Source organism: Sciurus carolinensis, chromosome 1 (assembly GCF_902686445.1).
Source record: "Sciurus carolinensis chromosome 1, mSciCar1.2, whole genome shotgun sequence".
NCBI classification, from domain to species: Eukaryota; Metazoa; Chordata; class Mammalia; order Rodentia; family Sciuridae; genus Sciurus; species Sciurus carolinensis.
The window spans coordinates 192984790-193102314 of NC_062213.1; the positions used below are offsets into that span (position 1 = coordinate 192984790).

Sequence of the window (117525 nt, forward strand, 5' to 3'; positions counted from 1 at the left end):
CACTTACTTATCCATTGTACTGTTGATGGCAGTACAGGTCGTTTCCAGTTTGGGGTTGTCCCAAGTAGCGCTGTTGTGGACAATTCTTGGTAGACATACTGGCATTTTCCCCCCCTGCGGTGCTGGGTCTGGAACCTGGGACCTCACACGCACGTGCTAGGTGAGCGCTCCACCTCTGAGCTACATCCCCAGCCCCTTGTTTGGGTTGGGTGTACAGCCAGGGGTGGAAGTGCTGGCTCAGAAGTTGGTCTGCTTTGAATTTTCTGCCTTTTTCCGATTTTGTCATTAGAAAAACTGAGGTGCGAGACAGATTTGCGGGCACGTGGAGGCACTGATTAGAGTTCAAAACGTGTACTCAGAAAGGTGCACACACGCACGTGTGCGCACACACACACACACACATGCACACATACCCCTACCCATGTGAAGACTTTTCAGTCACCATATATTTTATGTATAACCCTCATGACATCTCTGGGGAGCATGCTTGATACCTTGATTTTCCAGGGGAAAACCTGAGGCCGTAGGAGGTCCCATGCAGAGGAGAAAGTGAGAGGAAAGGACAGCAGTAGAGCCATCTTGCAAGATGGCCGCACTCTGGTCTTGTGGAGAGCGCCTTCCCCCTCCAGGGCTCGCTCACCCACACCCACAGCTTCTAGAGAGCAGACGGAATTCCTCCATGGGGGGTCTGTTTTACTGCTACAAGTCTTTTATCACAGAGCCTCGGTTGGTTTTTCTTCCCCTCCTCTAAAAGGACAAGAATAGCTTCTGAGGACCCATTAATCGCATGCATCCTCTTTGTTTCTGGTGGGGGGGTTTTATGACTGAGTTAAAGATCCATCAGAAAGGAGAGGAGAGGCAACTGATCTTCCGGCCAGCTGAAGGAGCCCTGGGTGGCAAACTCAGGTTAAGAGGGACGAAAAGGATGCCTGCTGTGTGACAGCCCTCTCTGTGAAGCCACATAGCAATTCCTGGAGAAAGGTGTTGTTACCCCAATTTACAGTTGAAGAAGAAGGGCCCAGGAGGTGAAAGGACTTGCCTGGGGTCCCACAGTAGGGATTGTTTGGAGGGAAGAACTGAAATTCCTCTGCCTTACTGGCTTCCCAGGACCCACTGTGTCCATTGGAACTGACTCAGCTGGAAAAAGTTGGAATAGGTTTTTTTTGTCCCCCCTCCCTGGACCCCCTGTGCTGGGGATGGAACCTAGGGCTTCACGGGTGCCAGGCAAGTACTCCTCCACCGAGCTACAGCCCCAGCCCTGAGAGACCGAGTTACTACAAATGAGGCTTCCTGGGTAGAAGGTCACTCGTGGACATCCAGATGTCCCGGAAGAGACCCGAGGGGTTCGCGGACAGGAAGTCCTCAACTCAGGACAAGTGGGGTCCTGGTGTATGAGAGGGAAAAGCATTTCAGCACCCGTGTCAGAGACCCAGATTTATTAAGGAAAGCAGATCCACATTCAAGGAGAACCCGCCCATCTCAAGGGAGAGATGTGCTTTTGGGGTTCCCGCTCTTCTTTTAAAGGCGTAAAGGAGACCTGGTGGGGGGTGAGCGTGGGAAGGACGTCATCAGTCCGGTGACCTCGAGGTTCATGGTGTCTGTTCCTTCTCAGGATCATTCTCATGAGGGCTCCATGATCTGATCAATAGATAGTGCTGGAAAGTCCCCTAAATTATAGATTTCTTAAAATACTCTATCTCTATTTGCACAATCTATCTATTGATGGACTAATTAACAGCACACAAAGTAATTTTTACAAGTGGATGAATTTGCAGTACCTCTAAGATTTACAGATTTCCCAGAAATTTGGGAGCAATAGGCCTGGGAGAGGGACGGGCTTGGGGAGTGACAGACCTGGGAAAGGATGCAGCACCTCAGGTTAAAATTATATTTTTCACCCTTTCTACCTATTTGAGCTCCTTTAGTCTCCTTCCTACTTGTTTTGTTTGTTTCTTTGTTTGGTACCAGGGATTGAACCCAGGGGTGCTTAGTCACTGAGTCTCATTCTCAACCCCTTTTTATGTTTTATTTAGAGACAGGGTCTCGCTAGGTTGCCCAGGGCCTTGCTAAGTTGCTGAGGCTGGCTTTGAATTTGAGATCCTCCTGCCTCAGCCTCCCCTAGCTGTGTGTGTGTGCGCACACACACACACACACACACACACACACACATCTAAAGATTGGAGAATAACAATAAATACCCATTTGCCCACCACTAATTTGAAAAATAGAACCTCTGAGCCAGGGATGTCGCTCATTGGTAGAGTGCTTCCCTAGCGTGTACGAGGCCCTGAGTTCCATCCCAAGCACCACACATACACAAAAAATCATTCGAATGTCACTGACAGCCTTAAGACCCTTCGTGATTACATCCCCACATCCTTTCCCCTCCAGCGGTGACCCATGTCTATTTATCACTGGCTTTTCCTTATGGTTTTGACACATATATTTCTTCTCTGAAGCAGTCTGTTTCTTCTTTTTGTGATGCTAGAGATGGAACCAGGAAGGAGGAGAAGCTACATCCCCAGTCCTTTTTCTTTTTTGAGATAGGGTCTCACTAAATTGCTGAGGCTGGCCTCTTGTAATCCTCCTGCCTCAGCCTCCCGAGTTACTGGGATTATGGGAGTGTACTACCACACCCTGATCGAAAGCTGTTCACCTACCTGCAGGGTGAAGATGGCTCTCACTGTCTCGTGTGTCTTCTGTCTTATTATTTGAAGTGTGACTGGAGAGAGATGGTTGCTTATAGAGCTGAGCAGTCTGTCTCCAAAGGTGGCAGCATTCTGGGCAAGCCCCCCCCCTCCCCCTTTTGCTCGGGATGGGGAAGGACAGCAGCAGGAAAGGAGGGGCTGCCTCAGAATCCTGCTGCTTCCTGCAAAGCTCTGGCCCAAGTGTCCTCACCAAGGCCATCCACTCTGCTCCTGTCCTTCTTCCCAGGATGTCACCACGGGTGGGCTTACCTGCCAGCCTCTCAGGCTCTCTGAGCCCACGCCTTTTGCTGCAGTGAGCTCACTGGAATGCCTGCAGCCCATGACCGCATGAGTCTGTGGCAGGCGCAGCCACCCCGTGGGAAATGCCGGCTCACTCACCCAGGCTGTCTGGAGGGAAGAAAATTCCAAACAGTCCACTGCCCTTCACATTTTCCATGTCAACCAAAGTGGGAGGGAAAAACAGCCAGGGGATTTGGAGAGGAGTGTGGGGTGGTGGAGGGGAGGGGGACCATCGCTGTCTAGTCACCACGGGAACCCAGACCTATTCCTTGAGGCTTTTCTCCCTGACTTACCACACTGTGTGGAGAAAGGCAAAACTTCGAGAGCTCAGGACCCAGTTCTTCCATTTCCAGCTGGGTGGCTTTGGGCAGGTGACATCACCTCCCTGAGCATCCATTGGCCCATTTGTAAGTCGGGGCCATGTTGCCCACTTGATAGGCTGGGTGACTCTTCACCCCAGGACTAGCTCAGTGCCTGGACCATCTCAAGAGCTCCACAAAAAACGTAATACTTTCAAATTTGGGGATGTTTTGGAGCTGATAGCTTAGAATTCGTTTTCTTAGATCGAAGCTCTACTCCTTCTCCAGGCAGGTGTATTTTTAAGGGGAAGCACCCACAAGATTGAGAAGTGGGAGAGAATATCACCTTGCAGGTTTAGCTTCTTACTGCTTTCAATCAATCACTCGGAACAGACGGACCTTCCTAACAAAGCCCTGAGCCCAGCTGCGGAAGCGGGTGCAATAGTAATGCTCCTTGACCTCACTCAGCTCTTTACGGGGTACCCAGGACGGGCCTTGCCAGGATCGAGGAAAGCTCCCAACAACCCTGGGAGGCAGGTGGGGTGGCCACTGTTTGGCCACTGTCCAGGGGAAGAAACCTGAGACTCAGAAAGGGGAAGGGATTTGCCCAAGGCTGCACAGTTGAGTCTGGAGAGCAGCGATTAGAGCCAGGCTGGCCCAGTTCACGCCCTGTGCCCTGCTGCCTCCCCAGCCCTGCACCAGCGGGGTCCTGAGTCTCAGCTCCTTTGGCCTCTGCTCTCTACGCTTCAGCTAGCATGCTCATTTGACCAGACCTGGCACTTTCTGACCTCTGGGCCTTTGCTCTTGCCCCTTTAGCTACCAGGAATGTCAACCTGCCCAACTCTTGACTACTAAACTCTTCCCCTGAACTTAGCCAGGAAAAGATGCCATCCTTAAGAATGAGGTGAGGGGACTGGGGTTGTGGCTCAGTGGTGGAGCACTTGCCTGGCACGTGTGAGGCACTGGGTTCCATCCTCAGCACCGCATAGAAATAAATAAATAAATAAAAGAAAGGTATTGTGTCTAAAAAAATAAAAAACAAATGAAAAAAAAAGAAAGAAAGAAAGAAAGAAGGAGGTGAGGCTGGACATGGTGGCGCACGACTGTAATCCCAGCGGCTCAGGAGGCTGAGGCAGGAGGATCGCAAGTTCAAGGCAGCCTGGGCAACTTAGGGAGACTCTGTCTAAAAATAAAAAAGAAAAAGAACTGGAAATGTAGCTCAGTGGTAAAGTGCCTCTGTGTTCAATCCCCATTCTCAGGGGGAAAAAAAGAAGGGAGAAAAAAATGATGCATGGGAGTGAGTGATGGATGAATGTTTGAGATACGTTAAACTGAAAAATATACAAAATATGAAACAAATTCATTCATAATCCTAATGATCACATATTTTCAAGTATGTGTATATAAATTCTGCATTGCCAGCTCCATCCCAGGATCCTTGAAGATATATATCTGCCTCCCCTGTCAGTCTATGAATGTCCCAGGGCAGGACCTCTTTGCCCAGTTGATCTGCAAGAAATAAAAATGAAACATAGGGATTCCTGGTGAAGTTGTAGTAGTCCACACTAAGCAGACAGGAGGTAGTGGGGGTTTGGATGGGGGTCTTGGTGTGCTTCTTGCCGACCCCATCGCGCCCAGAGGCTACGTGCTGGGCCCAGGAGACTTCAGCTGGGACCCTGCCAGAGATGGACCTGCATTGATTGCCCTCTGGCCTGACCCCTAAGCCCCAAGAGCTGCAAGGCCTGCCCAGCATCCCAAGTACATAAACCCAGGAATCAGAAGCACACAGAGGAGGCATGAAAATTAGTTTTCATGATTTTTTTTTTTTGTGGACAAATTTCCAGTTTCCATTGAAAAACTCAAATATAGATGGGCATGGTGGCACATGCCTGTAAACCCAGTGGCTTGGGAGGCAGAGGCAAGAGGATCACAAGTTCAAGGCCAGCCTCAGCAACTTAGTGAGACTCTGTCTCAAAATAAAAAAATTTAAAAAGGTGGGGGGATCCCTAGTAATTAGAGAAATGCAAATTAAAACCAACCTAAGATTTCATCTAACTCCAATTAGAATGGCTATTATTAAGAACACAAGCAATAATAAGTGTTGGTGTGGATGTGGGGGAAAAGGCACACTCATACATTGCTGGTGGAGTTGCAAATTGGTGCAGCCACTCTGGAAACGGTATGGAGATTCCTCAGAAAACTTGGAATGGACCCACCATTTGACCCAGCTATCCCACTCCTTGGTTTATACCCAAAGGACTTAAAATCAGCATACTACAGTGATGCAGCCACATCAGTGTTCATAGTAGCTCAATTCACAATAGCTAGATTGTGGAACCAACCTAGATTCCCCTTCAACTGATGAATGGATAAAGAAACTGTAGTATATATACACAATGGAATGCTATTCAGCCGTAAAAAAGAATAAAATTATGGCATTTGCTGGTAAATGGATGAAGTTGGAAAATATCATGTTAAGTGAAATAGGCCAAGTCCAAAAAACCAAAGGCCGAGTGTTTTCTCCGATAAGTGCGTGACAATATATAATGGGGGGAGTGTCGGGGGGAAGAGAAGAATGAAGGAACTTTAGATGGTGTAGAGGAAAAAGGGGTTGGAGGGGGTGGGGCACAGAAAGATAGTAGAATGAAATAGTATTACCCTATGTATATGTATGATTACATGAATGGTGTGAATCTACATTGTGTACAACCATAGAAATGAAAAGTTGTACCCCATTTGTGTATAGTGAACCAAAATGCAGTCTGTAAAAATAAAAAAGATTTTAATAAAAAAAATTAGGTGGGGGGGATGTAGCTAAGTGGTAAAGCACTCCTGGGTTAAATCCCTAGTACCCAACCCCCCAAAAAAACAAGCCAAATTTTTTTTCTGGAATTGAACTTCCACCACAAAAAAGCTCTCAGGGATTTAAATGTTTACAGTTAATTTCTTTGCTTAACAAAAAAGCATTTTGTTGTTTTTTGGTTTGTTTGTTTAAGGGTCATTCAGGCTCCTCCAGAAAATTTGGAAAATTCAAATGAATATTAAAAAAGTCACCCCCCACACACACACATACTCCCTAGAGAAATACCTTGTAGCAATCTGGTGTTTTTTCTGGTGGCCTTCATTTCTCTCCTTGTCCCAGTTTTGTTTGGTTTGTTTCCATTGCTGAATAAACAGAGCTGGTGTTTTCTGAGTCTTTCTGATTCATGATTTACAGAACTGACTTCACCTACTTGCAAGAAGCCTGTGATACTTCAGCTGCTGTGGTACCTTGTCCCCTGTGGGAATCCTGGGGGTGGGCACATCTCGCTCCCCTGTGCTCTGACTCCTCTGAGAAGGCACTTTCAGGGCACGGCTGCCAGCATCGGGCAGTATTCTTTCTGTCTTAGAATTTCAGCCTCCAGAACGGTCTTTCTAGAACCTAACTTTTTACTCGTTTCTTTTTTAGAGCCCAGAGCTCCTGAACGTGTGGCTTTGTTGATGAGCCGACAGTGATCCGTTCGTTTCGCCTTTCCCAGCTCCTCATTCTTCTGTCCTGGTAACCAGAATGTTTTGTTTGTTCAAGCTCCAAACATTCAGTGGAACTGGAACCAAAGCTAAGCGCCCCTCATGATGTGTCAAGATCAACCTGTGGGAACTGAGCCGTTGATTCCACTGCCTCTCTGACTCAGCTGGTGCTTCTTTTTGCATCTAGTTTTAAAAACTCCTGGAAGCAACCTGATACTCAGAATCTTCTCTGATTAGGGATGGGAAAATTTTAAAGTTCTCATTAAGTACATTGATGTCTCCATCTTTGAAAAGAGCCCAGAGCCTTGCCCACACTTCTGTGAGACCCTGAGACCCTGATCATTGTCTAACAAGGTCAGCCTGTGTCCACTGGGCTGCACCATCTGCTGGGCAAGGTTCCAGAATGGCGAGACAGCTCCGGATTCATCTGTTTTAGGAAAGACCTATAAACTACCAGCTGGGAGTCAATTTGGTCTTCTTTCTTTATTTTTTGGTACAGGGGATTGAACCCAAGGGCGCTCAACCACTGAGCCACACCCCCAGCCCTTTTTATTTTTTATTTTGAGACAGGGTCTCATTCAGTTGCTTAGGGCCTCACTAAGTTACTGAGGCTGGCTCTGAACTGGCGATCCTCCTGCCTCAGCCTCCCAAGCTGCTGGGATTACAGGGGTGCCCCACTGCACCTGGCCTGGAGTTCTAGCCAAGTCTACAGGTCCTTGCCCCGTGGTCTGTTCCGACGTGCGGCTCCCACCAGCGTGAAGCCAAAAGATGACCTTGCTCTGTAGGCTGGACGCGTGTGAAAGAAGGAGCCCTGTGTGTGGAAGTGTGAGGGAAGAGACAGCCACCTAGCATGTCCCCACCAAACCAGTCCGTAGAAGGCCTTGCCCAGGAGGCCTCCAACAAGTCCCTGAACACTACGGAAATCCCGGAGGCCTGGGATCCCGGGGCCCTACTGGCGCTCAAGATCTCCCTTGCTGTGGCCCTCTCCATCATCACGCTGGCCACCCTCCTCTCCAACGCCTTTGTCCTCACCACCATCCTACTCACCAGGAAGCTCCACACCCCGGCCAACTATCTCATTGGCTCCCTGGCCACCACCGACCTCCTGGTTTCCATCTTGGTCATGCCCATCAGCATCGCCTATACCATCACCCGCACCTGGAACTTCGGCCAAATCCTGTGTGACATCTGGGTGTCTTCTGACATCACGTGCTGCACGGCCTCCATCCTGCATCTCTGTGTCATCGCCCTGGACAGGTACTGGGCCATCACCGACGCCCTGGAGTACAGTAAGCGCCGGACGGCGGGCCACGCGGCTGCCATGATCGCCGTGGTCTGGGCCATCTCCATCTGCATCTCCATCCCGCCGCTCTTCTGGCGGCAGGCCACGGCGCACGGGGAGGTGTCCGACTGCCTGGTGAACACGTCCCAGATCTCCTACACCATCTACTCCACCTGCGGGGCCTTCTACATCCCGTCGCTCTTGCTCATCATCCTGTACGGCCGGATCTACGTGGCCGCCAGGAACCGCATCCTGAATCCGCCCGCGCTGCACGGCAAGCGCTTCACCACGGCGCAGCTCATCACCGGCTCGGCCGGCTCCTCGCTCTGCTCGCTCAGCCCCGGCCTCCACGAGGGCTCGCCCTCGGCCGGCTCCCCTCTCTTCTTCCACCACGTGAAAATCAAGCTGGCCGGTAGTGTCCTGGAACGCAAGAGGATTTCTGCGGCCCGGGAGAGGAAAGCCACCAAGACCCTGGGGGTCATCCTGGGGGCCTTTATCGTCTGCTGGCTGCCCTTCTTCGTGGTGTCCCTGGTCCTCCCCATCTGCAGGGATTCCTGCTGGATCCACCCGGCCCTCTTTGACTTCTTCACCTGGCTAGGCTATTTAAACTCCCTCATCAATCCCATCATCTACACCGTGTTCAACGAAGACTTCCGGCAAGCATTTCAGAAAGTTGTCCACTTCCGGAGGGCCTCCGAGGCTCATTAGGTGGCCACTCTTGTTATCTTTTGTGTCCCATAGCCCCGGCTGGGATTGTCTTTTTTTTTTTTTTTTTTTTTTCTGGGACCTGGGTTGATTCATGATCTCTTGGGTCTTGGATCAATCAACAGAATTATTCTGTGTTCTGTTCCTGGTGTCTTGATTCCTGAGCCCCCCAAAGCTGGGGCCACCATGTGAAAGGAGAGAGGACTGAAGACTTTTCTTAACATAATATTTTCATGGTTCTTCTGGGGTGAAAAAAATACATGACCCACAGGATTCAGGTGAGAAACTCTCTGAATCTATAGAAAAAGACCCTGGGCTCACAGAGAAAGGCTTTCTGGTCTACCTGAGATTTGTGCGGGGCTCGGAGGAGGATGGATAAGATTAATGACCTGAATTGAAAGAGAATTTGGAGTCAGGCTGGAGGCGTCTCCATCCCCTGGAGCATCTTTATTAGAAAAAAATTCTCAGGCTGGGTGTGGTGGTCCACCCCTCTAGACCCAGGCACTTGGGAGGCTGAGGCAGGAGGATCACAAGTTCAAATCCAACCTCAGCAATTTTAGCGAGGCCCTGAGCTACTTAGTGAGACCCTATCTGAAAAAAAAATTTTTTTAAAGGGCTGGGGATGTGACTCAGTGGTAAAGTACACCTGGGTTCAATTCCCACTACCAAAAAAGAAAATGATACCCAGGAATTTATTCCACCACATCCTCCTTTCTCTGCCATCCATGAGGAGTCCAATGACATAGAGTGACTTGGAGAAAAATTCAGAAGGTAGGGACAGGGGATTGGAATGGTTGGGACTGGATTGACAACAATATCCCTGTACCACGTTAACATTCTGAGGTAAAACCCCTGGTCACTCCTCTCATGCAGATTGACCAGCATTGAACCCACCACCATGCTCTCAGTGGAACCGCATTCTCTTTTATTTTCTGGATTATTTTTTTACATCCTAGTCTCAATAGAGATCTTAAGACGTCGAGTCTTATCAAATAAAGAGCATGAGACATCATGATCCGTCGAGTCATTGGATAATTCTTCCCACTCTGGTTATAGAAGCTCTCAGCTCAATTCAGTTTCCAGCATTTACTGAGCACCTCCCACATGCCAGGCCCTGTGTGCTGGTCTTGGTATTTGGTCTATGAGTCTCGTAGCAGTGAGCATCAGTATGGCGTGACAATTAAGAACTCCGAACCTGGGACTGGGGATGTAGCTCAGTGGTACAGCACTGCCTAGCATGTGTGAGGTCCTGGGTCCAATTCTCGGTACAGGCGTGTACACACACCCACATACACCCCTCAGGATCTGATGCCTCAGTTCAAATCCAAGTGCTGCCAATTTCTAACTGTTTGAACCTGGACCTGTTTCTTAATCCCTCTTTACCTCATTTTCCTTAACTAAAATAGGAATAATAATAGGTATGTTGCATAAATTAATATGGTGCTTGGCGTGAGAGTGCTTATCATTTTAGAGACCTAGGAATTGATCTACTCAAGGTCAAGCAGCAATGAAAGACAACCACTGCTGTTTGTTAAATGTCCATAATGCTCCCTGCATCCATTTTCTCATGTATACTACCTTCTCCTTTTATGGATGCTCTGAAGAAACTGTGGTTAGGGAAGGTTTGATAAAGACAGCACTTGAGCAGACTCCCCAGAGACGAGCCCTGTGCGGCAGGTGGGGAGAGGGGCAGTGCAAAGGAAGCCAGAGCAGAGCTTGGGAGGTCCGTCATGCTTGGCGGAGTCTCTGGACCCCGGGAGAAGAGTGAGAGCAAGAACATGGGACATCGGGAAAGGGGGCGCAGGCCTGGTGGGGAGCAGGTGTCTGCCCAGAGGAGTCTTGTGCTGGCCTGAAGTTATGCTAGACAGGTCACAGTGTGTCCCTGGACCATCTGTGCCAGAATCACCCACAAAGCTTGTTGACACTGGATCCCTGGTCCCTCCTTGACCCCCTGAATCAGAACCTCTGGCATGAGGCCCAAGAGCCTGCTGTTGATTGACTGATTTTTGAGGCGGGGTCTTGCTGTGTTCCCCAGGCTGGCCTGGAACTCCTGGGCTCAAGCCATCCTCCCACCTCAACCTCTCAGGTAGCTGGACCACAGGCACATGCCACCATGTCCACTAGGAGTCTGCTTTTCAAATAGGCCTCTCCCACTTCCTGAACTAGGTGACATCTATGCCCCTAAAGTTTGGGAACCACCGAGTTAGTGTGTTGGCCACCCTGAGGCCACAGACACCTCTCAGCACACTCTTCTCTGTACCTGGCCTGCCCTTCCCTACCTTCCTCTAAGGCTTGCTGGTCCCTTCCGTTCTGCTTTGGGTCACCCTCCTGATCTGAGAAAGATCAGGAATTCAGAGACTAGACAGGATAGCTCAGTGCCAAAGGGCACCACTTGGATGTCAGGCTTACCTGGAATTGCATCCCAGTTCTGGCGCTTACCAGCCTTGTGACCTGGGGCACAGTGCTTCAGTTTTTTCATCTATTAAATGAGATTGTCAGTATCTAACCCATTGGACTTTTATGAGGATTAAATGAGGTAGTAGTTGCAAAGTACTTTGTACAGTAAAATGTCACCTGTTACTGTTTGAGAACTTTGAGCCAATTATAAAAGAAGCTCAAATGTCACCTCCTTAGAAACTCTTCCTGACTAGTCCAAAGGTTGGAAAAACAGCTTTATCAAGATATAATTCACATGCCATACAGTCCACGAACTTGAAGTGCATTTAATGAGCTGGGTGTGGTAGTGCACACCTATAATCCCAGTGACCTGGGAGGCTGAGGCAGATTGAAAGTTCGAGGCCAGCCTCAGCAACTTAGTGAGCCCCTAAGCAACTTAGCAAGATCCTGTTTTTAAAGGAAGAATTTAAAAAGGGCTGGAGGTGTGGCTCAGTGGTTAAGAGCCCCTGGGTTCAATCCCCAGTACTAAAAATAAATAAATAAATAAATAAAAAGTGCATTTAATCGCTGTTAGTGAGTTCACAGAGTTGTGCAACCATTGTTACAATTATTGGTAGAACATTTTCACCAGTCATAAAGAAACCCTGCTCCCCTCAGCTGTCACCCCCTGCCCTCCGCACCCCTGGCCCCAGCAGTCACTCACCTACTTCCCATCTCTGTAGATGTTCCTGTGCTGGACATTTCCTACAAATGGACTCCTACAGTGAATGATTTATTTTTATTTTTATTTTTTGCAGTTCTGGGGTTTGAACCCAGGACCTTGTGCTTGCAAGGCAAGCACTCTACCAACTGAGCAATATCCCCAGCCCCAGTGAATGATTTTTGTCTAGTCTTTTACACATGTGGTTCATCCACATGTTAGTATTATATTTCTTGTTAGTGCCATAAAGTATTCCACTGTATGGTCATACCACATTTTATTTACCATTCATCAATTATGGACATTTGAGTTGTTTCCACTTTTTGGCCGTTATAAACAAGGCTGTGAACATTCATGTACAAGTTTTCATGTGGACATAAGTTTTTGTTCTCTTGGGTATCTGCCTAGGAGTGGAATTGCTGGGACATACAACTCTGTTTGTCCTTCTGGAGAAATGCCAGACTGTTTTCCAAGGTGTCTACACCAATTTGCTTTCCCATTAGCAGTAAGTAAGGATTCTAATTTGTCACATCCTTACTGGCACTTGTTATCTTTTTTTTTTTTTTTTTTGTACTGGGGATTGAATTCAAGGGCACTTCACCACTGAGCTACATCCCTAGCCTTTTTTTTTTTTTTAAATATATTTTTAGATGTAGATAGATCTTTATTTATTTATTTATTTATTTATTTATATGCGGTGATGAGACTTGAACCCAGTGCTTCGCACATGCTAGGCAAGTGCTCTACCACTGAGCCACAACCCCAGCCCTATCCGCAGCCCCTTTTGACTTTTATTTTGAGACAGGGTCCTGCTAAGTTGCCCAGGCTGGCCTCAAACTTGTGACCTTCCTGCCTCAGCCTCCCAAGTCACTGAGTTTACAGATATGTACCACTGTACCTGGCTTGTTTTTAGCGATTTAAGAGAAGATGTCTGGCCCTCGGGCTGGAGCCTCACATATCACGAGACCGGTGTCAGGTAGAACTGGGCCAGGCGGGTGGGAGGCAAGAGGCTGGTGTGGCTGGGGGACCCGGGTGTTCCAAAGGAGTCGGCTGGGCTGGCCCCTTAGCCTGTGCTCAGCTCACTCTGTCCTTCAGCTACCTGCCCTCCTGCAGGCCCTACACGGCGAGCGTCTCAGGCGGGGGATGTTCTGATCTTGGTCTTTATGACCACAAAGCTGCCAGTTCGACTCTCACATCTGGAGAGCTGCACTCATTAGGCCACGTGAAGGTCAATTAGAAATTAAGTCTGGGGCTGGGGAGATAGCTCAGTCGGTAGAGTGCTTGCCTTGCAAGCACAAAGCCCTGGGTTCGATCCCCAGCACCGCAAAAAAAAAAAAAAAAAAAAAAAAAAAAAAAGAAAGAAAGAAAAAGAAATTAAGTGTGTGGGATCGGGGATGTGGCCCAGGGGCAAAGTGCTGCCTGGCATGTGTAAGGCCCTGGGTTGCATCCCCAGTACTGCACACACACACAAAAACCCTCCCAAAACTTGTTTCCCATTGACCATAGAGGAAGCCGTGTTGGGGGCCTTTCTCCCCCCAGCTCTGCATCCCTGTGATGCTCCTCTGCTTTCACACCTAGTCACAGACACACAGGAAGTTTGCTCTGATGACGCTGGGGTAGTGGAGCACAGGACTCTGCTCTTATGCAGACCTGCAGGGTACCCACCTCACAGCCAGTTCGAGTCCTGATCACAGAAAAAATTATATCTATATCTATATCTATATATCTGTATTCTTGTTTTTCTCTTCTTCTTTGAGATGGGCTCTCACTATGTTGCCTAGGCTGGCCTTGAACTCCTGGGCTCAAGTGATCCCCCTGCCTCAACCTCCTAGAAGTAACTGGGTGCACAGTCCTGTGCTCAGCTTCCCAAGCCAGTTGAAATGGCAGTGGGGCCAGGCATGGTGGGGCACACCTGTAATCCCAGCAACTTGGGAGGCTGAGGCAGGAGGATCACAAGTTCCAGGTCAACCTGAGCAACTTAGCAAGACCCTGTCTCAAAATAAAAAATAAGAAGGGATGGGGATGTGGTAAAGACTCTCTGGGTTCAATCCCCAGTACCCCCAAATAATAAAGAAATAGCAGTGGGCTGCGGCTTCCAGGGTGTGAGTCCTGAAGTTTGAATCTCTGGGCACTACTGACATGGAAGAGTGCCTTCAGCCCCTGTGCTTCCACCACAGTCTCTCGCAGCACGGCCTCTCTGCCCTGTGACCCCCCGGCAGACTCAGCCCTGCTGGGACTCTCATCGATCTTTGTACTCTTAGTACCTGGAACATAGCCAGCATTTATTGAGCTCTGACTGGGTTCCCAGGTATGCCCTAAGCATTTTATGAGCATTAACCTGCACGAAGCTGGTCCTTTTATTAACTCTCCAGATGAGGAACTGGAAGCCCCAGCAGATCAATAATTTCCTGTGTCTCACTGATAGTAAGTGGAGAAGCCAGAATTCCGCCAGACAGTTGTACCCCAGAATCTATGCTTTCCACCCCAGAGGATGTGACCAGGGCCGTGAGGGGCAGGGGAGGAAGCGTAGGCTTGTGAATCAGTCTGACGGAGCTGTCTGTCCCACTGTGTCCATCGGCTTAAAGTCTGTCTGCCTCAGTTTGCTCTTCTGGCCCATGTGGCTAGCAATAGTGCCAGCCTCACCGGGCAGCTGGGACTGGGACTGTACCCGACACTGCAGCCTTCCCAACTGAACGTGACTAAGCCGCAGTTTACTCACGAGGAACTAATTAATTTAAAAACCAAACAAACACTGTGTAACCATGCAGACCACAAAACAAGTCTGTGAGCCAGGGTTGGCCCTTGGGCTACCAGTTGGCACCCTCTGCTATTGGCTAATGTCTGCCCTCCATATGGCCACGATCACTCATGGAGCTCACAGTTCATCTGGGGACCAAAGTGCATGAAACAGGTTAAAACCAGACTGTCTCTCTCCACCATGTCTGGCCTGGGCCCCACCCCCTCAGTTCCCTCTGGTGCTGTTCCAGTTCATCTTCCTGTTAAAGGAAGGTGGCTTGCAGGGACTGTTCTGTTTGCAGTCACTGGGGAAACCAAATGCAAGCAGTCCCCTCATCTGGGGGTCTTAGTATATTTACTCGCTTTACCAGGACTCCTGCATTTTGCTTCCAAGGGCAGGGGCAGAAGTCCCTGACATGGAGGATGGCAATCAGGAAGGACCTTCAGGATCATCCAGGACAACCCCAATCAGATCATATGCAGCAGCTCATGCTTTTCAACTGCTTACCCTCCCCCATCCCCCAACAACTTTGAGTAGCAAGAACTGCTATGGTCTCCATTTTACAGATGGGTAGAATGAGACTCAGAATGGCTACTAATCTACTCAAGGTATCCCTGCAACTGAAGAGCAAAGCCAGGATTCATGTCTGAGCAGTGGAACCCAAGAGTCAGCACCCCTACTGTCCACTTACACCATTTAGCCACTCAGGCACCGACTGCTTGACTCCCCAGCATTCCCACCAAATGTCCTTGAACCTCTGTCCACACTCTATTATTTAACCACAGTTAACCCGGAACTACCCAAGCACTAGGTTTTGCACTAGGCACTATTCCCCTGCCCCCTGCTGGCCCATGGTATGGGGTATTGAGCATAGGGCCCTCTGCTACTGAGCTACATCCCCAGTTCTTTTTATTTTGAGACAGGGTCTTGCTAAGTTTCCCAGGCTGGCCATGAACTTGTGGTCCTTCTGCCTCAGCCTCCCAAGGCTCTGGGATTAAAGGCAAGAGTCCCCACAACTGGCTGCACTGGGCATTTTAAAAATATTGTAAGGGATTGAACCCAGGGTTACTCTACCACTGAGCTACATCCCCAGCCCTTTTAATTTTTCTTTTTTTTAAATTTTGAGACAGGGTCTCACTAAATTAAACAGGCTGATCTTGAATTTGTGATCTTCCTGCATCATCCTCCCAAGTAGCTAGGATTACAGATGTGAACCACTGTGCCCAGCTTAAATATGCTTTCTCTATATATTTTTCCTCACAACAGTCCTGAGTGGCCCATGTTATACCCATTTTATGCATGAGAAAACTGGGGCTTACAGTGGTGAAGGAAATTGCCAAGGTTACAGAGCTATAGGAGACAGGCTGAGATTAAATGCAGGTCTGTTGTTTATCCTGTTCAGGCTAAAGCTCCCCTTGCTTTGAGAAGAAGGAAAATCTCTCTCCCTGAAGGACAGTCCTTGGCACCTAGTTTTTCAAGCCCTTTTCCCAGGTGCTCTCTTCAGATATTTCAATGTGGACACATATACCCCTTGAGTCTCTTTTATATTAAAGTCAATATTCTGGCTCCTTCAACTGTTCCCCATAAAAAGTAACTTTGAAGTCCCCCTCCGCCATCTTGTTCATCCTACTATGAATGAGTTATGCTTCCTCCATGTCCCATTCAGAGTTCTGGTCTGAAAATGGAACACAGTACTCCAGACATAGGCAGAAAGACTATCACCTCCTCTGTTGTACATATAGTGCCTCTGTTAATACAATTCCTAAACCCCACAAAGCATCTCCTTTGTACAAAGCACTGCCCTATCCCCTAGGAGGGACAAAGAGTGAACAGGCCAGCAACTTCTGCCCTTCTGAACTTTTTTTGTTTACTGGGGATTGAACCCCTAAGCCCCCAGTCTTTATTTTTTTATTTTGAGACTGGGTCTGGTTGAGTTGCTTAGGGCCTCACTAAGTTGCTGAGGCTGGCTTTGAACTTGCTATCCTCAGCCTCAGCCTTCTGAGTTGCTGGCATTACCGGATCGTGCACCTGGCCCTCCCGGACTGCTCATTCCACTAAGGGAGGAGGCAGAGTCGTTTCAGACATAGATCCTTCCTGCCCTTTTTATACAGTAAGAACCTGATCCCAGAGGGCTCTGGGACTTAAAGAGGGATGTAGACTTGGATGAGAATTTTGCCACTGAGAATTTGAGAATTTTGCTAAATCCCCTAGTCCCTTAGACCCAGAGCTGTCAGAAATCCTGATCCATTCCAGGTGTGTCCACCAGGTGGCGCAGAGGCATCAGGGAAAGGGACAAATTCAAGGTGGGTGGACACCTTCCTCATTCAAGGAAATTTTCACTAGTGAGTGGAGATGATGAGGTGGGAAGTCTCTGCTAGCTCTGGGCTGGCCCTGGGGCAACTGTGTATGTTATAGAAATGCACAGAGGTGAATTCTGCCTCAATCAAGAAGATAGCATGGGAGTAGTGGCTCAGAGCCAGAACACAGGCATTGACAGATCCGGGGCAAATCTAGCTCCCCGGACTGCTGGGCACCTCCCAGACTCCTAGCTCATACCTTGCACCTGGCATGTAGAATTGGGTGCAAGATAAGGTCATCATTTCCCAGCAGTCTGCACAGAGCTGGAGGTTGCTGGCGCTCTCTTCCTAGATGAATGGTGGGCAACTCCAGCCACAGGGAACTTCAGAGGACAGCAGGGAGTTGATTTCTGTCACCGCCCCAGAAGGTGTGGCTCCTGGAATCACAGCCTCACAGCTCAGCTGGTGCCCAGCAGTTGATTCACACTTTTGGCATTTCACACCACACAGGGAATTGCAGGTTCAAGGACTCTGAGGCTGGAAACTATGACCTGTTTGGGGGTGCTGGGGACCAAGAGGGCCTGAGAGGACAGAGGGTTGGCGAAGAAGTAGGCTGGGCCCTGAGGACTCAACCAAGCCATCTACTCTGAACTTTTTCCTGGGAGTAATAGGGAGCTATTGAAGATTGAGCATATCCCTGAGGGGGCAGGTGAAGGGAGGGATGGAAGGGGAGACCTGGAGGCAGAGAGGCCAACCAGGAGGCTGAGAGGTCCTGAGCTGCAGGTTAGACAGGGATGATAGCAATGGAGGCTGATTTTCCACCTACCCCCAGCTTCTCATCAGCCCAGGGCACCCCAGTGAAATTTGGGTTTGTCTTGGTTGTGAGATATTTCCCGCAGGGTAAGGGGCTGCCCTGAGCCAGGGAGGAGGGTTGGGTGGTCCCAGCAACAGGTGTGTCCTGGACTGTCCTTGATATGAACAATCTAGGAAGAGAGAATTAACTAAGGCGGAGACAGGATCTGCCAGACTTCCCTTCAGGTCCCAGCTCTGCTCATACTTGGCTGTGTGACTACAACCAGGTCACTTTGCCAATCCGAGCCTTAGTTTTCATGTATGCAAAATACAATTATGGAGGAGGAGCCCCTGCTGAGGCTCTGGTGGGGCCAGACACGGTCATGTGTATAAAGCCGTGCACAGCGCTAAGTGCTCAGGAAGCACCCAGGGAAGAGCCAAGCAGGCCCTCCATGCCCCTCAGGGGCAGTCTGTGACTGTGGCAGGAGGTCACCCTGGCTCTGCAGTACCTCTTAAGGCCAGGGTGAGTCCAAAACCAGGCCAGCCTGGGCTGGCACCACACCGAACGGGACCAAGGGAATTCCAGCCGGAAGCAAAGAAGGGATGCTTTGGTCAACCCAGGCCATCTTCTGGGGGAAGTGTTCGGTGACTTTTCCACCTTTTTAAACATTGTAAACTAGTTAGTCTTATTCTAGGGATTCCAGGTGAGGGTCCCTGTTTTATTTTGTTGTTTTTTTCCCTTTTTTTGTGGGTGTTCGTGTGCCAAAGTTGTCCTATAATGTCAGTGATTGTCGTAACTGTTTTGTATGCATTCTTTCATGTAGTCTTTATGATAACTCTCTTAGATAGGTCCTGTTTGTTATTTTATTTTTGTATGGGGGATTGAACTCAGGGGCACTTAACCACTGAGCCACATTCCCAGCACTTTTTATTGCTTTGAGACAGGGTCTTGCTAAGTTGCTTTGGGTCTTGCTAAGTTGCCGAGGTTGACCTTGAACTTGTGATCCTTGTGCCTTAGCCTCCTGAGCCTCTGGGATTATAGGCGTGCGCCACTGTGCCTGGACCTATTTGTTATTATCCCCATGGTGGGGATGAAGAGTTTAACAGTTGTGCAAGGGTCCATCTGGCACCAGCTCCTTCACCCCTCACCTCCACATTTTCCTGACCCAAGGACTGGTCATCACAAAGACTCTTAGGGCCCGAGGTTACCCCAACACCCTGTCCCTGCAGATTACCCAGTGAGTACAATACCAAGGCCTGTCTGGATCATCAGCCAATAAGAGAAATACGTATCAGTCCCAACACTGACTGAGGCACTTTCTATTGTTCAGTGAGGGCTCCTTATAGGATACATTCCTCTGAGAATTTAGGGCAGGGAAAACTTGTCTCTCTCAAATCACTGACCTGATCTTTCCAATCACATCACAACAATAGTTAATTCACCCTTCCTTCCTTTCTTCCTTTCTTGTACTGGAGATTGAACCCAGGACCTCACACATGCACATGCTAAGCGCATGCTCTACCACTAAGCTACAACCCCAGCCCCAATAGTTGATTCTTATATACAATTTACCACAAAGCAGGGCTGCGATAAGAACTGAAGGTGGCCAGGTGTGGTGGCACGCTGCATAATCCCAGTAACTCCGGAAGCTGAGGCAGGAGGATTGCAAGTTCCAGGTCACCCTGGGCAATTTAGTGTCTCAAAATAAAAAATCAAAAGAAAGATGGCGATGTAACTCAGTGATAGAGCACCCTGGGTTCAATCCCTAGTATCACCAAAAGCAAACAAACTGAATGTGTTTTGAATCATTTAGTCCTCCCAATGATCCAAAATTTTATTATTATATCATTGCATTTTTCAGATGAAGAATCAGAAGTACAGAGAAATTCATTAGCTGCCCAAGCTCATGTGACTAGTAAATGGTCTAGACTCCAGGTCTGTATACTATATCATATGTTTACTACTTTCTATACAATTGGAAACACATCCTGTTTCCTTCTTCTTTTTGACTGCCAGGAAACTCAGAGCCACGCTCTATCCCAGTTGCTATCCTTAGAAAACCTATCCTAGCATTTCTGCTGTATGTAGTCAATTTTTCATCTGCTTTCCTTCCTTCTCCACTGGCCTTCTGCTACTCCTCGATTCTTATTCTTTATTGAGGCTGCGATGGAAACCACATCAAAACTCTTTTTGGAATAGGAGGACATAATACATTAATGAGGTGAACAGAGACTTTCTGAACTGCTGAGCCAGCGGGACACGGTCAGCCCTGGATGGGTGTCTTTAAGCATCTTCGCGTGAACAAAACCGTGTTCCCTCACATGGTGGATAACAGTGAACTCAAGTTAATCCTGTATCACTTAAGTTACATTAACTCCTCAAATTTGAGGATAAATCCTCAAATCTCAATGCCTGAATATCATAGAAGTTAGTTCAATGTGTGCCTCATGCAGTTGAGTGACTAAGCGAGACACAAGTTGACTAAGGCCTTGCCACGTTCAATATGTGGTTTCCAAGGTCACCCTGACGTTGGCATCCAGTTGAAGATGGGAGGGAAAAGAGAAAGTATGCATATTTTGTAACCACGTTGGCCTGAATGCGGCACACATCATCTCTGCCTATATCCCATTGGTGAAAACTAGTCACATACCTAATTGCAAATTGGAAAAATGTAGTCTGAGTTGCTTTTCTCTAAAACAACTCTATGCATGGAAGGGGACATCTTCGGATAGTTGACATTTTTCCAGTGCACTAAGAGCTTAAAATCATTGAACCATCCACCCTTATAAAATGGCTAAAAATAATGCTAGGATATATATATAGTGGCCATAAGAAAGGAAATGATCTTGCCTGCTTACAAGGAACCAGGGACCAAAAGGAGCATTTGCAGTTTAAACCAAATTTATTTGCTCACAGGGATATTATGGGAGAGGGAGGAAGTTCTTCATGATTGGGAATAGTCAATCAGAGGTTGGATTTTCACTTGGACGAAGATTCTAGAAGTCAGGTTAGATGCCCCCCTACCCATCTTTCTGAGTTTGAGCTTTCCTACTGGGTTCCATAGTCATCCCTGAGTACCTACTTTGTACCAAATTCTAGGTAGGCATGTGGGGACCCAGAGACAAATGAGGCAAGGTCTTGGCCCACAGGTTACTCAGTTATAATGGGGAAATGACACGGTGGAATGGGCTGAGCTCTGGAAGCAGGAGATACGGGGAAAAAAAAAAAAATTCCTAGCTCCGTTATTTTGTAGCTGTGTGATGTTAGAGAAGTCACTTGGCCTCTCTGATTCTTGGTTTCCTTACAAAATAGGGACGATGGTTATCATCATGCATTATGAGGACTCAGTGACAAAATACCCTAGCGCATTCGTAGCACAGTGTGGGGTGGAGAGTAACCACTTTATCCTACTGGCAGTAACGTGTTCGTGATGACTTTGGGTAGGTTCCCTCATTTTGGTACGGCCCCGGTTTTCTCGTCCGTAGGATGGAGTTGAGGAACTTACATCACGGGGTTGGAATCCTGCTGTGGTGTGGGGTCTGGAGCCTGCCGTTTGGTCTCCGGCTTGGCTTCCTCGTGGGTAAGTGGGTCGCCCCACGCCCAGCTGGGAGGGCTGAGCGCTTAGGCGCGGCCTCCGCACGGTTCCCGGCACCGAGCAGAAACCGGAGTTCACAAGGACGCGATTTCCTGGCGGCGCTCCCGGGGAAGGAGGTTCGCGCGGGGTCCCATCCCCCGGCGGGTCCCGCTCAGGAAACGCGCAGAGAAAGCCAGGAACCAGGCCGGCCAGGCCGCCGCGCCGTCCCTCCTCCGGGCCTTGGGCTGCAGGAAGCCGGCTGGCGGGAACGCCCTGCCGGGCGGGGAGGGCCGAGCGCGCGCCCCGCCGCTCCCCGGGCCGCGGCGCGGAGCTGTCACTGCGGCAGGCGGGCGCGCCCGCCGCAGTCCGCGCTGCGCCGCAGTCCAGCTGGCCGTGCGCGCAGCGCGGCGGGGCCCGAGTCCTCCCGCGCCATCGTCCCACCGCCGGGCCACGAGCCGGGGCTGGGGAGGCAGGGCGCAGCGCGGGCGTGCAGCGCTCCTGGGGGAGGTGAGGCGGAGGCCGCGGGGTGCGTAGGTGAGTGGTCCAAGGTCATGGCTAGGAAACTGCACAGCCGGAGTCCACGCGCGGTCTGTTTGACGCTCAAGTTTGTGCCTTGAGGCTGTGGTTCGGGTCCAGGTTCTTCAGAGGTTGGGGTGGGGGTTTAGGTTCTTGGGGCAACTCAAGAACAGGAGTTCTGTGTCTGGGGACTACAGGGCTGGACAGACCTTCCTCCCTTCTCACCAATAAGAGCCAAGGAAGAAAAAGACAGGAGGAGGTAAGAGGCAGGACTTTCTGGAAGGCTGCGGGCATTAGGGTCAGTCATTCCTGGGCTAACATCCTAGCTTTTCCATTTACCAGCTGCGAGACCTTGAGAAGGTTCCTTAGCCTCTCTGAACCTCTAGGCCACCTCCTCCGAAAGATTTTCCTGCCTCCTAGATTCAGATGGGTCCCCACTCTGCATTCCTCAATCCTGATCCTTTGCTGCACTTAGTGCAACTGTTATGAAGTCACTGTGTTGTGAAGTTGTTCTGTCTCTCCACTTCACCAGGCCCAGGGTGCAGGTCGGTGTGGTGCCCGGCACATGCTGGGCCCTTGGCCATTTGTTGTGAAATAAATAAGAGTGAAGGAATGGAGGGAGGCATGCAGAGGCTGCATGGGGGCAGAAAGGCTTCAGAAATGAATAGGCATCATTCCCATTTTCCAGGAGGTCCCAGGCTAGTGGAGGAAGAGAAATGGGCTGCAGCAAGAACGACAGAACTATGTGCCCTAAGGAGGTTAAACAGTAATGGAGAGAAACATGAACTGGGAGGGCAACAAGAGATCCAAGGAGAAGTGAGACCAGATCCCAAGGAGACAATGGCTTTCCTTTCTTTATGGGTTTCAGCCTGCAGCATGCTGAATTTGTGCAAAATATCTTTGTTATTCCCTTACCTTTCAGAGGTGGGCAAACTGCTGCTAAGAGAGTTCAGTGACTTGCCCAGGGCTACCAGGCCGATAATGACCTCCTGATCTAATTAGCACAGCTCATTAGCTCTGGAATACAGGCCACTTCCTCCAGGACTTGGGCTTTGATGTTGCTGCCGGTCTTGGTTTAGATCCCACTAGATCCATGGCTTTGGGCAACTTACTTTACCTCTCAGAAACTTGTTTTCCTAATCTGCAAGATAGCAGTAATGATCCCCTATAACCTATGAGATAGTAGCTGTAAATTATCTGGCAGGATTCTCAGTATATTGTAGAGACTTCATAAATGTTTGTGGAATGAATAAATGCAGTGCATGTAGGGATGGGCCCTGATATGGGAGAGGACTTAAAATCATGCTATTTGGGGGACAGTAAGAGAAGGGAGGCAATTTTGTCCCTTCCCACTCTCACTTTCTACGATTCCTATGAGACTTTGCTACTGGCCTCCCCCAGATTGTGTTATCATTTATTGTTCACAGACCACAAAAGTGAACCAACCCTAGCTGGTTAGCACTATTTTTATATATGATTTTACTGACTTTTTTTTTCCTGATGATGAAGTAATTCATGCTGCTTGTAAAACATTGAAATTGCAGAAGTATATCAAGGGAAATATGAAATGCAAGTTTAGGCACAGTAGACACAAGATGCTGACCTATTGTTATTCTTTGTGAGGGGAGGGACAGGGCTAATTGTATGTGTCCATTTAACTGGGCTAAGGGATGCCTAGATCTCTGTTGGGTGTGTCTGTGAGGGGATTTCCAGAATAGATTAGTATTTGAATAGGTAGAATGAGAAAAGAAGATTGCCAGCTGGCAAGTGGTGTAGCTGGGATTTGAATATTTTATTATTATTATTATTATTATTATTGCTGCTGGAAATTGAACTCAGGGCCTCCCACATACTAAACACGTGCTCGGCCACTGGGCTACATTCTTCTAGTCCCTGGGATCTGAAACTTGGTTTGCCAAAACTTTTGCTATGAATGAATGAATAAGTTGTTGATAGGGTCTGGCATCCTGAGGGGTGTGGGGAAGAGTTCTGTTTTCAGAATCTTTCCCTGGAACCCTGCAAAGAATGAGATGGAACCCATGGAACTTCCTATGGCAGTGTGCAAGGTTGGCACAGAGGCCACAACCTCTGCTGATATGCCTTGTAGCTGTATTTTTATTCCCTTTCTTCCCTCTTAGCATTTAGAAAAGTCTTTCAAAGTTCTTACTATACACACCCAAAGAAAAACAGCAAAAGTAAACAAGGCGAAAGTTCTTTATTTCGTTCTTTATAGTTTCCACATTTTTCTATACATAGACTAAGTATATATTATAAATCATAAGCATGGAATCCTACTATACCTGAGGGTGCTGCAACTTTCTCTTTTTCCTTAAAAATACCCAATAGACACTTTTTTTTCCCCCTATTCATGCAAATCTACCATTCCTTTTACTGATGGGTTTCTTGAGGGCAGGACTATTATTTAGCCCAACTTCCAGCCCAGAGGCCTACACATGGGGGGCTTATTGGGAGAACATGTGGAAATTCTAACAGCAACCACCATTTCTTGGCATGAACTGGGTGCTTGGCTCTGAACTAAGCTCTTCCACATGTTATTTCATTCAATCCTCAACAACCATTTTGTGAGATAGGTACATAATTATTCCCACTTTGCAGATGAGAAACTGAGGTGCAGAAGCTTGAAAGCCCAAGGTTAGGGGCTGGGGATATAGCTCAGTTGGCAGAGTGCTTGCCTTGCAAGCACAAGGCCCTGGGTTCAATCCCCACCACGTGGGAAAAAAAAAAAAAAGCCCAAGGTTACACAAGGAGACAGTAGTGGAGCTAGAATTCAAATCTTGATCTGTCCTGTGTCAAAGCTTTTGCTGTGGATTAATGAATAGTTGATGGAGTGTGTGTGTGTGTGTGTGCGCGCGCGCGCGCGCACGTGCACATTCTGTCTTCAGATGCTTTTCTGTTGGCGCAGGGTTCTCTCTTCTGAGGATTTGCAGTATTTGGAGTCAGTGTTGGAAGGGACTCAGGAAAGGCGCTTTCTGTGCCTGCAGCAATTCTGTGGCCATGCTCACTTTTCATGGGGAGTAGCATTTTTGAATCTCCTATTCTAAAAATAAACCACAATTTGTAGGGACCCTTGAGGACTAGCCCAGGCATTTCAGGGCAGCTATTTTCCTGTCCTCAGTGTAGGAAATTAATCAGAACCCCGAAGCTCTTCCCCTCTTTCCACGGCCCAGTGCTCTGGAAACACCCAGAGCTTTGCCGCAGCTCTCCTGGAGGACAGTGGATGCCAAGGGCAGTTTAACACAGATCCATCTCTCTGTAAAGCCCTCGAGAGGAGAAAGGCACACGGCAGAAAGGGGTCAGCTGTGCCGCAAAGAACCTGCAGAGAGCTCGCAGCTGCCTCCACTTGGAGGAGTGCTGAGTGACACATGCCCTGGTTCCTGTTCCAATGGTACGGCTTTGTAGGACCACTTTAAGCAAGTGTTCCTAGTCAGGCCCCTAAAGTCTTCCACTACAAAGTGATTGGGTGAGTTAACACAGGTGCAGTCTGTTAGGAGCAGGAATTACTATTGATGATAGTGGTAACACTGAAAATAGAAATGACATCTGCATCAATTGTGGAGCGCCGTGTCTGGTGCTTTCCTGTAGTATCACCTGTAGTTTGAAAAACAAACACTACAAGGACCATATTATTATTTCCATTTTACAGATGAGGAGACTGAGGCTGAGAGAGATCATGTATGCACAAGAACATGGGCATGTGACCTTTGGGTTTTCTGGCAACAGATCTTGAGCTTCACAAACAAGTGTGGTTTCTGACCTTCAGGAAGTGCTAGGAAACAAAGGGGAGGCTCCTTTGATACAAGTTGTAATGTGCCCATGCCCATGTGAGAGTTCCACTCAATGCCACTGAATATTCAGAGCAGGGAAGACTGGCTTCTGGCTGGGAGAAACTAGGAGGGCTGTGTGTTGAGATGAGACAGCAAGGGAAGAGTATGAGCACAGGGGCAGATGTGGGAAAGCAGTGGGTGTGCTAACAGAAGTTTAGATAAACTCTAGAGAGACTGTGTGTGTGCATGTGTGTGTCTAAAGGTAGGAAGTGATCGTACCAGTCCAGGGTTTTGGCCATTATTCCACAGGCAATAAAGAGTTTACACAAGAGATGTCTTAAGAGGCCAACCATGCTGCTGCACTCAGAGAGGAAACAGCCTCAGTGCATCTGTGTCCCAGCTTGTGGATGCCACTGCCTGCCAGTGCGTGGGAGGGCATCTGCAGGAAGAGTATCTTTGGCCTGTTCTCTGCTGGGTGTGGGTCCTTTGCTCCTTCAAAGTCCTCCTCTCACCTTCTCTGGGCCTTAGGTACCATGCACATAACAGGCCCACAGGAAGATGTCATAAAATCCTTGGAGGTATTTCCATGATCATATAGTCTTTGCTTCTTCCCATTTTAAAGAAGGTGAAAGTTAGGCACATAGATGGGAAAGGGTTTTTCTAGGCTCACATGATGAATTAATAGCAGAGCTGGGGGACTGGAACGCATGCCTTTTGAGTCTACCCAGAGTTCCTTCTCCACATTTGCTGAGTAAGAGAAGCAGCATTCTGTTGAGTGATTACTCCATACCAGGCCTTGGGCTAGGTAAGCACTTTCCATGGATCCTCTCCTTTAATCCTTAACACCCCCGCCCCCTCCCCAGAATGCTCCCTGAGAGCAGGGAATCTTGACTCTCATTTGGATTTCTCACGGGGCCTAGCACCTGCCCGGGGCACCTACCTAGGGAGGCAATAAAAACTTGGAGGGTGGAATCCCGTGCTAAGGGAAAAGAAGGCGGAGAGGGCGGGGCCTGAAGGCAACCCGCCCCCACAGCATGCCCCGCCTCCCAGAGCGCTGACGTCACCATTGCCCCGCCCCTCATTGTCAGTCCCCGGGAGCCCGAGGAGGCGCCGGCCGCTGGGAACCGAGTGCGGAGCCCCGGGCGGGCGGGAGCGCGGGCCGGAGCCGCGGAGGTGAGGGGTCCGTCGGGGGAGGTGGCGGGAACGCGGCGCGGGGCCGGGGCGGGCGCGGGGCGAGCCGGGCAGCCGGAGGGGGCGGCCGGCCGGCGGAGGGTCGGGGCAGCGGGGGCGACGGGGCAGAGCCGGCGGCGCCCCGGGGAGGGATGGGGTGTGGGGCGGGAGAGCTCGGCGGCTCCCGGAGGACGAGCTCGGCGGGGAGGTCTTGTGGGCGAGACTGGGGCGCGTTTCCCGAGTTGGAGGAAGAGGCTCTGAGGAGGTTTTCCCCGGAGGGGGAGGGAGGGTCCGAGCAGACTTCGTGGAGGCGCGGGAACCTGAGGAGCAGCGCCGGCGGCTGAGGCGGGGAGACATCCGCGGGCCGGGGGGAGCTCGGGGCTGGGCGACCGCGGGGAGGCGCGGGGCGCGGGCCTGTGGGGGCGGGGAGGCGCGGGCCGGGCCGGGCCGGGCGGGCCGCCGGGGAGGGGGCTGCGCGGGGCCCGCGGGCACCGGGAGGAAGGAAGTGATCAGACAGGAAGGGCCGGAGCTCGGAGCGGGAGGCGGAGGGCGGCCTGCGCGCGGCGGCCGGCGTGCGGGGCCCGGCTGCGGGCTGCCGGGGAGGGTCCCGCGCCGCAGCTGGCGACCGCGCCGCCGCGTCCCGGGCGTGCTGGTCTCGCGGCCAGACCGCCGGGCCGGGAAGGAATTCGAGGCATTCGCTTTGTTTAAGTTGCCAGTAGACAGTCCTTAGGACTAATTAATGGTGGAATCTGCAGGGGGACGCGGGCGAGCCGGCCGCCCCCCGCCCGCCGCCGCCGGCGCGGGGAACTTTCCGCAGCGCGCGGCCCGCCTCCCTGCGCACCCCCGCCCCGCCGGCGCGAGGGAGCCATGGCTTCCCGAAGCGCAGGAATGAAGTGCGGTTTCGGGGCCGGCGGCCTCTAGCTGCCGGGCTGCGTGCAGGGAAGCCGGCGTCCCGGGGCGGCGGGGCGGGGGCTTCGCGAGCCACCCGGCGCAGACCTCTCCGAGGTGCCTGCGGTTGCTGCTAATTACCTTGGAGGAGGCTGGCACAGCCGAAAGACCATCTTGCTTTGGAGCATCTGTTTCTTCATCGCGTCAGCCCCTTTCCTAACACTGCAGAGCTTGTTGTGGCTTGTTTCGGAAATGCCGAGGCCAGTGCTCACACTTGAGGGTGGGAGAAGGGAAGAGAATAGGCACCCCCCCAAAAAAAAAAAAAAAAAAATCCCTGCAGTGTTAATTGCAGAAGGCCAGGGACTGTGTGCAGAGTCTCCGTCGCGCCTTCACTGACTTGAATGACCTTGGGGAAAAGGATTGTGCTTCTGAGCGCCTGGCGGCTTATCTGTCCATTGAGGAGAAAATACTCTGGACCTCCCTGCCTTTTGGGGATATTTCGAGGGGTGGGGTTTGTTCAGGATATTTCTCTTGCCAACTGCTGCAGTTCTGGCCTGAGGAGCTGGACTAGTGTCAGAGCTGGGAAGAAAACAGATCACCTAGGAAGATTTTACTACTCCAGATTAGGAATGGAGGGTTTGGATTTTAGGAGGATGTTTTCTTTCAGAGAATCTGTACAGTATGTTCCAGATTGCCTTCTGTCACTTCTTATGCAGCTTTGGTGGCATTTGTGTGGTTAAATTGAATAACCCCAATAGAAGAATTCTTCTCTTGTTCGAAATAATTGTTTTGCACAGAATTCCCCTTGGGGCAGATTAAGGTTTTGCTCAATTTACTCAGAAGAATTTTTCCAGCTTTCTAAAATTAAATCGCTTTTCTAAACATAGTAACTAAAGTTTGAAAAACTGGAAATAGTTGGGTGTGGAGGGAATGGTTTGGAGTATGAACAAGGCAGAAAGTATAGGTTCATTCTTGACCAGAGATAATGTGAACTGATAATTAGCCTTCCTCCATTATTTGATGTTTTAAAAAATTCTAATATGAGATTGAGAAAGGGAACTAATATTGTTTAGTTGCCTACTATGTTGCCCAGTAATTTTGATAGGTGGTGGATAGCTTATGTAGTCTTCCCAACAGTTTTGTGAGGTGTTTTTACAGATGAACAAACTGAAGGTCAGAAGGTAAAGTGACTGTTCCAAGGTCTCACATATAACCAGTAAGAAGTGGAGCTGAAATTCAAACCCCAGGTCTCTTTCTAAAGTTGATGGTTATTTCCACTATGCTTGCTGCCTTGGGAATCAGGAAGCCTGGTTTTCTTGTCTTTGACTCAGCCACTGGGTCATGGTTGACCTTAGAATAAGTCACTTAAAGTCTATTTCTCAATAGTGTTGCCTCCTTTTCTTCCAGCAATGTTAGTAAACATTTGAGGTGTGCTAGTTTTTTGGTAGAAAGATGTATAAGGTTCGGTAGTGGTATGTCCTGTCTGCAGTTGTTGTTTAATTCTTTGTTTATATTGGAAGCATTTGTATATTAAAAATTTTTAAAAAATATAGCATACCTAAATGAGCCTATATTTCATTTATATAATTTCATTGTGTAATAGAAGATAGCTAGTGGCCCTTTCACTGTAAAGATCATCATTAAGGGTCTGTGGTCGTAGCTCAGTGATGAGTGCTTGTCTAGCATGTGTGAGGTACTAGGTGATCCTCAGCACCACATAAAAAAATAAAGAAAATAAAGGTGTTGTGTCCATCTACTACTTTAAAAAAAAAAAAAAGACCACCATTAAGGTGACTTTCATGATTAGAAACTAAACCATTTTTCATGCATCATGACTTTTGGTGAAAGTGTAATTGCAGAGTAATACACAATACAGGTAGGACCCAGATATTCCAACTTGGAAGATCTGGTATGAACTTTGATGCACATAATAGCTACTCAGTAAACATTTGCCAAATGAATGCATGTATGCATTATTTAAAAAATTTTTTTTTTAAGTTGTCAGTGGATCTTTATTTTATTTATTTATATGCACTGCTGAGAGTCAGACCAGTGCCTCACACATGCTAGGCAAGAGATCTACCACTGAGCCACAACCCCAACCCTGTATACATTATTTTTAAAAAATAAAATTTGTTGGGGTATAATTTATATACAGTGTAATTCACCAATTTTAAATGTAAGGTCTGACAAGTTTTGACAGATGTATATATTTGGGCTAGGGACATAGCTCAGTGGTAGGGTGCTTAGGATGAGAGAGGCCCTGGGTTCCATCCCCAGTACTGCCCCCCTCAAACATATACAATGTGTAATCGCTACCATTGCCTTTATTTTATTTTATTTCACTTTATTTTATTTCACTTTTTTTTTGGCACTGGGGATTGAACCCAGAAGTGCTCTACCATTGAGCTACATCCTCAGCCCTTTAAAAAATTTGTTTAAAAATTTTGAGACAGGGTTTTGTAAATTGTTGAGTGTGTCTTTGAACTTTTAATCTTCCTGCTTTAGCCTCCTGCCATTACCTTCATTTAAAACCATTACCTTTTAGATATTGGGTAGCAGATTTATCTCTGGGAGTGTTAGGTAATCTCTGTGCTCATACTGTGAGATCAGAGTGAATACTAGAGAGTCAGCGTGCCAACGTGGTAGGAAATAGGGAAACCTTAGATATTTAATGGTGAGGTGAATTGGAAGAATAAGAGAGGGAGAGAGAACATGTTTGATCCAGGGGAAAGATGAATAAATTCAGAAAGAACTAGATTTTAGATACTTTTAGTCTGGAGGATTTATATTTTTAGAAAACATTACCCAAAGGTTTTTTAAGGAGCAGAACTTTCTGGTTTCCTTTGAAATAGTAGCTTCTATACTTAAGAATTGCTTAACATGTTATGTTAATGTTACATGTCGAGATAAGACTTAAGGGTGGGGATGCTGTAAAGTGATTGAAAGCCTTGCCTTACCACCTATGACAGAATATCCTTAGTGTTGATCTCTAACTTGTTTTAGCTAATATTCTACAAAGAAAATAATACTTTAAGTATTAGGTAGAAATTTTGGCATACTGGGAAGACATAAGATTATTTTTTCTTTATAATTTCTTTAGTTACTGAACCTGACCCAATTTGATTTAGCTCAAGTTTCTGTCTTTGTCTTAGGGAATGTTTGAAACCTCTGCTACTGAGCTTCTAGAAAAAAACCCATTTCTACCTTTTCATCCTTCTCCTTTTTTAAAAAAATTTTTGTGTCTTCAACACAAGTATCTTTTTTAATATATTTTTTTAGATGTTGATCAACCTTTATTTTATTCATTTATTTATATGTGGTGCTGAGAATCAAACCCAGGGCCTCATACATGCTAGACAAGTGGGGCTGTACCACTGAGCACCAACCCCAGTTCTGTTCTCCTTGGTTTTTATTCAGTGTTTCTGTGTTGAGTGTTTCATAAAATTCTTCTCCCACCTATGAATTCACCTGAGAATGACAACTCTTTTTTTTTTTTTTTGCGGTTCTGGGGATCGAACCCAGAACTTTGTGCTTGCAGGGCAAGCACTCTACTGACTGAGCTATCTCCCCAGCCCGACAACTCTTGTTAATATCAACCACTGGCCCTCCACATACCATCAGGAAATAAAATACTCTCCAGACCACCTATTCAACATTTTAGGTGGTAGGGAGAAAATATTTACTCTATGTGACAATCATTATCCTCATTTTATTCATGAGGGAGCTGAACTCAGAGCAGTTACTGCCAGGGGTAATGAGGGGGCAGAGCATTGCTTCGAGCTCAAGTATGGTTGATGCTCAAGTTTAGGTTATTTTATTTCATTACACTCTATTGTATTGTGGTGGGGGAAGGTCAGGGGAAGATCTTGAAAATACTATATTAAAACCCCAGCCACAATATAATGTTGCTAACCTTTTTAGACAGTGCTTCTTTTATCTGTTGCTTTCTTAATTTCTAAAATACCTCCTTACAAGTCTAAGGAATTTATAGCTCATCTTTTATTGCACAGTTCCCTCCCCAGACCCAGCATTTATTTATTATTATTATTTTACTTTTTGCGGTATTGGGGATTGCATCCAGGTATACTATACCACTGAGTTACATCCCAGCTCTATTTATTTTTAATTTTGAGAAAGGACTTTGCTAAGTTGCTGAGGCTGACCCCGTAACTTGGGATCTTCCTGTCTCAGCCTCTGGAGTAGCTGGGATCACAGGCATGCCGGGCTCAGCATTTGTTCTTTATAAGTATGGTGCTTTGTCTTCACTGGCTTTGAATAGCCCCTCCTCCTATTTTACATGTGTCTGAAAGTTTCCATTAGGTTAATTTGTTTTTGAAAAGACTTCATGTTTCCATGTGCCTCTCTATTCCAGTTTTATCTGGACAGAGGTATATTTTAAAAATATATTATTGAAAACTTGCATAAAACTTTAAAACAAGCAACATACCTTTTTTTGAAATATATAATACACACACAGAACACCATACCTAAAAATTTGATGATTTTTTTCCCCCTATAAAGTGAATATAACCCTAACCCAGATCAAGAAACAGCCTTAGTGGGTATGTAGAAAACCCCATCAAATTCCCTTTTAGTACCTGTCTCCCTTTATCACCTGGGATAATCACCAACAATCCTAATATCTAACAGCCTAGATTAATTTTGCCCTTTTTGTAAAAATGGAATCATTTTGTGTGTGGCTTCTTTAATTTAATAGTATGAGAGTATGTAAAAAGTTTTTAGTGTTTTTAAATTTTTAATTTGTAATCCAAATTCAAACAATTTATTTTAGCCTATAATGCATTGTCTAGCCTGACTCCTTGCTATATCATATCAACCTTAGTGCCCACTGTGCTGCAGGCACACTAGCTTCTTACTTATTTTAAACTCAGCAAGCTCTTTCTATCTCACGACCTTTGTATGTGTGACTGCCTTTCTTTAACTCTTTCTCCTCTTTGCATGGCTGCCTCCTTCATGCCTGAGATAGCTTCTCTCATCATCTTGTCTTGCTTGTCCTTTCCCGTTATTCCCCGTTACTGCCTTCTTATTGCCTCTCTTCATAGGATAGGATGTATTATGATTTATAATGACATATCTGCTTACATGATTATTATCTGTCTTCCCTACTAGACTTCACAAGAGCAGAGAACTCCTTTGTATTTTTCTCCAGTGTATACCTAGAACTTTACACAGGGACTGATATGGTAGTATTTAATAAGTAGGTTTCTGAGCCTAATTCTGACAATCGCGGAGCTATGGGAGGTGGACGAAGCGGAGTTACAGCGCCTGTTGGTTGCTGAACAGCAGAAGGCGCAGTTCACTGCACATGTGCATCACTTAATGGAGCGCTGTTGGGATAAATGTGTGGAGAAGCCAGGAAATCGCCTGGACTCTCGAACTGAAAATTGACTCTAGCTGTATGAACCGCTTCGTTGACCCTACTCTTGCCATAACCAGTTGGTTTGCCCAGATTGTACAGAAAGGAGGGCAGTAGGCCATCCCCTGAGAAGATGACAGAAGCAGCAAAGGACTTGTTATTAAGCAGATTGAAGTACAGGTCGGGGAAGAGTTGTCAACCCATTGTCAAGTTACTATCAGGCTGTTACCAAGTTTGTTGGTGGTGCTAAAAAGTAACAGATCAAATGTTCAAAAGTGAAATTTTATTTATTTAGAATTCAGAAATTCTAGGTTGTTATCATACCAGTTATTCAATAAACATGAATTCTGCAAGAAAAAAAAATTAATGGCATATTCCCAATTCAGTACCATTGTTCCCATTATCTTTTGTCTTTTTCTTCTCTCTAAAGCTGTTTAACTATTTAAATCTTTCCACACTTCAAGACAGCTCACTGTTTTCCCTCTTTGGAATCTGATTTTGCAATAGTAAATCTCTCTTCCCTAAATTGTATGGCATTCTTTGTTGATATTTCTCATGTTCCTGGTAAGTCATGCTAGGGTGTCCTAAATCTATCTCGAATCAGAAACTTCTTTCTTTCTAAAAAAAATCTTAAAGTCTTGCTAGTACTTCTCATATTTTTGGTTAATTTGAAGTAGCATGTATCTTACATTATTTGATGAGAAACTTCTTGTTCAGCAGCTGAGGTTGTCTTAGGTAGTATTTTCAGTTTCTTTCACTGAGCTTTGCACATAGTAGGTCCTCACTGGAGTTTTTGGTGATTGATTTTAGTAATGCTTTTATATAGCTAGCAATCTTAATTTCTTAGGCTTATTAACAAGGATTCTTATTACTAGAATTCTCTTTAATGTATTCTCTAATCCAAAGACTAGGAATGCACCAATTGCTTCAGGTGGTAGAGAAACTATTAGGGTGTGAAAATACAACAGTCCAGTCCTGGTGCCACAGAGCATATACTTCTTTGGAACTCATCACTGGCAAACTATGCAGTTTCTTCTGGGAAGGTTGCTTAATCTCTGCTTCTTTATTGTTCTCTGAGTTACTAACTGAGACGCTTCATTTGTTTTACTAATATTTTATTTTTATGTCAATAATGAAAGTCTTGAGCCAATTAGATGTTTAAAACCACCTGTCAGTAAACTCAGTAGTTATTCACCTCCTGTGTTAAAGGTAGAATAATGCATACACTTTACCTCAGTTTAAGTGCAACAGTTTATATTTCATAATTGATTGGTTTAATGTAAATCTGTTTTTTAAAAGGTGCCTACTATGTATTTTAAATATGGTTTTTAAACTTTTATGATGGAATAGTATCACAATCTTGTGATACTACTGTAAGTTAGTTATTGTTTTTATGAAAACACTGAAGCAGAGGTACTGGTGAAGTTTCTGAAGGACATTAAGGTAAATTCTTTTTACTTTCATTATCTCACTGCTTTTTCTTTAGCATCTTAGAAGTATTTTATAAAATCAGCCTATTTGCTTTTTTAACATTTTTACTCGGAAGTTAAAGAAGCAGGCAAATTTTAGTAAATTGACATTTTAAAAAATTAGGAGACAAATGATAAATTGTGGGAAATCTGTTACAATAAGTAGTTTTCAGGATTGAATACAAAGTTAGTATATACTCAACTCAGTCTCTTGTGTTTTATACATTTCACAGAATTGTCATAAAGTGGGGGTCCTTTTCTTTTATCTTTTTCTAGTACTGGGGAGTTAACCCAGGGGTGCTTTACTACTGAGCTACATCCCCAGTATATTTTATTTTGAGACAGGGTCTTGCTAAGTTGCTCAGGGCCTTGCTAAATTGCTGAGCCTGGCCTTGAAATTGGTAATCTTTCTACCTTAGCCTCCTGAGCCACTGGGATTACAGGTATCCCACCTTTGCTCCCAACTAGTCCTTGTCTTAATCATTAAATTTTATTCAAATAAAACTTATAGTAAATGTGGTTTATTGTATTGTGATACAATTGTTTATACATTTGTGACTTTGATAATTGTCCATTTGTGGTTTTTTCTCACTTTTTTAAAAAATATTTTTTCATTGTAGATGGACACAATACCTTTATTTTATTTAAATTTATGTAGTGCTGAGCATCAAACCCAGGGCCTCACACCTCACAGCGTTCTGCCACCGAGCTACAACCCCAGACCTTAGTCTCACTTTTAATTTTATTTAAATAGCACTTTACCTTATAAAGTTATTAAAACTACAAAAGTCCAGTTATTAGCCTCAGAAAGCCTCAATTTTTTCCTCAAAATGGTGTGGATTAAATAATTAAACATATAAGATGGGTACAGTGGCACACACCCTGGATTCCAGCTACTCTGGAGGGAGAGGCAGGAGTATCCCAAGTTTGAGGCCAGCCTGGGAAATTCCATGAGACCCCATGTCAAAAATATGGGCCAGGCATGGTGGCACATGCCTGTAATTCCAGTGACTTGGGAGGCTGAGGCAGGAAGATTGTGAGTTCAAGGTCAGCCTCAGCAATTTAACATGGTCCTAAGCAACTCAGGGAGACCCTGTCTCTAAATAAAATATAAAAAAGGGCTGGAGATGTGACTCAGTGGTTAAGCGTCCCTGGGTTCAATCCCTCATACCCCTCCCCACAAAAATAATAATATGGGCTGGAGATAAAACTCAGTGTTAGAGTGCCCCTAGGTTCAATTCCTAGTACTGTTTGAAAAAAAAAAAAATTAACATACAAAAGCACTTAAGTTGTAATACTGGTACATTAGTATTAGTCATTTCAGTTTCACTTTTATATTTTTGTTTATCCAAGGAATAGAAGAAAAATCCTCGATTATTTTCAAATTTTCATATGATTTAGTCTAACATCAGACAATATTCTTTGTGTACTTGACAGGCTAGAAGAAACTTAAGAATTTTTAAATGCTGAATTTTAACTTTGATTTCTGATTATGCTAAGCAGCTTTCTCAGCGACTACTTTGATTTCCTTTGTAGTAACTTTTTCTTTTTAAAAATTTTTGTTTTTTAGTTGTAGATGGACATATTACCTTTCTTTTTTATTTACTTTTTTTGTGTTGCTGAGGATTGAACCCAGTGCCTCACATGTGCTAGGCAAGTGCTGTATCCCTGAGCTACAACCCCAGTCCAACTCTTTTTTTCTTGAATGACTTATCTTTACCCAAATATTGGCTATATGGTTATACTTAGTATTGGGGAGAGGTGATGTTTGGATGCTTTAGCCAGCCCTTCATCAAAGAAGAACTCTGCAATTGGAAATCGAGACACTTGGTGAGGTAGTGTTTCCAACCATTATAATTTTTGAAAATTCTTTTACGCTAAAAAGTCTGGTTATAGTTTTGGGATAGGATATTAATATTGTTAGCCATTGACTCCTGCTTATTCCAGGTAAAGATCTTGTGCATACTAGGCAAGTGTTTTACCAGTTCAGATATGTCCCCAGCCCCAGGTACAGAGCTCAAGTAATTATTATAACATTAGTTATAATAGCTCTTTCAGGAACTGTCCTAAACATTTTATATATGTTAATTCATTTAATCTTTCATTCAACAAATATTTATTGAATATCTGCCATATTTCAGGCACATAATCTCATTTAATCCTCACCATACCCACAATGTAGGTATATGGTTTATTATTTTGGTCCCATTTCACAGATGAGGAGCTGGGACACAGAATTGTCTTGTCCAATGTCAAAAGTTTGAGGGTCATAATCTTCCGTTTTGCTCTTTTATTCATTTGTTCTTTCTTTTTTGTTGGGGGGTGTTGGGGAGTAAACCCAGGATTTTATGCATGCTATGCAGGCACATTACCACTGAGCTATATCCCTAACCCTCAAATTAGACAACATCATTTGTTTCCAATGTATCCTTTTGCTGCTTTTATACAGACCTGGTATGATATTTCAAATTTCCACTTTTGTTACTGTGTAATTTTATGGTCCTCTCTAAGGGTTATCTGTAGGTATCAAGATGACTTTGTAAATACAAACATCAGAATTTTCCAAAATGAAAAGGTATTTACTTATTTTAATGAAATTCTAAATTGTGGATATAGTATATAGTAGTGCTCCCTTATCCAGGATTTTACTTTTTGTAGTTTCAGTTACCTGCATTCAGTTGTAATTCAAAAATATTAATATTTGTCTTAGGACTGAGGGTGTATAGCTCAGTGTAGAAGGGTGTGTTTAGCATGCACAGGGCCCTGGATTTGGTCCCCAGCACGTTCCCCCGCTCCGCAAAAAAAAAAAAAAAACAAAAAAAAAAAACAAAAAAAAAACCAGACAAAATGACAAAAATTTTTGCTGGGGATTGAACCCCGGGTCTTGTGCTTGCAAGGCAAGCACTCTACCAACTGAGCTATCTCCCCAGCCCCTTGTCTTGACTTCCTAAAGCGAGAGATGACTTTCCAATTACTTTTATTATGGTATTTTATTATACCATATTTTGTTCATTTTGTTTTTAGTTATTGTTTGTTAATCTTTTATCGTGCCTCATTTATAATTAAGCTTTACCATTTCTTTAAGAGCATGTTGCATTTTCTCAATCCTGATAAATCTTCATTTTTAGGGGGTTTATTTTTGGCAATAGGCAATTCTGGTGAATGAAGTGAATAATCATTATTTTTGGTTACAAGTGGTATATATTTCTAAAGGGTGAAGACTAGATTTTGGTGTGTGTGAGGTTTGTCTTTGAGAAACTTAGAAATGGAGTTTCAAAAAGGTTTTGAGCCTTGGCCACATGTTTGAGAGAGTCTTGCTTCCTAAGATGATGCCCTTTGAATAGCATCCTTGTTTTGGAACTCTATAAATAAAAAGTCATTGCTTAAATATAACTTGTTAAACTTGTTTTATGATTGAGTTGGAATTCTCTTAACGAATCAATAGTTTTTTATTAATATCAACATGATTTTGTTTATGAGTATTAAAAATTAAAGTCTTTTTGGGGGTCTCAGAAAGAAATATTTTTTAGTCTGCTGACAGGCAAATCTGCAAAGGAACAGATTTAAACTTAAAATCAGAAGAGAAAATGTGTTTTCCTGACCCTTTACCAAGGCTTTTATTTATATAGGCTTTTTTTTTTTTTTTGGGGTGGTGCTGGGGATTAAACCCAGGGTCTTAGATGCATGCGAGTGAAGCACTCTACCAACTGAGCTATATCTCCAGCCCCATATAGCTTTTTGCAGCTGAAGATTTCCTATAGAAAGATGGTGTCATTTACCTCCTCTGATAGCATTTTCCTGTTTATAAACATAAAGAAATCTGGTTTTATTCATTTTCAAGTTAACTGGAAATGTTAAAAAACCTCATTAAGATAAAAGAAGTAACACAGCTACATCAATGTTTATAGCAGCTCAGTTCACAATAGCTAGATTGTGGAACCAACCTAGATATGCCCTTCAACAGATGAATGGATAAAGAAACTGTGGTATGTATACACAAGGGAATATTATCCACCCATAAAGAAGAATAATATGGCATTCGCAAATAAACGGATGGAATTGGAGAATATCATGCTAAGTGAAATAAGCCAATCCCCAAAAAAACAAAGGCTGAATGTTTTCTCTGATAAGTGGAGAATGATATATAATGGAGGTGAGGGTGGAGAGTGAGAGAATGGAGGTACTTTGGATTGTGTAGAAGGAAATGAGAGAGACGGGGGTATGACAGATGGTGGAATGAGAAAGACATCATTCCCTATGTACATGTTTGATTGCATGAATGGTATGAGTCTACATCGTGTACAACCATGGAGACAAAATGATGTACCCCATTTGTGTACGTGAATCAAGGTGCAGTCTGTAAAAAATTAAATAAGATAGAAAAAAAAGATAAGTTAATTTTTCACTCCTTATGCCCTAGAACAGCTTTATCACAAATGTGCTGTGTTCCTAATTACTTGGGGGTATTTATCTTATTTAGATCATTTTAATGATATGTAGTTAATATCTGAGCAGCTCATTTAAGTTTTGTTTTTGCTGTGGTGTGGATTGAACCCATGGCCTGGCCCCACACATGCACTTTACTGTTGAACTACACCCCACCTCTCATTTAAGTCTTTTTTTTTTTTTTGTATTGCAGATTAAACACACAGGTGCTTTACCACTGAGCTTCATGATCTGCATTCATCCCAAGCCCTTTTTATTTTGTTTTATTTTATTTTATTTATTTTTTTTGGGTGCTGGGGATCGAACCCAGGGCCTTGTGCTTACAAGGCAAGCACTCTAACGACTGAGCTATCTCCCCAGCCCCGCCCTTTTTATTTTTATTTTTGAAATAGGGACTTGCTAAGTTGCTGAGACAGTCCTTGAACTTGTGATCCTCCTGCCTCTGCCTCCCAGGTGGCTAGAATTACAGGTGTATCCAACCTTGCCTGGCTCATTAAAGGTTTTATTATTATTATTATTATTAATTATTTTATATATATATTTAGTTGTTGATGAACCTTTATTTTATTCATTTATTTATATGTGGTGCTGAGAATTGAACACAGTGTCTCACACATGCTAGGAAAGTGCTCTACCACTGAGCCACAACCCCAACCCAAAAGTTTTATTATTTTTAATTTTTTTTTTGCAGTACTGGGGATTTAACCCAGGGCCTTGCATGTGCTAGGCAAGCACTCTATTACTGAGTCACATCCCCAGCCCCTCATTAAAATTTTAAAAGTGAAATTTCTCTAAGGATTCTTAGTCTTTAGGACTAATATTAAAGCCCAGTATTTACAGAATTCTGTGTATCAGTAGCTACTGTACTTATGTCTTATGTCTTTTTTTTTTTTAATGTCTTAATTATCTTCCAACAACCTTTGGGGTAGATAATATTATCTCCATTTTATAGGTGAGAGAATTGAGTCCTTAAGATGTGAGATCAGTTTTTCAGAGGTCACTTCCAAGCAAGGATTCAACCCAAGCTTACTCTTGAATGTTGTTCAGACCCGATACAGGAAAGTTTTGTGAACTGTGTATATCACTGTGTGATCATCACTCCCTAAGTAAATGAAATCAACATTTTCTCATGCTCCTCTAGGGTAGGAAGAATACCATTTTTAGATTTCTGTGGACTTAAACATTCATTATATGCCCTTAAAATGGAAGGCTTGATGCAGAAACTGGTAAAATATAGTAGATATTTATTTATTTATTTTTTGGTGGTGCTGGGGATTGAACCCAGGGCCTTGATGCATGCGAAGCAGGCACTCTACCAACTGAGCTATATCCCCAGTCCCAGTAGTAGATATTTAATGGAGATACTTAGAGATGTAGTTAAATTGTGTAACAAAGTACTTGTGATCCTCTTGCCTCAACTTTCCAAGTAGCTGGGAATATGAGATATTTTTAATATAATTTGATAAAATTAGACACTTTCAAACTATTTTTTGTAGGAATTTTGTTGGTGATTGAGTTAAGACTTGGAGACTAGATCCTAAGGCAATTTGAAGGAGACTGTCAAAATCTTAGAGAGAAACAGGTGCAGCTCAAGTGGTAGCACGGGCGCGTGTGCACACACAAACACACACTCTGGGTTGGGGTGTAGCTTAGTGGTAGAACACCTGCCTCCATGTGGGAGGCCCTGGGTTTAATTCCCATTCTCCCCATCAAAAAAAAAAAAAAAAAAAAAAAAAAGAGTTTTAAAGAATTGTCATGGAAAAAGGTGGGAGGATAGTGAGTTAATAGGACAGGGAAAATTAAGGGACTAAGAAGTTCACCGAGGGATAAAATTTCAGATCATAAGTAGAGGCCAGCGGAGTGGAATTAAGAGATATTGGGAGGTAGATGACTTTATTAAGTGAGTACGATCCAGAAAAATGCAAAGAATCTGTTCAGACATGAGAAGTGGAGAGGAGACAAGGCATACTGGCCTCAGTTACATTTTGGTCAGTTCACATTAAATTTAAAAGCCATGAATTTCACTAATTCTGTTTACTTTACAGTACTTGTTTAGTATTCAACCCAGGGCTAATTAATATGGAGAAAACAAAAAGATGAAGGGCATGCTGTATTTGCCCTGTTTGTAAGAAATTTAAAATTCTGTTTAGGCAGATAGTATTTAGTTTTTCTTAACAGTTCCATAACAGTATTGAACCATATATAAAAGACAAAACAAGAGATGAAGACTAGCAACTGTTCCTGTGCTTGGGTTCTATGAACCAGTCATATTTCAAGAGCTTTTTATTTTCCAAATAAGAGCATGAAAATGAAGAACAATGCTCATCTAATATCACCATTTTATAAAAGATGGAACATTTAAAACAGATAAAGGGTATCATGTCAGATTAAAGGAGTTTTAAGTTTTGAATCATTGAACCTTAAGCCTGTGTTATTGATTAAATGGGAATATTTGTCTTGTTTGATAGTACGGTTTAGGTTATAGGCTAGCAGGAGATAAAATTTATAAGGTAATGTTCAGTTAGGCTGTGAACAGCATTAATATTTACACTAAAGAATTTAGACTTGATTTTGCCAATATTTAGGAACCATTGAAGGCTTATAAATAGGGCAATGACTTGATATACTTGGAATTATAGTGAAGAGATGTTATGTAGATTATTGGAGAGGGAATTTTTTAGAAATTCAGATGTGAACATTATCAGGTGATGAATTTAGGGAATGGAGTGGGGGGAAAAAAACCCCAAACAAACCAGAGGGATATATTGGAGTTTTTACCTATATCGATCTCTCTATATACACACACACACACACACATATACACATATGTATATTTATATAAGTATAAATGTACACACACATATGTACACACATAATATATATGTATATATGTGTGCATGTGTATATATATATATATATATTTTTTTTTTTAGTTATAGATGGACACAATACCTTTATTTATTTTTGTGTGGTGCTGAGGTTTGAACCCAACACCTCATGCTAGGTGAATGCTGTACCACTGAACTACAGCCCCAGCCCTGTACTGGAGTTTTTGAAGAAGGAAGAGATTAATGATATAGAGAAAGAAGGAAAGTAAAGGTAACTCTTCAGATTTTTATGAGATTGGTAGAACTGAGAATTATTTGTAATACTAGTTAACTGAAATTAGGGAAGGTGAGGGGGAGGATATAGCTTTTATCATCCTCATGCTCTGCAACTACATTATTCTACATCCATGTGTTTTTTTCTTTTTTAAACACCATTTATTTAAGAGATGTTGAGATTCTCTAAAATTGTCCTGGAATTGATCTGGAAGTAAAAGGTTTTGTTTATTTTGGAAATACTCATTTGGAAAAAACATGCTGCATTTCAAGCTACTAAACATTTAAGTTTAGTTATAAAAATTGTACCCTAATTAATACCATCATTGTTTGTTCGATTGTCAGGTGGAGTGAAGTTTTGGGATTTTTTGTTATTTTAGAATTTTTTGTTTAAAGAATTTTTCCTATGTCTGGTAATAGTAGTGCAGCAATAAACTGGTTCAACTTGATGGTTTAGTTTATAATATTAATTAAATAAATCTTCCATTTTCTCTCATTGCTGTATGTTATAGTAGAATATATTATCTACCATTTCTTCAGCATCTACTGTGTAGTAGGTCCTCGATATGTATTAATACTTTAGTCTTTACAAATGCCTCATGAAGGGGTTCTGTTATTCCTGCTTTCCAGATAAGAAAAGTGAAGCTCATCTTAGAGATTTAAGAAATGTCCCTGGGTGGAATTGTAGAGGTATGATTCTAGATTGTTCTTTCCAAAGCCTATGTTCTTGCTACTACTCTATTCTTGGATTAAACATCATAAGAATAGGAATAAAGAATGAGTGTGTTGAGATAACTGATTATACAGCAATTCAAGTCAGTGAAGTGCTACCCAAATATTATTATATTAACTGTAGTTATCTGTTTTTCTATCCTGTGTACGTAAGGGGAGCTTAAAAAGACCAAGTATGATCTGTAGCCTAGTTCTAGTCATGTAGCATTCATTTATCATTTAGATAAAGTCCTTTCTATCCTTTTGTAGAACTCTCAACAAATCTTTATTTAAAAACAAATGTCCAGAGTGCAAGGTCCAGGGTTGAATCCATAGCACTGCCAAAAAAAAAAAAAAAAAAAAATTCCAGAATTTCAGCAACTCAGGAGGCTGAGGCAGGAGAATCACAATTTCAAGGCCAGCCTCAGCAATTTAGTGAGACCTTAAGCAACTTAGTGAGACCCTGTCTCAAAATAAAAAATAAAAAGGGTTGGGGATGTCATTCAGTGGTAAAAATGCTTCTGGGTTAATTCCTCAGTACGACTAATAATGTAATAATAAATGTCCTGTTCAAAAAACAAACTAACTGTTGGCAATTCAGCAAAATTTTAGTCTTGACAAATGAAATTAAAGGATGTTTTAGGGTTCAACTTCTGGGAAAGTGAGTTGTGAAGATCATTCCTCTTGAAAATGTTGGATTGGTTAGTGCCAAATACTCATTGTTTATGAGTATTATTTTTGTGTCTCCTTTAATTATCCCTGTCCTCGTAACAATATAATTCTTTAGTTTACTCTTCTGTATCTTTGCTTTTGAAAATTACTTCCAAGATTTGTCTAATGTGATTGCCTCCTTATTATAAACCTCAGCCCTACCACCCCCTTCCACCTCATTCCTGTTGTCTCTTTACCAACTATTTCTACTGTGTCTGGTAGAACCTGTGTACAAATGTGAAAATGTGAGCAAAGTCCTAGGCTCTAATCTTCCAACATTCCTTCATCTCCTAGTAAGGGTTTTTCTGAATGTTACTGTTCTATTTTTGCTGTTTGAATACTCTATAACTCCTTGGACAAGAAAGGAGTTGTGCCATTTTTTTGCACAGCTTCTCATTTTTCAAAGCCCTTACCATTTACTCTCTCCCATTTCTGTTGCTTTGATGACTTTCATGACCCACATTCACTTTTAGTATTTCACTCAATCAATTTCTATCTTTCTCACTTGAATCTACAGCTTCATTCTTTGAGTCCTTCCTTTCACTGAGGTCTCTTCTATCCTCAAACAAATCAGAAAAAGCCCTCTACCATTAAGAGCATTCCATATGTAACTTTTTCTTTTACTCTTTTCATTCTTTAGCATTTCTTCTGTCTTGTTTCTCTCCCCAATACTTTACTGTAAATGCACTTTCAGAAGATCCATTGCCCATGTACTTAAGCACTTAGTCTTTTTGTCTTCCTTTCTACAATAATTAAGCTGTTGATCCTTCTCCTCCTTGAATCTCTGTTCTTTGACTAGGAGTTAGATATGTGTTTGAGCCAGGTGAGGTGGGGCATGTCTTTAATCCCAGTGACTTGGGAGACTGAGGCAGGAGGCTCACAAGTATGTAAATAAAAGGAACATATGTGTTTGGCTCCATCTAGCCTGGTAAGAAGGCCCTTTTGCCTAGCTCTTTGCTATTTGTTGGACTCTGGTCCTCCTCTTGTGGCCTGTACTGACTAGGAGAGAAGGGGTGGAACAGGTTGGCACTGTGCATCTTATAGTGCTCTGTACCCTGTGAACTTTTAAGTAAATAATTGATTTGACTTGCCAATCTTCCTGTTCTTTCTCTTCCTCTCTGATCTTGTTGTGGCTTGTGTATAAAGTAGATTGCCCACTTCTGGTTTGATTCTGGTTAAAAACTATGAAATATAAAAAATAGTTTGTCTTTCAGTGCAGACTTGAATGAGTGATACAGATTTTTGTTAAACTCCAATTAGAATTGAAATGCTGTAAAAAATTTGGGAAAGTTTAATGTCAGTTAGTGGCCTTACTGAGAAAATTTTTGTGTTATCTTTTATTTTAGTATAGTTTCTGTGGAAAGCTGTTTCTGAAAAAAGATTAGATCCTATCACAGCAAAAATAATTACAATGAGAATCTCAATATCATACAATTTCTAAGTTTATTTTCAGGTGTGTTTGTTGTAGTAACATTGCACTGTGACAGCCCTCGGAGTTTGTTATTAAGATGATTTTGGTGGGTAGCTCTGGGGATTGAAACTAGTGTTACTCTACCCCTAGTTTGAGCTACATTCCCAGGTCCATTCCCTTTAAAATTTTTTTAATTTTTTAAAAATTTTGAAACAGGATCTTGCTCAATTTCTGAAGCAGGCCTCAAACTTGAGATCCTTCTGCCTCAGCATCCCGAGTTGCTGTGCCATGCCCAGCTGATTAATATTTAAAAAAATTTTTTTTTGTTTTTTTATTTGCGGTGCTGGGGATCGAACCCAGGGCCTTGTGCTTGCAAGGCAAGCACTCTACCGACTGAGCTATCTCCCCAGCCCTTAAAAATTTTTTTTTACTTGCAGATAAACACAATACCTTCCTTTTATTTATTTTTTTATGTGGTGCTGAGGCTTGAACCCAGTGCTTCACATGTGCGAGGCAAGTGCTGTACTACTGAGCTACAAACGCCAACCCTGTTATTAATATTTTGACCTGAATTTGCTAAGGCCATGGACAAATGTGGATTAGGCTAATAAAAATTTAATAGAGCAAGTTCAAAAGAAATTTTTTTAGAAATATTTTAGTTGTAGATGGACACAACAACTTTATTTTATTTATTTACTTTTTATGTGGTGCTGAGGATCAAACCCAGTGCCTCACATGTGCCAGGTAAGCATTCCATCACAGAGCCACAACCCCAGCCCAAGAGCAAGTTTTTAAAAAAAAAAATATTTTTAGTTGTAAATGAACACACTATCTTTTAAAAAAAAATACATTTATTTTTATGTGGTGTTGAGGATTGAACCCAGTGTCTCACGCATGATACACCATCGCTCTACCACTGAGCTACAACCCCAGCCCAAAGCAAGTTTTTGAGTTGACATGAGTTTTCAAAAAGGAAACGGTACTGAGTAATGCCACATTTGTTTTTGTTGTTGTTGTGCCACATTAATGGTCTTTGAAGACTTACTTCCTGATTTTTTTTTCCTAACCTTTAGAGACTGGAGTTATTTTTTGTCCTCAGATATTTATTCTTTCTCCTGATAAGAAATGGAATTATTCAGTCTAGAGAGATAATAAAGAGCTTTGGACTCAGTCTGCAGATTCTGGCTCAGTCTTTGTCATTATCTACCTGTATGAACTTCAACAAATTACTTTACCCTTTGGCCTTGAGATTATTTTAGTTGAGAAAGTAAATACTTTCTAAGAAAATAACTACATACTTTAGTTGGAGGTAATTTGATAAAACTTTATCAGTGACTTTAAAACCTGCTTTACTAATGCATTCAGCAGTATGACAATTTGGGAGTGAGGCTCAGTGGTAGAATGCCTGCCTAGCATTGTGGGAGGCCCTGCTTACCATCCCTTGTTGGAGTGGGGTGGAGGAGGGAGGAGAAGAAATGTGACAGTTTGTATTAAGAGATAACAGTTTGCAATATTATAGTTACATGTAAGAAGTACAATTTAGCTATATATTTAAACCATAGACTAGAGGCTTACATCAGTGACAGTGTTTTTTATATATATACGTGCCCATGTCAAGATTACATGTCTTTGGGGCAAATTTTTTTATGTTTGTTTACATGGAAAATGGGTAAAATGGCAAAGAAGCTGGGTGCCTGTAATTCCACTGAGGCAAGAGGATCCCAAGTTTGAGACCAGCCTTAGTAATTTGCCAAGGTCCTCAACAGCTTAGCCAGACCCTGTCTCAAAAAAAAAAAAAAAAAAAAAAAATTAAGTTAGTAACTAAGGATGTTTGCTTAGCACTTACTGTGTGCCAGCTGCTATTCTGACATGAGTTTACAGTGTATTTAGTTTTTAAATTCTATGTGGTAGGTGTTAATCCTGCTTAATACATGTATATTGAAACATTTAAAAAACCCGTCCATTCTGTTACTAAATGACATTGTGCAACTAGGTCTTATGTGACTCTAGAGTCAGTCTGTACCACATAAATTATCTGTCACACTTTAATCTCAGAATACAAAAAGATGATGGAATATGATAGAATTAAATATGAGAATATTTAATTGATGGAATATGGTAGGAATAAAGTAGAATTTAAATATTTGTTGAAGTTCATTTAGGTTATTGTTTGTTTCCTTAAAGCCATATGCTATGCTAGTCTAACATAATTTTCACTGCATATTGCATATACATCAATTTAGTAACATACATTGACATTTATTGACCCAAGTGGCCCGTGTTTTAAGTTCCCGTTGCACAATATTTGTGTAAGTTTGGGAAAGGAACTTTATTTCTTTGGTCCTCAGTTTACTCATGAAAAATTGTTTTAATAGTCTCAGTCTCATGGGGCTGTTGTGAGGAATTAACAAATGAGTTGGAGCAAAGGACTTAGAGTGACACAGTGTTACCTATTGTTGTGCTTTTAGGTTTTTCAGGTACTTTAACATTTCCTTCAGATAACATTCCTGTGAAAGAGATAGGGTATTAGTCTGTTACAGAAAAGAAATCCTTGAAGGAACTTGTCTGAGGACACAAGAACAAAATTAAAAGGAATAAAATTTAAAAGATTACTAACCCTAATCTGAAAGAGCCGGGTGACTGGGAAGGTGTGGGATGAGTATTGTAGTAGTCACCTCTCTTATAACCTATGGTATTTAAGTGAGAGAAATCACTCCCTACTACTTTTTTCTTCTGGTCTTTGATTCTCTTCCTGCTGTTGGAGGGAAGGTGGGAGGATGTTGGCTGTGTCATTTCTGTGTTCTAGTCTAGCAATCTAGAAAGCGGAGAAACTGCATTTGAAGGGTATTAGATTTGCTGGGAACTGGGAAAGCAGCTTAGCTTTTCTACTGGGGTTGCGGGGAGGTAAAATGTCAGGGAGACAATGAACTCTCAGTAAGATTCATTGTTACATGAGTTTTTTCATGGATTTAACTCTTGATGTGTTTCAGTTAAACCCCCTTTTTTGTGCTGTTAGTTTCCTGCAGTCCTTTAGAGGCATTTTTAGAATGTAAGTGCTTTCAGGCTTGCTTTTTTTTGTTTTTATTTATTTTTTTAACAACTTATGCTGCTTGATACCTCTCAGCTGTTGGCACCTGATTTTGCTGCAGTGTGTCCTGCGTGATTTCTGCATTGCTGTAACTAGATCTTGACCAGATTTACCCTTTACATCTCTGATGAAGATTTTTTATTTCTTTGCATCTCTCCCATAGGCTAGTACACTATAACATTGGAGGCTCTTCCATAGCCCTTGGAAAACCTAAAGAGGAAGAGAGGCTTGCTTGCTTGCTTATTTATTTATTTATTTTCACTTGCTCAATAAGTTTATTTATTGTCTTTATCTGAAAATCTTCCTAAAAAACTATTGTGTTTAGTTCTCAGCAGCCTGTTCCTGAGCTTTGAGGAAGTTTGCTTTCTTTTGAGCTACCTGATCTTTCTTCTGGGCAAGGGACTTTTTGGGATGGTTCCCCTCTTCTTTTTAACTTCTTAAAAAGACACTGTTTTGTTTGTTTTTGTGGTACTGGTGATTGAACCCAGTGACTTTCTACCATAGACCTACATCCCCAATCCTGCTTTTGTTTTTAAATTTTTTATTTTGAGACAGGGTCTTGCTAATTTCCAGTACTGGCCTTGAATTTGTGATCCTTCTGCCTAAGCCTCCCTAGTCAATGAGATTATAGTTGTGCACTGTGCTTGGTGAGTTTGCGGAGTCACCTTGTGTTGGGGTTTCTTTGGGCTTGCATTTCTCCAATCGTAGCCTTTTCTTATGTCCAGTACATGGAAACAATGTCTTCACTAAATGTACATTTGTTATGGTTTAGATATGAGGTATCCCCCAAAAGCTCACGTATGAGACAATGCAAGAAAGCTTAGATTTGAAAGGGTTTTGTTGTGAGAATCTTGTCTTAAATTAGTGCATCAATCCTCTGATAGGGGTTAACTGGTAACTGTAGGCAGGTAGGGTGTCTGGAGGAGGTGGGTCATTGGGGGCATGCTTTCGGGGTATATACTTTGTGGTGAGGGGAGTCTATTTACTTTTCTGATTCTTGGTGATCAGGTCCTGAGCCACTTTCCTCTGCCACACTTCCCCCCATGATGTTCTGCTTCTGTTCAGAGCAATGGAACCAGCTGTCTATGGGCTGAGAACTCTGGAACTGTGATTCCCCCAAGTAAACTTTTCTTCCTAAAATTGTTCTTGTCAGAACTTTTGGTCTCAGCAATGAAAAAGCTGACTTTAAATATTGTACCCCTCTATGCAAGAGACTACTATGGTACTAGTTGCTGGATATGCAGGGAGTACAAGAATTGAAGTCTGTTTTATTAGATTAAAAAATGATTGAGGATAGACGAAGCAATATATTTTAGTAGAAAGAGTTTTAGGATTGGCAGCTCTGGATTTGATTCCAGTTCTGCCTTTTAACACCAGTGCTACCCTGCACAAATTGCTTAGCTTCCCTGAGTGTCTATTTTCTAGAAATAGTAGTAATACCTAGTTTTTAGAGTTTTGGGAAGGATTAAATGAGATGACAAATTTATAATACCTAACAATGCATGCAGATGTACTATTGTGAGTTGTTACTAATCTTTCTGAAGTGGGATTGGGATATTTATATTTATCTCAGATTTGTTGTAAAAATTAAATGATGATAGATTGTCTAGCACATAGGTTTTTATCTAGCATCAAAATCCTATTTGTGTGTGTGTGTGTGTGTGTGTGTACCTGGGGGTTTAACCCAGGGGTGCTTTACCACTGAACTATATCCCTGGTCCTTTTTTATTTTTATTTTGAGACATGGTCTTGTTAACTAGCTGGGGCTGGGCTCAAGTAACTGGGATTATGGGCCACCATGTCCTGCTCCTAATCTGAGGATTTTTATGGTAAAGAATATGTATAATAATAATAACAACAACAACAACAATAACAACTATAGCAACAGAAATACTATAGGTAGTAATATTTAAAATCTTGCCTGAGTCATACCATCACCAGCAAGTCGTCAGTGCTTATTTCAGCAGTCTGTTGGGGTTTTTCTAACTAACTGAACTAAATATGAACATTTCCAATTGTATTTTGCCTATTGTTATTTCTTGATTTATCCCAGTGTCTAGTTCCTTTCTTTTCAGTACAGTTACATTCTACTCATTCTCAAAAATCGACTAAAATTTAACCGTGAAGCTTTCTCGGTTCATCCTGAAGAAATGATTGGTCTCACTTCTTAATGCCGTTATCATACAACATATCAGCAGTTCATGGACCTTTTGCTCTCATTATCTGCAAGGAGAAAACTTTTATTTTTAAAGGTCTAGTTTAGACATCTTTTCTATGAAACCTTTCCTGATCCATAATAATTTCTTCTGCTCTTTGTTCATCTGTTATTGTGCTTAACACATTATATTTTAATTATTTGCTTATATTTGTCTATTTACAATAGACTGCGAGAATCATAAAAACAGTCTCTGTATTCCCACTTTATAACCCATCTTGCTCAATAGATATTGAATTGAGACGTTGATGCTTTCACTTTGTGTTGAATTTTTCTTTTTCTAACCTGAGAGGTCATGAGTGGGAAATGCACTTTGGAGTCTGTGTTTGAAACAAAACAAAACTGTGTGCCATGGCATGTGCCTATAATCTGAGCTACTTGGAAAGCTGAGGTGGGAGGATTACTTGAGCCCAGGAATTCCAGATCAGAGTGGGCAGCATATTGAGACTCCTATCCCCCAAATTAATAAAACCTGGGCTGGGGAGATAGCTCAGTCGGTAGAGTGCTTGCCTTGCAAACACAAAGCCCTAGGTTCGATCCCCAGTACCGCAAAATAAATAGATAGATAGATAGATAGATAGATAGATAGATAGATAAAACCTGGCATTGTGGCACACGCCTATAATCCCAGAGACTCTGGAAGTGAGGCAGGATGATTGCAATTTCAAGACCAATCTCATAGCTTAGTGAGACCCTGTGTCAAAATAAATAAAAAGGGCTGGGAAGTGCCCATGTGTTCAATCCCTGATACCAAAAATAAATACATAGGAAGGAAAGAAAGGAAAGAAGTATATGTGATATAATTCACATGCCATAAAATTCATCATCTTGAAGTTGTCTTTTAAAATATATTCACAGGGTTGTACAACCATCACCTCTTGTCTAATTTCAAAACATTTTCATCACCCAAAAAGAAACCACATATAACCATTAGTAGTCACTTCCCATTCTCCATACCCATAGCGCCTAGCAACCATAATCCACTTTCTGTCGATGTGGATTTGTCCATTGGGAACTTCTCATATAAATGTCTGCATTTTTGTCAGTTCAGTAGATTTGTGTCTGACTTCTTTTACTTTCCATCGTGTTTTCAAGATTCATCCATATTGCAGTATGTTTTAATAATTCATTTCTTTTTACAGCTGAATAATATGCCATTGTATGATAATGCCGATTTTTATTTATTCATTTGTAGGTGGAAATTTGCATTTTTTCCACTTTTTGACTGTTAGAAATAATGCTTGGTGTACAAGTTTTTGTACAGACGTAAATTTTCATTTCTCTTGGTTATATATCTAGAGGGAATTGCTGGGTAATATGGTAATTCTGTATTTTAAGGAACTGCTACCAAACTTTTTCCATAGTATCTGCAGCATTTTACATTCTTAATAGCAATGTATAAGGGTTCCAATTTTTCCACATTCTTGCAACACCTTTTTTGGTAGCTGTAGTAGTGGATGTATTAATTGGTCATTTGTCTTTATATCATTTTTGGTTTTAGAATTTTATTTTTTTATTTTTTCCACTTTTTATTGATACATTATAGTTGTATTTACTGATAGGATTTGTTGTTACATAGTCACACATGCATATAGTGTAACACTGTAATTTGGTTGATATCACTTCCCAGCACTTTTCCCCTCCCTCCTTGCCTCCTCCCCTCTGGTCCCTTTCTTCTACTGATCTCCCTTTGATTTTCATGAAATCTCACCCCCACTTTTCATTTTTCCTTTCTAGGTTTCACACATATGAGAGAAACCATAAGACCCTTGACCTTCAGAGTTGGGCTTATTTTGCTTAATTGTCTCTCTAGTTCTATTAATTTCCCTGCAGATGATATAATTTCATTTTTTTATGGCTGAATAAAACTTGTATGTGTGTAATCTTTATCCATTTATTCATTAACATGCGCTCCCCGAGTCTTGAGGGCCTCCTCGAGACCCGTCAGAAACAAATCATGTGACGAAACTGCTTGTCCCATGGTGCGTCACTCACCTTGCGCTGGCCTCACTCTCCTCCTGGATCTGACTCCCGGTCGCATCTACCGAGGCGATCCCGAATCCCGCTTGGCCAAGTCTTCCCCAGAGGGCAGCGTTCGCTTCTCAAACAAAGGCTCGAGCCCCACGTTGGGCGCCAACTGTCCCGACCCGCGGGACATCAACGCGGACGGCAAACCTAAGAGAGAAGGAATGAAGGGACAAGAGACGCAGGGAGAGACAGCAAGACAGGAATTCTGATCAAGCTGCAAATTTTTATTGTTCTCACGGGTATTTATGCTGAGGGAATGAGGGGTATGACGAGGTGCAGCCTGGTTGGTTGTGTTCTTCTGCTGGGTTCCTGATAGGGTGCAAATTCGCGCTGGCGGGAAGGTGTAGCCCCGGAAGAGAAGCCTTGGGCGCCATAGGTGCCATACTGTCAGAATTATCAGCCAGGAGGGGGGGGGGGACGGGGCGCTGCTGCTTATTGTAAAGGTCAGAATGTTCTCAGAATGAGAACTTCTTGGTCCCTGACAGACAGACACCTAGGCTGGTTCCATAGTTTGGCTATTGTGAATTGTGCTGTAATAATCATGGGTATGTGTTTATCACTATAGTATGATGATGTTGATTCTTTTTTTTTTTTTTTTTTTTTGCGGCGCTGGGGATTGAACCCAGGGCCTTGTGCTTCACAGGCAAGCACTCTATGAAATGACCTATGTCCCCAGCCCTGTTTTTGTATTCTTGATGACTACCATTCTGACTGGGATGAGATGAAATCTCAGTGTTGATTTGCGTTTCCCAGATTGCTAATGTTGTTGAACATACATTTGTTGGCCATTTCTATTTCTTCTTTTGAAAAGTGTCTAGTTAATTCATTTGTCCATTTATTTATTTGGGTTATTTGATTTTTTTTGGTAAGTTTTTTGAGTTATTTATATGTTCTAGATACTAATCCTCTGTCAGAAGAGTGGTCAGCAAAAATTGTCTCCTGTAGGTTCTTTCTTCACATTTCTAATTGTTTCCTTTACTGTGTATTTGATGCCATCCCATTTATTAACTCTTGGCATTATTTCCTGACCTTTAGGGAACTTGTTCAGTTTTAAGAATTCTCTGTATATTTTGCATACCAGTGTTGTGGATATAAGTTTTGCAGATATTTTCTCTATGGCATTTTTGGATTTCTCTGCCTAGAATTCATTACCCATGTAGTGTTGCTGTCCAAGTCCCTATTATATTATCTTTCCAAAATCTGAAACATTCTGAATTCCAAAACATATTTAGCCACAAATGAAGAATTACTGATCTGTATTTGTTTTGTATAAGTGGCTCCTTATACATGGATTCTTCTTGAAACAAACCCTGAGTTTTTGTGTTGGGCCTTCATTGGTTGATAAAGCCTGGAAATTTCTACTACTTTTGGTATTGTGGCTTGTTTGTTTTTTATAAGAACATTGCTGTGTCATGTATTCATTAATATTAAGAAAGGTGTTTTTCTTGCTTTTTAGAAATAGACAAGGAGTTTTTATGATTTCCTCTTTTCCCCTGTCAATTATTTTGAAAACTTCTAAAATCAGTTGAGTGAATAGTATTACAAATACCCATATACCTTTCACCTACGTCATTGGTTATCCATGAGTTTGTGGGGGCTCCTAAGGCCCTGTAAGAGTCTGCAGGGTTAAAACTATTACCACATACTAAGACATTATTTGCCTTTTTTCACTTCTGTAACATTTGTACTGATGTACAAAAGCAGTCAGTGCTGGATAGAGCTGCTGCTGCTTTAGCACAAACCAAGACAGTAGTACTGTATTAGTGATAATTATGTTCATGTTGCACTTGTCGTAAAACAAAAATGCCAGTTTTGCATAGAAATGTCTTGATGAAACAGTAAAAATATTAATTTTTTTTAATATCTTGATTCTTGAGTACACATTTTTTTAATATTCTAGGTGATGGGAAGTTCATGTGAAGCTTGTCTGCATATGAAAGTAAAGTGGTCAGATAAAGGAAGGAAAAATACTAGTGGGGTTAAGTTGCAAGCTAAACTAACCTTTTTCATTTCCTGGATCATCATTTTTACTTGAAAGAATGATTGGTTCTCAGACTTGGGTATTTGACATTTTCTTGAAAATGAAGGAAGTGTAGCTTGTTATCCTAAAGAAAACAACTGGTGGTACTTACTGTCAGTGATAAAATTTGAGCTTTCAAGTAGAAATTAGAATTATAGACAACTTGTTTAAGAACTTGGCACTTCTTAATACTTAAACTTTTTTTAAAAAAATGAGTGGTGGTGATATTAACAAGTTATTTTTTTGATATAGTACAATGAAATATTTCAGCATTTAAAAGTTCTGCATTTAAAAAAATTTTTTTTAAGTTCTTGATGGACCTTTATTTTATTTATTTATATGCAGTGCTGAGAATTGAACCTAGTGCCTCACACATACCAGGCAAGTGCTCTACCTCTGAGTCACAACCCCAGTCCCAAGAGTTCTGCATTCTTGTTAACTCAGTGAAGGAGTGTTTTCCAAATGATCAGTGCATTTTTAAAAATTTTTTTTAGTTGTAGATGGACACAATGTTTTCGTTGATTTGTTTATTTTTATGTGGTGCTGAGGATGGAACCCAGTGCCTCACAGAGGCGAGCACTCTACCTTGAGCCACAGCTCCAGCTCATCAGTGCATTCTTTTGTAAAAATATTGATCCAAAGTACAAAATATAGATCAAAGGATTTTTATGTAACAGTTTGAAAAGTTTTTGTTTTGGCTTTAAATTCTACTTTATAACAAACCTTTTAAAAATACCACTTGTCAAGTTATGGTGTAGTATCAAAGAATAATATTGCTAATCATCTTAGAAGATTATTAAAATGCTTCCTTTTGAAATACATATTGTAATGAAAAATTGGATTTTCTTCATATACTTCACCAGGAAGTGTTTTGTGTGTGGGTGTGAGTGTGTGTATACACGCATGTGCATACAGATATATGTTGCTGGGGATTGAACCCAAGGCCCTGAGCATGGTGCTGCCACTGAGTTGTATCCCCAGCCCCATATACTTTAAGCAAAACACCTGTTAATATGATTGAGGACAGAAGCACGTGAAAGTGCTGCAATAGACATTAAAGAGATTTGTAGATGTGGAAGATCAGTGTCTTTTGCTACATTTTTTATTTTTGAAAATATTATTTTCATTAAAATGTTATTTATGTTAATAACAAATAATGGGTTTATTGCTATTGTAAAATCAATACATTTTACAATTTTTAAATTTTTTATGTAGTAAGTATAGAGATAATCTACATAAACAAGCCCTTTGAAAAGTTTATTAATTTTTAAGAGTAAAAGGAGTCCAGAGATTGAGAAATTTGAGAACCCCTCTTCTAAATTCACAGTTGTTAATTTTTTGTCACATTTGCTTTATTTAAGCTTTTGTCTGAAACTCCCCCCCCCCAAACATTTGAAAGTAAGCTGCATGTACCTAAATACTGTCATTCATAAATACTTCAGCATTCAGCATTCATACATTATCTGATATTAGTTCATATTTGAATTACTCAGTTGTTCCCTAAATGTTCTTTATAGTTTCCCTTCCCTTAAAGATCTACTTTAAGGGTCTTTTGTACATTCGATTGTCATGTCTCTTAGTCTAGAGTAGGAGTCAGCAAGTTTTTTCTGTAATGAGCCAAATAGTAAATATTTGCAGCATTGTGGGCCATACTATCTTTTATGAGGGAAAAACAGCCATAAACAGTACATAAATGAATAGGTATGGCTATAACTCTGATAAAACTTTAGTTTTCAGACCCTTGGTCTACAACAGCTCTCTCACTTTTTTTTTAAATGAGTGTATGTGTCTTAATAACAGTTCCCCTTTGAAGAGTCCAAGCTAGTTAAAATGTCCCAGAAATTGATTATTTTCCTATGCTTGAATTCAGGGGAAACTTTTTTTTTGATGCTGGGGATTGAACTCAGAACTCATGCATTTCTAGGCAGGCATTTTACCATTGAGCTACACCTTCAATCCCTTGGTAAACACCTTTTTTTTTTTTTTTGGTAGATGGACACATACCTCTGTTTTGTTTTAGTTATGTTTTTGGTATCTGGGATTGAACTCAGGGGCACTGGACCACTGGCCACATCCTCAGCCCTTTTCTATATTATTTAGAGACAGAGGGTCTTGCCGAGTTGCTTAGCGCCTTGCCATTGCTAAGGCTGGCTTTGAGCTTGTGATTCTCTTGTCTCAGCCTCCTGAGCTTTTTTTTTTTTTTTCCTTTCTTTTGGGCATAGATACTGATGGAATCATCAGTGATGATAGCGACTTCTGATTTTTGGAACCCACTCTGAACCCAGAACTAGGTGGACCATTTTGCATATATTAAATTCTTTCATCCCTGTAACATAGGTGGAAAGAAATGATGTCACCATGGCTTTGAATTCATGATCCTCCTGCCTCAGCCTCCCTAGCTGCACCACTGTGTCCGGCTTATTTATTTTTATGTGGTGCTGAGGATCGAACCCAAAGCGTCACACATGCTAGGCAAATGCTCTACCACTGAGCTACAACCCCAGCCCCCCATGATGAACATTTTAAGTAAGAAATAGTACATAGATGATGCTGTGCATTTACTTTGTTATATTGGAAGTTGTATCAGCCTTTTCCATTATTACTATTGAGGATAAGTTTGATCTTTTCATTGTAAAGGTACCTATTTCCCTTTATAAGTAATCTGTGGGATGACTTTGAGGCAATATCCTGTTCTCCAACCAAATGATTTTAGCATCTACTGTTAATCTTTGCCTGAATCAATTATGATGTTGATAGTTGTGATCAAAGTTCTTAATAATGTGCTTTTGCAATAATAAATTGTATTTTCAATATCCCCAACTTAGAAAGCCCTTTTCAGATATATTGTTCACTCTAATTCTGTGGTTTAGTTTCCCATCGTAGACATGTCTTCCTTAGTGAGTGAGACTGAAAGATTGGGTCTTCTTGTGTTTTACTGAACAGTTGCGGGGTTCCAAAATATGGTGTCTGTGTTTTCTAAGCTCAAGACTGTTTAAGAAAAAGGAAACTGACCTACCCTGGACTGAATGTTCTTTTGTCTTTGGGTAGTTTTACTTGTTCCTTGCCACTTTTGTCAGTATATCTTGTTTTAATAATTCAATTTCTGGGTTCTAGTATTCTGTGCATCACTTTTGGCCTAATTATATGTTAAAGTTTGTATTCAAAGCCAAACAAGAAGTACAGCTAGAAAAATGCACTTAATAATCATCTTAAGAGAAACATTTTCCTCCACCAACTTCTAAGGAAATTTTTCAAACCTATAAAATAAAGACATGCTGTTCATCTACAACTACAAAGAAAAAATTTTAAAAAGCTTCTGTTTAGGGGCTGGGGAGATAGCTCAGCTGGTAGAGTGCTTGCCTTGGAAGCACAAGGCCCTGAGTTCGATCCCCAAGGAAAAAAAATTATTTTTCTCCTGAACTATTTGATAAGTTGCAGATGTGTGACTCTCTAGAATAAGGACTGTCTACTACATAACTACTTTATCATTATCACATCTTATCAGTCCATATTGAAATGTCTCTAGAGTTCTCTAGTGTCTTTAATGGTTTTTGTTTTTTGAGAGATCTTCTCTGGGAGTACAACAGTGAATGAGAGATTGACATAATTGAACAATAAATTTCACTGTGTGGTCTCTTGACATAAAAAATAACTACGTTTATATGGTGCCCTGCAGGTAGCAGTAATTAGTAGTCTTTCATTGGTCAATAAAATAAGGTCACCAGACTGGGAGTGAGGGGAAGTCAGGGCTATGATCAAGTGTTCAAACTTTCAGAATATCAGTGATAAGGGATGAGGGTATAGCTCAGTGATAAGAGCACTTGCCTAGCATGCATGGGGCCTGGGTTTCATGTCCAGCCCTGGGAGAAGAAAAGCAAAATCAATCAATGATGAGCAAGATAAACTGGAAAAAGTAAGAAATTAGGGTGACATCTAGCTCAATGCCTGGTTCATGGTGTTGTATGTACTTAATGCATATTTGTTGATTTAAAGATGCAACTGGATGCATATTCTGGAAAAGGAAAGATTATTTCTGTCCTCATTAGTTAAAAATTTATTTGGAGATTCCAGTGCATTTGGTCTGTTAGGCGCTGTAGTGATGTAAAAAATGAAATAGAAAACAATGTTTATGCTTTTGAGGATAACTGCAGTATTAGCTGAAGGAGCAAACTGTTTTTCTTTTTTTGTTCTTGTTGATTTATTGCCTTGTTTGCATGCCAGGTTGTAGTCTAGGTACTGGAATACAGTGGTAAACAACACTGAATAAATCTATGCCTTGTGGAGTTGCTATATTAGTTGGGAGAGATAAACAGTAAACATGTCAACAAAATAATTTTGGATAGAGGTGTTCTTAAAATTAAAAAGTTTATTGCAGTTAGAAAGTAATGAAGAGTGCAGCTTTAGCCAGGATCATCAGATAAGGCATTCTAAGGAAGTACCATTTGACCTGTGACTTGAATTACAAGGGAGTAATGGGAATTACAACATGGGAAGATATGGGGAGAGGCAGAGGAGGCAACAAATAGAAAGATCATAAGGTGGAGCTGACCTATGTAAGGACCCAGGAGGATGTGGAGCTAAGTGAGAGGCTTCAGAGTGGTAGAAAAATATGATAGGAGATGAAATAAAGACAATAACCAGATTTAGTGGGGTTATTACTTTAAGTAAAGGAAAGCCACTGAGGAATACAAATTGTATTCTATAAAATAGGTGAAGGATTCAAGCCATTGATGCTGACTTGATTTTAAGAAAATATTAATGTGGTAGACCTAGAAGATATTCCTTTCTCTCTTTCACTTTTTCCCCCTTTTTCCTTTTGCATTACTGGATATAGAACCCAGGGGTGCTGTACTACTGAGCCTTTAATTTTTTTTTTTTTTTTTTATAATTTAGAGACAGAGTCTCCCTAAGTTGCCCAGGCTGACCTTGAACTTGTGATCTCCTGCCTCCGCCTCCTTAGTACCTAGGATTACAGGTGTGTGCCATCATGCCTGGATCACATTCACTTTTTTCTTGAACACATCTTTATTGAATAACCATTATATTCACAATAGTGCACTGGTGAACTTACAAAGCAATGACAATTCTGCACCTTCAAGTTTTGTCATGTAGTTGGAGTAGTATGGCATAAACACATACACACAAATGTTTATGAGTATAATGCATACATAGTATATACTTATTTGCTAAATGACAATAGGCCCTCAAAAAGGGAAAAGTTAATGAGCAGTGAGAATGGAAGGGTTCCACTGAAGAGAAGGTAGCATTGAATTGATCTTGGGTAGATTTGATGAGGTGGAGAAAGGCACTCTAGGCAGGGGATATATCTGGGCAAAGATAGAACATGAAGGAATTTGTCCTCAGGAAATAATGAGTAGACCAGTCTATCCAAGTAGGAAAAAGATAGTGGCCAGCATGCCAGGAACTGAGTGACAGACTAAAAGGTTAGACTTTAATTTGTTGTTGTAGGCACTCCTTGTACATCTTGTTAGTCACTTGTATTCTAAATGTGTTTATTCAGTTAGTATTACTGCCTACTGTGTACACTTGAATTCTTTGAAACAACCTAATCAGTTGAAGATTCAAAATCAAATTGTGATTTTGGTACATCATTTATATATAGATAAGAAATAAATGCAAAAAATAAATAAAGCAGATGGAAGGACCTTTTAAGTGATTCTTATTTCCTTAGGCAAGTTTGATGGAATAGAGTTTGAATCACTAGAAGGAGAATAGGTGGAGGATTTATTGTTGAAAGGTGGATTGGGAATATGTTGAATTATAAGAAAGCTATGCTGATGTCAAAACATGTTGCAAGATTCTGAAGCTCATTGATATTTGTAATCTGCCTTTGATAGAGCAATGGTTGTTCAGGTTTGAGGACTGAAAATAAGAGAATGGTGGGCATAATGATAAAAATTTTTAAAGTCTTGATCATTATTTAGAATACAACCACGTGCATAGTCATAATCCTAGTAGCTCCTGAACATTCTCTTTTACCTACCCAAACCCCACTGACTTTAAAAAGGATTTTGTTTCATACCAATTTCAGCAATGTCAATGATAAATGTACTTTGTCATTAATTAGAACTGATGCTATCTTTTATTTAAAATTGTTGAGAGTTTTTTCACATAGCTTATTTATTTTTTTAGCTTATGGAGTACTAAACTCAACATATAGTTTTATTCCAATAGTGGATACTGACTTCTTCTAAGGACAAGAGCTTTTTAGCTTGAAGAAATCATCAGAACTGGGCGTGGTGGTGCACACCTGTAATCCCAGTGATTTGGGAGACTGAGGCAGAAGATTCCAAGTTTGAGCCTAACCTCAGCAGCTTAGCAAGACCCCATCTCAAAATAAATAAAAAGGCTGGTGATGTAGCTCAGTGGTACAGCACCCTAAATTCAGTCCCCCGTACAACAACAACAAAAAGAGAGAAAAAGAGAAAAAAGAAATCATCTGAAGTATTTCTTAGCACTTGAGTTTCTTTTTTTTAAATACTAATTTGAAGTAAATTTATTCATGTGGATATGGAAATTTTCAGTGTTAACATGATCATTTGATATTTAAGTCAATTTTAAGGTTCCTTTGGTATCCCTTGGTTTTATATATCTAGCAACTAATGTTCCAAATGGATAAATGTGATAGCATGAAAGGAATTAATATCTGGATATTGAGGAGCCCAGTCCATCACCCTTCCCCCCAATATGGGGTAAGACTTACTTTTGCTGTAATCCTTCTCAAAACAAAACAGTATATTATGGAGGTCTATATCCCAGTTCTCTGCAGTTGGAGAGAGAGCACTCACAATAAAAAGATTAATGATGTGTAAACCACATTTTTTTTTAAGGATATACTAGCTGAATTTAAGATGTTTACCTCAATACTTCAGATACAGTGGGACTTTTAATAATGCTGGTCTTATTGATAAAGAAATTTGTTATCAGACTTTTATTCTGTTATCAAGGTTCAGTTCACAATAATAATAACATTATTTTTGTACTGGGGATTGCATTTAGGGGGGCTTTACCAATGAGCTGAATCTCTAGTCCTTTTATTTTTATTTTATTTTATTTTATTTTTTTGTGAGATAGGATCTTCCTGAGTTGTCCAAGCTGGTCTGGAATTTGCAATCCTCCTGCCTCAAGTAGCTGGGATTACAGGAATGTACCGCTTAGTAATTGTTTTTGTATAACACTTTACAGTTGAGTTTTTACAGGTCTTATCACATTTGAGTTTTACAGTACCATTGTTACATGGGGTGGGGGGATACATTTATCCCTATTTTAAGATGAAATTAAAGTTAATAACTAAAAACTCAGATTTTTACCTCATATCTGCTTCTTAGTGTGCTAAACTATACTGCCTTTTATGAATTCACTTGCTTTATATCCAAATTTCCATAGTAATGAATTATGTTATGCTGAGTTCCATTTTAGAATAAACCCAATATCTTTAACTAAAAATGCCATGTTTTGCATTACTGTTTCCTATTAGGAAATCATTGAATGGAATTAGATTTTTGTTTTTAAAACTAAAATTGGAACTGAAGAATTTAATCCTGAAAAGATCCTTGAATTTGAATTAAATTACCCTTTTTAACTCATGGATTCAACAAACACTTATTAAATGTCTTCTGTGTGCCAAGCTTAGAGTGGAGGGTGGGAGGTTGGGGAGCCTTAGTAATTGAAGTATTAAAATGAAAAAGCAAGAATTTAAAGTCATGTAGATCTGAATTTAAATCCCAGCCCTGTTGATTAGTGAGAGTCTCTTAGAGCTTCAATTTCCTGATCTCTAAAAAGTAGATAATACTGTCTTTATAAAACTGTTTTTAGGAATAGGTGGTATTTATATATATAAAGTATTTATTTATATAGTATATGCTATATAAGACATTACTTTTCATAGGTGAATGAATAGACAAACATGAGAATTAGCTGAGTTTTGACAGGAAGTGTTTGGCTGACTTAATTATAGTCTAAAGTGATTTTGGCTGCCAGTACACTGTGTTCTGCTGTTGTAACTTGCAGCTCTCACACTGGTGTTTCCCAACGATGCATTTGACTTCTCATGTAGTAGAAGCCACGTTATTCCTTTGGCGTATAAGTCCTTTGGAAACCTCAGTAGGCTGAACCATTAAACTAACTCTGTTGCAGTTCAGTTGGGGAAGAATTGCACATTACTGTAGTGAAAAGTCAGGTGTTAGGGTACCTCTTTCTGGCTGGTACCTGTATTCAGTTTCTTGAATAATGTAGCCATCAAAAGCAAGAATAATGGCCACCTATGGTGAAAAGTATTGTTGACATTGAGTGGGACCAGTAAACTATACAGGATGAGAGACTGGAATTTTAGTTTTCTGAAATGGTGCTGTATTTGTTTATAAATATTTATAGAACACCTATGATATGCCAGGTGTTCTTTTGGGTGCTCGGAATACAGTAGTAGTAGTAGTGCAGTAGTAGTAGTTAGTAAAGTGTAACTTTTCTAATAGTTACACTCCTCTTGGGGATGTAAATAAATGTAAGATATGATGAATTTCAGGAAATGCTAAGAACCACGTAGAGAAATAGAACAGGAGAAGCAGGTATCAAGGTAGAGAAGGGATGCTTATTTTAAAATGGGATCTTATTTTAGATAGAATGATATAGAATGCTCTTCTGGGAGAAAACAAACAGGACCCAGAATGAAGCCAGTGAATTATCTCAAAGAAAAGGAGCTAAAACAGGCATTGTATTTAGTCACTATTTGGAAAGGTCCTTAGTTTGAGAAGTAGATAGCTGACTTCAGAAGTTGCTTTAGGAGGTAGGAGGATGACTACCTTGTTAAGTAACTGAAATCAGCCCATATTTATTCTACAAAATGACTACTAAAGGGAGGGAGTGGGGTGGTACTGTTGAAAATCAGCCTGCATGCCATTTTTGGAACACAGACATTATATTATAGACTATTCTACTTAAGAAAATGTGTATTTTGGTATCCAGGAGGCCTAATGATTTTTTTCCCCTATTGTATTTCAAAAAGTGTAGTCTTGGGCTGGGGAGATAGCTCAGTTGGTAGAGTGCTTACCTTGCAAGCACAAGGCCCTGAGTTCGATCCCCAGTACCGCAAAAAAAAAAAAAAAAAAAAAAAAAAAAAAAAAAAAAAAAAAGTGTAGTCTTTTTTTTTTTTTTTTGGTATAGGGGATTGAATTCAGGGGTGCTTAACCACCAAGTCACATCCCCAGCCTTTTTAATATTTTATTTAGAGACAGGGTCTTGCTGAGTTCCTAGGTCCTCTCTAAGTTACTGAGGCTGGCTTTGAACTCATGATCCTCCTGCCTTAGCCTCCTGAGCCGCTGGGATTATGGGTGTGTGCCACCATGCTTGGCAAGTAGTCTTTTGACTATATCAAAATGCACATGCAAATCTATTAGCACCACCACAATAAATATCTTTTTAAGAATATTTGAGGATAGTACTTGGGAATCTGCGATTTTAACCAGTACTCACAGGTAGTTCTGTATCCATATTAGGGTTTGAGAATTACTGTTTATAAACTCATTGATAGAAATTATCTTTATCCCGGCTTAGTAAGTGGGTTTTCAAGTACCTGTTTATTTAAGATTCATTATTTTTCATAATTTACATTGGAGTCTGTATTTCCTTTTGCATTGATTTTGATTTTTGGTTGTAATTTCTGACATACTGTATCCTCTATCTTAAGATGATGAGCAACAGAAACCAAACACTTTTCACCTTCAGCCACATTCCTGGTAAGGAGGAACCTTTGAATGAGAAGGCTATAGACTGATATAGAGCTTGCTCACCCTTAACATTTTTTGGTAGTGTTTTCTGTTGAGAATTCTAGTTATTTACCTGTGATTTAAGAGTTCATATTTTTTTCATAGATCATTAAATCTCCAACATGCAAATACCTTAATGAAAGAGAAACAAATAGAGAATGAGGATTCCCAGAAAGCATATAATATATTTAGTAGTAGGCACAATGAATATTCAGTTTGATCTCAAGGGAGGAGATTGAAACAGTCAGGAGTGGGACATTTAAACCATCTGTAGGTGGTCAAAGGGGATCCTTGAAAGCACCACAGACAACATTTTGGTACAACTGTTAAAGAAGAAAGGTATGCACTGTTTACTGCCGTGTGTGTGTGTGTGTGTGTGTGTGTGTGTGTGTGTGTGTTTACACATGCTCGTGTGTGATACTGGGGATTTAACTGAAAGGTGCTTCATCACTGAGCTACATCCCCAACCCTTTTTAAAATCTTGATTTTGAAATAGGGTCTTGCTAAATTGCCCATCTTGCAATCCTCTTGCCCCAGCCCCCTGAATTGCTGGGATTATGGGCATGTACCTGGCTGAGTCACTGAGATGGTAAGCATGTACCTGTGCCTGGCTGCTTCCTACATTTTTGAGTTTATTGATATTATCACTGTTATTGTTAGGTTGTGGGAAAACTACTAGCTAGGAAACCTGTTAGAACTCTAGGATCCTGTCTCTAGGCCTGTGGCTCAAGACTTTTGTCAGGGATCCTGTTGAGGTTGGACCTTTTAGAAGTACTTTCTACTGTCAAAGAAACCAGGATTCAGAAAAGTGAAATTAGTTTCTCCAAGGCCTAGATACTAGAATGCAAAATCAGGTGATATGGTTTCCTTCAGTGCAGTCATCCACTTTTGTCATCTTTTAAAAATGTGTCCCGTTCTCTCAAAGGATGTTATTCTTCTGTTTAAGGGTATTCTTGTCTTTCCATTCTTCTAGTTGGTTGTTTCTCATTTCCTGTTCAGTGATTGGAAGAACCCAATAAGGGGTAAGTGGTAATTTATATCTTGATTTTTAGTTAAAAAAAAAAGTGATATTTAAGAGAAAAGTTCATGAAATTAAGGCATATGGAGCGGTAGTAACTGCTTCTGAGTCATACCACAAAGTATTAGAGGAGGAGAGTTCACAAAGAGTTGGTTTTGGTTTGATACTATATACTATATTCACTTCCTTTTGCTTGGTGTACTATTCACTGTATTTACTTTCTTTCGTCCTTTTTCTCTTTAGCTGCTTGACTCCCATAAACTTGATCTTGTGAAGAGGTGTGGTATGGTATTAAGATGCCTGAGTTGGGAGTTTAGTTCCAACTTTGCTTCAAGTCTCCATATCCTCTCTTCAGCACTTATTTATCACATCTTTAAAATGTAAGATTGAACCAAACTAGGTGCCCTTCTATAGATGAATGGATAAAGAAACTGTGGTGTATATATACACAATGGAATATTACTCAGCCATAAAGAAGAATAAAATTATGGCATTTGCAGGTAAATGGATGGAGTTGGAGAATATCATGCTAAGTGAAATAAGCCAATCCCAAAAAACCAAAGGCTGAATGTTTTCTCTGATAAGTAGATGATGATACATAACAGGGGGAGGGGGTAAGGGAAGGATGGAGGAATGCTGGATTGTGTAGAAGGAATTGAAGAGTGGGGAGAGGGCAGCGGGGAGGAAAGATAATGGAATGAGACAAACATCATTACCCTATGTACATGTATGCTTAACAAACTGTGTCACTCTACATTGTGTATGATCAGAGAATGAAAAGTTATACCCCATTTGTGTAAAATTAATAATTAAAAAAAAAAAAAAGAAAAGAAAAAAGAAAGACTGGCCAGGTGGTGTGGTGCTGCATACCTGTAACCCCAGCCGAGGCTGGGGAGGCCGAGGCAGAAGGATTGTAAGTTTGAGGCCAGCCTGAGCAACTTAGCAAGACTCTTAAAATAAAAAAAATTAAAAAGGTCTAGGGATGTGCCTCTGTGGTTAAGTGCCCCTTGGTTCAGTCCCAGGTACCAAAATAAATAAGTAAATAAATAAATAACATCTGCACCCCTGGGTTCAACCCCAAAGTAAATAAGTAAGTACAAAAATACATAAATAAATATAAATAAATCAATCAAAAGGCTGGACTGGATGTTTGCTCTCCAAAGATCTTTCCAGCTCTGACATCTGTGATTTCATGAATTCTAGGAAGGTTCAGACTCTTTGAAGGGTCACAGTAGCATGCAGTTTGTTCTGTTGTGTAGCTAGATTCTACACTGGAACTCACCACAGTACTCCTTGGATGAACTCGGGTTACGTTTTTGTTTTTGTTTTTTTTCCCAGTAGAAATGTTTCTGAGAGCATAGACTTTATAGATAAATCAGGTTTTTTTTTTGGTTGTTGTTTAAACAGAGATGGTAAAAGGTTAAAAATAAGAGTGAGAGAAGATTACTTGAAACTTGGATCTGTAGGAAATACATTAATGTGTATCCAAGTGACTATTCTAGAACAACAAATGTGTTGGATCTGTATAGGGTGGTAGAGCATTGTGGAATTTTTCTGATACTATTGCAAAGAACAAAGAAGTTCAAAGTCCATGGTTAATTTTTGCTTTGGAAAGAGGAGTACTGGCTTACCCATAGGCCTTAGAGCTGGAAGAGCTTCGGAAAACAGTTTTCTAGCCTCCTCAGAGCTCCCACTTCTTAGTGGTATGATTTGAGCCCCTCTGTCAGCCCTACATGACTGGAAAATCACCAATTCAAGCTTAACTTGTTTGTCTTAAATTATGAGAGTTTATTTCCCTTGAAAAAAATCATTTGATACCCTAATGATTCTTGTAGGACACTCAGAGCTATTTGGAAATGAGTCTGTCTCCAGAGTAGGCTTACTAGCTGTATTCTAAGGTGAGGAAGCAAGCACAGTCTGGCTTTGTACTGGAAGCCATTTGCCCTTATACTGGATTCTAGGTGGGTGGGGATCTTTCCATTCCTGCCTGAAAGAAAAGCATTTAGCTGACTTCCTGATCATGTCCTATCTTGTCCTTCAATTTTTCTTTGCAGTAGCTCAGCTTTTCTTCCAGTGTGGTTCCATACAAGACAGAAACCAGAAAGCTCCGCATGTGTTTGTTAATTGCAAGGGAAACATTAAATGCATGAGTTAGGAGTTTAGGTTTCTTGCTCTGTTCTCGGGGCAGGTTAGGATGAGTAGTGGGGGATATAGGGAAGGTGTGGAGACTTGGATCTAACAAGACACTCTGAAGTATTTGAGGAAATAGAACTTTGTTTTTTTGTTTTTTTTTGCAGTACTGGGGATCGAACTCAGGGCCTTGTGCTTACAAGGTAAGCACTCTACCAGCTGAGCTATCTCCCCAGCCCGGAAATAGAACTTTGGATTGCTGACAGGGCATAAATACTTGAGGAATGCTCCTGTTTTGATAGATAGATTATTTTTAGTTTGCAGAAAAAGAATAGTTTCATCAGCATATTGGAATCTTGCAGTCATGTTTGTATCCTAAACTAATCGGCTTAGGCTATACCAGGAAAGTGTCAGATGGCACACTCATTTCCTCCTAACTTTTAGTACTGCCTGGCTTTACTGAGCAATCCTGTGACTGGGCTGCCGGGCATTGTTAATGGGAAGTAATGAGTGAAGATGCTGGTTGAGATGCTGGCCTGAGGAGAGAGAACTTGCATGCCAGGCCCTGCCTCAGTACCTTCTCTTGGACTGTAAATGCAGTATGGTACTTACATCCAGAGTGTTCGACTTAATGGCACCCCAAGTATTACTGGGTGAAACTGCCTCAGATCCTGATTTGCTGTTTTTCCAGTTAACTTGCTGGAGTTAAACAGGTAGACAATTATAATACAAAATGATAAGTGCTATGCTAGTAAACCTAGGGTCTGTACACATCTCTTCTGGTTTTGTCCTGGGTATCGTACTTGTCATAGTAGTTGTTTATGGATTTAAAGCTCTCGGTTATCATTCATGCAGCACACCTTTATTGAATGCCCACTCACATGTGTGCCTGGCTCTATTGTAAGTGTTAAGTGTCCTTTGGTGTTTGTTTTTTAGAGACTGTAAATTTTATATGTTATTTTGGTTGAAGAATGTCAACTTGTTTGTCACTTAAAGTATTTTTCAATTAAAGTAATTTTTAAATTTGGGTGAGATTTTATATAAATTACTAGATCAGTAAAGCATACTTTGTGTAGTACCTTAGGTTTTAGTTGGGCACTATATGGTTATTATACAGGAGAGAATATAAATTCAGGAAGATGTGACTTTAGCCCTTGAAGGATTTAGAATGGCCACACTAAATCAGCTGTTCATAACTAACAGCCTAAGAGCTCACGGGCCATTTGGTCAGTAGGGTTTACATCTTCCTGCTAGAACATGTTTTGATTTATGTTCTTTAGCTTTTTATACAAAGATGTAGGCCAACAGTTTATTAGTATGACTCTTGGCAATGTTGGGGATTTTTCTTCTTGGACTGACCTTATTTTTTATGCAAAACATAATAAAAATAGTCTACATTAGTGATCTTCATGAGGACAAGGAAAATTTAAGAGAGAGTTCAGTAAAACAAGAGCAGCTGCAACTGGTGGACTGAGGCATCTCATTTGGAGAGGCCAGGGGCATGGAAGTGTTGATCCTTTCCTACCTCTTCTGGGCACCAAAGAAAGAGAATAGGTGTGAAAGCCCTTCTTCGCTTGCTGCAGCTTGCCTTAGGTCAACAAATTATTTAAAATTCGAGCCTCAGTTTCCTCACATATAAAATAGATGTGATAATGCCATCTCAAAGGGTTGTTGCGAGCTTCGAGAATTGAAAATGCTTTGAGCTAAGATACAGTGTAAGCATTAGATATTAAGAGATATTATTATGAAATAATGTGTAAACATTAGATACTAGGAGATTTCTTCTTCCTCCTCTTCTTCTTCATTGTTTGCAGTACTGGGGATTGAACCCAGAGACATGTTGCTGCTGAGCAACATCCCCAGCCCTTTTTATTTTTTAATTTTGAGACACTAATTGTTCAGTCTAGCCTTGAACTTGCAATTTCTCAAGTAACTGGGATTATTGTTTCATTCTTTGAGACAGGTTCTCACTATATTGGCCAGGCTGCCCTTGAACCTCCTGGTCTCAAGTGATTCTCTTGCCTCAGCTTCCTGAGTAGCTAGTAGATACATCATTCAGGGAATAAGAGGCATGGACTTTTGAGGACCCTGTCAGGACATCTTGTAGGGATCTTGAATTTCAGATGATTCTGGGCATTCAGGAATCTGGACTACTTTTAGTGCGTGTTAACAAGGAAATAATATTATTTAATTGTATTTGAAAGGGGTGTACATTTAGAAGAGGAATTATTCTTTCTTATAAGTCTAAGTACAAGCATTCATAATTTTCAGCAATTTAGCCATTGAACATTTACTGATATGCCAAGTTCTATGCATGTGCTTGGATTTGAAATGAAATACATAATCCTATCCTTTCAGTAGCTCAAGGTTTGGTGCTGGAGTTAAACAGGTAGACAATTATAATACAAAATGATAAGTGCTATGCTAGTAAACCTAGGGTCTGTCGAAAGGGCTTGTTCCTACTTGATTCCTCTCAACTGCCTCTCCAGACTGTTTAAAAGCTGTTAGAGATCCCAGTGAAGCCTGGTGAAATGGGGCAGTTTGCCCAAGTTCACACAATAGTTAGTCATTTACAAAGCTGGAACTAAGATCTGAGTTGTGCTACCAATTGGCACTTTCAGCCATGTTCTTAGCTCTGTTAGCACTAACTTTTGCTCAGCCTGGATCTTTACTTTTTTCAAATGTTTTCCTCTCTCCTGCTCCATCCTGCCATCTTTTCAGCTTTTTTTCTTATACCCTTCTTCTGTAAGAAGAGGAACCTTCTGTTCTTAAAATATAACTCATAGTTACTATTGCAGTGGAATTAGGAAGACCAGGGAGTCTTAACTTGAGGTAGAAGAATGATTTCTTAGTATTGGCTACACATTAAAATTGCTTACAGAACTTCTACTAAATATTGATACCAAAGATTCTGATTTTTATTCTCATGTTTGTCGTTCGCTCATGACTGATATATACAAATTACTCAATGAAAAAAAGATTTTTTTTTCCGGTACTGGGGACTGAACCTAGGGGTGCTTTACCACTGAGCTACATTCCTCAGTCCTTTTTATTTTTCATTTTGAGACAGGTTTTTGTTAAGTTGCCCAGGCTGGCCTTGAGCTTGTGATCCTCCTGCTTCAGCCTCCTTAGTGTCTGGGATTACAGGCTTGTGTCACTGCACCTAGCTCTCAATGAATTTATGTGTGTGTGAGTTATGTAAAGACTACTCATAAGATGAGATATCAGTAGAATAGAGGGAAGGGGTGGGGTGGGGAGGGGAGGAAGGGAGGGAAAGAGGAAGTACTGGGGACTGAATTAGAGCAAATTATATTCCATGCTTTTATAATTAAGTCAAAATGAACCCTAATATTATATATAATGAAAATGAACTAATAAAAAGAAAAAGACAGCCCCACATCCAGATATGTAACAGATTAAGACAGAACATTTCTAGACCTCCAGAAAACTCCTTTGTGCCTCTTTCTCTTTCTTACTGGCTGCCCAAGTAAACACCTACCTACCCTATTCTTTTTTTTTTTTTTTTTTTTTTTTTTGCCGTGCTGGGGATGGAACCCAGGGCTTTGTGCTTACAAGGCAAGCACTCTACCGCCTGAGCTATCTCCCCAGCCCCTTACCCTATTCTTGTTGACTTGTTTTGTCTATTCTTGAATTTTATATAGAGTCAGACAGTATGTACTCTCTTGGTTTTGGTTTTGTTGTTGTTGTTGTTGTTGTTGTTCAATATCTTACTGGATATCCATCTGTGTTATGTGTAGCAATATGTAATATTACATTATGTGAGTATACCACAATTATTTATTTATTCTGTTGATGGACATTTGGGATCTTACCAATGTGGGCTACATGAGAAAACACTATGAACACTTTTATTCTTGTACATGTCTTTTGGTGGACGTATACACTCATCTTCTTGGGTATATACCTAGGAGTAGAATTGCTGGGTCATGTGTTCAGCCTTGGTAGATATTACCAAACAGTTTTGTGTTTTTTTTTTTTTTTTTAATTATGATAAAGTCAGGAAACTAATGAAAGTGAACCTGTATATATTTAGATTTAGTAGTTATGATTTTACCACTTCACCTATTCCTTTTTCTCCCTTTTTCTTTTTTGAAGCATTTTAAAGAAAATCCCAGATATGTCATTTTACTCCTACACATTTCCATATGCATCTTTCATTATGGACATTTTCTCACATAACCATAATGCCATTATCTATAAAATTAACAAATCTTTAATAACACCTAGTTCCTAGTTTATAATAAGTTTTTCTTGACCGTCTCAAAAATATCCTTATAGTTTGTTAGAAGGATCCACCTAAAGCCCACATGGATGGTGTATCACCTTGTTATTTTCCCCTGAGTTTCATCTAGAGCAACTCCTCTTCCGCTGCTCTGTCCTTTTTGATGTCATTGACTTGCTGCAGAAATTGACTCACTTATCAGATAGTGGTATTTTTGAAAGCTCCTCAGGTTTCCCTAATATTTTGCCTGAGATAGGACAGATAGGAGTATATATTTCAGGAATTTTTTTTTTTGTTGGAGACAAGGGTCTTGCTACATTGCCCAGGCTGGACTCCTGATCTTAAGCAGTCATCCTGCCTCTGCCTCCTGAGTACCTGGAACTATAGATAAAATGCCACCTTGCCTGTCCAGGGCCATTGTTAAAAAGAGGGTGAGGGGTAGGATAGGATATGAATATTGTATGTGTGATTAACGCTATCACAACAGATTTGAGCATGGACATCTTTATGGTAGAAGTGGGAGATGGCAATAGAAATGTTAGATACTCCAAGAAAGAGTGTGAGAACTAAGTTACTAAGTTCCCATTTGTCTCTCCATTAATTTCACTTTATTGTATGAATCTTTTCCTTTAGTAGAAACTTTAAGTTGATTCTTTAACCTAAGAATTAGACTCTGAAGAGAAAAAGCAGATATAATTTCTTTCTTGTTAAAGTTCTTTTCTTGTATAGACATGAGATCTTTTTAATTAGCTGAAACAAAATTGGGCTTTGGAAAATAGGTCATTCACAATAATCTAGATATTTACCACTTAGGAAAGAAAACTTTAAGGGATTAAGAAATTAAGTCTGTACACAGAGTAGGGAAGAAATGTTAAAATACCTAGGCAGGCAGGAGGTTGTTGTGACCTAAGACAGACTAGAATAAAGTGAAACCAGTTATGGCTTTCTATAGTAGGAGACCTTAGAGTGCTTAGTTTGTGCTAAGCACCTTGTAGGAATTGGCTATTGTAACACTTTGTTCTCTTTACCTACTGGGTCAAATTGTCCAAATAATCTTATTTTAACTCATCAGATAGAAGTGCTCCACAGTTTTTGTGGAAAGGTGATAATGTTGGTTCACTAGTATAGACTGCAGTGGTATATCCAGTACAGGAAGCCTGGGGAAGGTCAGAGTAATTGTGCTTTGGCTTTGAGGTACTGTGGAATCATAGATGTCAGGTCTAGAAGGACCTTTGAGTTTCTTGGATTTTAACTAGCCTGCCCCACCCACAGTCTACTATTACTTTTTTTTTTGGTTTGGGAGATTGAATCCAGAGGCACTTAACCATTGAGACACATCCTGAGCCCTTTTATATATTTTATTCAGAGACACAAAGCTGAGTTGCTAGGGCTGGCTTTGAACTCAACATCCTCCTGTTTCAGCTTCCCAGGTTGCTGGGATTACAGTCTTGCGCCATCATGCCCAGCCACATTCTACTTCTTAATAAACACCCATGTACCTATTTTCAACAGTTATGAACATATGGTCAATATTTCCATCATACACCTGTCTACTTCCATTCTCCTTCCTTCCTGATCACTTGTGCCTGCTAAGTAAGCAATGCACTGAGCACATCCCTCATCTTGTATTTTCAAGCAAATTCCAAATATCATATAATTTCATCTGTTTTGTGTATGTGTGTGTATGTTTTGTACACACACACACATAGTTAAAAACTCTACAACTTTAATGTCACATCAAAAATTGGTTAGAATTTTTCAATATCATTAAACATCTCATTATTCAAATTTAAGTTGTCTCATCGATAATTTTTTGTCATTTATTTGAATTAGAATTCATTTAGGTCTGTACATTATGTTTGGTTGATATGCTTTTAAAGAATCTTTTTGTCTGTCTGCAGGTTCTCTCCATCTTTGTCATCTTTCTTTTTTAAAAACATGAGGGGTGTTAATTATCTGTTGTTTTGTGGCAAAATTTAGCAGCATAAAACAATATACATGATATCATAGCTTCTGTGGGTTTGGACTGGGCATGGTTAACTGTGTCCTTGCTTCAGAACCTCACATAAGGCTGTAGTCAGTGTCAGCCAGGATTGCGGTCCTGGCAGGGTGTGACTGGGGAGGAGAGGACCTACTTCCAAGTTCTTTCAGTGATTGTTAGCAGGATTCAGTTTTTTTTTTATTTTTTTTTTATTTCTAATTTTTTTTAGTTGCAGATAGACACAATACCTTTATTTTGTTATTTGTGTTTATTTGTATGTGGTGCTGAGGATCGAACCCAGAGCCTCAAACGTGCTAGGCAAGCGCTCTACCACTGAGCCACGACCCCAGCCCAGGATTCAGTTTTTCTCTAGCAGTTGGACTGAGGTTTCAGTTTCTTGCTTGTTGGTAGACCAAGGCCACCATGAGAATTTCTGCAGCATAGCAACTGGCTTCATCAAAGCAAGAAAGAGATAGCAAGAGCAAAAGAGGGAGAGCGAGAGTAAGTGCATAGTGTGCACAAACACTAGTAAGAAAGAAATCATTTTTTAATATTCTGATCTTAGAAGTGACATAACTTTTACCTTATTTTCTTTCTTTCTTATTTGTGGTTACTGGGGATTGAACTCCAGTCTTATGCATTCTAGATATGAGCTACATCCACAGCCCTTTTATTTTATTTTGAGATGGTCTCTCCCTAAGTTGCCCAAGCTGGTGTGGCACTTGGTGATCCACCTACCTCAGTCACCAAAGTTGCTGGGATTATAGGCTGTGCCACCCCATCACACCTGGCTGACATTTTCTTCATTAGAAGAAGATCAATAGACTGGGGTAGAGCACTCACCTAAGATGTGCCAAGACCCTTAGTTCAATTTCCAATACTGCCAAAAAAGGGGGGTGGGGAAGGGTCCTTAGGCCCAGCCTACACTCAAGGAGAACACAACTATTAGGAAATGGAGATCATTGGGAACCATTTCAGAATACTGTTCACCTTCTAGAGATGAACTCTGGAATGTAGGTCTGCTGACTGTCGATCTATTTGCCTTTTTATCAGATTATTGATTCTATTGGGAGAAAAAGACCCCCAATGACTTGAATTTCATTTGCCTTTTTCTGTGTTAGTAACTGTTATTAAGCAATCTCTCTGTGACACTTTGATAAATGTCATGTTTATATATCAGGGAGTCATAGGTAGCATAGGTTGGTTGACTCTGAACACTTTCACCTTGATCATGAAATGAACCAGTCAGTCATTAGGTCCTTAAAAAATATTGACTATGTATTTCACACTGTGCCAAGCCTTTGGAGACACAAAAGTAGTATAGAAGAATAAGAAAGTTTTTCAATGTGGTATGGATAATAAGTATAAAAGGTAAGAAATTAGCATTAAGTCAATTCAGCCTGTAATTTTTGAATATTTTCTCTATATAAAAATGTGTAAGTGCTGTGGGGAATATAAAACTCAGTAGGGGACAACCTCTACTTTTTGTTCTTAAGAGAATAGTATCAGATTAAAGCCATGATGCAAGGTAGACCATGGAAATGACTCAAGTAGAAGATATGACAAAATGTTAGACATTGACAAATGTTAGAATCAAAAGTGTAGTAAGAGTTTATCAAGTCTAGTGGTCTTTACTGTTTGGGGAACATGGAACCATTGGTCAGAGAAGTTCAAGGAAACTTGCTAAAATAAGAAAATTAAGTAAAATTAGGAAGATAATTAGGGAGAGGAGGACTTGAGTTGGATATAGACAGCCTTGTCTCACAGAATATTCTAGAACTGAGGACTTTCTAAGTAAAATTTAATACCTAAACTAGTCAAAGGTAGACTAGAACTGCTTTGTATATCTATGATATAACAATAACCATGTTTTATAGTGTACAAAGTACTTTCACATACATTATTTCATTTCATCCTTATGGGATATGTTTTCATTTCTGTTTTACAAATGAGGAAAGTTTTCTTTTAATGCTGATAGATCTTTATTTTATTCATTTATTTATATGTGGTGCTGAGAGTCGAACCCAGTGCCTCACACATGGCTAGGCAAGCACTCTACCACTGACCAAAACCCAGCCTCAAATGAGGAAACTTTAATTCAAAGAATTATAATAATCCTACAAGGGTCACAGAACTAGGAAATCAGAGAGGTAAGACTAGAATTTAGGATTCAGCTGCCCACCAACGTGGTACATGGTATGTATGAATGAAAGTGCTGTTTTGTTTTTAATGCTGAAGATGATTAACTTGAGACTTGTTGGCAAGTGACTTACTAGAACAAAGAAATAGACAGTCATAGCTACAAGAAGGAACTTGGGAAATGGAAGGAGGCAGAGAACTGACTAGGAGCTTGCTTTTCCTTCTGACTTGGATGTCTCCCTGTTCCTTCAGATGTCCACACACCCACTTCTCTTAGTACTTATTTAAAGTTATTTTTACTGGAGGCTGGGGATTTAGCCCACTGGTAGAGCACTTGCCTAGCATGCATGAGGCCCTGGGTTCAATCTGCAGCACTGCACAACAATCAAATTATTTCTAGTGGAAATGTGCAAGTTAGTTTCTCAAAGTTTCTATTTCCAAAGACTTCCAGATGCACTTAAAGAAAGAGAAACAAACTAAATAAAAAGATGCAAGGCTTAATCAGAATGGTGATAAAGAATGAATTTATGTAGACCTTATGTGCTTAGGTACTTTTTAGACAGTCCTTACAACAACCCCATGAAGTTAGATATAATCTCTAAATACAGTTGAAGAAACTGATGTTGTAAAGTTTAATTACCAAAACTGCTGTGTGACTGAATTAAAGTTTGGACCCAGGTCCTTTTAATTTTAAAACTGTTTGCTCTTTCTATGTTGCTAGGCAGCAGGCAGGGTGGAGAGAGAGAAAATGAAGTAGAGATAAAGTGACATTCTGTAGAGGTTGTAGAACTGAAAGACAATTTTGGGGGTAGAAATAACAATGACTCCACAAAATGTCTTCAAATTAAAATGGGAAACAGTAGAAAATATTTTTTACTCAGGCCCTCTGTTATGTACACCCCACAATTCTATTCTTGATAGCACAAATGTATGGAAACCATATTTATCCTTCATTGGAATAAAGGAGATTGTGTGCATGTGTGCGTGTGTGTGTGTGTGTGTGTGTGTGTGTGTGTGGATTGATAACTGTGGGCACTTCAGCATCAGTCCAAAGAAAGTCACACATTCCAAGTTGAGTGTGAGAGTAAAAAAAGATTTGAAGACTTTAGTTGACTTGTACCTACTAAGTTTTGCAACTTGTATCTGTGACATGCTAGAGTGATCCCTCCATTAAACCAAAACAAACAAAAAAACCCTTCTTCAACTCTGTCTTCTCTTTGTCACCTTCACTTTCCAAGCAAGCTATTCTAAAAAACTGTCTGCATTCACTGCCTCTTTCCACTCAATCTATTCCAATCTGCTTCTCTACATATATCATTTCAATGTAATATTTCTTACTAAGGTCACTAATATCTTCCACCAAGCTGAATTCAACAGACGTCTTTACTCTGTAATTTTCTCACTATTGACTGCTTCTTCCTTCCAGAAGCACTCTTCTCTTGACTGCAGTGACATAACATTCACTGTCCTATTCTTCCTCCTACTTCTCTCTTGTTTGTGGACTCATTCTCCTTTCTAAAACTATTAAATATTTACTCTCCCAGGCCCTCCTCTCTTTTCTTAGTAGACATTCTCCCCAGATAGTCTCAATCTATGTCAGTGGGTTTAGTAACTTCACCTCTGTGGATATAACTCTTAATTTATGTCTCCATGTCTCCAGCCCAGATCACTCTTCTGGGCTATAAACTCCTCTGTTATGCAGGCACTCTCCTCGATTCTGGGGATATACTGATGAGACAGAAGTGGAACTGGTTACAAGAGAAAAGAAGCAATAAACAAAATATCAATTAAGGTTGGGTAGTAGAGTGAGACAACCATGATGATATATTAGAGTTTGGATCTACTTTGGGTTGGCTGGTCCAGGCTTTACTGCGGTGGTAAAATTTATGCCAACCTTTGAATGACCAAAAGGGGTCAGCTTGTACAAAGGAAAAAGGGAATAACTCGTGCAAAGACCCTAGGGCAGGAATAAACAGAGACTGCATGAAATAGGAAGTGAAGAGCTGGTAGGAAATGAGATCAGAGAGGGAGGTAGGGGCCAGAATTTTGTAGGGCCTCATAGTCTATGGAAGGCTTTGGATTAATCTAAGTGAAATGGAAAGCCATTGACGGATTTGCTGTGTTTGATAGGATAGAGTTTTGCTCTGATTAAATTTTAGAAATGTAATCTGTTGGGAGAATGGTTTGTATGTGGGCAGTTGGTAGCAGGGAGGCTTAAGGAGGTAATTACAGTAGGTAGGGTGGAAGTCTAGTATCTTGGCCTAGGATGCTGAAAGGGAATGTAGACAGTAGAGGGACAGATCCAGAAAAGTTGAGAAGTGGAGTTGATAGGACTTATTAATATATTTGCATATGACTTCGGAAGGAAAAATGTTTGGCCTGGACAGCTGAGTGAATGGTGGTGCTATAAACTGAGATGAGGGAAGATTTATAGGGGAATGGTTTGGGGAGAGAAGGGTGAGAGGTGGATACTATCAAGAATATAATATGAATATGAATATGTGAAAATGTGGTGCCATTTAAACATTTAGGAAGAGATGTCAGGTAGGCTGTTGGATATGCTTATGGAATTTATGATTATACTTCCCAAAATTTGGAAGGCACTGGAACTGTGAGTGAGATTACCCAAAGAAGAGTGAGTACAGATGAAGAAAAGATGTCCCAAAACTGCCCTTGATTGAGCAGAGGAGGAGGAGCCAGCAAAGTAGAGCAGAAAGTATTAACCAGTGGAAGCTAGGATATCTTAGAGCCAAGGAAGAACATGTTTTTTTTTTTTTTTTTTTTTTTTGCGGTACTGGGGATCGAACTCAGGGCCTTGTGCTTGTGGGAAGAACATGTTTTAATGGAGAAAGACTGGTTATTTGTGTTAAAAGCTGCTTAGAGGTTGCATCTTATTAGATGAGATAAAGAAGTGACCAAGAATTTGGCAGTATTGAGGCTTTGGACCTTGATGAAGAGTTCTAGTGGAAGCCTGATTGGAGTGAATGAGAGGTGAGGAAATGGAGATCAGTATAGTAGCTCTTTGAAGAGGCATTGTTGTAAAGAGGAGCAGAGATGTTGGGGTTGTAGTAGATGTAAGAGGTATGAGATCAAAGGAGAGGTTTTTCTTTTTGTTTTTAGAATTAAACCTTTATTTGTTTTTATGTGGTGCTGAGGATTGAACCCAGGACCTTACCCATGCTAGGCAAGTGCTTTACCACTGAGCTACAACCCCAGCCAAGTTCTGTATTTTAAGATGGGACATTCTAGAATCTTGCTTCTCAGATGTGATCTGTGGATCAACCTGCGAAGCTGTTAGAACTATAGTTTCTCAAGCCCTGCCCCAGACCTACTGAGTCAAAATCTTCATTTTAATGAGATTCCTAGCTGATTTGTATGTACATTAAAGTTTGAGAAACACTCTTCTAGAGGACGGCTTCTCAAGCTCTCTGTGATGCAGGTCCAGTTAAATTCCCCCCTCTCCCCCAGCCTGTCACGTACCTATGTGCAGTCCTATGTATGCTTTTTAAACAGCTTATTCCACATGCACCCTGTGTGAGTTCATCAATACTCAGGCCAGATCTTGATTGAGAAGGGTCCACTTGTCCATGTGCTTGGATGTTGCAGCAACGTCACCTTGCTACACTATGTTCTAAAAGTTTACTCTCACTTTCTGTAGTTCTAATGATAAGGGTTTGTGAGCAAGTACTGATCTGTGGACTACATTCTGAGTAGCACTCTTCTAGAGTGTGTTTGCATGCTGATGGGTGTAAGACTAGAGAAAAATGATGATGATGGTAGAGGTGTGTGTGATGCATAATGATGATGTGAGGGAACTGGATCTGTAATAAATATGAAAAGTTGTATTTTGTATACCAACAAAAACTCTTTATTTTAACTATAAGGAAAGCAGAGTGTTGTCATGTTAGATTTGGAGGTAGGAAAATAAGAGTCCGAATGTTGCTTCGGTGACAAGTGTTATCAGCTGATGTGAGCTGGAGGTTTACTGAGAGAAGAAAATGTGTGAGTTCTTTAGGGGTGTGGGAAGATTGAACCTATTAGGAAAAATGTAGCAGGATTGCTGGCAGCATCAAGACATGTTTTTGAAGTCTGTAGTGATAAATTTAAAATGATACCAGTTGAGCTGGATATGGTGGTGCTCACCTATAATCCCAGCCACTTGGGAGCCTGAGGCAGGAGGACTGCAAGTTCAAAGCCAGCCTCAGCAATTTAGCAAGACCCTAAGCAACTTATGAGATCCTGTCTCAAAATAAAAAAGGACTGGGTGCGGCTCAATGGATAAACACCCCCCCCCCCCATGGACACTATTTGATCATACTAGTGATTGGTTTCTCTATGGCACTTAGTTGCTTTGGTATGAGTCTGGAGGGTTCCTTAGTGTGGTTCAACCAGGATTGAAGTTTTGAGTATGAAGGAGGGCAAATTGATTAAAGGTGTTTGCAAAGGACCTATTGAGATAAAGAATGAACATGAAGTGGGGCACCTTATATAGTTGAATTAATTAATTAGCCTCTGTTTTATGGATGGAAATACTAGTGTCATGGAATTGTTATGAGGATTAAATTTATTCACATAAAGTGCTGAGAATGAATGGTGCCTGGTACATGGTAAGAGAGGGTATGTGCCCATTGTCACCGGCTTTTGTCACCATTGTCTCTTCTGGACTATGGAACCTGCCTCGTAACTGATTTCTTTGTATCATTCTTCCTTCCATCTGTTTTCCATACTGAAGCCAAAGTGATCTTTTTGGAATGTATTTATTTCACTCCTATTTAATAATAAAGTGATTTCTTCTAGCTCTTTGGATAAAGACACAAATCCATAATTTGTCCTCCAAGGGTCTGCATGGTGTGACTCTCTCCATACCTCTCTCGCTTTCTCTTACCTTGTACTTTTATTGGTTCTTAGTTTTTTGTCCTCTTAGATCCACTTTTAGCTTCTCAAACTCACCATGCTCTTGTCTTGGAATGTTCTCACTAGGGGGAACCTTCCTAGACCTCCCTGGGTGAGTCAATTTCTATTAAATTGTATTCTCTATAATTTATATTTAATAATAGGATTCTTTTTTCTGTTGCTGTGTACTATGAATGCCAAGAATACAGAGTCTATTTCAACTCACTGTTTTATCCCTAGGGCTGACTTCTGAGTGTGATGCACTGTGGCTTTCCTCAGAGTAAGATTTGATACAGAACTACCTAGAGATCTGTTATCGTGGAGAGGAGAAAGCAAAATTTATAGCAGAAATAAACTGGGTAAGAATCTACTTTTCTTATAGCAGATCACTTATCTGCTATATGACTTCAAGCTTTGTTTCTTCTTCTTTATACAATAAAATGATGGTCTTTCTGATTAGGGTTACCTTGAAGATTAGTAGGTAACGAAAGCCCTTTTGGATCCTTTCTCCTTAGGGTAATTGTTGTGACTTGTTGTTTAACTACTTTTGCCATACCTGTTATAATCTTTATGGTCACTTGACAATCCTAATCATAGACTCCTCGAAGTTAAAGGGATCCAGCATGTTCCTCTGATTCAGTCATTTTTCTTAAAGCAGGTGAATAATTAACAATTTTAGACATGTGGTTCTGTTGCTAAACCTCACAAACATGGGCTAATTGCAAGGCAGCCTAGTCTCAACTATGGACTACTTGTTAGGAGAGGAAACAGCAGAGCTAGGTGGTTCAAATGCCAGTTTTTCAAATAGATACACTCATCTCAAGTTATTAATAAATGCTCCTGAAAGTGCATGAAAGTTCTTAAGTCTGTTCATTCTACTTCCAGTCTTCTTATATTCTTAGTTCTCTGATAATTTTTCTTTGGTAAGTGAAAAGAACCTGATGCACAGCAATGAGATTGTTGGATTCTAGTCTTGTCTCTGTTACTAGGTTTAAAAAAGGGCCACAAGTCACTTAAAGCTGTTCACTTTTGTGTCATATGAGGGATAAGATTATCTGTCTTCTCATCTCAAGGGTTACATAGATTGAAAAGTTATCCTGGGAGAATTAGGAGCACTTTCAGGTGGAAGACATTATTTTAGCACCCTTCCATCACAGACAGGTATTGAAGTCTCTGTTATTGGCATAATTTAATAATTAATGATGACTTTTTATAGTTCTTTAAAATTTTTGAATAATTATGTAATGTTGAGGTATTATAATAAATCAAGTGAATTGACATGTCTCTGCTTTTGTCTTTTGGGGTCTGTTATTCATAGTTTCCTCAAGGACAGATGGAGATAACATGAACAAGGATGTTAAACGTGGTGCCATTGGAAAGGATAGTAATATATCATTGTTAAATATCATTTAGTCTGACCTTTCAGTTGACACATGAAACTGACCCAAAGAGTGTAAAAGACGTTTCTAGCAATATATTAGTGGTAGAACTGGGTGCTTCATTCCCCATGCAAGCTTTTTTACACTTAGAGTGCATGTTGTCTTGTTCTGTTTTGCACTTCAGTCAGAAATAGTTATTCTCAATTCTCTTCTTTCCTTGTGTGGGGAGATGGGGTATGGAGGAGGGAATGAGAAAAGGGCTGGCCTTACCAAAATGACATGTCTTCTGTAGCTTATGTTTCTTCTATTTGTATTTAGACTGTGCTGAGGTCCAACATAAGTGACTTGAATTAGTGAAGGTAAGTCAGTGTCGGTGTTCAGGTTAACTGCTTCTGCCAATCCAGGTGGCAGTGGATTGACTCTTGCCAAGCTGCTGGCACTCTGCAGCTTCAGATCTACTGATTGCTCCTACCTGGGTCTGCCATCAGCCCGCCCCCCCCCTCGTTTATTTATTTATTTATTTATTAGTTGTAGATGGACACAATACCTTTATTTATTTTTATGTGGTGCTGAGGATTGAACCCCGTGTCTCATACATACTAGGCAAGTGCTCTACCACTGAACCACAACCCCAGCCCCCAGATTAGCTTTTTGATGAAAATACTGCACAAGGCAGAAAAAACATCAAAGTCCCTCTTGGCATTTTCCTCTGAACAATCCTGAATGTTGTCTCATCAATTATAGGAGGAAAGAAACGATTCTTCTTGCTCCCCAAGAAGATAGTGGAACATTTGATTTGCTTCCTGAGACTTTGGGTATTAGGTTTAGCTTGGGTTTTAATTCTGATCCTGTGCTCTTGTTTTCCACCTTCACATTTTTTCTACTTATATCTGGAAGACCCCAAGAGGTTTAATTAGTAGATGAGGGTGAACTGGTCCAACAAAATTGCCAGTAATAGCTTTTCTAACTCTGTGGTCTCAAGTTATTCTGTTTCTCTCTGGTATCAACATTTCTGATAACAGAAAGTAATCACTTTATACAATCTGGTGAACACTTCTAAGAGTGGTTTTTCTAGAAACTGCAAATGACCCAGAGTTATTTCAGTTTGTATAATTTGTTTTTCTACTTCAAGCTTCACTCTTTCCTCTGTCATCTTTATTCTGTTCTTAAAGCCAATTCATTGAATTTTACTGTATTTCTGATTTAAAGTTTCTATTTAAAAAAAAAAAAAACAGCTTTTGATTTCTGTCTTACTGTTTTTTCCTTCATTTTGAGCATGTTTTCTTTTACTTCATGAGCTCAGTTATAATAGCTGTGCCTTCACTATCCTTGTCTCATCATGTCAACATGTCATCATTTTGAAATTGCCCTCTGGCGATTGTCCTTGGTGAATGAGTTTAATTTTTCTAGTTCTTCTTGTAATTTGGTATTATGTACTGCACATTGTGAATATTACGTTGTGGGGACTCAGGTTTCTGTTGATGTTTTTATTAGCAGGCAGCAGACTCAAAACTGCAAGCTCTGTTACCAGCAATACTGGTAGTTCAAATCTCAGTGCATTTTTTGTTGTTATTTTAGTGCTGGCAATTGGACCCACTGAACTGTACCTCCAGCCCTTTCATTTTTGAGACAGGGTCTCACTAAATTGTCCAGGTTGGCCTAGAATATTTAATCCTCCTCAACCTCCCAAGTGGCTGGGATTACAGGCATGCACTATTGCACCTGGCTTCATTCCAGTTCTTTTGTTCTTAACTGAGGTCTTTGGATTATGTTGTGTGTGTGTATGCATATTTCAGGGGTCAGACATTCTTGGGCACAATTTGCACACAGAACCTGGGACTCTCCTCTGGCTCTTGTCTTTCTGCTTCCTGTTATCTGTGGCTGCTCTGGCCTCTCTCTGTCTTCCTGTTCTTCAGGACTGAAAGCCTCGGATTTGGTTTTTTTTTTTTTTTTTTTTTTTGCGGTGCTGGGGATTGAACCTAGGGCCTCATGCTTGCGAGGCAAGCACCCTACCAACTGAGCTATATCCCCAGCCCTCGGATTTGGTTTTTAATTTGAACTTTAGTTGGACCACTCTCAAACCAGAGCTCCAAAAATGAGGAATTATTCATACCAGTTCCTTCTTCCAGTTTTCAGCTTCTTTCCAAAATTTGTCAGCTTTGTTCATTTTTATTGTGTTCTGTATTTTATCCAGTTTGTAGTCGTTATGTCTGAGGGGGTCATACTGGAAGCAGAGTTCCCCATAGCGCTTATACATTATAGAAGTATTTTGGGAACAAAAGAACTCCTCAGCCATGCTTAACTTGCTTTGTAACCTTGGTCAAATCTTTCTGGGACTTACTTGCTCCTCAGGAAAACGAGGCAGTCGGATGGATTCTTTGTGATCTGTAAGGGTTCTTTCATCTTGGTTTTTGGACAGGCTGATAAGTGTATACACACCACCACCACCACCGCTGCCTTCCCCAAAAGTTACAATAGGCACCAGAAGAGATGCCTGCGGGAAGTGATGGGGTGGATCTCTAGGGTGGAAAGCTCTGTGAAGCCCTACAGAGTTGGATATTTACAGTCCGTCCTGTGTGGTGACAGACCAGTACACTGAGGATGCAAGAAGTAAATGACATTCATAAGGAAAGAAATTACCTGCTGCTTGCTTCTATCCCTTACAAATGAGGAGAGAATGTAGACAGTTGAAAACAAATAAGGATCATTTGGAGTTCCTGTTTGCTTGACTTTGGGCAGTGCATTGTCTTGTTTTAAAGAGAAAGGCCCCCTTGGGTGTTAGTAATGTGTCAATAAATATGGCAGTGGATGGTGGGCAGGAGGCAGTAGTTTCAGTAGGGTGTTACTGTCACCTTTGGGCTATTGAGATGTTAGTGGAGATAAGCCAGAGTTTTTGTTTTTTTAAAAGCAGGAAAGGACAAAATTTACTAAATGCCTAAGGTGTGGAAGTATTAGAGTTCCATAGACCAGATTTATGGCATCATTTCTTAAGAGTTCAGAATTTTTATGTAGGTGAGATTCTAGACTATGCAGAGGAAGAGGGGTGTGTGTGTGTGTGTGTGTGTGTGTGTGTGTGTGTGTGTAAAGTGGGTGGGGAAGGAGTGGAGATGGATGGTGATAGGGAAGGGACAGAAGGCCTGTAGGGATTATCTTGAAGCTGTCTGAATAACAATCACGCTTTACTTTGACTAATGTTTTTTAAAGAGGGCACAGGAAGCTGAAAGTTTCCCCACACCCTCCCAAGCCATCTTTTGGGTACTGCCCTCTGTATATATCTTTATACTTATTTTATAGCAGTCTTTATTGTGTATCAATAATTATTTTGGCTTCAGGCTTATTGACTTGAGGGCTCCTTTTGCTCTCATCTTTTAAACCATTTGGGGGAAAAAAAAAAACTTAACATTTCTCCATCTTAATTCTATCCTTTTACCTGGCGTGGTGGTGTACACATATAATACCAGCAACTTGGGAGGCTGAGGAAGGAGAATTGCAAGGTGGTGGAGACCAGCCTCAGTAACTTAGCAAGGCCCTTAGCAATTTAGCAAGATACTGCCTCAAAAATAAAAAAAGTAAAAAGTGCTGGAGATATAGCTCAATGGTAAAGTGCCCCTGGGTTCAATCTCCAGTACCATAATTAATTAATTAGTTAATTCTATCTTTTTAGCTCTCTAGGAGAAAAGTCAGGGATGGATTCTGTTGTGTCTATCTGTGTTTTGAAGGTGTGGAAATCAGATTAAAGAGACCAACAGTCTTGGAAAGAAGTCAAAAGGTGGTCTGCAGGGATGTGTAAGGGAGGGATAGGCGATCATGATGAAAGGAATGGGGTATTTGAATGTGAAGCCATGTATAAAAGCTTTAGGTCACCACTAACTGAGAAGCTACCTTTCCATTCTTCCTCAGGACCAGCATAGACAGGAAGATTTGACCCAGATCTCCCATCTCTAGTAATGCTTCTCCAATTTAGTGGTAAGATTCAGCTCTCCTGTAGGTGTCTGCTCTTGATAAAACTGGAGGTAAGGTTGCAACACAGAGAGGCTCTATTTTTAGGTCTAATTGATATCTGGTGGTTCAGGGCCCTTTTGAGGACTGAGAAAAGAAGCAGCAAAATGAGAGTCAGCATGTAAAGGGACTTTTGTAGTCAGCAAGACTTGGGTTTAAATCCTGACTGCCGTTTACTAGGAAAGTTGTAAGACCTTGGACAAGTCACCTGACTTCTTGGAATTTAGATTCTTTATGCTTTAAGGTAGGGATTACATTATCACATTATTGACTTATATAAAGCATAGTGCCCAGAATGTAGTAGATACTCTACAGATAGTTATTTTTTCTTACCCATTTTCCAGAACATCTTATTTTTAGTAGAGTCCTAACTTTACCCCCAAGTAATTGTATGACTCACCCTTTCCAAGCTTCACTTTTTTCCCTTACTAAAAGGACATTTAGCTATTGATTTCTGAGATGCTTCACAGCTGTAAGATGTCCTATAAATGTTTAGACTACTGGTGTATATATAGGCCTGTTAATTTAAGGAAAGACAGTTTGGCCCTGGGACCATATCATCTGATAGGAAAGGGGAAGTGTTCTGGGGCACTCCCCTCTCTCTCTTGAGAGGCATAGCCAACTTCCTTCATGGTCAAGATGTAGACTCAGCTCTTGTCTCTCTTCTGACACTGTCCTACATGTGAAGGTCTTTGGGTCAGCTCAGCCTTGATGTGATTTACCTATCTCTTCCTTCCTTTTTATATTCTATCCAGGACAAGAGCAATTACCATTGAAAGATAGTGGCTGTTTCCAAGATTATAAACATTAGGGGAGCAGCCAGAAGATTGACTGAAAGCTTTAATTTCCTAAATGGTAAGTATGTTGAACCATTAAGTCTGGGCACAACAGTAGAATTGGGTGGTTTCTGAATCCTCTACAAATTTTTACTACCACAAGGGAAGAGAGGAAAGTCGATATTTGTTGATGACCTGGTGTGAAACAAAGACTAGGCTAAGTACTTCACTTATTTTCTTCATTCAGTCAACCAACCTGATGAGGATAAAAATCTTGTGGAAGTTGATGACCTTTAGAAGCAGTTCTAAACTGCCATTTATTGAATATTTACTGAATGTGAGGCACTACCCTACTTGATATACATTATCTCCCTTAATAATAACTCCAACCTATAAGGTTCCATTTAGTGCTGTTATCATTACCACAAGGAAATGATCTTAGAGAGGATAAATAACTTCTCCAAGTTCACACAGATAGTAAATGATAGAACTAGGTCTCATACAGTGCTATTGTCATTAACATTTTCCTTTTGTTTTTATGGTACGAGAAGGATTAAACCGTGAGACCTTGTGCATGCAACGCAGTCTACCCCTGAGCCAAATCCCCAGTCCTCTAGTGTTTTCCTTTTAAGAAAGTTACTTTTTTGATTGAGATAGTAACTGACTTAACCTTTAAAAAGCCTCTCAAAATAAACAGATTAAAAAAACTTTTGACCAGCAATTAGTTTCTTTTTCTGGCCCTTTCAGGATTTCATGTGCCAGTACTTTATTGGCTGGTGTCCACCAGGGCAGTGGAGAACACTAGAGAAACAGGAATGAGAGAAGGGAGACCTTTGAGCAGTGAGTAGCTGAGGAATAGTGGCCTTGGTTGCCACTGGCAGCTAGAGGATAGAGAAAGGTTCTTTGGGGAAGTAAAGCAATGGGGAAATCAAGACTGAGTCTGGAAAATGGGAACCAGTCACAGGAGTGACTGGACGTAATAATAAGACCTCTCACTTTCATGTCAACCCCTTGTAGGAAATAGGCACAATCTGTTGTGGGAGTAATATATATATATGGTGAAATTTGGGGAAAAAACAATCATTTTTATTGACAAACTTATACTTACCTATTTATATATAGAATATTTTCTATACTGGACTGATATTCTGACTATAGAAATTGACCACTTACTACAAACCTAGCACAATTCTTGGAACCTATTATACAACAATAAATAAAATAGAAAAAGTCCTTGTCATTATATGCTAATGGATAGAAACAGATAAAATAAATGACTAGCCAGATATAAATAGATTCATAAATGACATCCACAGGTGATTGTGTTAGAAAGAAAAAAGGGTGAGGTGATAGTGATGGGCATCTTGAAGGGATTGCTGCTTTTTATAAGGTACCAAAGAAGGTGTCTGATGATGAAATTTTAAGTTAAGATCTGAAAGAAGTGAGAAATCCAGCCAGGGAAATATCTGGGAGAAAAGCATCTGAGGCAAAGGGACTGACAGGTGTAAAATCCCTAAGGTGTGAGCTGACTTACCATGTCTCAAACACCCATGGGTAAGCCATACGACTGGAGAAGAACAGTAAGGAAAGAACAATAGGAGATAAGGAAAGAATGACAGCCTAAGATCATGAACAGCCTGACAGGGTGACACCTTTGGAGTGAATTTTATTCTAAATGAGTTGGGATCTACCAGAGAGTTTAGAGCAGAGGAGTGATGTGATCTGACATGTTTTTAGACTTATCCTGATTGTGGTACAAAAAATAGACTATGGAGGGTGAGGAAAAGCCAGCAATAGTAGAGGGGAGACCAGTTAGGAAGTTTTTGCAGTAATCAGTAGTTTGGACTAGGGGGTGGTAATGAATTTTGGACATATTTTGAAGACAGAGTCAAATTTTGATTCTCCCTATAATGATGTTTGATTTGGGAGCTTGAGGGTGTCGTTGGAAACTTGACAGTGATTCCTGGTAAAATTTTAAAATCGATTGAGCAAAGATGAGAACACAGTGATCCCTAGAAAGGCAGCTTGTGTTCACTAAGTTAGTTCTGCTAACTAATAACAATTTTTTTTTCTTTAAGGTTTGCTATGATTTTATTTAAACTATAAAATTAGTACAATTTCATTGTGGAAAGATAATAATGGTAAGCCAAAACAAAGCAAAAATCACACTGTATAGAGATGATTATTACTATATTGGACTTTGAGATACATATAGAAAGAGCTTAGGGCATTTCATTTTTGAAATGTTTCCTAGTGTGAAGGTAAGGAAGAATATGCTATAAAGCTAATGTGTCTTGAATGCTAAAGTCAGGTATTTAATGTTTTCTCGTGTGAATCCAGCATAAAATGTGGACCTGGCTTTGGAGCTGATTGAACACTTGCATGCAGGTGTTGTAGTACCAATTCATGGATAGGTGTTTATCTAGAGAAGCATTTTTTAAGTGACATTTAGGGGGTTATTCTTGGTTATATTTTGTTTAAAAATTTCAGTGTCAACTTAGATGAAGATATAGATACATGCATATCAGATTTATAAATATGAATGTTTATAAGCTAGAGTAGAAAATATTTTGATAATGGATTAAAACTAAGAAGTTAAAATATAAAACAATAATTTCAGCTAAAACTTGATACTTTATGACTCAGGTCCTGCTTTAAGTACTAATCTATATATACACCATATAACTAACTTACACTTATATAACCCTAAAGGTAGGTATCATAGCATAGAGAAGTCAAGTGACTTACCCAAGATCATACAGCTAGTAAGTTAGTAAAGTCAGGATTTGCATTTAGGCTTTCTGGCTCCAGAGACTAATAATCTTTAATCATTATACCATATTGCCTGCAAAAGAAATAAGAAGTAAAGTTTTATTTATTTTAAAATTAACTAAATCTAACAGTTTGAGGGAAAAAAAGCAATATGAACCTACAAAGCTGGTAGTGTGACTACCAGATTAGCTTTTTCAGTCTTGGGCTTCATTATTAGAACTGGATAGACCAGATCATCTTTCAAATCCACCTCCAGCTCTTTACCTCATCACTATTGCCCTGGTTCAGGCTCATATCTCTCTCCTCCCTCTCTCTCCCTCTCTCTCTCTCCCTCTTTCTCCCTCTTTCTCTCCCTCTCTCTCTCCCTCATCTCTCCCTCCCTCCCTCCTTCCCTCCCTCCCTCTTCCTCCCCCTCCCTCCTTCCTCTCTTCTCTCTTGTCTCTTCTCTCTCTTTCATTTTTTTGGTACTGGAGATTGAACTCAGGGGCGTTCAGCCACTGAGCCATGTCCCAGACCTACTTTGAATTTTATTTAGAGACAGGGTCTCACCTAGTTGCTTAGCACTCGCTTTTGCTGAGACTGGTTTATGAACTTGCAGTCCTCCTGCCTCAGCCTCCCCAGCCGCTGGGATTACAGGGCTGGCTGCGCCACCACACCCGGTTCTCATATCCTGTCTCTTGCCTAGACTGTTAAAATTGCCTCTAGGTTATCCTAGCCAGTCGTCTTTCAGAATGCAGTTCTGATTGTGTTACTTCATATTTGAATTCCTTTGTTCAAAACAGGTTCCAAATTTGCTCCCCATATCTATTTGAAGGTATATCAGTGTGCTTTAAAGGGCCTACATGATGGTGTTTTTAAAATTTTTTCTTCTTTTTTTGAACTTGAGTTCGTTGGCTACATTTAAGAGATTTCATATGAAAGTAGGGGCCAATCTCCCCTCTTAGCCACAGTCCTGCTAGGCCCCTGACATTTGCTTATTTTACTGTCCTGATCTCTGTGATATTTGTGTTTGCAGCCTTAGACATAAAGGCTAAGAATGTTTCGTAGATGTAGTACCCTGATCTGAAAACAATCCCCTAAATATAGTTTGGCCAATGCAGAATACAGTAAAACTATTATCTTCATTTTCTTATCAAACATTTTGTAAGGTTCCCACATTAAAACATTACATTTGTTTAGTGTTCAGACAGTAAAAGGAAGGTAGCACAGCCCCTGCTCTCAGAGCTGAGAGCCCAGTAGAGGAAGACAAATACATAAGTAAGTGTCGTGGGTGCAGTGATAGAAGTATTTAAAAATTTAGGGTGGTGCATTTCTTTGGGGGGCACAGTTTGAAAGGGCTTAAGAAAAGGTGTTCACCATCAGAATGGCACAGTGGAGGCTCAGAAGAATGGGCAGAAGGGAGATGAGGAAGTTCTAAGTTTTCCTTAACCTTACAACCTTAGCCTTTGCACTTGCTCTGAGGTTTCAAGGGCCTCAAATCAACCACCCAAACTTTATCAGGTATTTACTTTCCCCTCCTCTTGTGCCTCTCATGTCAGCCAGACTGACTTACTTTAAGTTTCCCAAATGCATCATTTCCCCCACTTCTTTACAATAAGCGATTATTTTATAGCCACCACGTACCAGGTGCTGTTCGGGTGCTGGTAATAGAACAGTACAAACGACCACAAACACAAAAGACTGCATTCCTTACTGCACAGATCTTACATTCTGGTAAAAGAGGCAAGCAGTAAACAAATTCACAAGTAATCAGGTGGCTAAATGTGCTAAGAAGAAAAACAAGTAAAGTGTCTAACCATAGAGCTGTCCAAAGTTGGAGTGAGTTGTCCTGGAGGGAAGTGAATGTCCTTCCTGTCATTAGAAGTGTTTGAACAGGAGTCGAATGACTACTTTTGCTTGATAACTTCTGCACTGAGTGGGAGGTTGAGTCAGATGATCTCTAAATCCTTCCCAATCCAAAGAATCTCAATGTTAGTTGAGCTACTAACCCTGAAATTTGCATGTCCAAAATACATGAGTTTTTGATTCTAGAAAAGTCACTGAAGCCTAGAATTAAATAGAACCCTCAAGAAGTGGTAGTGAGATATGCTTAGATGGCCTGAGGTTTTAAAATGGGTAATTAGATGTGGTCAAAATTAAGCTATTTAAAAATAGCACTCGGATTTTCCTAAAGAGCAGATAGCAAACTCAAACTCTGGCCTGCAGTCCTCCTACTTGATTTTGTAAATAACGTTTAATTGAAACACACTATGTTCATTGACTTGTATATTATGTATGGCTGCTTCACACTACCATGTCAGAGATGAGTTGTTGAGACAGAGACCTCAGTCCTAAGGTTGTATACTTATATATCAAACGAGAGAAGTTGGCCGACTCCTGCTTTAAATGATTATTAGGGACAGGAAGTAAATCATGGCAGCTGTGTTGGGAGAAGGGGCAGGGCAGGCTTGATTATGTTCTACTTCAGACCTTCCTGAACTGCCAGGACAGGAAGAAGAGCCAGTTTCTAAAATTCTGGATAGCACCACTTGGAACCAAGTTCAAGAACTTTGGCAGAAATGAGCCCCACATGAAAGATAATTGCCATCTTTCTAGCATGAATCGGAACTGAGCAAGACACTGGTGTGAGAGAAGTTGGCATTAAGAGATGAGGCTGTCCTTCCCTTTCTTTACTTTCCTGTGATTATCCGAGGTAATGCAATTTTCTTCCCAGTTGCCACCTTCTAGTATGTATGTATGGTGGTAAAATGTGCTAAACAAAAATAAGCTGGGTAAGAAGGCAGGAAGCAGAAGGATGTGTGCTATGTTACGTGAGGTGGGAGGCAAAGCTTCTTTGTCATTGCTTTGTAATTGCCTATGTCTTCTGATTCCAGAAAGGCAAGGGGGAGGTCTTAATTTTCTCATTCTAGCACTTTGCAAAATGCTGGGTGTATCATAGATATTCCCGAAATATCTGCTAAATAATGAATTTTGCCAGGGAGTGAGGGAGGTACTAGGAAGAAAGGAGTCTACCTCTTCCCTTGTGGATGGTCCCGGAGGCAGCAAAGCCTTTCTTTCTCTGACTCTGTTTAGACTCAAAAGATAAGGGTTAGGCATCCTAACCCTATTCTGATCTATTCCCTTGTTTACTTTGGATAGAAAGAATAATCTTAACAAGTTGCTATTTAGGAAGAGTCTGCCTGGTGCAACTTACCAACTTACCTTAAGGATTCATAGGACTTTTCAAATAAGTTCATTGACTATTTCTTGGCGTTACTATGGAGATTGGTTGGATTGATATTGTTTTGTGTTTTCAGGGGAAGGAACTCTGAGACATAGAGAAGAACCATGAATACAACACAGTGTAGTGTTATGAACTTTGGAACTAGACCTGTATTCCCTACTGGTTATCCTTCCTACTAGCTGTGTGACCTGGGGCAAGTTTGAAGGGCCCCATAACATTATTGTACAGGCTGAATAGAGTAATAGTAATAATAGTTACTGTTATTGTGACTTACGTACGGTTTATTCTGTTAGGCCCTGTATATGCCCAAGGATTGCCATATTGTCATTGTATGGATGTGACACAGAGAAATAATCTAAGAACATATAAACAGTGGATATGGGATTCCTGGAGAAACTGTTATATGAGATACTTAATTTATTGCCCTGGTGTATAGTAGCACTTAGTTTGTAGTTCCATCTGTTCATTTATACCTTTGTTGTTACTAGTCTGTGTATAATTAGAGTGTAGTATACAGAAATCCTCACTTTTTTTGTGGTAATAGGTATTGAACCCAAGGGTGCTCTACCACTGAGCCACTGAGCTACATCTCCAGCCCTTTTAAAATTTTTATTTTGAGATAGGGTCTTGCTAAGTTGCCCAGGGTGACCTTCGATCTTTTGATTCTCTTCTCTCAGCCTCCCGAGTAGCTGGGATTATAGGTGTGTGCTACCAAACCTGGTTGAGAATTCCTCATTTTATAAAAATGTTGAAGACTTTATAGAGGTGATTTTGTATAATGGGAAGAATACTGGATATGAGAGAAGACTACTGAAATCTTTGGCTTTGCTAAATTTTTTGGGAAATAATAGTATCTACTTCTGAGTTTGTTTCCTCATTTTTAAAGTAAGTTTTTATTGGGCCAAATAGATGGTTTTATTTTACATAAAAGCTATAAAACTCTTTCGTCTATACAATCATATGTGAGTAACCCAGTAAAGTAAGAAGTGAAAAATCAGTTGCTTTGGTTGACTTAAGTGAGAAAAACCTTATGGCTCAGCCTGCTTAAACCTTCTCCCCTGTTTTATTTCCCTCAGGAATTATCCTGAAGGGGTTTGCAGAGTCCAGTTTTAAAATTAGTGGACTAAGTGATTTTTAATATTTTTATGTTATTATTATTTGCAATATTGGGAGTTGAATCCAGAAGTGCTCTACCACTGAGCTACATACATCCTCAGCCCTTTATATTTTTTGAGGCAGGATCTCACTAAATTGTTGAGGTTGGCCTTGAATTTGTGATTCTCCTGCCTCAGCCTCCCATGTTGCTAGGATTACAGAAAGGTGCCACTGTGTCTGGCTGCTAAATGATCTTTAGCTACCTTTGTTCTGAAATTCCATTTTAAGGAGTGGAGGAAGATCCAGAAATATTTTCTGCTTCTTATCTGACACTTGGTCCAATAACTACAGCTGGAGGTTATTGAGAGAGTGCTGTGGTTTTGTTCTTTTTGTCCTGTTTCCACAGCATAGATCTGTAAGCTAGAAGGGGGCTTTATTCAGTGCAAGTGGTACAGGGTGGAATCTTTCAGAACATTCCCACAGGATCTGTTGTTCTGTGCTGTCTCTATCCATTCTTGCCAACAGTTTCTTCCTTTGTAATCCATGAGCAGTGCCTTGACATTATTTTAAATATTTTCTGTTAATGGTCCGCGCCAAGGGGCTGATCAACCTTTTAATAATTAGGAAACTCATCCAGCCATTCATTCATCAAATTGAAAGCATTTATTATGTGCTAGGCTTCCCACTGTGTACTGCGAATACAGTGGTGAATAAGCAGTCGCGCTGGGAAGATAAAGTGAATAAATAAGACTTCAGTACATTTTCATAAATGCAGTGATGGGATGGATACAGAAGACTAAAAGGAGGTGCTGCAGCAGCTCATCTAAAGTGGGATGTGAAGAAATAAGAAGGAATGAAGCATCCCACCCATAGGTGAGAGAGTACAAGAATGCAGAGCTGATGCAATTGAAGGCATGCCAAAGAGGTAGGACCCAGGCATGAATGGCTTCCTGTGCCATTTTTGGAGTTTGGACTTTATCCTGAGAGCAATAAGGACCTTCAAAGGATTTAAAGTAGAGGAGCAATATGACACTGTGTCTGACTGCTAAATGATCTTTAGCTACCTGTGTGATACCTGCTTTCTCTTCATAGTTCCGAGATTTAATATCTTTTTACCAGGTTTAGCCTTTTCATTCCTCACGTTATGCTGGTTGATTCCCATTACTTAAGAGTCTTGAACAGATTACATAGAATTGGCACTAAATGCCAAATCAATAAAACTGGACTCCTCTAACTCAGAATAATGATAACTTTAGATGGGGTTATACTAAAGTTCAACATGTCCTTCTTTTGAAGAAGGAATTGTTCATGAAAACTCTAGGATCAACTAGTTTAAAGGAGATGTGTTGAGGGGAATGTTTCAGGTGGAGGATAAACTGGGGGTGTTTGTTTTGTTTTAATTTTTTTTTTTTTTTTTTTTGGGTGCTGGGGATCGAACCCAGGGCCTTGTGCTTGCAAGGCAAGCACTCTACCGACTGAGCTATCTCCCCTGCCCCTTTTTTTAATTTTGAGACAAGTCTTACTGTATTGTCAGGCTGGTATGAACTCCTGGACACTCACTACTCCTCCTGCCTCAGCCTCTGAGTGAGCTTGGATACACGTGTGCACCTCTTGGCCTAGCTGGGTTTTTTTTTGTTTTTTGTTTTTTGTTTTTTGTTTTTTTTTGTAAATAGCTTTATTAAGATGTAATTTAGTGGCTTTAAGACATATTTACAAGGATATACAGTTTGTAGACACATCATATGCCATTTGTCTTTTAATAACTGTTGTGCCAATATAAATCCTTTGTCTTTCTACTCATTTAAAATTGGTTTATGACCCATGCTTAGTTCGGTCTCCACCCCTCCACTCTGTGTATAAATTGGTCTGGCTTTTCCGGTGCCACTAGGCAGAAGGCTAAAGGCAAGAGTTTTGTATGTCGCACTCAAATTAGGAGTTGTGATGGGAATAAGGGAACACATTTCTTTATATAAATATGCAAACAAGTTATTCTCCATTTTTGGAAAATGAGGAAGCACAGAGACTGGGGAAAGAAGAAGGGAAAGAGAGTGAAAGAAGCAAAGGTGAGAAAGGAAAGATATACTCAGAGAAGCAGAGTGATGGATAGGGAGAGACCATCACAGGGAGGGCAAGAGGTGAGTGAGGTGGAGGCAGGAGAGAGCCTGGGTCAGTTATTTCCAGGGCCCCAGGCCTTGCTGTTTTGTGAGCTGCGCTTGTGCTCCACCTGGTGTCTCTGGGCTTAAAGTGCAGCCAGCACACACGGACATGATCTTGAGGATTGGCACTTGGCATTTCCGCTTTTATTTGCTTTTCTTTTGTTCTGGGCTTTCTGATTGAATTATTATTGGCATAAACTCTTCCCTCAAATGATAGTGGTTTTTCTCTTGTGGCTCTGTGTTCCTTCCCTCTTTTCCGCTAGTTTTGAACCTAATCTTATCAGACTATATCATCCAGTGCCCTTATTGTTGCTGTCATCTTCTGGGTCACTGTCCCTAATTTCTCAATGATTTCATTCTATTTTAATGTTCCTGTTTCCAACACTGTTACTGGTTTATGTTTTTTCCCCTGAGGTGTTAGGAATGGAAAGTAGGGCCTCACACGCCAAGCATTCTACACTCTTAGTCCCAGTTCATCGTGCTTTCAATTTTTTCTCTCTTCAGTCACTGTCACTTGACAGAGTTGATCATTCCTTTCTGTAGTACTTTCTTGGCTAGGCTTCCATGATGCTATATACTTTCCCCAGTTTTCTGTCTACTTAACTGACTTTGCTTTGTCTGCTTTACTAGTTACTCTACATCTCTACCAGTAAAAAAATATTGACCCCCTTGGGGCTCAGACCTGTGACTTCTTGTTTTCACTGTATTCACTCAGTTCCTTGGCAAACTCATCCAGATCATGGTTACATAAACCATTTGCTTATTGTTGATGCACAGATTTTTTTGGTACTGGGGATTGAACCCAGGGATGCTTAAGCACATAGCCACATCTCCAGCCCTCTTTTGTATTTTATTTAGAGACAGGGTTTCACTGAGTTGCTTAGGGCCTGGATAAGTTGCTGAGGCTGGCTTTGAACTTGTGATCCTTCTGCCTCAGTCTCGCAAGATGCTGGGATTATAGGTGTGCACCACCATGCCCAACGGACTCACAGATTTATATCTTCAGTCCATACTGACCTCCATACAGTGGCTTCTTTAATGTCTCTGAATGATTGATCTCCATATGCAGTGACCTCTTTAATGTCTCTGTCTGAATGGTTGATAGATAATTAATATGTCCTGAACTGAACTCTTTTTTTTTTTTTTTTTTTTTTTTTTTTCGGTGCTGGGGATTAGAACCCAGGGCCTTGTGCTTGCGAGGCAGGCACTCTACCAACTGAGCCATATCCCCAGCCCTGAACTTTTTTTTAAAAAATAATTTTATTCTAATTGGTTATACATGACAGTAGAATGCATTATGAAACATTGTACACCAATGGAGCATAACTTCTCATTCCTCTGACTGTACATCATGCTGAGTCATACCAGTAATGTAATCATATATGTATATATAGGGTAATAATGTCTGTCTCATTCTACTGTCCTTCCCGTCCCCACCACCCCACCCCTTTTCTCAGTCCCCTCTACATAATCCAAAATTCCTTCATTCTTCCCTACCCACCCCCTACTATGGATCAGCATCCGTTTATCAGAGAAAACATTTGGCCTTTGGTTTTTTGGGATTGACTTATTTCACTTAGCATGATATTCTCTAGTTCCATCCATTTACCAGCAAGTGCCATAATTTCATTCTTCTATAAGGCTGAGTAATAATATTCCATTATGAATATGTGCCACATTTTCTTTATCCATTTATGTGTTGAAAGGCATGTTGATTCCATGGTTTAGGTATTGTGAATTAAGCTGCTGTAAACATTGATGTGACTTCATCACTGTAGTGTGCTGATTTTAAGTCTTTTGGATATAGACCAAGGAGTGGGATAGCTGGGTCAAATGGTAGTTCCATTCTGATTTTCTGAGGCTTCTCCATACTGCTTTCCATAGTGGTTGCACCAGTCTGCAGTCCCATCAGCAATGTATGAGTGTACCTTTTTCCCCACATCCTCGCCAACACTTATTATTACTTATGTTCTTGAGAATTGCCATTCTGACTGGAGTGAGATGAAATTTTAGAGTAGTTTTGATTTGCATTTCTCTAATTGCAAGAGATGTTAGTCATTCTAATAATAATAATGATGATGATAATAATAATAATAATAATAATAATAATGTGCCTTGGTGTAGGTCTGCTATAATTTTGTACATTTGAGGTCCTGTAAGCCTCTTGTAATTGATTTTCCATTTCATTCCTTAGATTTGGGTAGTTTTGATAGATGAGAAATATTCAGTATATGTTGTTAAGTCTAAATCATTGTATTATTTGATTCTATAGTTTCTTTGTTTAGTTTTTGTGAGAGAGGTGTGTTAAAGTCACCTGGTATGATTGTGTTGTGGTCTGTTTGATTCTTGAAATTGAGAAGGGTTTGTACGTAGATGCTCCATTGTTTGGGGCATATATATTTACTATTGTTATGTCTCGTTGGTGTATGATTCCCTTAAGCAGTATGAAATGTCCTTCTTTATCCTTCTGACTAACTTTGGTTTCAAGTCTGCTTTGTCTGATATGAGGATGGAAACTATGCTTGTTTGTGCAGTCCATGTAAGTAATGTTTTTCCCAACCTTTCACCCTCAGTCTGTGGATGTCTTTTCCTAGTAAGTGAGTCTTTTGAAGACAGCATATTGTTGTTGTGTGTGTGTGTGTGTGTGTGTGTGTGTGTGTGTGTGTTTTAATCCAGTCTGCCAGTCTGTCTTTTGATTGATGAGTTTATGCCGTCCACATTCAGGTTCCTCCAAGTTTTTCATGGCTTGATAACTTATTTTTTTTTTTAGCACTGAATAATAAGTACGTCATTACCTGAATGTACCAGTTTATCTCTTTGTCCACTGAAGGGTGTCTTAGTTGCTTCCCAGTTTTGGCAATTTCAAGTAAAGCTCCTGTAAATACTCACATGTAGATTTTTGTGTGGACGTAAGTTTTTAGTTCATTTTGGTAAATAACAAGTAGTCCAACTACTGGATCAATGATAAGAATGTTTAGTTTGGTAAGAAACTGTCAAATTATCTTCAAAAGTGGTTGTACTTTTTGCATTTCCACATCCTCACCATCATTTGGTGTTGTCATTGTTTTGGATTTTCTTCGTTTTAATAGTTATATGGTGGTATCTTACATTTTTTAATTTACAGTTCCAAAATGACATATGGTGCTGAGCTTCTTTTCATATGCTTATTTGCCACCTATATATCTTCTTTGGCAAGGTGTCTATGTAGATCTTTTGCCCATTTTTAACTTGTATTTTCTTCTTGTTGAGTTTTAAGGGTTCTTTGCCTATTTTGGCTAATAATCTTTTGTCAAATATCTTTTACAAATGTTTTCTCCCAGTCTGTGGCTTGTCTTCTCATTCTATTGACAATGTTTGTTGTAGAGCAGTTTTTTTTTTTTTTTTTACTTTAATGAAGTCCTGTTTCATGGATTATACCTTAATTAGGATCTTTAAAAATAATCACTTTACCCAAGGCCATCTAAGTATTGTTTTCTAGAGGTTCATAGTTTTTGTATTTTTCACTAGGTATACAGTTGATTTTGAGACTTTTTGTGCTTTTGTGGAGGGTGTAAGGCCTATGTCTAGATTCTCTCTCTCTCTCTCTCTCACATATGGATGTCCAGTTTCAACATCATTTTTTATAGAAGATTGTCCTTGCTTCATTGAATTGCCTTTGTTCTTTTCTCAAAGACCAGTTGATTATATTTATATGGATCTATTTCTGAGCTTTCTATTTTGTTCCATTGATCTATCCTTTCTCTAGTATACAATGTCTTCACTATTATGGCTTTATAATAGGAATTTGAATCTGGATAGTGTGTCTGGCTTTGTTGTTCTTCAGTATTGGGTTGGCTTTTCTGGGTCTTTTGCCTCTCTCTATATAAGCTTTTTTTTTTGGTACTGGGGATTGAACTCAGGGGCACTTGACCACTGAGCCACATCTCCAGCCCAGGTTTGTATTTGATTTAGAGACAGGGTCTCACTGTGTTGCTTAGGTTCTTGTTAAGTCATCGAGGCTGACTTTGAACTTGGATTCCTCCTACCTCAGCCTCCTGAGCAGGTGTGCGTGCACCACTGTGCCCGGCTCCATATAACCTTTAGAATCAATTTGTCGATATCTACAAAACAGTTTGTGGGGATTTTGATTGGGATTGTGTTGAATCTATAGGTCAAGTTAGAAAGAATTGACATTTTGACAATATTGAGTCTTCCTACCAATGAATGTGGAATATCTTAATATTTATTTGTCTTGGACATTTTTCATTAGCATTTTGTAGTTTGCATAACACTATAAGATGTGTGTACATATTGTACTTTAAAATATTTATACCTAAGTATTTCTTTTTTGAAGTACTAGTATAACTGGTATTATGTTTTTAACTTCAAATTCCACTTGTTCATTTCTGGTATATGGGAATGCAACCAACTTTTATATATTAGCCTCTTTTGCAACCTTTCTATGATTGCAAGGTGGCTTTTTTCCGCCCCCTTAGTTCTTTTGGATTTTCTGCATAGACATGTCAGCTGTAAACAGACTGTTTTATTTCTTCCTTCCTAGTCAGTATCCCTTTTATTTTATTATCTTATTGCATTGGCTAGGTTTCTGGAATAGTATTGAAAGGAATGGTGGAGAGAGGACATTCTTCATTCTTGCTTTGTCCTACTCTTAGCAGGAAAACTTTGAGTTACTGATCTTTAAGTATGATGTTAGCTATAGGTTTTTTTGCTGAGGTAGTTTTCCTTTATTTACAGATTGCTGAGAGTTTTTATGATGAATATATGTTGGTTGTTATTAATACAATTTCTGCATCTATTGGTAATGATCCTGTTATTTTTCTTTTAACCTATTGATCTTTAACCTTTTGATGTAATGAATGTTGAGCCAACCTTGCATATCTGGGATAAATCCTAATTGGTTGTGGTAGTATAATTCTTTTTATACATTGTTGGTTTGATTTGCTGATATTTTGTGGAATATCTTTGCATCTATGTGAGAGATTGGTCTATAGTTTTCTTATATTGTCTTCAGTATGGTTATTAGGGTAATGCTGGACTCATAGAATGAGTTAAAAATTATTCCCACTACTTCTAACTTTTGGAAGAAATTGTAGAAAATTGGGAAAATTTTCTCTTAAAATGTATGGTAGTGTTCGCCAATGAACCCATATGGACCTGGTACACTCTGCTTTTCAAAGTTATTAATTAGTGGTTCAATTTCTTTGATATGCTTCTATTCAGATTGTCTAATGTGAGTTTAGAAAGATTGTAATTTTCAAGGAATTAGCCCATTTTTATCTAGATTATCAAATTTGTGATCAGAGTTGTTCATAAATTCCTTTATTATCCTTTTGATGTCCTTGAGATTTTTTCATTTAAGCAACTTAGTGAAACCCTGTCTCAAAATAAAAAATAAAAAGGATGGTGGACATGGTGGTGCACACCTGTAATCCCAGCAACTCAGGAGACTGAGGTAGGAGGATCGGGAGTTCAAAGCCTGCCTCAGCAGATTAGTGAGGCACTTAGCAACTCAGTGAGACCCTGTCTCTAAATATAAAAAGACCGAGGATGTGGCTCAGTGGTTCAGTGTCCCTGACTTCAATCCCCAGTACCAATAATAAATATTAAATGGAGCTAATGAGTTAAGCTATGTGCCAACTTTGATTTGTATTTCCCTAATGATTAACAGTGCTGAGCATCATTTCATATGTTTGTCAATCATTTGTATATATTCTTTGGAGAAATATCTATTCTATTTATTGTCCTTTTAAAAAACTGTTCTGTTGTTGAGTTGTAGTTTTTTTTTAATATATTCTGAATATTAGTCCCTTATCAGATAAATGGTTAATATCTATTTTTAATAATGTCTAAAATTAATTAATTGTAACTGTCCTTTCCCAAACAATACAGAATCTTTAGAGCACTTGAGTTCTAGTTTCTCTCTGTATGATTTACAAGTTACTGTTGTCAAGTGTTTTAGTTTAGTTCCACTTTGATTTTATCCTGCACCCCTACCACCACCACCAATTTTTATTTTATTTTTTTAATTTAATTTAATTTTTTATTGTAAACAAATGGGGTACAACTTGTTTCTCTGGTTGTACATGAAGTAGAGGCATACCATTTGTGTAATCATACATTTACATAGGGTAATGGTGTTTGATTCAGTCTGTTATTTTTCCTTCCCCCCACCCCTCCACCCCTCTTTTCCCTCTATACAGTCCCTCCTTCCTCCATTCTTGCCTCCCTCCCACCTCCCATTATGTATGATTATCTGCTTATCAGTGAGATCATTCGTCCTTTGGTTTTTTTGGGATTGGCTTATCTCACTTAGCATGATATTCTCCAATTTCATCCGTTTGCCTGCAAATGCCATAATTTTATTATTCTTTATAGCTGAGTAATATTCCATTGTATATATACACCACAGTTTCTTATCCATTCATCAATTGAAGGCCATCTAGGTTGGTTCCACAATCTGGCTATTGTGAATTGAGCAGCTATGAACATTGATGTGGCCGTATCTCTGTAATACGCTGATTTAAAGTCCTTTAGGTATAGGCCAAGGAGTGGGATAGCTGGGTAAATGATGGTTCCTTTCCAAGCTTTCTGCGGAATCTCCACACTGCTTTCCAGAGTGGCTGCACTAATTTGCATCCCACCAGCAATGTATGAGTGTACCTTTTCCCCACATTCTCTCCAACACCTATTGTTGCTTGCATTCTTGATAATCACCATTTTAATTGGGGTGAGATGGAATCTTAGTGCAGTTTTAATTGCATTTCTCTTGTACTAGAGATGTTGAACATTTTTTCATATATCTGTTGATTGCTTGTAGATCTTCTGTGAAGTGTCTGTTCATTTCCTTAGCCATTTGTTGATTGGATTATTTGTATTCTTGGTGTAGAGTTTTTTGAGTTCTTTATATATTCTGGAAATTAGTGCTTTATCTGAAGTATGAGTGGCAAAGATTTTCTCCCACTCTGTAGGTTCTCTCTTCACATTGCTGATAGTTTCCTTTGCTGAGAGAAAGCTTTTTAGTTTGAATCTATCCCAGTTATTGATTCTTGCTTTTATTTTTGTGCTGTGGGAGTCCTGTTAAGGAAGTCTGATCCTAAGCCGACATGTTGAAGCTCTGGACCTACTTTTTCTTCTATAAGATGTGGAGTCTCTGGTCTGATTTGGGGTCCTTGATCCATTTTGAGTTGATTTTTGTGCAGGGTGAGAGATAAGGGTTTAGTTCATTCTGCATATGGATTTCCAGTTTTCCCAGCACCATTTGTTGAAGAGGCTATCTTTTTTTCCATTGCATGTTTTTTGGCACCTTTGTCTAGTATGAGAAAATTGTATTTATTGGGTTTATGTCTGTCCTCTATTCTGTACCATTGATCTACCTATTTTGGTGCCAATACCATGCTGTTTTTGTTACTATTGCTTTGTAGTATAGTTGAAGTTCTGGTATTGTGATACCCTCTGTTTCATTCTTCCTGCTAAGGATTGATTTAGCTATTCTGGGTTTCTTATTCTTCCAGATGAATTTCATGATTGCTTGTTTATTCTGTGAGGTACGTCATTGGGATTTTAATTGGAATTGCATTGAATCTGTATAGTGTATAGTATGGCCATTTTGACAATATTAATTCTGCCTATCCAAGAACATGGGAGATCTTTCCATCTTCCAAGATTTTCTTTAATTTCTTTCTTTAGTGTTCTGTAGTTCTCATTGTAGAGGTCTTTCACCTCTTTCGTTAGATTGTTTCCCAAGTATTTTATTTTTTTTCGAGGCTATTGTGAATGGGGTAGTTTCCTAACTTCTCTTTCTGAGGATTCATCACTTATGTATAAAATGCAATTAGATTTATGAGCATTGATCTTATATCCTGCTACTTTACTGAATTCACTTATGAGTTCTAGAAGTTTCTAGTGGAATTCCTGGTTCCTCTAAATACATAATCGTGTCATCAGCAAATAAGGGATAGTTTGAGTTCTTCTTTTCCTATTCATATCCATTTAATTTCTTTGGTCTGTCTAATTGCTCTGGCTAAAGTTTCAAGGACAGTGTTGAACAGAAGTGATGAAAGAGGGCATCCCTGCCTTGTTCCAGTTTTTAGGGGAAGGCTTTCAGTTTTTTTACCATTTAGAATGATATTGGCCATGGGCTTAGCCTAGATAGCCTTTACAATATTAAGGAATGTTCCTACTGTCCCTATTTTTTCTAGTGTTTGAGCATGAAGGGGCGCTGTATTTTATCAAATGCTTTTTCTGCATCTATCAAAATAATCGTGTGAATCTTGACTTTAAGTCTGTTGATATGGTGAATTACATTTATTGATTTCCGGATGTTGAACCAACCTTTGCATCCCTGGGATAAAACCCACCTGATTGTGGTGCACTATCTTTTTAATATATTTTTGTATGCGATTTGCTAAAATTTTATTGAGAAGTTTTGCATCGATGTTCATTAAGGATATTGGTCTGAAATTTCTTTCCTTGATGTGTCTCTGTCTGGTTTAGGTATCAGGGTGATATTAGCTTCATAGAATGAGTTCCCTCCTCCTCTATTTCATGGAATACTTTGAGGAGTATTGGAATGAGCTCTTCTTTAAGGTTTTGTAGAACTCAGCTGAGAACCCATCTGGTCTGGACTTTTCTTTGTTGGTAGGCTTTGTTGGATGACTTCTTTTATTTATTTCATTACTTGAAATTGATCTATTTAAATTGTGTATGTTCTCCTGGTTCAGTTTAGGTAATTCATATGTCTCTAGAAACCTGTTGATGTCTTCGAGATTTTTCTATTTTGTTGGAGTATAGATTTTCAAAATAGCTTCTAATTATGTTTTGTATTTTAATCGTGTCTGTCATGATATTTCCTTGTTCGTTCTGAATTTTAGTAATTTTTTTTGCGGTGCTGGGGATTGAACCCAGGGCCTTGTGCTGGCGAGGCAAGCACTCTACCAACTGAGCTATCTCCCCAGCCCTGTCCTTCTCTTTGTTAGTGTGGCTAAGGGTTTATCAATTTTATTTTTCCAAAGAACCAACTTTTATTTTGTCAATTTTTTCGATGTTTCTTTGTTTCAATTTCATTGATTTCGGCTCTGATTTTAATTATTTCCTGTCTTCTACTACTTTTGGTGTGTACTTGTTCTTTTTCAAGGGCTTTGAGCTGTAGTATTAGGTCGTTTATTTGTTGATTTTTTTTTTTTTTTCTTCTTTTTATTGAATGTGCTCCATGAAATAAATTTTCCTCTAAGTACTGCTTTCATAGTGTCCACACACCTCTCTCACCACTGGACAGATCTTCCAAACAAAATTGAACAAAGAAACCATAGATCTCAATAACAATAATTTAGTGGGCTGGGGAGATTGCTCACCTGACATAGTACTTGCCTCACAAGCACAAGGCCCTGAGTTCGATCCCCAGTACCACAAAAAACAAAACAAATCAACTAAAAAAACCCAATAATTTAGACTTAACAGACATATATAGAATATACCATCCAACAAAGAGCGAATATACTTCCTTCTCAGCAGCACATGGATCCTTCTCTAAAATAGACCATATACCATGCCACAAAGTACTGTTAGCAAATACAAGAAGATAGGGATACTACCTTGTGTCCTATCAGATCATAATGGATTGAAATTAGAAATAAATGACAGAATAAAAAACAGAAACTACTCCAACACCTGGAGATTAAAGAATACACTATTGAATGATGAATGGATAACAGAAGACATCAGGGAGGAAATAAAAAAAAATAGAGGTAAACGAGAACAAAGAGACAGCATATCAAAATTTCTGGGACACCACCAATTTTTATTGTTTAACTGAACCAATGCTCACTTAGTTAGCTTACCCTTCCTTCTTCAGTCTCCTGCCTTTGTTAAGGGATCAGTTTCTGTCTTCTGAATTACATCCTTGAGTAGTTCTCTCAGCGAGGTCTGTTAATAAACTCTCAGGCTTTATTTTCTTTTATCTGTTTTGAAAGTGTTTCTGATATCTTGGTGAAAGGTTTACGTGAGTTTGAGAAGAATGTGTCATCTGGTGGTGTTTATGCATGTCCTTACATTCATTCATTGATGGGCTAATGAATTAACTAAGTTAAATTGTTTATTAATTTCTTTTTCTTTTTCTGGTGTTCTTGTAATTGAACTCAGGGCTCAGTGTTTGCTAGGCAAACACTCTACCAACTGTTAATATTAATTTTATAGTTTAGTTGGGCATGTACTTCTAGGTTTGCAGTTACTTGTTTTAGAACTTTAAAGGTATCACTGTGTCATTTATCTTTTACTTGACACCTATTGAAAGGTTTATGCTGAGAAGAGATTCACTTGCTGTTTCTTTATAGATTGTGGCTGTGGTTTGAATGTTTTTCCTCCAAAATTAATGTTGAAAACTTAATCTTCAGTGCAACAGTATTAAGAAGTGGGGCCTTGGGCTGGGGCTGGGGCTGGGGCTGTGACTCAGGGGTAGAGCACTTGCCTAGCATTAGTGAGACCCTGGGTTCCATTCTCAATACCACATACAATGAATAAATAAAATAAAGGCCCATCAACAACTAAAAAAAATATTAAAAATAGAAAAAGAAGTGGGACCTTGAAGAGATGTTGAGGCCATTAGAGCAAACCCCTGGCTGATGGGATTAGCACCTGTAGATGGGCTCCAGAGTGAGTTCTCCACCCCTCTGACCCGTCCACCCCTTGCACCATGTGAGGACACAAACACTTAAGGTGCTATTTTGGGAGCAGAGGCTAGGCCTACACCTCAGAGAACCTGCTCACATTGATCTTGGATCGTCCAGCATCCAGAACTGTAAGAAATAAATTTCAATCCTTTATAAATTAGCCAGTTGAGATTTTTGTTACAGCAGTACTAACAGACTGAGAATTGTCTTTTTCACTTGCTTTTAGACTATCTCTGTGTGGGATTCTTCTGTATGTTTATATGTCTAAGTGGCAGATTTAATTTTTTCCTGTTTAGGACACTTCCCGAATACAATATTCCTTATCTTTCACCAACCCTTGAGAAATCTTAGCTCGTATCTCTTCAAACATAGCTTGCTGCCTGCTCTCTCTGCCCCATCTTTGGGGCTGCCTGTTAAACTCTCTCATGTTGGGCTCTCTGTTTCCCTTGTCTATTAACTTCTCTCTCTCCATCTTCTTCACTTTGTGCTGCCTTTTGTTAATTTAGTCATATCTTTTCTTGACCACTGTTTTCTCCTAATGTGCTTTTTAAAAAGCTGTTCTCTTTGGTTAATTTTCAGATCTACTGGCCTTTGTCGATAGCATCTTGTCTTTCCCTTTTTTAAAAAATAACTTTAAACGTTGAAATATACTTTTAAGGGTTCTAGTTAATAATCTTACTAACTTTGGTTCTTATTGGTATAATTACTTTTAAGAGTCATAGTAAAAGGTTAAACCTATATTTTAAAAAAATACAGTAACCATTCATTTAAATATGAGGAAATGAAGTACAAAACTATAGCTCACTTCAACTTTCTCCTTCCTCCCTTTCCTTTGAGCAACTGATGGTATGTTTGGTGTGTATCCCCAGTGAAATTGTTTTTAAAGAAACACATCTATTCTCACATCTTCCTTAGGTTCTGGGGGCTTTGTTATAGTGCCAAAGGGCAAATTTTGTAGAAACTGCCTGTTGGCTGGTTAGGGTCAAGCAATACCTAAATTCACATACAAAGCCGCCTACACTGTTGGGAGAAGAGACGTTGGTAGCAGGTGGGGGAAGATCGGGTTAGTACGTGTGAAGCTTGCCATTTATATGAAGGTGGATGGATTGTATCATTTTTAAGGTCACAGTAACTCGTGAAATATAATGTTTTCCTTATAATAATCTCAGGATAGTTTTGTGCTTTGTTACCAAGGTTTTCCACGTATTATCTTAAAACAATGCAGTGGAGAGAGAGTGAGAGGAGGTGTCATTGTCCTCATTTTACAACTAAGTAAACCGAGGCTCAGTTTACTTAATGGCGTATAGAAGGGGTCATTGACTCTCCTGAGATGATGCAGGTGGCAAATGGTGGTAAGAATTTTCTGATGGCCTGTGCTGTGTGGGGGCTTCCTTCTGCACCTTTTTGCCGTGCTGCCGTTGGTAGCATTCTTCATCAGGGTGAAATTAGTTATCGCAGCTCAGCATCGACTATAAAGAACCAGTGTTTTTCTGCAGGTTTATTCAAGTTCAGTCATTCAACAGATCTGCATACCTGCTCTGTTCAAGGCAAAAGGATTACAAAGAGGAACTCTTTACAGTTTAGAGCTAAAGTGCAGGTTTGAGGTTTGCTAACTGACATGCCTTCTGCTTTCCTTCTAGACTGATAATGGTCTCCAGCTGCCAAGAAGGTTGTGGATGCCAAGAGAAAGGTAACCATTTCCCATCTCCTCAAGTGGAATCGATGCCCTGGAAGCCCCATTGACTGGCAGTAGATATGGCTGAATTTACAAGCTACAAGGACACTGCCTCCAGCCGCCATCTGCGGTTCAAGTTACAAAGCTTAAGTCGCCGCCTGGATGAACTGGAGGAAGCCACGAAAAACCTCCAGAAAGCAGAGGATGAGCTCCTGGATCTCCAGGACAAGGTGATTCAGGCAGAAGGCAGCAACTCCAGCATGCTGGCTGAGATCGAAGTGCTGCGCCAGCGGGTGCTGAGAATCGAAGGCAAGGATGAGGAGATTAAGAGAGCAGAGGACCTGTGTCACCTGATGAAGGAGAAGCTGGAAGAGGAGGAGAACCGCACCAGGGAACTGAAATCCGAGATTGAGAGGCTGCAGAAACGAATGGCTGAGTTGGAGAAGCTGGAAGAGGCCTTTAGTAGGAGCAAGAATGACTGCACCCAGCTTTGTCTGAGTCTAAACGAGGAGAGGAATCTGACTAAGAAAATCTCCTCTGAGCTGGAAATGCTCAGAGTCAAAGTGAAAGAACTGGAGTCTTCCGAGGACCGCCTGGATAAAACTGAGCAGAGTTAGGTCCGAGTTAGAAAAGCTGAAATCATTGACTCTGAGCTTTGTAAGTGAGAGAAATACTTGAATGAAAAGGAGAAGGAAAATGAGAAACTGATAAAAGAGCTCACTCAAAAACTGGAGCAGAACAAGAAAATGAACAGAGATTATACAAGGAACGCTTCTAATCTTCTAGAAAGGAATGACCTACGAATTGAGGATGGCATCCCTTCCACTCTGCATGCAAAGAGCCAAAAAGGAAGGGCACTCTGGACTATCTGAAGCAGGTGGAGAATGAAACAAGAAACAAATCAGAAAATGAAAAGAACCGAAATCAGGAGGACAACAAAGTCAAGGACCTGAACCACGAGATCGAGAAGCTTAAGACACAGATCAAACATTTGAATCTTTAGAAGAAGAGTTGAAGAAAATGAGGGCTAAAAATAATGACCTTCAGGATAATTACCAAAGTGAACAAAACAAAAACAAAATCCTGGCCAACCAGTTGGAAGAGATAAAACTACAAATCAAGAAACAAAAAGAATTAGAGAATGGAGATGTGGAAGGGGAAAGATGGTTTCCTGTCTAGCAAAGGCAGCACGAGAGGACTAAGCCTAGAGGCCATGGGGGTGAAGCGTCCATGTCCAAGCGCCCATCCCGGGAGCTGTCTCCTCAGCACAAGCGGGAAAGGCTCCGGAACAGGGAGTTTGCACTCAGCAATGAAAACTATTCTCTGAGCAACAGGCAGGTTTCTTCTCCCACTTTCACCAATAGGAGGGCAGCCAAAGCCTCCAACATGGGGGCAGGTACAGATAGTGGGTCTCAGGAAGCAAAGAGAACCGAAGGACCGATTTGCACCTGGATCCTCTCAGAGTGAAGGGAAGAAGTCCAGGGAGCAGCCATCCGTGCTTAGCCGCTACCCCCCAGCTGCTCAGGAGCACAATAAGCTTGGAAGGCAACTCCCAAGCCAGCACTGAGAGTGGGCTAAAGGGTAAAGCAGAGAAGACAACACGAACACTGACTGACTCCACACATGGGTCTGTTCCCAGTGACACTCTGGGTAGAGCTGACAAGGCTTCTGATACCCAGAGGTCCTCTTGGCAAGAAGGGGCAGGTTCCTGGCAATGGAAACCAAATAACTCTGGCTACAGACTCCAGCTGTTCTAAGACCATGGATCTCTGACCTCATCTGGAGAGCCTCCTCAGAAGGACTGTCTAAGGGCAAAAAGACTGCCAATGGCCTGAGGCTGATAGCAGCTCCCCAAATTCCAAGGCTCCTATTTTATCAAAGTATCCTTATAGCTCTAAAACCACGAAAACATCCTTCCGGGCTTCTCAACCCCAAATAAAGAAGGAGCTGACCAGTCCATAGCTGTTGTGATGGAAGACAGCAGTCAACATGAAGCCCTGCGGTGTCGAGTCATCAAGTCCAGTGGCAGAGAGAAGCCTGACTCAGACGATGACCTGGACATAGCCTCTCTGGTTACTGCCAAATTGGTAAACACAACCATCACTCCAGAGCCAGAGCCCAAACTACAAGCCCAACCCTAGAGAAAAGGTCAATCCCGCATAGGACCTAGAAGCTCTGCCTTTGAGAATGATAAAAACGCTGGGATAGAAGGCGAGTCTATGAAGCCCATCAGGGCCTCCACCAATGCCATGGAATTCCCAGACGCCAACGGTGCTGGGTGAAAAACCAAAGGCCCTTCAGCCCCAGAGAGGCCTTCTTGCGATCTAGAGCTGTCATCAAACCTGTTATCATTGATAAGGATGTGAAAAAAATCATGGGAGGATCTGGAACTGAGGCCGTGATGGAGAAACAGAAATCCACCTCGAAACCAGGGCCAAACAAGGTGACGAGCAGCATTACTATCTATCCCTCCGACGGCGGTAGCCCTAGAGTCCTCCCTGGTGAGGCCCCGAGGGAGAGGCACACGTCCACCAGCAACATCCAGGTGGGGCCCCTGGAGCGCACAGCGGTTAGCAACCACGTCAGCCCCCCCTTTGAGCTCTCTATTAATAAACACGACATCACCCTGCAGCTCACGGAAGCTGAAAGAACGGGAGACGGGCCCCTAAGGAACAGGCCAGAAACAGTGGTCTCTCGGAGCAGCATTCTAATCAAGCCATCAGATCCTGTGGAGAGGAACAACCATGCCCCCCAAGCGGAGACAATCAGGTGGAAAAGCCATAGTGGCCCTTCAGAGGCGAGCTCCTCAGACAGCAGACACGTGACTGTACGGAACGCCTGGAAGAGTAAGCGAGACTTGAAATCTTTGGAAGACCCCGCGAGTGGAGTAGGTAGAAACATGGAGTCTACCAACGCCTACACCCAGAGGTCTTCCACGGACTTCTCAGAACTTGAACAGCCCAGGCCTTCCCTTTCTGAGCAGGGCACTAGAAGGGTAGGAAATTCAGGGGATGGCCCAGAGCTGTCCTCCAGAAGGACCCAAAGTAGCCTCACTGTGTCAGAGGTGCTCACCCGTCGGAATCGAGGAGGAGACACCATCACAGCTGCAGCTTGGAACCACTCAGGCATGTGAGGCCCATCCTTTCCTTCTCTGCCCTGGTTGTCCTTCACTTCCTTCTCTCTGCCCCAGTTTGACCCAGGATTCGGGAATTGTGTGGCTGGGAAACACTGGGTAGAACTGGGTCTCTCTGAGAACTGGTCAAATCAGGTGGGTTTGGCAGAGAGCAACAGACTTTCCAACATCCCTTTTCCGGTTTTCTTCTCCATTTCCCTCTCAATCATGAAGGCAACACACATGGGAAAGCTGGCCTCTGTCCTCAGGGTTCAGAGCAGTCCTTGGAAGCATAAGCAGCTGGAACTGGCAGGAACGCTCTGGGTTCAAGTTGGGGAGCCCTGAGCACTTCCAGAGACGAGGGCTTGGTGAGCAAGTGCTTGTCCTGCTGCCTCAGAAGGTGGGTCTTGCAGGGCACTAGTGTGTAGGGGAGGAGAGCCGGGGCCTCCCCTCGGCCTACCTGATAAGCTGTATATCTAGGTGTCACATCCTTTTGTCCTGGAAAGCTGTCTGGCCATTATACCTTTGAGGGCAGGGTTGGTTCATCCTGGCTCCGCACAGGATAGATAAATCCAGAACCACCTGCCTTATTTGAAGGTAAGAATGTCAGAACAGTATCTGAAAGAGAGATCCACAGGAGAGTCTCTTTGATGTGAAACTTAGGATACTGAGAGACGTCTTGCCCAAGACACAAGACACACGACTCGATCAAGTAGGCCAGTGCCTGTGGGTGCCTGGAAGAGCCTGTGAGCCTTCACAGGTGCTTGCCCACCCACCATCTCATTCTGCCCTGTGGGCGGCAGGTATTATCCCCATTTACTAGCTACAGAAAGCCAAGGTTGCAGGACACAAAGTACCTCACTCAGGATCACCAGGTGAATTACTGCAAGAGCTCAGACTGAATGGGAGGTTGCTGTCTCTGAATCCAGCCCTCTTTCCACCCTGCTAGCCTGTCTTTCTTACTCATACTTTCATTCTTTGATCTACATTTGCTTGGGGAAGACAAGGAGAACATTGCAAAAGACACAATTGCAGAAGGAGTGGGGAGAAAGTCAGGAGTTTAGGCCCCTGAAACTGAGACCCTTAAGAGGGGCTACACATGGGATATGAAGGAAAGGCACAGGAGGTCTTTGGTAGTTCTCAGGTGGGGAAGTGAAGAAAGCACTATCCAGCCTTTTTGGCACATGCTGTTCCTCACCTCCACCCCTGCCCCAAAGTGGCTCCTACCCCAGAATGCAGTCTGCCCTTGCGCACGTGGAGCACGCAGCTCCAGGACTGCTGCCCACCACCCAGGGCACCATTCCCACGCTCCATTGTCCTCGGTGCTGTCCTGTGGCAGGCTGCTATTCAGTTGAGGTCCTCTGGTCTACCCTGGTTTTTCCCAGCGACTTGGAGTTCTACTACTCTACTCTGATTTTGCAAGGAATTCTGTGGTCTCCACCAGGTTGGTGGGGGTGCTGCCCATTTGGGGTAGGAGGTGAGGGTGTCTTCCTCACCGCACCATCTTCTGCAGCTCGCTTTTTCTATTTATTGGCACAGGAGGAGGGTGAGGACTGCACACTTAGCATCTACCGGCGACTGCACAACTCTCTGGAGCGGTCTGAACTGCCTGTGAAGCAAGGGCTTCCAGAGCCAGGGCGAGTCCGGGCTGAGGACGATTACGACCGAACAGACCTTGTGCTGAGGAAAACTGAGCCAGCTGGTGAAGTCTGCTCTGTCTCCTCTGCTGCTGCTTTTCAAGCTCTTCCACCTCCCTGCCCCGTGAAGACTCCAAGGCCAGTTCTCCAGGCTAGGCACAGGCCTTGGCTGGGAGACTGGTAGAGAGCTGGGCTGTGGCTCAGGTAATCTTTGCTATTTGGTCAGAGGGAATCAGACTACAAACGAGTCCCCAGGCCCAGCCTTCCCTGATGCATGAGTCCTCTTCTCCTTATCCCTGTCCCCAAGGTGGCTTGGGCCACTCTTGCCCCCAAATGGGAAGATATAGAAACCCCACCATCACACAACAGTAGCAGAAAGTTCTCTCCCGCAACTTGGTGGAGGTGTTTCTGTGTCATAGAGCAGCCCCTTCTCAGTGTGGGTATCGCCCTGATCTCTGCCTCCTCACCACGTCCAGTTTGCTCCTTATTTGCCCTGAGGGCCCAAGAACAAGAAGACCAGCCATCAGCTCCATCTAGGGGCTTCCATTCCTTCCTTCCATGGAGTTCCCTCAGACTTGAAAGCTGAAGGGGTTTGTGGCTTGCCTCTGAAGGATTATGGGCTGCCCTTTAAGTTGAAGCTTCTCTGACCTGGCCCCCTGCTGACCTGGTTTCCTGGGGACAGAGCATGCAGATACCCGTTGGAATGACACATCCCTCCCCAACCCCAGCTCTCTGCTCACCTTCCAAAGGCCCCTGGAAGTGCACAAGCCTCATCCCTCTCCTTCCCTGGCACCAGTAATGCTGCTGGCACCACTTAAGGCTCTTTCCTGTGACTGGAGACTTCCCTGACGTCATCTTTCCCATCGCGGGAAAAATCCTAGACTGACCTGGGCCTGACATGGCACTCTGCCTTCAAGAAAGTGCCCAGCAAGGGGAAAAGCAGGCAGGAATAAGCAGTGTCCCTAGTCACTCCCAAGCAAATAGCTCCATGGAAGGCACAGACTGAGAATACTCCCTCCTGTTCCTCCTCCGTCCTGTGGAGGAGGCTTCGCACTTTACGGCGCTGGCGCGTTTCTGCAGGCTGACTATCATCACAATGCCTTCGTTGGAGGAAAGGTGGTTCCTGCCCTTGAGGACCTCAGGTTCGTACAGTTCAAAGTGCAGTAACCTTTCAGGACACCACAAAAATACAAATGGATTTGTCTTATAGCAGTCACATAAGGGAGTTAAAAAGAACTGTATACTCCTGGCATTGCCTTCTCTGTAGCATTCTCTCAATTCAAAGAAGTGAGCCCCTTCTCAAAGGGCTGCCTGTGTGAAGCAGATGCTACTTGCCTTCAAGCAAGAGAGCATTAGACCAGGAGTCTGGAAAGCTGGTTTTTCTCCATGGCTTTACTTCCTTGCTGTGTGACCTTGGGAGAATCATTGTCCTTTTGAAGCCTGTTTCTTTATCCGTAAAATGAGTTCTTTGAAATGATGATCTCAGACTCTGAGATCCCCATTTTCACTTTAGAAATCCCCATTTTCATTTTAGGAGTTTCCCTCCTGCCTACAATTGTCTCTCTGGCCTTATGCTTTCTTGTTACCCCATGTTCAAGTGTCATGGAGGCCAGGGCAGAGAAGCTCCCTAGCCCTGCATTTCCATCTGCTAAGTGAAGGACTTGCACTGGATGGTGTCAGAGGCCTTGTGTGGCACCAGCCTTGCCCAGTACCCGACAGATGTCCGGCTGTCGGGCCAGGTGCTTTCTGTAGCACAAGTCTGTGTGTCTCCTATTTCTGTACCTCTCCTGTGAATTTCCTGGCAAGAGGGAAGACAGGACTTCCTTGGGAGGACTGAGTGGCCTTCCCTGCCTCCAGTCAGCATGGGCCCCAGCATTCATCCTGCCCCATGCTTGCACCAGCCAGGCTGTCCTGAGGGTGCCTGGGGCACAGCTACCTACCTACCTTACTTCCATACTTCTGTTTTCCAGAGTTTTGCCAACCTAAAGGCACTTTCATGTGGCTTGCCTTTCCTCTTCACATCCCACCTCATATGCGCAGTTTAGGATGCTGTTTTTAAGCTCTCTTCCTGCTGCTTCTCCTGGGTCGCTCACTGGCCAGAAACTTGCTCACTAAGGCTGCAACCCCTCCCTTGCAGCCTCCCACCATTCTCCTTAACCAGTTGGCAGCCCTGAGTGGTCAAAGAAAATTGACCTCTTTAGTGGTCAATTTTGGGTACAGAAACAAGTCTCGCTCTTCTCCACTGACGGAAACAGAAGAGCGTCATGCCATGCCTCAAAAGATCTCGCCAATAATTTTTGTCTTTGGGTGTTGGAGCCCTGGATTCTGGTGCTGTAGCTCCTGGTGCCAAAGTCTGGATCCTTCCACATTTCAGCAGCACCAACATCTGCTGCTACTCAAAATGCTCTGTGGAAAAGGACAGCTGTAGTGCCCTTTTACTGGGGCTGCCATTTTGAAATCTGAGTGCAATAGGGTTGATTGTAACAATTATTTCAGGATAAATATTGTATTTGTTTCTTTAATCTGCACACTTCTAGAACCTCTGTAAAATAGATTTTATTTTTAAATGTCCTCAGCATTGCAGAAAATAGCATTTGTACTAGTGAGTGAAGGCCAAGGCTCATGTCCTTTGGGCTTCAAATGGCTAGCAGTCTGGCCTCAGATTCCAAAGGTGGAAGGCACATTTCTGAAAAGCAATCAAGGTGTGGACCGTTCAGACCCAGACGTCCCATCAGGGGTCCCGGAGGAAGCTTTCAAGTAGTAGGGAGGCCTGGTAGTTGAATAGTTGTCTAATCAAGCCAAATATTCTCACTGTCCCAGCCAACACACCCACTTTCATGCAGCCCGGCTGTAACTTTAAATGGTACCAGCAGGTGTACAGTTGTGGAGGGTCCTGGCGAAGCCGGGAACCTGGCCCCACGGAGCTGATTGCTTGGAAGGAAGTAAACCTGGCTAAATGCCAGGAGCTGGTCTCTTCTGCTCTGATACTCAAACCACCAAGGAAAGCTGTAAGGGTGGTGAGCAAAGCAGCAGCGACAAGGGGCCAGCAACTCCAGTCTGGGCTGCAGGCAAGTGCCCACACAGGGCTCCTCCACTCTCACGGGGTTTGTGGGGTGGGAGGGCCTCTGGTGTTCTTGGACTTGTCCTGGGGGCAGTTTTTAATTCTTTAGATTTAGTGGGTCAGTGCCAAGTGCTTCCACTTCCCAGTAAAGGAACAGGGACCAGAGGCTGGGTCCCTGGAAACCTTTTTGGAGTGGGATTCTTTGTTGTTAACTCTGACAAGATTGCTCTGGAAGAGCTGCTTTTAGGGATTATCTTTTGAATACCCCCGAGTGGGGAACAGGGTTCTCCTCAAAGCCTCAACTAAGATCATAGGAAAGGGGCCCTATTTTCCTGCTGCTTCACAGCTCAGAACATGTACTGAATGGAATGTATTTTAAGAGAATAAAGTCTATTTTTTTGTATTTTAAAGATGGGGGGGCTAGGAAGACAGCCTCAAATAAATTGATATTGCATCACAGCCCCCTTTGCTGGGGTGTCAGTCTGTCGGTCCACACCTACTCAATCGTGCAGGTGCTTTGGCCTCACCCCTGCTCCTTGGAGTCTAGGTGTAGTAGCTTCTACATCTTGCTCCAGAATGTGACCAAGAGGGCTAGAACCTGCTGCTGGAAACCAGGGCAAAGCCATGGGCGTGGCTCAGGGCTCCTTGGGTGCACGTGTAGAGTTGAAGCTCCTGTCTGCATGTATCCTCTGGCTCTCATGCTCTCTGGTGACTCTGCAGCACAGTATGTACCAATAAAGTTCCCTAGTTTCCACATGCTTGGTGTTGAGTGCAGTGATGCCATTTTGTCGATGTCGTGTCTCAACTCTGCATCGGGGCAGCCAGAGTATTCACCAGGTCAGGTAAAATACCAGCCAGCCACTGACTGACGCTGCAAGGACTGGAGCTACTACCCTGGGAAAGGGTGCTGAGGACCAGCAGAACCGAATGAGGATCAGCTATTTGCTACATTTTCTTTTCAAGTCTGTTGTCACAAAAGGCAGCAGCCCTCTCTCAAGCTGCCTGTGTCATTTATTTAAATTCCTAACAGCACCAGCCACTGGATCAGAGCCCCAAATAACTAGCCCGTCAGGTAGCAGTATTAGTGGCAGCACTGAGATTCACACCAAGGGTGCACCCTGAGCCCAAGCCTTCCTACCACATGTGGTTCTCACCTTCCCATCCATTTCATATTCTTAATCTTTATCAGACCACAAACATAATGGGAAACGTCGTCCTTTGATCTCATTTAGGGCTTGGTTATAAGGAAGAACTGTCCAACACAAGTGGAATCCGATTTCCAGGAGCTACTCCATGTGCACCATGGTAGCACAGCATTTCCTGTTAGGAGCCCCTCAGAAAGGAATGTCCCGTTCCTCCTCATATGTAGTAGAACTGTTCTCATATGACAAAGGGCACCACAGACATGGTTAAGAATTTTGAGATGGGGAGATCATACCAGATCATGCAGGTGGGCCTTAAGTGTGAACCCAAGTATCTTAACAGGGAGAGAGGAGGTCTGACTGGGGCAAGGTACCCAAGCCAACCGAGCCAGCCACTTGAAGCCGAGAAAGGTGACAGCCCTCAGCTCCTC

At 41.4% G+C, this 117525-nt stretch overlaps 2 protein-coding genes and 1 pseudogene across 2 annotated transcripts; all 3 read left to right on the forward strand.

Annotated features, from left to right (window-relative positions):
- The first annotated feature begins 7511 nt into the window (after positions 1-7511).
- Positions 7512-8813, forward strand: Htr1d (5-hydroxytryptamine receptor 1D). The gene has a single exon (XM_047519189.1). The coding sequence runs from the start codon at positions 7644-7646 to the stop codon at positions 8781-8783; it is 1140 nt and encodes a 379-aa protein (XP_047375145.1). The 5' UTR covers positions 7512-7643; the 3' UTR covers positions 8784-8813.
- A 12760-nt stretch (positions 8814-21573) lies between these two features.
- On the forward strand, positions 21574-113962 carry Luzp1 (leucine zipper protein 1). Its single transcript, XM_053743439.1, is given in 14 exon segments — positions 21574-21812; positions 108108-108755; positions 108757-108806; positions 108809-108970; positions 108973-109131; positions 109134-109576; positions 109578-109681; positions 109683-109829; positions 109831-109923; positions 109925-109971; positions 109974-110042; positions 110045-110419; positions 110422-111271; positions 112793-113962. Coding segments are annotated over 13 exon segments (3315 nt in total). The 5' UTR covers positions 21574-21812; positions 108108-108222; the 3' UTR covers positions 113076-113962.
- Positions 28796-33134, forward strand: LOC124966179 (mitochondrial import inner membrane translocase subunit Tim8 B-like; annotated as a pseudogene).
- Positions 113963-117525: the final 3563 nt, after the last annotated feature.

Coding starts and splice junctions, on each gene's coding strand:
- Htr1d (XM_047519189.1), top strand. CDS start 7,644: ATGTCCCCACCAAACCAGTCCGTAGAAGGCCTTGCCCAGGAGGCCTCC.